Here is a 135,961-nt window from a genome sequence, read left to right as displayed (position 1 = left end):
AAGCGCCCCCCCCCCCCAAAGAGTGTGGCAGGGTGACTTTCCAAATTCTCATCTATGGACGTCACGAGTAGGAACTCCAAAATGTCTCAATATCCTTACCCACGTCGTCTCTGATGACCCCAGTGCCCCAAGTCTCCATCAACTTGTATAACAGTGTTAGTTGTAAATTTCCAGCTCATTAGTTAGCATACGTAAGCATGAAATCAGCACAGCCATACTGATTTAAACCAGATGAGAATCTGACCTTTAGTTTGGACACAGGATCTTGTGGGAGAGGAAATTGTATCATATGGGAAAGAGCCATCACAACTGTGGAAGCATTACTCAGGTGAGCTGTACTCTTACTGGACCAAACCTTGTGCCCAAACCCACCAGGCTCTCTGGCACTGGCTCAGCCCAGAGTGCTCCCACCACCAAGCCCTCACCCTGAGAGACAGGGCAGGCTGGCACCACGGTGTGGCAAACCTGGTCTGATCTGCCACCCACGCAGGTAGGCTGTGCTGAGGGATACCTGCCTTGGGGACATCCCAGATTTCCAATCTCCAGAGAAGTTCAGGCTGCACAATTGGCCCATCTGGTCCCAACGTGGAACTGGCACATGGCTAAAATCTACATTCAGTGTCAAGAAACTGAAAATCGTCCCAGTGCTGTGAGCAAGAGAAGACTTCAGTCTTCAGGAGGCTGCTGAATTCACAGCAGAGGTCTTCCCAATGCCGATTGTTCCAATTATTGATTTCCAAAGGTTTCATTTAGCCTTCATGCTTTGGTAGTTCTTTTTTCTGATTCCATCTGAAAGAAAACTTTACCAGTCCCAAAAATAAGTTGTACTTAGAACATGAAAAGCAGTCAGGGAGACTTTGCTATGCAGACACACTTTACAGACTAAAAGAGGAGAAAAATCCATGGAGCAATAAAACAAGATCTCATATAATTAGGGTTGATTACAGATTTGGTCCAAAACCCATGAAATTTCCAGGCTTGTGCTTTCCATCCCTTTAGAATTGATTTAATTTCGTCCTTCAGCTTCACACAGAAGGTGAGGTTCTAAGGTAACAAATGCCTAGCAGCTGGGGGTTTCAGAAATACCAGGTACTGTAGGATTTGAAATAAAACAAAGAGTTGTCAACCCTGATTTTATTTCTGTATATTTTTAATCTTATTATGTCCATGTTGTTATTCCAAAGGCTGTGCCCTCTTGTACCAACTCAATACGAAGGAGGTCACAAGGTTGGATATAATAGGTGTACTATGGAGAGTGTAAGATGGAAGGAGACATAACAGATACTCACTGGAACTCACAGGAGCAAAAAGGGAAAGAGCAAGCAGCAGCAGGAATGATCTGAGAATAGTGAGGAGAGACCAGCACAGTGATTTAAATCAAAGGGATATAGAACTGGAATGCGAGCAGATGGCTATCTTAGAATTTGATTTTCTTTTTTTTTTTAAAAAAATGGTAATCAGATTTGTCACAATAAGCGCAGACCATTTTTTGAAGACTTGCAATAGCTGCTCTTGCTGAGAGTCTAGAAACAGCACTGCAGTAGAAGCCCTAGAGAAACTGCAAAAAGAAAAGGCTTTTTGCAAAAAGCAGCTGAAGACAGCGACTGTGAGGTTTTCTTTTTTCCTTAAGATCTGCTGAACGTTAAGCAAAAATTATTCAAGATACAAGGGATGCACGTATTTTTCACTGATAACTATGAGAGTCACATGGCTATAACAAGAAGTTTATTTCAGCCTAGATGTAACCCACTGGTTTTGAAACCACTGAACTAGAGAGAAAGAGAGGGAGACTGAGACACAAAGAGAAAAAGAGAGAGTGTGTGTATTTGCAAAATAACACAATATGCTGGCTGCTATTGCTCCGCAAAGGACAGGGAGCCTTCTGTACTGTAAATATAATTATGATAAACTGCCCCTCATAAAATATTTAAATGCAAGTTTCTTTTCAATTCAAGAAGCAATCTTCAAAAAGAACTGTTTACTGTAATAGTAATCTATATTAATTTACTACAACAATAACAGAAGTCAGTTTGCCAGTTGGTGTTTTGCTTTTACTATAAAGCTTGAAATGGAAACTGTGGCCTTGATGAAAACTGTAAAATTCCAGTAAATGGGATTAGTCATCCTTTTGTGTGCCCCAGTTCCACATATCAAATAACAAGCAGTGACACTCACAGCTACCAAGTGGAAGCAAACATACTTCAAAAAGGGAAAAAAGCCACAGAGAGGATGAGTAACATTTGACATTTTCATGTCCGGAATTTCTGTAAATGTCTCCCTCCCAGAGGAGAAATACCTTCCAAAATATTTAGTTCATTGTGGTATTTCTCTTTGATAGAGTACTGTGAAATCCAGAGGGGGAAACCCTTAATGAAAACATCTTAGTATTTAATTAACTCTTTGCAACCTGGGACAGTTTAAGGCCTTTCTAATCAAGATTAATATAGCAGATGGCAAAGGGGAATGGATTTCAGTCTAAAAGATTCCTGGTGGTTATGGAGAACTTCACTGCCTGCTTTCTCCCCATCCAATAGAGCCCTGAGGCTTTTAATTTCATCCTCAGGAGAAGAATTCCATTGAAGAGGAACCTATTGATCACACCAACATTGTACGCCTAATCTCTTTGGTCTTGATGGAATACGAATTGCATCAGCCTTTAGAAAGGATTAATATTTCCATCACAGAGCTCCATGTCCACAGCTGAAACCCTATCTATTCATGCTCTGCATGTGTTGGTCACACAGCGTGTTGAGTCAAGACCGGATGTGTTCTGTTCCTTGTGCAATCCCAAGAAAGGCAACCGGATTGAAAAGGTTGCATATGTAAGTTTCTGAGTAAATTGTCTGTTGTTTTTGAGTAAAGCACCCAACTTTCATAAGATTTCAGCATACTGAATGGATCTTAAACACATTTCCCGAGCAAACATGCTGCCAAGAACATTGTATAACAGGGTTTTATTATTCTAATCCATGGTCAAATTACAGGACGATAAAAATACATTTAAAAAATGTAGTTACAAATTTCAGCACTTGGCTCAAAATGAGATCAACTGTAGTAAACCTAAATCCTTGCAAGTACTTAGTGCTTTTGTTATTCTAACTTCATGCCATGGATCGGAAATAAAAATCCCAACATAATACCCCACTAACATCAGTTAAATCCTCACAAATACTGGTAACTCCACAGCAGTGGAAACACCCTAAGCTATCTCTCTCCATCTTGCAAGAAAGCCATGCTCCACAGCAGTCCTACTCCTCAGCCTGATGAAGAAGGGTCTTCCTCCAGAAAATCAGCCCTGGATGTCTTCCTGTGGTAATGTTGGTATAGAAGTCAGAATGAGAGAGCTCTGACCTCCACGATGTCCGTGGCCCATTTCTAAATGGACAACTGAATTTCAGAGAGTAGAATTTCTTCTGCAATGGCCTTTATGGCCACATCCCAGTATTCCCACCCTGATGGACTGACCCAACAGTTAAGTGTACAGTTGAAGAATGGACTGAAGCCCTCATAAAAGCCACCTGCTGTACTTCTCTTGGGCACCCACAGCCACAGCAGTAGGTTTACGCCTCAAAATATATATTTTTAAATAATAGTCCCAAAAGGGAGATGATCCTCTCTTTATCACTGATATAAACATTAGTTGTGCCACATTACGGGCAGCAAGAATGTCAGTTGCTTTTTGAGATGAAGAGGAGAATCCATACTGCATAACCAGGTAATTCTTTGCACACTGCATATAAGTATTCTCCATTTTTAAAAGGGAAAAAACAAAGACCTGGGAAACTACAGGCTGGTTAGTCTTACCTCTGTGCCCAACAAGATTATGGAGGAGATCCTCCTGGAAACTGCTAAGGCACATGGAAAATAAAGAGGTCATACATTTTGTAGCCCCTCTTTCCCAAGAAAGAACAAAGTTGAATGAAGAAAATTAAGGTGCTCTTCTCCGCATTCACTCACAAACCATGCCAGGCAATGTCTGTGGATGAAAGGAGAGCCGACACAGGCTGACCAAGGTAGTTTATACAGCAGTAGGGAAAGGCTGTGTTCCCCAGGCTCACAGCAATTGCAGCACACGAGCTGCACAAAGCCTGGCCAACCCGAGTGGGGCTGCAGGCAGAGCTGGCAGCGATGCCAGCAGAAAATCCCAAACACCCTCAAAGTTCTCCTTTTAAGCTACAGCTGGCAGCCAACTGTTCAACAGCTGCAGAGAAGAGGAGGAGGAGGAACAGGGAAACTTTATCATTTACCAGCATATAGCTTTCGTAGGAATAATTTCAGGGAAAAATGCAGGAAGGAAAAAAAAAAACCATGAAACATATTGCCCTCCTCCTCTATTTTAAAAGGAACAGGGCCATTTACAAATACAAGGTTTCTGTACCAGCTGAAAGACCAGCAGTAACAGAACACTACTGATTATACAGTTTGTGAGATGGGACAAGAACTGGAGTTTAACTGCCCTAGAAATAGCCAAAGGAGACTCTTCAAATTCTACAAAATACAAATGCACGAACCCCAGAAATTTTGACATTGAAAAAAAGTAAAGGCATATGAACAGATGACTCAGGACACCTGAATCAGAGCACAATTACCAAAAGAGACACAAGACCCATCAGTACACTCCTCTAGGCTCATAGCATCCGCTGATGAGAAGATGTATCACCCATTAAGCTAAATTAAGATGCACAAAGGAAGAGTGGCTTCTGGGAAAGAATTCCCAGTAAAGCCACACTGGCACGAGTAGCACAGACCACGTAGTCTGACACAGAGCAGACCCACCACAGAACAAAAATTAATATCAGATCTTCATGTTCCCCAGGCTGCCTGCTAAAAGAGGCCAATAGGTACAGAAAACCCGGAGCAGCGTGTTGCTGCTTTTCTAAACATACTGATATGGGAGACTTAAACTCATATGCTGATGATTTCCTCATTAGAACAGCACTATGGCACTATTTGCAGACTAAATTGCTACTCAGCATGTGCACTGTGTCCCTACTCTGGCCCTTAATAGGAACATATTGATACACACTCCGCCAGATGGAATGCATTACACATTAAATATAAAAGTTGTTTTTGTTTTTAGAAGTCTATGTAACTTCACACACACACAAAAAAAAAACCCCAAAGAGTATATATTAATCATGTTTACTGATCTCTGGAGAGTATTAGTACACTTTGAAGTTAGCCTACTGTGCCAAGCCTCTGTCAGCTGAAGGCATAAATTTTCTTCTTTGCTCCTTGTGTAATTTTTTCTTTCTCTTCCAATCTCCCCCGAAATGAAGCAAGGTTAGGTTGGAACTAGATGCATTTTTATCTTAGCCTGCAAGAACTTAGTAGATGTGTGAATGGGTGACTTCACTTTGAAGGTACGTGTTCTAATACCCAAGCCATCTTTTCCACCCAGTAAATTTCTCAAACAAGCATCTTTTTTGAATTGTTCTGCAACAGAATAAAAACTTTTTGAAAGCACGACTCTACCCATTAGCACATCGTTAGATAGCCAAGCTTCAAACCTAAGGCTGCAATTTACCTTTAGAAAGCAGCGATTATAAATAAAGCATCTGAGATACGGTTTCCCACACATTGCAAGGCTTAGTAATAACAATCCTCCTTTAAATGAATAAGTATTTTGAATCAGAATACAGAAAATAGAGTTTCCATTTGAAAAAAAACCACCAAAACACCAGCTGCTAGAACATAATGAAGGGATGTGTGGATAAAACTGAACACAAAGAGTCATGCAGCATTTCCTTCCTTAAGACACAATGCCATCTAGCAGTGGAAAGGGAGTTATCTCTCAGCTATCAGCTGGTGTAGGCATTCAAGGACATGGCATCAGCCATCCAGCTCCTGGATGCTGTTCCCAGCATCTCTCTGCAAATCCTATCAAAATAGGAATATCTCTTGAGTCTCTCAGCAGGATGCTCTGAGAATTATTACGAAAGTGGTGTATAAAAGCACTTACTGGACACCAAAGCTTGATAAGAGCAGCTCATGAAAGTCAGTCTAAACTATATGTGCTTCCACTGTTAACACCATCCTTAGCAGAGCAAACACGTAAATAAATACTACAAAAACATCATCCTGTTCCTGCACTCAGAAGAGAAACACGGACTGCATATAAACAAGAAAGGCACACAGAAATCCCAGCTGTGAGATTTCTAGCATACAAGTCAAAGTTAAGGGAGCAAGGCGAATTTTCCTTTCAATCATATCAGCAAAAGAGATTATTGGTGGCTATGCATAATCGATATCTACATCCATCTGCATTGCACTTGAAAATTCAGGCTTCTGATTTTGACTATCTGAACTGTACTGAGGCAAAGTCAGCTACACTCATCTGAAATCCGTGATGAACACACATGAGCCCCAGTGTATTATTCATAGCAAAGAATGACTGCAGTCACTAGTTGGCATCTGAGTTCAGTTGTTTAAGATCAAAGATAGCTCTCTCAGCTGGAAAGGACAAAAATCAAATAGGCTTGAAAGCTTACTGAGAGTCTTTTTCCTCTCCCTTCCAAAAAGACAGCCCGCCAACAGCTAATCAAAGAGAAATTGAAAGACTGAGTGCACAGAAGGCAAAAGTGCCTCTTAAGCTACCAATAACACCAAAAATAGCAAAACTGGCCAAACACACTAGAGCATTTCAAACATACTAACAGCTAACTTTATTTATTTATTTAAGTATGAAGTGGGTTTTTTGCAGAGGCAGTGTTAAAATCCAACCTGCAGCAAGTCCTGGTGAGTGAACCTGTTCCTTCAGGGTAGACCCAGACCACCAAGCAGAGCCACTGCTCTTTGTGGGGGGAATCGTGAAGAGACTCATAGCTACCAAATGTGGTCTTCTCTGTGCAGTCATGATGGGAAGCTGCTCAAACTCTGCTTTTCTTCCCTGTTGACAGGTTGGGAATGCATAATATTCAAGAATGGGAGCATAGGAGGGGTGTTTAAGACAGGGATATGACATAAAAGATTGTCTTTGCCCTGGGGAAACTATCATTAACTCAACAACACCTGGAAAGACATTGATTTGCTTCACAAATGGGCAAGTAGATTTTATCTGACCATACAGCCAAACAATCTGACCCATTTATCTGACCATACACCCTTTCTGTGTGTCCGAGTTGTGTGATCCCATGCCAAGACCTGTGCTGGCTCTCAAAAAGAACAGGTTTGAAATAGATCTATCTCCATCCCATTGGAGGGAACTGTCCTGTGCTATTCCTGTAAATGGTGAGTGCCAAAATCTTACCCCAGCCTGGGTTCCTCACCATTTTCTCCTTTTGTTTGTTTTTCTTTCTGGCATTGTCTGGGAACAAGAAGAGTCTAGTAAAGCACTGTTAAAATACTAAGGAAAAATGCTACATTCATTTTGAAATGCTGAAAAAATCATAAGAGTTTCTAGTCCACTTAAGTTTTCCCATAGTCTTCCCATTACACCCTAAATACACACACTTTGAAGGGGAAAAATTGCATGAGGACCACACTCATAAAATGTATTAGTAGGTCATACTAAACAGTGTTAACACTATTGTGTTGTGAAAGATCCTGCTATCAAAACAAACACACATTATTCACAAGGAAGTATAATTAAGGTAACAACAAGCCACGTGAACTCTAAATTCCCACATTTTTATTTGTATCTGAAATTTAACCTAATAGCAGTTTGATTTAGGGCATTAAACAGAATGGCCTCTTGGGAAAAAATGCTTGCCAGCATGTTTGTTGTCGCACCAACACAAGATCTCTCTCCCTATTCTTAGCACACTCAGAGTACACAAGCTCTTTCACCCACAACCCAGCATGGATAATGATAAAACATCAGAGACTCTTTTGAAGGCTTTAGAATTTGTTTCTACTTTGGATGAGCTAGTTATCAAGGCTGCAACACAATTCAGAGGGAGTTTTCTGATGAAGCTGAAATGGCCACTCTCTTGGGCTGGGAGAGGATGTTATTTAAAGGGCTCCATTAGTCACCAAAGCGTTTTTCTCTTAAATGTGCAAGTTTTTGACCTTGGAGGTCAGCAATAGACTCTGCATCTGTTGGTGGCTGGTTTTCCTGAAGACTCAAGTCTAAGCGCTCAGGCTGCTGTTTCCCTAATTGCATTTCCTTTCTACGACAATTTGCTGTGGCCCCATTCAAGAAGGGGTTCAACCAGCCTGGAAGTGCTTTGAGAAGCCGTTGGGTCAGAGTCCACTCCTTCATTTCTGGCTGAGAAGGACCTGCCAAGCAGAGCAATCCCAGACCTTCACACCCCAGTAAAACTAACCAAAGGGATCCATTCAGAGAAGGGGAGGGAAAAAAGAATAATAATAATAATAGACAACTAAATCAGAGACATCCCACAACAGGGCCCAGTCAGCCTGTGCCAGGCCACAAGGGAGCTTTTATTTCCACTCAGCTACAGGCAGAGAGCTCCTAGCATATGAACAACGGTAGAAGAAGGGGAATAACAGCAATTACTACCAAAATCAACCAAAAAAAAAATGCAAGGAAGAAATAAAGAAAATTATTTCCTAAATCCTTCAAACAGAGCACAACTACAAAGAAAAATTTCTTCTTTAAGAATCTCTCTCTCTTTTAGCAAAAGACAAGCACATCAAAGCAGGAAGCAAGCAGTGTGACACATCAAGGTTATTGATGGTAAGTGTTCTTGTTTCCAGTAACTATTTTGATCTCAAATGTGTGTTTCAGATGGTTTAAATAGAAGAAAGAATAAAACAAAAATAAAAGAAACACTTCAGCCAAATACAGAGAGGCAATCTTTTCTTTTCCTTTTTTATCCTTCCATGTTACTTCAATTGCTCCTTTTTTTGCAAATAAAGCAAATACCTTCAGAAATCTGTTCGCATTCACCCAGGTTGTGATATACAAGAAAGAGACAACACTGAGTATCCTGTATGTATCTTCTGCAGGTGTCTAAGAGCTAAAGGTTTGCAGTGCTCATTGCTGTGCAAAGTCATGTTATTGGGCTACAATGGAGAAAATCAGTTTTTCTTCACCCCACCAGCTGAGCAGGTCATCCGTGGCCAAGACAGTGCCTGAAATCACTCAGGGTTTCATCATGTGAAAAACAGTCCCTCGAGGAAGAGAAAGCAGTCCCTCAGATCACCTTTGAAATGACAGATAACAACATATGGATTAATATTTCCAATCAAAATCTGAGATTTCAAAATTTCTTTTCTTAACAAAAAGAAAGGAGAAAAAAAAAAAATCCAGCTGCACTTCATTTCCTGTTGTCACATCCTTAAACCCTGCCAGGGAAAATGTCATTCAGGAACAGCATTAAATGCACATGCTACCCCTGTGTGCATGCTTGAGCATAAAACAAGTCTATACAGACACAGAATGGGGATCTTTTCAAGTAGGTCACAAAAAATAACTCACGCTGCCTTTATGAGAAATTACGTATCTGAAAAAAAAAATATAATTCCATGATGTAATATCTATCACCTTCAGGCAATACTTTGTCAAATAGACAAGCCTTTGCACAGTAGCATAAATACAGTCTGTTGTTTAAGTGCAAGAATTTCAGACTTGAAATCCAGGGAAAATATATTTACTTCTTATAGATACTCTTTTACACTTTATGATATAATTGTAGAAGCTGAAAATTTACTTAATATAGGGTTGTATAAATTTTCTAATTCTTGCTTCTTCACTAGATGGCACTATTAGTCCGTCAGTCCTATGCGAAGACATTTCGAGCTCGTCGGCATTTCTCCTGTAGTTGATGTCTGTCTGAAGAGCAATGTCATGTTTTTAAGCCTTCCTTAAGAGCTCTTCTGAGTTTTAACTCTGCATGTTCTGTCATCTTAAGCGAGAGAGCAATTTTTTAAAAAAGGCTGTAGAAATTAAAGCCACAAAATGCAGTGCATACATACATCACTTCATATTTATAATGCTCTGAATGGTGATACAACCACGTAAAACAAAAGATCCAGCATGGGAGGAGAACAAACAACTAACATGTGTCTAAAGATTCACCTGAAGTGTTTAGACTTTGAAGAAAATATTGAAGGCAGGAAAAAAAAAAAAGTATTCTGAGGCAGCAAAAAATTTCACCCATTTCTACGTGTTCAGTTGTGGAGCCTGAGCTATAATAATAATACAAGACACTTTCTTGGTAAGCATTTGGTTATTGATTACTAAAACGTAAAGCAACAGCTCATGTAGTAGAGGTTTGCTGGTCTTTATTGAGAAAATGATGTGAAAATGAGGGGAACTGAAGTTAGAGCCTGACTTTTCTTAATCTGAAGAGCTAATAACTTGGGACACAACAGCCAGAGCTTTCCAACGAGGACCATACACTAACAGGGAGCGCAGATGTGCCAACCCAAGGGTTTCTCACTAAAGAACACATCAAAATGCTCTGAAAGCCAACTGGAGCTCTAACATTGGTTTGGTCAGAAAGTCATCAATTCACAAGGCTGATTAGAAACAGAAAGAAAAAGTTGATTTTGCTGTGATGGCCCTGCTGTATGCTTGTGCTATTTCTCCAGCCCACTCGGTGGATTATTTTTCCTAGAGGCCCCTGCAGCTTGTCCATAGGCTATGGACAGGGGCAGCCAGGAGCTGGCATAGTCTGACCCCAGCAACAGCTCATGGAGAAGGAAAAGGCAAAGGAAAGCCAAACTAAGAAATAGCTGTGGTGCTGCTCAGTCCAAGTGAAGACTCAATGATTGCTCATGAAAGGCCAGTGCCTGCTCCCAATGGGAGTCTTCTTGAGGTAAAGGTCACAGGCAGGTTCTGCTATAAAGCTCCTTTCCACTTCCACAGGAGAAAGGCCTCTATGCACAAGGAACAGTTTTTCAGAACAGTTTTTTGTGGCCTAGCTACGAAATGGAGCTAATTCCAGAGGCATTAGGTGAGAGCTGAAGAGTAGAGGCCATGGTGCCGTGGCAGGTCCAACAGCCACCCAGTGCCTAGAAAGGAGGTGTAGGAGCTCTTGCAAATGCTTATGAAGGCCACAATTCATGTCTAATTGGGGCGTCACAGAAAAGAAAGGTCCATTCACACCTGTGTCCAGTCTTCCCATGGGACAAACTCCAGCCTTGCTCAGAGAGTAAATCACGCACCAGATTTCCAAATGACCAAGTCCTTCCCACAGGACAAACTCCAGCCTTGCTCAGAGAGTAAATCATACACCAGGTTTCCAAATGACCAAGAGGCCTTTGGGATTATGTTTTCAAAGGCACTTACCGGTTTGGCTACTTCTGAAAATCAGGATCTCAGGTGATGAAATAGGAGATGAGATAAATCTGACTCTTAGGAGGTGTCAGGATCATAAATATTAGAGATGAAAATCCCTGTTAAGTCATCCCTTCCATATTAAACACATTCCCAGTGTTTCCATGCAGGGCTTTTTTTAAAATCATATATTATTCAGGGGAATGGGTGCTTCTGAGTAATTCCCGAGGTCCTTTAAAAGTATTTATTTGAATGTTTTTCCTCTTCCAGTTTGTCACTTGCTCACATATCAGAAGTTTAGGAAAAGGCACAGAGCACCACTGTGCTCACAAGCAGCTCCCTGAATAGTCCCTCTGCAGCTGTAACTCAGCAGGAAAGCTAAGCTGCCTGGATGTGTTAATTAGTTGGCAGCTCTCCTCAAATTTTCAGCAGTAATGCTTAGTGCTACAGGTCCGTCTCCAGGCGTACACTTCCATTTTGCTGTCTCACCAAGCAAATCCTGCGAAAGGAAGAACAAGCACCGAGTTGAGTAGGAGTTAATGCATTACTTTATGAGCTCTGCATGGTTGGGAGTCTAAAGTCTTCCTTGTGGTGATGTAACCCAGACAGCTGGGAAAGGCGAGTAATGACCTCCACTAAACGAGTCAGTCGGGTCAGCCCAGCTCCCAGCAGATAAATAACCTCAGATATATCTATCCCTCAGCTGTTTGACTCAGCTTGGGGAAGGGAACAGTGTATGTGAGCTCTGTCCTGATGCAGCTCCACATGACCAGCTAAGTGAGCAAGTGTGACCTTGCAGCCACGGTGTGATAGGATGTCCCTGTCCCACAAACCACCAGAGAGAGCCTTAATAGCCTCCAGCATGGCATCAGTTCATTAAACACAGAACTTGGGTGGCTTTTTGTTCTATTTCATGCTAGATCAGTGGCTCGTTGCATCACCTCAGCCAAAGCAGTGATCACCCAAAACTGTAATATTGGGATTTTTTTTAATTATTATTTAAATTCAAAGCAGTATCTACAATGAACAGTTAGCTCAAGCAGTTCTCTTTCAAAGCAAAACTTTAAAAGTGCTTATTTTATACATCACTGAGTTAGTTTAAACACATTTTAGAGAATTGTGCTCTGTCTCCTCAACACCAAAAGCACTATCAGAGAGTGTGTTCCCAGCACCTTCCACATGTTATGTTCACTGCAGGAAGAAATCTCAGTTGTCAGAAACAATGTGAGGCAAAACCAGAGTCACAGAATCACAGAATCTTCTAGGTTGGAAGGGACCTCAAAGATCATCTTGTCCAACCGTCAACCTAATTTTGACAAAAATAGACACCCACACAACAAACAAGGAGCATCATCACTAAACCATACCTCCCAGCACTACATCAACCCGTCTTTTGAACACCTCCAGGGATGGTGCCTCAACCACCTCCCCCTCAGCCCATTCCAATGGCTGATAACCCTTTCAGTGAAAAAATTTTTCCTAATATCCAGCCTGAACCTCCTCTTCTCACCTCTGAGCACTGAACAGGTCCAGTTTCCAAAATCTTGGGAACTTTATTTTTCTCTGTTTCATCAATAAGCAGCAAGTAATTAGCACTCATAGGGTTACTTTTACCTCTGTTTTCTGATGCCCTTAACAAAGTACACTCTGAGAAGGTGTCTTTCACAAGTAAGTTTTCTTCTGCAGCTTTTCCTTATTGCAGGGTAACACCATACCAGGACTTCAGCCACCTGTATGTAGTAGATAGGAGTTCAGTTCACTTGAAGTGCCATATTGTAACCAGCAATCATATATAATTATTTGTGATGGTGCAAAATAAATGCAAGAGGTAAAAATAAAAAGCAACACATCAACATATTCAGAAGTCAGTTAAAGTAAATGAATTTTCCTAGTTTTGTTTGGATGATACAGCATTTAGCCACATCTCATCCACACTGGGTGAGTGTGTTTATCTTTAGTTTGGATGTACGGATATACAACTTCCATACAGTCTGTCTGCTCTTCCCTTACAGTTGAAAAAAGATGGGTGAAGCAACTTCAGTCTTCACAAATAATTCTGCATTGTGATGGTATAGTGCAAGTGCCATTTCAAGTGTCTTTTGAATGCCAGAAAACAGCTGCCAGTAAGCGTGGCCCTTCAAGGCCAAGGGGCAGGAAGATTAATTTATGTGTTTATGCAAACTGTGCAAAAAAGTGCAAAGAGCCAAACATGCTGCTTATCTCCGTTATTAGCAGCCCAGGGGAGAGATCAGTCACAGCAAGAACCGGTAGCCAAGAAACAGCACAAACGTAACTTGGCAAGTGAGAAGAGGACTGGCCACCATCACCCATGCACGTGGCCAAGGTAGAGGCACCCACCAGGGCAGAGGACCCACAGCGATACTCCCCGAGGCCAGGCAGCTTGGAAAAACACTCCCTTTAAAATTATTAGGGATGCAGTTGGTTTATAAAATATTGTGTCATAAGGTCTGTAGCCTCACCTTCTTCAAACTGACTCATGCCAACTGTTAAATATACTCCTTTAAAACGAGTATCTGCAGTAGAAGAGGAAATGTGGAAATGTGCTTGCTCCACTGGAAAAATACTGGGCTACCTCATCAGTGAAATGATTCAGTTCTGATATTGCAGTTTCTGCTTTTTAAGGAAGTGACCTTTGGTTTGGAGCTGAATAGGACTGCAAGTGTTTACCCACACAGCTGTACATTGAGTATTGAGATATTATCACAGTGCCTAAAGCAATATTTGCTAGAGTCATTTCCAGGCATCAGATTGGGAAATTGAAAAGAAATTCTAAAAAGAAATTGTTGCTGGTAAACATCCACATTGCTTACCACTGGGTTTTCCAAGAGATAGCTTAAAGGCATCAAACATGAAATATCTGTCCTTTCTTATCCCCATAGGAATATTTGAGGCACTACAATTCTTTTTCCTTTTTTAAAATGGCAAAGACAGTTTTAACTGGATGCACTTCCCACGCCTATAATTACTTAATATCTTTAAATTGTTTATTATGTATGCCCCCACATAATCTAGGCCTTTCTAGGGTGCTCAGGTCTGGCTAAAGGTGATGAACACCTTCCCTCTGACTGCAGCACCTTCCCCAAAGGTCTCTCCTTGTGATATCATGTACTCATCGTGATGGGCAAACTCAGGCTTTGACTCACCATGCAGTTAGTTAGCCCATAGCTAGACACCTTACATCTGTTAAAAAATAAAATAAAAAATTGTAATGCATCCCATTCAGTTCCATTTCCAAGGCCTTTCCAGAAGGTGGCAATCTTGTTTCATGTTTGTGCCATTTCCAGCCAGACTCCTGTAGCAGGACTGCGACCTCTGCACCTGCAGAATAAATAAAGAGAACTTGAACTGGATTTTAAACTGGCAGCTACAGGCTTATTATAGGCACAAAATGAAAAGAAAAGGAAAAAACCTCTCATCCCTAGAGATAAAGATATTACAAAGCTGAGCATTTTGACTGAAAACAATATCATTTTTAGAAGTTGTTCTTGGTAGATAGAATTATTTTGGAACTGTCCTTTTATTTATAATTAACTTTTAGGACTGAGAAATTGACCATAGGCCTATTTTTATAGGCAGAAATTTTTAAGGGGAAATATGTGCAATGGAAACCTTTTGTTTCTTTCCTGTGGGTGCGATTTATCTGCCTCATAAAGGGAGCACAAAGGGGCTCTGCACAGGAACGATTTTGCTTCCTGGAAGAACGTGGAAAAATACAAAGGTAACACCTGTCTGAACACGCACAAAGAAAAGTTATTTGAATAGGTATTTGAAAAAAAATTGAACATATCAAAGCAACTGAGTTTGCATAGAAAATGAGAATAATTTCCTATGAATAAAGGGGAAAGAGTTACTTCATGCACAGGGCCCAGTCCAGCCTGCAACACCTTACTCAGTGAAGGACATGGGAGATTTACCACAGCAAAGCCTGCAATCCCTGTGGAACTGGAGGAAACATGAGTCTGGGGTGACTTTTCACTTCTCAGGCCTACTCTTCCCCCACAGCTCTCCTGGGCCTTTTGGGATAGCTTGGCCATTCTGCCCTTCCAAGGTCCTGGATGTAGACAGAAGCACAAAAGCGTGTCACAGAGAATAATTCTACTGGGAACTTCTACAGGCATCACAGCCACAGGCTTGGCTACAACTTTTGCCAGAGCCCGTGCTCTCCGGACAGATGACTGTAACACAGACAATACTTCACATGATTTGGTATTTTGCAGCCCAGAAACGCTCTCCAGAATGACAAACTCTTGAAAAAGATCTCCATCCTGCACACTGTGTGTAAAACCGAGAGATTGGTCTCTACAGAAGTCTAATTGGGTAATAATAAACCATTTCCAATGTTAAAGATTTCAAAACGTTTAATGTTAAGGGAAGAGCTTGTCCACGAACAGCACCAGAAGCTGAGGTTTCTCAGGAGCACCCCATAACGTGCCTGGTGTCTGGATTTCCCATCGCTGTACTTCGGACATGTGCTAAATTGGGCTTTTGGTGCATTAATGTACTTCTGCACCTACAGAGGCAGCAGCTGAAATAGGTTGTTTTCTCTGAGACTCAGCTATGCCTTGCAGCAGATGCTTTTTCATCATCACAAGCATTTTTTCAAAGATCCACCCTGATACTTTAAGCAGACATATTTCAAAGGAAATAGGAGCACAGAAAAGTAAAATAGAAGTGCTTCTGGTTCTTTGAGGCATCATCCCTTCAAGTCCCACTGTGGTTGCTGGACCACAGGGGTCCTCATCCCCTGGCTCTGAAAATAATTAATTGTTGATATGCAGAGGACATGTTTGTGCTAGTGTCTGTAAGAGCATCCATCTCTCAATCCTCTGCAAGTGGCTGCTGTTCTGGGCATCAGCAGAGCGCAGTCACTCAAAAGGACAGAAAGCAAGAATTGGGCCAACAAATTATATGTTCCAAAGCACAACAATCCTTATGTCGTGCACAGACATTTGCAGTTATCTTAATGAAGTGAGAGTGAAGGCCCCAAGACCAAAGGGTGTGGAAGCCTTCAATCCACAGCCATGTAATAGCAGCAGCTACCCAACTCAACATACGGCCACAATAAATCATTGAGATAAGGGAAGATTTCTCCAGGAGACTGAAAAAACACTGGAACATCTGGAAAGGAAAAAGAAAAAAAAGATATTTAGTTGAATGTGTGTTTTGGATGCGTTGTAGGAAAAATATCTGCAAGAGACTGTCTTGTCTTTAAGCACTGAACATTGAGACCCAGGACGTTTCCTGGGGATTAATAACTACTGAGGAGAGTTAATGACCCAGAGAAAAGCTGAGGGTCATTAAAACCAGTCAGTCATCAGCTCCTCGGGAAATGCCCTCTGCTGAAGTTTGTTACGGTTGCTGCTAACACCACTCCTCCTTGGTAAACACCAGGAAAGAAAAAAGCAGCAGCAGTCTTCTCCCTGCATAGCCAGAAAGCCCTGCAGCCGTGCCTCTGCCAGGGGAGATGCTGGGGGCACCACCACCACGCTGGGCTTCCCAAAAAAAGATTATAAAAATTCTCCCCTTGAATTCAGACTACATCACACAGACACTTAAATAAAATAGCACTGTTAAAAAGCATTCAACTAACAAGGTACTGATGAGGTACCCAGAGGAGAACATCACTAAGAGGGCAGCACGTTAATGCATGACAGAAGCTGTCTCTCTCCTCACCGTTAGAAGAGCCCCAGGGGCTACAGGGAAAGGATGGAGAAAGATTTCTGCTGGTTTTCTATTTGTCCCCAAAAGTGAACATGGCTCAACTCAAATTATAGAGGAGCTGGAAACATTTCCTCCACAAAAACATTTCTAAACCTAAGAACAGTTTCTCCCTCCCTTACTTTTGCCCAGTGAGCACTGCCCTGCTCCCAAGCTCTCCCTGCACTGAGCTGTGCTGCCCATCAGCTCCTGGGGGGGATCAAAGGGACACCCCGAGGCCCAGGTCACCCCTGTTGGCTCCATCTCACCCCGGGATCACAGTGCACCTGTGATAAAGAGACCTGACGTGACACAGCAGGCACAGCTCAGGCTGGGAAACACACCCAGCCCCCAGAGGAACCTTATTAAAAAAAAAACAGCGAGAAGGAAGAGTGAAAGTGTGACCTAAAATATCTGGTGACAGCATCTGTTTCTTGCAAAATTTTGTGCAACCGTCTCTTTTTTTTCTCAGTTCCCTCAACTCTAGAGTGTGGAGATGCTCAAAAGGAAAGGCGGTCTCTCTGTTGTGAAAGAGACTGAACACACCAAGTTGCCAGGCAAATCTTGGCAAATCAAGTATTTCATCCACAAAATGAGGTATGTATAATTATTAAGGCGTTTCATTAACTTGTAGTGTGGGACACATACAGTATCTGCACGTTCCAAACCTGGAAAGTACTGTTGTTACATCATCTTTCAGTGCCCTTACATTAGCTCTAGTTGCACCTGGAAAGTCTTAGAGTTCTTTCAGTAAATGCTAGACATCCATTAGTCTAAGTATTACTTATTTAAGACGTTCTTTACATAAAATATTAACTTTATTAATAAGTGCACTTAAAGTTATTAATAGCACTTTGAGCTGAACAAGGACAGAACAGGTTTCTGTCTTAAGGCACCTAAATATTATCAGTTACTTGAACTCTCAGATTCGGCAATGAACATTGGGAGAAATGTGCTTATCTGAACATTTCATTTGCCTGACAGTTTGCCAGTAACAAGGGCAAGTAGAAGATAAGCAATGGCTACAGTCATGTATTTCCTACCTTAGTCGTACTCCATGATAGCGTTGCAGGAGCCAGCAGCCAAAATCAACGTCACGATTGCTCTGGAGAAGGCATTCTTTCAGGGAAATCAGGGAATGTGTGCTTAAGTTAAGGCAGTCAGCCATAAAAACTTGAGGCAGGAAAGTTTCCTTTAACAAATAGATTTGGTAGCAAAGCATGTCTAATCTAAAAAGGCATTTTTACAAAATCTGAACAGTAAGAGGCAAGGGGGTGCGATCAACAAAGATAGCTTGAACAAACAGCAGTTATCAGCTACAGCCATCAAAAGACCAGTTTAATTATCAGCCATGCAGAAAGATGTAAGTGCACATAGATGATTGAGGCAGTGAAATAACATGGGCACTACACAACTGGGATCCTCCATATTGTCCTTAATGCAAGAACAACCAGGGGCTGCCCAGGTAATCTCCTTCAGCAACAGAGACTCCAGATAATTTTCACAGAACCATTTAGGCTGGAAAAGGCCTTTATGATCATTGATTCCAACCTTTAACCCAGCACTGCCGAGTCCACCACTAAACCACATCCCTCAGCACCACACCTACATGTCCTTTAAATACCTCCAGGGATGGTGACACAACCACTTCCCTGGGCAGCCTCTTCCAAGGCTTGAAAACCTTTTCAGTGAAGACATTTTCTCTGATATCCATCCTAAACCTTCCCTTGCACAACTTTAGGCCATTTCTTCTTGTCCTGTCACTTGTTACCTGGGAGACCAACCCCCACATTGCTACACCCTCCTTCCAGGTAGTTTTAGAGTTGGAGAAGGTCTCCCCTCAGCCTCTTTTTCTTCAGGCTGAACAACCTGAATTTCCTCAGCTGCTCCTCACAGGACCTAGACCCCCCACCAGCTTTGTTGCTCTTCTTCTGCTGCATGGTAAAAGGTCTACTGGGTTCTTCCCCCACCATGCTGGGGTGGGCAGTGGAGGTCTGTATGAGTAATTTAAGAAACACAGGGCAGAAGTTGTTCATCTCAGACAGAAACATTTCTATAGACACTGCAGCATCTATGCAGTACAACCTTCTGTAACAGAGAGGCAATTCATTTGGAAGTCTCATTTTATTGATTTATTTGGGTAAATTATTCAGAGCTGATAAAATAAATCTCTGTGTTTTCCTCTGTACAAAATCTTGCTGCACTTTTAACTGGGAAGCTTTCTTGTCTCAACATTTGGCTCCTCTCAAGAGAAGCGTTCCACCAAATTTCTCTTCCTCTCCATCCCTCGCAGGAAAAAGGCTGCGCCACTTCTCCTTACAAACTTTGTTTGAATGTTACTCCTCATGACTTTTCAAGATGTGCTGGGGCTGAAACACTCATGGTAGCAGCTTCTCTTTTACCGCAGGAAAGGGAGAAGACTCATTTTTAAATGGTCCAACTTTTGAGCCAAGCACTTTAATCTTTGTTTTGAATGACAGAATTTCTCTGCACTCAGAAAAATAAAGGTTCATCAGGAGACAGAATGATCTTAGGAAGTTCAATCCAGCCCACTCTCACCAGGGCTAATTAGGCAAATGCATTTCCCTGGTGTTTACTTCCCTTCCAAGCTCCACTTTTATTTTCTCCCTCAATGTGACCGTCTCAGGCAGCAGCAACCTTCGGCAGAGAGGATGGAGGAAAAATTCAGCAGCCTCCACAGATTAACCCACACACACTGGAGTTTTACCAGTCGTTTCTGCCATCAGCAACAGGCACACAAGTAAAATTACTTGCAGCATCAGCACTGTGATACTTTTTGAAGGGGTAGGGCTCGATGTAAGGCTTGAAATAAACACGGAAAAGTGAGGCAAGGGAGAGGGAAGACTGCCAGCGAGTCAGAAATCTCTTCCAATATTTTATACAAACCTTTCCCTTTCTGAGTTTAGCTGGAAATCTGTAAAAATAGGGCCTTACCATCCGCATATTTTTGACTCAAAATAGCAGCAATCAGCACAAAACATAAGTAAATACAGGCAAACAAACCAAAAAATAGTCTGCCTTATAAGTTCTATTGTGGCAAACCTGCAGGACCAGGAGAGGGGAAGAAGAATATCTAGAAATTTAAAGCGTAGATGCAAAACATAGAGAAGCCTCCAATTTCACTGGCATCATATTCTTGAATATGATGGGGAGTGAATGTCAGCAAAATGAGTTTCTGTCACTCAGTAGGTGGATCTCACGTGTCACACTGGGGTGATGAGGAAGGTGATGCCACGAGCAGACCCAGGGCTCCTGCAGCTGCAACCACAGGGCTTCACCCGGGCACCAGCCTCCTCGCTCCACATCTGCTTGAAGAAACATTTGCTGTACACAGAGAGCAGGTCTAAGAGGAGTTCAAAGTAGTACGGCGGGAACAACTCCCTCGAGGACAAAAAAAGAGCCTACTGCAAATCAAAAGGGAGAAGGGTAATATCCCAAAAACTGGCAAAGAAAACTTTTCAGACTTTGTTAAGGGATCTGACTTCAGCTTAATTTTTCCTTGCAGTTACTGCTTCGGCAGGTTCTGGGGGACTAAAAAGTCTGTGTATTTTGAAAACAGCTACAGCAGGAGATCAGAAAATAATAATAGCTTATATTTAAAATATGGCCTTTGTGCCAGCACTCTGGAAAGGTAAGACTGCACTGGCCAAGGCCAGGGGACAAAGCGAGCTGCAGTAACCTGTACGATGACAGCCTCGACACGCGAGAAGTTTCAAGCTTCAAGCAGTAACTGGCTGTGACAAGAGTGACTTCTCTAAAAATTCCTCTTTAGTCATCATGCGCAAGCAGAGACGAACTAAAAATCAAAACCTGAAGACTAAAGATTGTTTCTTCTCGAATATCAGTCCTATATCCATGAAACACACACAGAATGAGGGTAACGTTTTAACAGGTACCAGTTCTCTTTTCCCCCAGGAATTTTTACAGATACAGAGGCAGGAAACTGATTGAGAAGGGCAACAGAGAACCAAGTAGGTTCTTTATCAAGTATCCTAGTAGGATATTGGGCCATCCTTAATATAATATAAATATAAACAAAGCAACTGCTTTGGAGTTGGGAAAAATAAGAAAGAGTTTCTAGAGCTTCCTTGCATAGTCCCTGCGAGCTGTCAGGGCTCCATCCAGGTCTCTGCCCTTTCCACCTACAAGATCTTGTGTGTGACGCCTGCTCTGCCAACACCATCTGCAGCCACAGACTGCACTGACCAAAATTGCTGTTAAATTAACTACTTTTCAATTTTTTCCCATGAAGCTATAAAAATAAAAATTAAAAAAAAAATCTTCATGCAGTTCCTCAGTTTATGACCCATTTTCAGAATTATGTTTTCAATGTAACTTATTATTCAAAGACAACTGGTTGTCATATTCACTCTCTGAAACAGCTTACAGAGAGGAAAAGGAGCAGTGTCATTTAACATAGAGAAGGTACTACTATACAGGGCTTTTCCCAAATTAAAACGGCAAAACTTGGTAACAGCAGTCATATTCTTGCGACAATAATAGCAAACTAGTAATTATGATGATGAGTTTTGTAAGACAATGAGCTTATCTGGGCAGAAGTATCCTGAGCTAACAGGTTTCAGCAGTAGCCACAGCCGGTGACTTAGATTAGCTTCTGTAGAGCAAATTAACAGTCTATTAGTAATATGCACCACCACATACAAACACTGTAATTTTTAGAGATTCACGGAGCCGACTGAAGACAAGAAACATTTGCTCAGGGAGAACAGGGCTGGGCAATTTTCTTCTTTTTTTGACCTGGAATGCTGAGATCCTCTACAAAGGGAAGCTCTGGAGATAACACTGGCTTCTGTATCTTGCAAATTCATCATCTTTCAGTCCGTCTGCTAATTGTGCCAGACAGCCACGCATCTTATTTTTGAAGATAACTGTTCCAGAGAGGAAGGATTAAGCTATCGTAGCCTGAGGTCCAAGAAATTAAATGTGCTACTTCTCTGAACATCACTTGGGGACTGCCTTAAACTTTTCTGGGGCACGGGGGTGGGATGTTGGATTTCTCCAGCCCTGCTGCTTTTTGTGTGCCTGCACATGGGAGGAAAGGGGAAGGCGGCCCTTACACGTGACATGGAGTACAACTGCCAGGCAGCCTACCCTTCTGCAAATACCATTAGGAACTTTTCTGTTCAGAAAAACAAACTTAAACCAACATTAGTGCCGTAATTACTGCAAAGCTGCTGAATGGGCCACTCTGTTACCTAAAGTCCGTTTTAATCCCAGAACAACATAGTTAGGATGGGAAAGACTGTTTAAAGCTATTTGAAATATGCATTACTCCATTTCAGGTCCAGAGAGTCGAGTTACCGGGCTGTAAGTGAGATAAGGCAGCGAGAGAGGGCTGGGACCCCGGGCAATTTGCTGGGCTCAGCCCTCAGGCCCAGCCAAAGCCCCCAGTAAGACCAGCTGGAACGTGTGCGCCCCAGCCCTGGACAGCTGGGAGGAGAAAAGGCCAGTCACAAATTAAATTAAGAGGTGTAATATGGTGTGAGAAGAAAAACAAATTGAGATTGTGAAAACAGGTGCCAACTGACATTTACTCAACACTCAGTCACACTTTCCTTTCTCTCCATGTGATTAGCAGCTAAGCTGAATTAGGATGGATTTCATGCTTCGGTGACCTTTGAGAACCCCCCTGCAGAAAAAGAAAAACACCTGTAGCTGGAAGTGGTTTTTTTTTTTCCAAGAGGGTAAAAGTGCTCAACTACTGTGGAGCTGGGTTGGCCGGACTGATACACTAAGGCAAAAAAAAAATGTATATATTATGCAACTGCAAATTAATTTTTTTTCTAAACTAGTCCAATAAGTAGTACTAAACACAGAGTTTTAAAAAGGCTGACAAACTAATGGATTACGTTAGCTGTATCATCCAAAGACGTCATGTTGTTGGACAATAAGATGTCTTGTTTGGAGAATAAACCGAAACATGTGGTCACTATCCTGAAGTTCCTGGGAAGGACCAAAATGAAGCACAAGAGGCACAGAGACCCCTGCTGTTTCTGTGCCTCTGAAAGCACAACTGTGATTTTGCATCAGCCCCATTTGGGGCTCCTTGAAACAGAGGTTTCAGCCAGGGGGGGTGCAGGAGATCACCCTGATACCTCTGGACCTGAACACACTCCTCCACCAGAGCTATAGCTGGTCACACTGCATGGTGGGAAACCAAACTCTTCTTCTGCCTGGGCAACCTCTCCTGCTCGAGCATCCTCACCTGCTCCTGCAACCTCACCAGAGGTTTCTCAAGGCTCCTCCTGCTCACTGCAGGCTCCACACAACAAGGTCCTCCTCTGAGATTCTCTCCTGGCAGGGAAGCTACTGCAAATCAACCTCCAAACAAACCAGTCATTGCTCTTGAGCCAAACCAGATGCCAAGGAGGCCCCTGACCTCCTGGTAGTGTAACATTAAGAAGAAGATATGCCAGGTCTGACTGTTAAATCCAGGACAACCTCCTCATACACCCTCAGCTTCAACAATTTCAGAAAAGCCTCTTTTGAAACGAAAGGATTGGCAGATCTGGTAGGTCAAGTCCGTGGCCACAGAGCAACTTTCAAAGCAGACATTTCCTTTTTTTCCCCCAAAGCACCAGATTTACCAAAACAAATTACTCTGCTGGAGCTGACCAACTGGCTGTGTGAGGACATACCCATCCCCGTCACCCTTGGCTTGCAGCAAATGTTCAGCCCCATCCTGTGGGGCTCAGGAACACACTCACTCACATCACCCCCAAACCTAACTGTGAAAGATGAACCACCCCCAAATGTGCTATGATGCACAGATCCCAAGTGCTTTGGGACAAAATAATTCAAGCTACACCTTCCTCTCATTTTTAATCTCACCAACCATGAAGTTTTGGGGCTCTGTTAAACACAGCAGTATTGAATTAGCATATTTTTTTCCCCCCAAACTCTCCTCAGCTGAACAGATGATGGCAAGCGTGTACCATAAGACCACTTGATGAAAATGTCAGGGGCCTTACAAATAGTTCACATTCTCTGGCCTTCAGTTTCATGATCATTATCACAATAAAATGTTTTTGCTTATTCCTGGCACACCTGCTGTGTGTCAGTTTTCTCCCACCACAGCTCCCTTACCCCGGGCACTGCTCACACTGACACGGTCACCTTCTCTGTACCCAGCAGATCTCAGGCACGACGGGCCCATCACACACTGGTAAAAAGCACAGCACGCAAAAAGCTGAATAAAGAGAGAAGAATGTAAGACGGGGAACGTGGTTCAGGGTTAGATTAAATGAGAACAGAGGTCTGGAACTTGCTGTCGCGAAGTTTTGGGATCGAAACTCGCAAATATTTCCGAGGTATTTGTTTTCAGCTCATATGACCAAAGATCCTTGGGAAACGTCAGCAGCAAATCAAGCCAAGAGACCGACTCCTTGAATCCTGAAGCCATAAACCAGAACCAAGACACTCTGCAGGGAGCAGGAAGGACAGACAGAAGGGGTGTAGATCCAAGAACTCCACTGCCTGACTTCTTTTTAACCTCTACAATTCAAGGGGAGTTACATTTGGTATTTCAGCTCCTTTCACCTAGTTCTTCCTCCCTGCTCTCAGTAGCTTCACTGCCCATCCAGGGGTACCTTACCACACGTGCCATTCAACATACACTTGCAGTACGGAGTCTAGTCCAAAATAAATTTGCTTTTAGAAGCATAATATCCTGGTTGCACTTAAACCAAACCAATCCGAGGCATTTAAAAAAATGGTTAAAAATTGACTATATACAATTGAAACAGAACACATTTTAAATAAAGCATTATCTGCTTTAAATGTATTTGGAACTGTTTTAAATTTTTTGTGAGTTTAGTCAGTTTAACAAAAAACACTCTCATACAGATTCCTACACTAAGTAAACAATAGTTGTTGCAGCAAAATCTCCTAAGCACAAACAAGACTAGAAATGTCTGGTTTACTTCAATTAAAAAAAAAAAATCAATAGCAGAATTATTGTTTTTTACTTGACATCTTACACTGAGCAAACGTTGAAAATCTCAGGTAGTTATCCTTGCATGATTTTCCTCTTAGGTCTTGTGAATTTAAGTTACCTAAAAGATGCAGCAGGCTATTGGTATTAAGCAATGGAATTTATCTGGCGTATGGAATTGTTAAAGAGAGTATTCATTTAATTGAAATTATTCCAGGCCCATAAGAGACTGGCCCAGAAATAAAAGTCTAAATGTGATTTCTTTCTCAATTCACTTAAGGAACTGCCACCTTGCAGAAGGCAAAAGCACACACGGTCGAGTCAAGCTCAAAGGCAGTAACTCAAGAATGCAGCATTTGTGTTACTATTTTGTAATCAGCTTCTGTTAGCCAAGATCTCCCTCTGTGTCCTTCCCTGCATTTATACTGAAGATGCATTCTTCAACACCTTGGATATTTCCATGCTCTGAACATCCATAATTCCCACAAAATGCAATTCTTTGCCCACATCTTCCCTACAGACACAACCCCTCTACCTTTAAGCTAGCGCAGGCTGTTGGAGCAACACGTGGATCCATGGCACTGCTCACCATAAATGTTTACATTGTCTATATGTCAAGAGCAACTTCATAAAAACACTTCCAGTATCAGAAAACACTCCATATCAGTGAAAAGAGACATGCAAATGTATCCCAGTCTTCTTTAGCCACTTCTGGTGTAAGGGTTAGTTGCAAATATAAAAGCACTACGATGAGATTTAAAAAACTCGAAACAATCAACCAGAAAGTCTTCAAAACAGATGTTAACATTGTCATCTTTTTTTTTTTTTAAAAAAATCAAAAGCATAATTCTCTGTTTCCCCATATTCAATTTTAAAATGGCAAAGTTCCTCAAAAGATTGACAGAAGGACGTTTGTACTTAATGCTTTGCATTGCAACACATATATAAATATGTAAAAATTTTGTATGACATATAAAAAGCCTAAAAGGTAGCAACTGTGTATATTTTAGAACTCTGTTTTATTTTTCCTTGGAAAAAGGTACAGGGGATCTGCTGATAGGAAAAGAAACTAATCAGTGAAAAACTGTACATTACCTCTGGCAATTCCTAATGGTGGTACTTAATCGTCTTCATATTGTAACTAAAATGCTACCATTTTCTAGCTAAGCTGACCAGCCAACAGAGATTTAACTGATATTTAATGTGGTCAACAAAAGCAGTTTTACTGAAAGAAACTGCCACTCACAACCTGCAAAGTTCAATTATTTATAGAGTAATTGGTATAAGCGGTGTGAAAGTTTAGATGTGTTGGGGTGGATGGAGGTTAATTTTTATTTATTATTTTATTTATTTATTTTTATTTAAACTCCCGAATTTTTTATTTAAACTTCCAGCTTCTGAGGTTGAGGGATTTCTGGCCCATCTCAATTTCTCTTCCGCAGTGCTCTCTCTTCAGTTCATTTAACTCCCTAAGTTAATGCAGACAGTGGGAACATTGTACTTCACGTGCTGTTACTAGATGGGTACAAAGTTTTACTGTTTGTTTTCTGAAGAAACTGGTTAATGGGCCTATTGAGAGGACATCTCAGCGCTCAGTAAACTATCACTTGACTCAGTCCAATAGTTTTCAGTTAAAATAATTTTAAAAATTAAAATGTAGCTTCTTATGGATTCTTGTTATTTCTAGTCCACGATACTCAAAGAAAAATGTTACGGTGGCCACAGAAGTGCACAATTTCACGATGAAAAGCAGGTTAAGGATTTTTTTTTCAACGCAGATAGCTGAAGCTGTGACTGTCATTTTATTTAAAAATATAATAAGTAAATTATGAATAGCGATCCAGTTTTCTTAAATACAGATTTAGTAGAGGGTCTTACATATGGGATATAACCCAATTACATTTTCTTACTCCATTTATAGTGAAGGGTATAACTATTGTCTTCTCTCTTTGCAGAGAAGCCATGCCCAGAACAGACAGAGGATTATCCAGTGCTCACAATTTAGTTTGCTACGCAGAGCAGAGGGAAAGTGACATTGCCCATCCCAGAGACTTCAGTTACACAAACCCCAGTGAGACGGAGAATCAGGCAAAGTAGTCGTATGTAAGACCTCACTCTGGCAACTGACCATATTTTTTCCTTCAAATTATTCCCTTATCCTCATTGCAAGAAACCCAATGATAAAGAAAATTGCTGAGAACAGTTCTATGTATGAATTCTATAAGTTATAGTGAATTACATTTTAGAGCTGATATAGTCATGCTATTAGCCTTCTACCCAGAGAGTAAATAATGAACCATTTCAGCATGTGCTCAATCAGCAGTGGCAGCAACAGCACAGAGAAAAAAAAAAAAAAAGAAAAAAACCCAAACCCAAAACCAAAACCAAACAAAACAACTTATATTAAAAGTTATAAGAGTCAGATTCTTGACAGTGGCATCTCTTTACATACTATTTTAATCAGTTTTTATTCAGGTTTGGGTTTTTTTTCTGTTTGTGAGTTGAATGAAAATTTGGAAGTCTCCCCTCTCCCATTACAGGCAGAAAAAATTTGACAAATGCTTTCCTGTCTGGTGCCCACCCCAACTCCAGCCCATCCCAGCCAGCTGCAGTGACCTGCTACCATCACTGTGTGACTGAGCCTGGTGGTGGAATCACAGAACAGCCTTTGCCACAATAAAGACCTTGCCGTGTGAGGTACCATCACACCAAACATTTCACTTAAGAAATAAAAAAAACCAAAACACGTAGCTTGAGGTGACTTTGTTCCTACCCAAGTACTGGCTGGCTATTTTAAGAAAAAGAACCAAAAAGTTTGTTTCAAGTTCTGGCTACTCCATGCATGGAACAATCAGGTAACACTACAATCAGGTAACTTGCACAAACATCTTCCACATGTTCTAAACAAACAAGAGTATTCCCAGTTCTCACAGTTTTATCAGAATCCCTTAGCTAGAACTCTTAGTAACAGAAAATTCCATCACTATATCTCTCGACTTAACTCAGAAATAGCATGTTTCTAGGCTGAGACAATTCAGAACACAAAGATTCAAGAGACTACATAAGAAAGAGCAAGTTTGTTCTTGAAAGCCCCATTCCTTACCCCCAACACGCAGCTCTTGGTTGCCAACAATTCAACAGTCTAGTTCTCCATTTAACCCCAACTTCTGAAATAATTTATGTACTATTCCAATTCTAAAATGTCAAATCAAAACTCCAGTTAACACTTTCTGAAGCAGGTATCAGATAATTCACCCAACCCATGCAGATTATCCCAACACCAACATGCTGTAGTAACTCCAAGAGGCACGGCACGGGAAACAATTATTTGAGATATTTGAGTATGAAAGTATTCAAACATATTTTGGGAGGGGAAATGCAGTGGCATAGATGTTTCCAGTGCTTCATAAAAATAAAGCTTAATTTCTTTTGAAATACATAACAAAAAGCAGGTAACATTGTCTTCATTATATAATTTCCTTTTTACCAAGCGATAAATCACAAAATCCGCAGTTAAATCAATGCAGAGTGATGCCAATTACTAACTTCACAAAACCTTCACAATCCTCACATATTCACTAGACACCAAAACCAATATAAACCAGATAATGTGATAGACTGGAGAGTTAAATAAACCACAGGCACATATTACCCTCACTTAGCAAACAACAGATATTTTAAAGACTTCTTTTAAAAGCAGTTTATAAAGGAGTGCATTTCTTGCCATTAAATTAACCTAGGATATCCAACAAATAAGAACTTGCAATCAGGTAGTGAAATTCCTGAGATGTGTCTATATCCCATAGCAAAAGTGTGTAAATTAGTGAAAATGGTAAACACTTTACCCTGGGGTCAAAGAACTAACATCTCTGTAGCTCCGGACATCTTTTTGATGAATGTGAAACAGCTGGAATAAATATATCAAGGGTAACAATTGTGCTCCCATGGTAGATCCAGCTGCTGCAAAAATAAACCCGGGGGGAAAAAGGCAAAGAGTAAAGAAACCCAACAATATAAAAAAAAAACCCTCCTATGCCATACAATCCCACTGTTTCTGCCTACGTCCTTTTAAAACACAGGACTCTACAAATACTGGTTGAAAATGAATGTAGAGATTAAGTTGTAAAAAGCAAAACCAGTTTAGAAACTCTATAAAAAATAATGAATGACTGTTTCATTTAAACAGCACTTCACAGCAGTATTTTTATCTTTAGTAATTTTTTTCCCCAGACTTGAGGAACATTCACACCTGCTAACAAGAAAGTTATTTTAAAAATAAACAGAGACTCATAATAATCCTGTTAATACTTTATTAGTGTAATTTTTTAGCTTTCTATTGGACAGAACATAAATGCAAATTCCAAAAAAAAAAAAACCAAAAAATAAATTCAGAGTCCTCTGCCATTCAGTAGAATTGACCATGGCAGCCTGTTCCATGTTCATTCTTTGTTACGGAAACGAGAGGAGGGGGACGGGAGGGAAAAAGCATCAATAGAACAATTAGGCACACAGCTGACACTTACTGTACAATGATATGCACAAGTAATTTATAACAGCTATATTCATGAGATGTGCTCTTCAGATTTCTCCCTTGTAATATATGAGCTTTGCTCAAACGAGCAAAGATCATTGAGAACAAGGGAATTAACAAAGAAGTAACAAATAAGACTTTTAAAACAAGTCCTTAAATAAACTAACACAACAACAGAATGCAAAATTGTTCAGCTGAGAAGACATTTTTTAACCTAGACTTCAAAATATTAAAAATTCATTTATTTTACAGTTATTCAAATACACATGCATTAAATGAAAATATTGCACAAAATTAAAATTTAGATTGTGGAATTCGTATATTTTTATTTTGGTACACATTCTGGTAGCACTTAAAATTTACTGTTTAATGCTAGCAAACACCAGCAGCACAAGCTTGAGGATGAACCAAATGAGAAATTCAATTGCTTGTTTTCTCTTAAAAATAATTAAGGCTAAAACAAGTGCATTTGTTGACAATGGCACAATTTTCAGCGGCCAGTCACAGCACCCAAAGGCCAGAAGATACACCCAGACACTTAAGGGCTGTATATTAAACATTCAGTTTTGGAGACTTTCCAGGATAATAGGCTGCATGGGTTGACAGGGTAGGTATTTTCAATCGTCAACAGGAAAACCATTTAAATAAAGATACACACAAACGCTTTTTAACAAAAGAAAATATTCATTTCTGATGATTCTTGCCAGCCAACAGGTACCACTGAATTAGGAAGCCACATTCTGTATTTAAATACAGAAGACAAAACTTCAATACATATATACATATGCACACACATATATATAAATGTGTGTATAGGTATATATATGTAATAAATTCATTAAGTAAAATGATTAATAAACATGGCATATGTTCAGTTCACATTCCTAGAGATATTATTTTATTTTTGTACAGAAATGTACCAGATAATTAAAAAAATAATCCCAAATTTGCACACGATCACTATTCTCTTGAAATTTTTCATGGTACCTACAGATAGATAAGAGGTTCCACAGATTTGACAAAACAGTATTTGAACGTCCCACTTTCATAGCGCGTAACAAATTCAGTGATTTAAAAGACACGAATCAGATTTGGTAGGATCAATGATATATTTCCTATATCGCCAAGAACAATTGCTGAACGATCTTTCATGGGGTCAGATGCCAGGTACGTCTGAGGGACCCTGACATCAGAGGAAGATCCAGGCATGTAAACAATAGGAGCTGGCTATGTTTGATTACTTCACACAGAACTCAAGAATTTTGTTAAATTCAACAGCACTTAACACGCTTCTACAAAACCTGCAGAGAGGAAGGGGGAAGGGTTCTTACATATTTACCAACTTGTCTTCCTAGGGATTATAAAAGAGAGGGATTTCATTTACAGTATTTAGTTCTGCAATAAAGAAAAAAAAAAAAACAAAAAACCAAGTGCACTTGAGCCCATGCATACTGTATGAGAATGTTAACAGTACAATATGTTCATCATTAAGTAGTATGATAAAAGGCTACATTGCATTAATAGAGTCCATGAGAAAAAATGATCTATATAGAGGCTTCAGTCAAATTAACTAGGTCCTTTGAGAGCCTTCTATCTTCTCTTAGAACGCTTTCATCAAAGGGCTGTGTTCCTCCCTCACATAAAAGGATCATTTGTTCCCATTAAGACACAAATTGCTGTAAGGATCCTTGATCAATAGCTGTATCTTACCCTCTGGTTAGCGTTCCGAAAAACCCAAACGGACTCTATAGGATTACCTTCTATTCACCCAGAGAGTGGTGCTCACACAGTAGGGGACTATGACAAAGAAAACACAAACTGAGATATGCTGTGGCCAAACAGGGTTAATCAGTTGTTACTTTATTTTTAATGGGGCAGAAATTCTTTCAATGAAACTAAAACAGATGGATGTGGGGCCTCGATGTCAAATTTTTATTAAAATTTTATACTATGCAAAAAATAAAAAAATTATTTAAAAAAATATTGTTGTTTATCTCCTTTTTATTTTCATATATACACTGAGATGCATTCAGGAATTTCCAAGTGTTTGTATATGACTAATGAAATCCTTTACCTGTGAGGAACCAACTCATTCTATTATTTTTTCCATACGAAGCTTACACACTAAAAGGTAAGGAATCTTTCATTTAAAGTAGGACATAGTCTTTTACACCCAAAAAAGGTTTGAAATTTTAATGGGGAGTTGTGTGTAAACTGTGTCTTAGTGCAATTTCCTCATCTTCTAACATGATGACTCCTTTTTGAAATAATGCACCCCCTTCCTATCACAACCCTCAGCTTGATATATGTTCAAATACAGCAATTGAACATAAATATGATGCCCCTTCTCCACTGAAGTTACATGCAAAATGTATGCCGGGTGCTATAAGAGCAAAATATGGCCCTTAATGCTACAGAATAACCAGAATAAAGGGTTTATTTCCACTGCACCTCTGCCTTTACTAAAACCCCCATTAGATCTAATGTTAGTTTATTTTTCAAAACATGAAAGATGAAGCAAACGCGGCACAAAAGCCGCATTACCTCAGCTTTTCTTTGATAAATGTACTTTTATGATGGGTCTATAACTATTTCTCCCCTCTCCTATGAACCTGCTATTCCAGAGACTGCTTTTCCTTTTAGCTCGGCCTTTACAGGAATGTGAAGAGGGCCCTGCAGAGCCTCAACAGCCACAACGCAGAACAATTCCACCTGATTCTCACACATTGCACGATCTCCCAGTGCCAAAACATCCTTGTCTTCCATCGTATCACCACAGTTGTGCTTTACTTGAACAGCCTGGCACTTTTCATTGCTGGCAAAACATCAACTCAGGAAGGGAAGGAATCAGCATTCTTTAGGTATCGGGCCAGTATTCTTCTCAATGTTGCATGAAGACGCACCAAATCATTTAAGACACACAAACCCTTCTGGTAGTGGTTGAATTACAAGTGAAGATGAGAAGATCCACAGGTCTTACAGATGCATTAATAATCTAATATGTGACACTAGAAGACTGGTGCAGAAATAACAGCATGTGAGTTTGAAGCCCCAGAGAATCTGCCCAAGTAATTAGTCCTGGACAAACGTACACCAGCTCGATAGGTTTGAAGTGTCACCTTTTCTGCAAGGAAGGCGCTTGAGTAGAATGTAGTCTCTGCTTATACCTCTGCATCTGCTTTGACCGTGAATGCAGTTTGTTGAAGAGCTCACGGAACTTATTTTGTGGAAATAGGGTTTCTAGGAACCTTTCCAGAAACACGTACACCATTCTCTTATTCAGCTGAGCGTGCTGGAACATTTCAAAGACCCGAAGAATGCCTTTCCGTGTTGTCTCGGCACCTATGATGTGCTTCAGTTCATCTACAAAAGTGAAAGTTACAAGTTTAAGCTAAGCTCTGCTTCTGTGTTAACAATAAACTTAAAATTAAGTCTCTCAAATTATGTAGCAAGTAACAGTGCCTCTATTATACATAACATGACCAACTGAAAGTTCTCTTACAGCAGAAAGGATTCCTGAAAAATTCTTTTACACTATATATTTGGAATCCAATACAGCATGATTTCATATAAAATACAGGAATATAGGTATTTCATGCACTGAACTTAAATCCTCTAGTGAAACGAAACACCATGTTGGTTCTATGAAAATTACAGTTGCAAAGTCACAATACAGGTGAAAATGTTCAGTATGTAATATTAAAAGCCTTTTAATATAAATACAGTTCATTTGTCACCATTTCTTTTCACCATTTCAACAATTGAGAAGAATACTGGCATTAATTCCAGTAACAATATATGGTAAGAACCATTAGGCTTCAATCCCAGACTCACTTACCTGGCATCACCTCCAGTAATTTGGTCTTCCCTGCCACCCTCGTTCTCATTCTAATAGCTTTGTCCCTCCGTGGAACAGTCTCTGCTAGAATGCCGTTGGGCCAAAAAGCATCTCTGTAACAAAAGCAAATCTGTCAAAATACATTAACGTTTTATCAAGGGAAAGGCTCTTTTTAATCCCTCAAAGCTATCTCAGAAAACAAATGCAAGAAAGTCATTTGCACACAACCTAATACACACTTCAAATATGAGAAAAGGGAAAAGGCAAAAAAGAAATCAAAAGCAGGTAAGAACTTCCTGAGTTCTGAGTAACTTTGAGTAAGAAGCACACGTTCTTACTTGGTTCTAAAGGGAAAAGGCAAAAAAGAAATCAAAAGCAAGTAAGAACTTTCTGAGTAAGAAGCGCACATTCTTACTCGGTTCTGTTAAAGCACAACAGAATCTCTGTTGTATCTGCCCACATGCAAAACATGTTAGCTTAGAGCTAGGGGTCTTTTTTTGTAATAATTGTTTGCCTTTTAAGGCAAGGCATGCACATGCCTCCAAGGTAAACAAGACACTTCATACAGTAAACTGATGAGATTCCTAAGGATACCCATGCTCTAGCTCTTCCAGGCTGGTTAACAAAGAACTTTTTAAGGAAGAGGTGAAAACCCAAAATTGATGTTACAATTACTTTCTCTCACTTTACACAAGTAAAAAGCAGCGTATGGTCCAACTGGAATTCTGTACTAATAATACAGAATAGTATTATTCTGTAATATAATAATAATTTCCTCACATAAAAAGAACAGGAAGGATACAAAGATTTTAGACATCAATTGGCAAGGACTTTATATTTAACATCTCTGATAAAAGACATACCTGAAGCGTTTCACCGCATCAGCTACTTGCTCAGGAGATGTCATCCAATCAACATGATCAACTATTTTTCTAAAATCAAAGCAACAAGTCTCTCGCATTTAATTTTTTAAAAAGAAAACAAATAAGTATAGCATTTTAAAGAGCACTTTAGAGCAAATGGAGTGTAATTTCAGCCTTCCGCAAGCAGGTTCTATAAAACTGCACACTAGGAAGGCAAACACTGATTCTCAAGATAAAAATCTATGCTCACTGAGCTCTCCTAATGCTAAGGCCATTTTATTTTTGAGTAAATGTAGGATGACTAAGCAGGCTGGAAAATTGATATTGCATCTCCCATCAGCATTAGATAAATGTTCTGCTTGTAGAGTGCTCCTCTTCATGAAGCACTCCAAGTTCTGTTTCTGTAAGCAAAGAACCTACTTAAAATCTCAAATTGCCATCCTTATTATGCAGTTACTTCATAATCTTTAACAGGGGATAGAGACTAATCATAAACTTTGACCTTGATTCATCAACACATACACACAGCTCAATAGCCAGATCCAGTATGTTTACAGAAACGATACAGGCATCTGGGTATGACCCAGGTTAATTTCCCTAAATGGAATTTGAATTTAGTTTTCAAAACAGGAAAACACAATTTTGCTGCAGAATGCCATTAAACCCCAAGAATCTGCTAGTAGAAGGTATCATTGCTGAACCTGAGGAAGCTGGAAATGAGCGTGCTGGAACATTTCAAAGACCCGAAGAATGCCTTTCCGTGTTGTCTCGGCACCTATGATGTGCTTCAGTTCATCTACAAAAGTGAAAGTTACAAGTTTAAGCTAAGCTCTGCTTCTGTGTTAACAATAAACTTAAAATTAAGTCTCTCAAATTATGTAGCAAGTAACAGTGCCTCTATTATACATAACATGACCAACTGAAAGTTCTCTTACAGCAGAAAGGATTCCTGAAAAATTCTTTTACACTATATATTTGGAATCCAATACAGCATGATTTCATATAAAATACAGGAATATAGGTATTTCATGCACTGAACTTAAATCCTCTAGTGAAACGAAACACCATGTTGGTTCTATGAAAATTACAGTTGCAAAGTCACAATACAGGTGAAAATGTTCAGTATGTAATATTAAAAGCCTTTTAATATAAATACAGTTCATTTGTCACCATTTCTTTTCACCATTTCAACAATTGAGAAGAATACTGGCATTAATTCCAGTAACAATATATGGTAAGAACCATTAGGCTTCAATCCCAGACTCACTTACCTGGCATCACCTCCAGTAATTTGGTCTTCCCTGCCACCCTCGTTCTCATTCTAATAGCTTTGTCCCTCCGTGGAACAGTCTCTGCTAGAATGCCGTTGGGCCAAAAAGCATCTCTGTAACAAAAGCAAATCTGTCAAAATACATTAACGTTTTATCAAGGGAAAGGCTCTTTTTAATCCCTCAAAGCTATCTCAGAAAACAAATGCAAGAAAGTCATTTGCACACAACCTAATACACACTTCAAATATGAGAAAAGGGAAAAGGCAAAAAAGAAATCAAAAGCAGGTAAGAACTTCCTGAGTTCTGAGTAACTTTGAGTAAGAAGCACACGTTCTTACTTGGTTCTATTAAAGCACAACAGAATCTCTGTTGTATCTGCCCACATGCAAAACATGTTAGCTTAGAGCTAGGGGTCTTTTTTTGTAATAATTGTTTGCCTTTTAAGGCAAGGCATGCACATGCCTCCAAGGTAAACAAGACACTTCACACAGTAAACTGATGAGATTCCTAGGGATACCCATGCTCTAGCTCTTCCAGGCTGGTTAACAAAGAACTTTTTAAGGAAGAGGTGAAAACCCAAAATTGATGTTACAATTACTTTCTCTCACTTTACACAAGTAAAAAGCAGTGTATGGTCCAACTGGAGTTCTGTATTAATAGTACAGAATAGTATTATTACTATTAGCAATAATAATTTCCCCACATAAAAAGAACAGGAAGGATACAAAGATTTTAGACATCAATTGGCAAGAATTTCGTATTTAACATCTCTGATAAAAGACATACCTGAAGCGTTTCACCGCATCAGCTACTTGCTCAGGAGATGTCATCCAATCAACATGATCAACTATTTTTCTAAAATCAAAGCAACAAGTCTCTCGCATTTAATTTTTTAAAAAGAAAACAAATAAGTATAGCATTTTAAAGAGCACTCTAGAGCAAATGGAGTGTAATTTCAGCCTTCCGCAAGCAGGTTCTATAAAACTGCACACTAGGAAGGCAAACACTGATTCTCAAGATAAAAATCTATGCTCACTGAGCTCTCCTAATGCTAAGGCCATTTTATTTTTGAGTAAATGTAGGATGACTAAGCAGGCTGGAAAATTGATATTGCATCTCCCATCAGCATTAGATAAATGTTCTGCTTGTAGAGTGCTCCTCTTCATGAAGCACTCCAAGTTCTGTTTCTGTAAGCAAAGAACCTACTTAAAATCTCAAATTGCCATCCTTATTATGCAGTTACTTCATAATCTTTAACAGGGGATAGAGACTAATCATAAACTTTGACCTTGATTCATCAACACATACACACAGCTCAATAGCCAGATCCAGTATGTTTACAGAAACGATACAGGCATCTGGGTATGACCCAGGTTAATTTCCCTAAATGGAATTTGAATTTAGTTTTCAAAACAGGAAAACACAATTTTGCTGCAGAATGCCATTAAACCCCAAGAATCTGCTAGGAGAAGGTATGATTGCTGAACCTGAGGAAGCTGGGAGTATCTGGAATAGCTTTAAATGCAGAAGCAAAATAGCTTCACACACATCTCTGCAGTAAGAAAGCAGCTGCCTCTACACAAACTCAGCGAGTTATACTACAATTTGTTGAAGAGGGCAGCATGTTTTTGGAAGCACAGGTCTCAAGGTAACTGTCACCCAGCCCCAAGGAATTATTTCAAAAACACCCAGTGCTATTATTAATACAGGGCTGCATCACTACCCATACAATAAGAACTGTCTATAAGTTTAACTGTACTGGTGAAAACATCAAAAATATACTTGAGAAGGGTAATAAAACCCAATGATATAGTGAGGAATGTCCTGAAAAAAATAATAGGAATTAACAGGAAGCTACTTCTCACCTGCCAAAAATTAAGACTTTTGATTCATTGGGATTTAGTGCCAATCCTTTCTAGAGATTTTTTTTGGTTATATTTTTCTTGACATCTCAGAAACAAATTATTAGAAGGGAAAGCCTCGAATCAGTAGATTTCTAAGCTGAGGGCAAGAAACATTACTTATTTCGCACTACTAATTTGCTTTGCATTTGCATGAAAAAGGATATATGCAAATTACTGAGAACATGGGTGGCAGAATGGACCCCATTACAGTCCCTCCCCTCCGCCCCGACTCAATTTTGTGAGAGCAAAAACTTAACATGGCAACTCAGTACAGTTCACATAATTTGACAGTGCCAGAGTATCATCTGTGGCACCAGACAGATGTAAATACAAATAGTGCAGAAAGTAATAAATAGTATTAACAACCAAAGACAGGGCAAAAAGCATAGACATCATCAGTAGTTAGTTACATTCACAGAAATGTGAAATTCTGTTAACATTTGAAAGCTCTTTTGGAAGTCCTCTGGCATGTAAGAGTTACAGCAATTTGTATTTCAGCAATGCTTTGTGTTTTATGTCCATTTTACACCACATTTTACTTGGTTTATTGATTCTCTTCAAAAAAGATCTCTACCACGGTATATAGTAATATCAAAAAAGATTTATAGACACAGCCCCCATGGTATCACTCACATAATTGCTCTACATAAGAAAAGCTGTACCTATTAATTGTGTCACCATATGTTGCTCTAATAAGTTGCTGAAGCAGATTTTTTATATTTCTTCTTAACCACTGATTTCTTTCCTTTAAATCAAAGACTTCATCCATAAGGAGGAGCATTACTCTTAGTGGAATATTGTCATCCACCTGATCAAGAGAGCAAGAGTATAATCAGTATAAATAAAAACTCTTATTTCAAGAAAGCTACAGTTTTAGTAGCTACTTCAGAGCTCAAGTATTTCAGCACCAGAACAATGTCACAAAGACGGATAGTGTACACTTGTAGTAACTGTCCACTTTCTTCAAATACTAAAATTTGAGGGAGAGTCTACTAAATTCTGTAGTATGAAAGTATTAGATTTCCATCTTAGTTATTAATGTTTCTCTTATAGAGACAACAGCAGCTTCTCATGGCTTGCTTACATACCAAAATACAAGCCTACATATTGTGAAACTGTGGCATAAAAAGACAGCATCCGGAGTTACAGTTGTACTGCACAAGAGACCACAAATATTTAGCTCAAATACAATAAATGAACTTGATATTTTGACTATTTTTTGTCTGATTGAGTGACTGTAAGTTGTGAACAATGCATCTGAAAAGAGCAGTTGAAAGCTGAAAGGTTTTAAAACATTTGATATCTGCCTTTCAGAAACAGTTGGTATATTAATTTAGAGAAGCTATCAAGAATTGTAGCTTCTATTCATTTTACACCAGGTTAGTGAAATATTTGCAGAGAAGCTGCTCATATACCTGTATGATATTATTTGGTTTTGGCTGTGCAAAACAGAAGCCCCGGGAGTATTAAAGATACAAATTTGTAATTACAAATATACAGATGCAGTTTGATATAGTGAAAAATAATAGGGAAAAAGAAAACCCAGAAGAACTCAAGGCTATGCTATTCGAGCAAAAATACATCTACTAAGCCATCATAGCAGTAATGCACAGGAAGACAAACTGGAATGCTTTGATGTGACCAAAAAACCCAAAACGTGAAGGGCAGAACAGGTGCAGGTTTATGACCATAGCAAATTGCATATAATCACTGCTAATCTTATGGCCTTTCTGTCCTACTTAGAGATAAAAGTTTTTTTCCCAATTGTTTTCACATATATGATCAATGTTTCAATCAAAACAATAGCCAAATACCAAAGCTTATGATAACACCAAGAGCTTAAACTTCACTTTCAGGTTTCTAACATTACCACTTTAGACGTTTTAAGTATCCACATACTAAAAGATTACTATTTAGGAAAACATTCTGAAGGCTTTTTTCCCCTAAAAACATAGCAAACTACTTCTGATCCATTAAACAAATTCCCCCTAAAAGGTCATATCAGAAATCAGAATCCATAAAATGACAAAGGAAATGATGCTAGTAGTCTGGCATTATACTATCTTTGAAGAGAAAGAAATTGGAAAGAGGAGGGAAAACAAAATAAAAACCCTGCCCACAAAACAGAGAAGTATCAGCATCTACACTCTTAAATTATTGCACTGTTATGCAAACCATTTCAGTACTAACAAAGATATTAATTTTAGAAGGAAGGATGTAAGTTTCTTTTTAAAAAGTTAAAAACCGTTTATAAGTATAATGTTATAATATCAGAAAACAATAAATATGTCGTGTAACATAAGTAACTCAATAATTTGGTTTTAGAAGAGTGAGCTTTGAAAGGGCAAACATCAGACTCACATTGTCATCAATTGGTGCTGCAACACGGCAATGATCAGGATCTGAATAGGTTTTCTGGATCAAAGGAGGCACCTACAATGAAAAAAAAGGTAATGTTTATGAAGTAAAAAATAATTTAGAACAACAGTCAGATCAATTTTCATAATCAATTTGGTTATGAAAATGAAAACCAAACATTGGTCAAAAGACGTTTGCATCCTACTGCAGATAAATATACAGTAACCCTTTCATCTGCCAACAAACCAAAACTGTAGGGATTCTCCTGCAGCTATCAAAGTTATCAACACCTTTAAGACAATCCACATCTACTTTCCCAAGTCCCTAATGCTTCAACTGAAAAACACCTAGGAATTCATATGGGACCGATATGTCTTCTGGTATTTCCTCTAAGGTCCTGCCTAGAAGAAAAGCTGTACCTATTAATTGTGTCACCATATGTTGCTCTAATAAGTTGCTGAAGCAGATTTTTTATATTTCTTCTTAACCACTGATTTCTTTCCTTTAAATCAAAGACTTCATCCATAAGGAGGAGCATTACTCTTAGTGGAATATTGTCATCCACCTGATCAAGAGAGCAAGAGTATAATCAGTATAAATAAAAACTCTTATTTCAAGAAAGCTACAGTTTTAGTAGCTACTTCAGAGCTCAAGTATTTCAGCACCAGAACAATGTCACAAAGACGGATAGTGTACACTTGTAGTAACTGTCCACTTTCTTCAAATACTACAATTTGAGGGAGAGTTTACTAAATTCTGTAGTATGAAAGTATTAGATTTTCATCTTGGTTATTAATGTTTCTCTTACAGAGACAACTGCAGCTTCTCATGGCTTGCTTATATACTAAAAGACAAGCCTACATATTGTGAAGCTGTGGCATAAAACGACAGTATTTGGAGTTACAGCTGTATTGCACAAGAGCCCATAAATATTTAGCTCAAATACAATAAATGAACTTGATATTTTGATTATTTTTCATCTGATTGAATGCCTGTAAGTTTTGAACAATGCATCTGAAAAGAGCAGTTGAAAGCTGAAAGGTTTTAAAACATTTGATATCTGCCTTTCAGAAACAGTTGGTATATTAATTTAGAGAAGCTATCAAGAATTGTAGCTTCTATTCATTTTACACCAGGTTAGTGAAATATTTGCAGAGAAGCTGCTCATATACCTGTATGATATTATTTGGTTTTGGCTGTGCAAAACAGAAGCCCCGGGAGTATTAAAGATACAAATTTGTAATTACAAATATACAGATGCAGTTTGATATAGTGAAAAATAATAGGGAAAAAGAAAACCCAGAAGAACTCAAGGCTATGCTATTCGAGCAAAAATACATCTACTAAGCCATCATAGCAGTAATGCACAGGAAGACAAACTGGAATGCTTTGATGTGACCAAAAAACCCAAAACGTGAAGGGCAGAACAGGTGCAGGTTTATGACCATAGCAAATTGCATATAATCACTGCTAATCTTATGGCCTTTCTGTCCTACTTAGAGATAAAAGTTTTTTTCCCAATTGTTTTCACATATATGATCAATGTTTCAATCAAAACAATAGCCAAATACCAAAGCTTATGATAACACCAAGAGCTTAAACTTCACTTTCAGGTTTCTAACATTACCACTTTAGACGTTTTAAGTATCCACATACTAAAAGATTACTATTTAGGAAAACATTCTGAAGGCTTTTTTCCCCTAAAAACATAGCAAACTACTTCTGATCCATTAAACAAATTCCCCCTAAAAGGTCATATCAGAAATCAGAATCCATAAAATGACAAAGGAAATGATGCTAGTAGTCTGGCATTATACTATCTTTGAAGAGAAAGAAATTGGAAAGAGGAGGGAAAACAAAATAAAAACCCTGCCCACAAAACAGAGAAGTATCAGCATCTACACTCTTAAATTATTGCACTGTTATGCAAACCATTTCAGTACTAACAAAGATATTAATTTTAGAAGGAAGGATGTAAGTTTCTTTTTAAAAAGTTAAAAACCGTTTATAAGTATAATGTTATAATATCAGAAAACAATAAATATGTCGTGTAACATAAGTAACTCAATAATTTGGTTTTAGAAGAGTGAGCTTTGAAAGGGCAAACATCAGACTCACATTGTCATCAATTGGTGCTGCAACACGGCAATGATCAGGATCTGAATAGGTTTTCTGGATCAAAGGAGGCACCTACAATGAAAAAAAGGTAATGTTTATGAAGTAAAAAATACTTTAGAACTACAGTAAGTCAGATCAATTTTCATAATCAATTTGGTTATGAAAATGAAAACCAAACATTGGTCAAAAGACGTTTGCATCCTACTGCAGATAAATATACAGTAACCCTTTCATCTGCCAACAAACCAAAACTGTAGGGATTCTCCTGCAGCTATCAAAGTTATCAACACCTTTAAGACAATCCACATCTACTTTCCCAAGTCCCTAATGCTTCAACTGAAAAACACCTAGGAATTCATATGGGACCGATATGTCTTCTGGTATTTCCTCTAAGGTCCTGCCTAGCTACAGACTTCCCAGTGAGTCAAACTGCAGATATATTGTTACTGACACACCGGGGAAGTTACTGGCAAAGAGAAAGCCCAGACCCAACCATTTTAACTCACAAGAGATTAAAAAAAAAAAACACCAAAACAAAAACCAAACAACAAACCCAAAACAAATAAAAAACCCACCCAAACAAAAACACCCACCACAAAAAAGACCCACAACAAAACCCTGCACACCACAGGTTTATTATTCCGTTTCATAATTAACTCCTCCTGGTTGCTGTTCTACACCTGCCACAGGTAACCGTTTTGGTAACAGAAACTGGAACACCCCCTGAAGACAGACCTTACAGCTACACACAGAAAGAGGAAGCTGAGGGAAAGGAAGGTAAAACAGACATGTCAGGAAGATGACTACCTTCATAGGACTTCTAGATAGAATGTCATGCCACCATTCCTCACCTCTAAGGTACTACATTTTAGGAACACAGGAGATGAGGAAAGATAGCCCGACAGTCAGAAAGAAAATTTAATTAAAAACAGAATTCAGCATGGAATAAGCAGAAAAGAAGCTATCTCCTTATTCTAAGCTTCATAATATGCATTTTTTCTCTAATGAAAGCATATGCAGCAAACTAGCTTTATGAGAATGAGCTATCTCCTTATTCTAAGCTTCATAATATACGTTTTTTTCTCTAATGAGAGCAGATGCAGCTAACTAGCTTTATGAGAATAGGTGGTAAAAAGCTAAGAAAATTAGTGACACTCATTCTTCTCAAATGGCTGCATGGAATTAAGTGAGGAAGGATCACTGTAACAGTCTGTTGATGCCATCTTAAAACATGTTACTCAATAGCAAAGAGAACTCCATGTTTGTAATATAATGACTGCTGAACCTTATTAAAAGGGTACAGGTATAAAAGATTGCTTTCCTGTCTAACACTTGACTCTTCATTATAGTATACAACATAAGTGAGTCAATAGCTAATCTCCTATTCATTCACTACGAGGTATTAACTGCCAAATATTTTCTTACCTTGAAAAATGATTGCTTTATGTCTTGTCCCAATCTCTCTGACATTTTACCCATGTTGTCTGACATTTTAGTCATTCCCTCTGCCAGGCTGTCAGGGAGAGCCTTGACTGCGTTTGATACATTTCTCATAGAGTTACGCAGTGGGTTTACAAATGTGTCCATCTGAAGGGGAAGATGTTTAACCACAATTGTATAATCTATGAGGACACCAGGATATTAACACACTATGAGAAGTATCACACTGCTCCAGAGAACAATAATATAAAGAACAACTCAAATTGCTTTATTTCAATACGGAATGCAGAATAAAGTTTGAGCTTCACTTTCATTTATTTTTCTCGTTTCTTACAGCCCTACTGTAACTATTCACATCTTTCAGCAGATCTTTTTCCTGAGTCATTTTCATTTCTCATCCCTCAGCTTTTTTTAGCTTGAATTTATTTTCCTTTTCTTCTTCATTCAATGCCATTTCTCCCTTCCAAGCTTCCTACTTCCAGATGTTTCACTTCTGCTTTCAACTCTTCATCTTTGAAACATGCCTCTTAAACAGCACTGGAGTAATATCCTTTAGTATCATGGCAAATATAATTAAAACCATAAAGTAGCTCCATAGAAACTGTTACAATTTCTCTTTCAGTATAGACTCCAAATCCAGTCCAGAGGCACAAATACTAGTGTGATGTCCTTAAAAATTAAGTTTATGAAGAATACGATACGCTGGAAACCAAATCTCACTCAGTCATTACATAAACCTTGATAAATATTTAACTGTTTCACTGTTAAATATTTGAGGAATACAGGCAGAACAACAACTTAAAGTGACAGTACAGTTAGAAATCCTTTTTATAACAAATTCACTCAAAGTTTAGGAATAGTTCTATTTGCAAAGCAGATGCCCACAAACTGGTCAACTGAAGAAAGAACCACTTTGTCTGAAGAGAGCTCTGGAGGCTTAACAGAAAGGACACACAGCTCAGAGCTCCCAATTCTACCATTGACTCCAAATGGTCACAAGGGCTCAATACAGAACGGCTGCTTTGGAAGGGGAAAGGCATTTTGTCTTTTGGGCCGAAGAGTGGAGAGCACGGTAATATCAGCAAATACAGAGTAAAGAACTGAAACAAGAAATCAGAAGGAATGAGACTACAAAAAAAAAAATAATCACAGATGTCTGACAGAAAGTAATTTGGGAGGAACACACTGTTAAAGCAGTTGTGGTGCAACACACTGGCTGATTTGAAAATTTTATTTCCTTGCCATACAAATAAATGTACCTGTTATCAAACAAGTAAATTTTTAGTTCCTTGTATCCTCAGATGCTTTGCCACTCACAAAGCATTAAAGCAACTCACAAATTGTTTTGAAAGTGCTATATAGCTGTTTAATACCAGTTCAACATCTCTGTTTAATGTAATCACTGCACTAATGAATGCTTTGAAGTTCCCTGTCAGTGAAAAATGTTCTTACCTTCCGTGCAAAATCCCCCTTCCCTTTGCTGTAGGCTTTGTTCTCCAGGAAGTCATACACATAATGGGCCAGAGCTGGAGAAGCCTTCATCATTTCAGGATTTAACAAGAGCTGAGTGAAATAATTTTTAAAAGGTGCTTTTTAGTAAATAATTAAAAAGTCCATACCATTCAGTTTATTAAAAGTTTACCACCCACAAAGACACCACATCTTGCAAAATATTTTGTCGTTCATTCTCTAAATTTTATTGCAACGTTACACTCTTCTCAAGATGGAAACAACATGCTTCTTGGTAATTGCCATAATTTTAACTAGTATGTTAATTATAGCATCTCACAGAAAAATACACACCTTTATGACCACTCGCACGAGTTCTAGAACTCTAAGAAGAAAATAGCTGTGACTGAAAAAATATTGCTATTAAAAATGGGACACGTATCTCACAAAGGAAAAAATATTGACAGTCTAAGCAGAACAATCAGATTTCACAATGTTTTATTCATCTTCATTATTTTTTATTAACATGTCCATTGAGTTGGTCAACATATTTTAGTGCTAAATGACCAGAAAGTCCCTATGAAGTAGGACAACTGAATTTCTTTAGTTGGGCTGATAGAGGTGTGATCTGACAGGAGAAGCTGTTGTGGTTGCACTACTCCACCGCAGTGGGTGCCAGGCCAACCCTTGTGCAACAGCACAAGAGAAAGTAACCACAAACATGAACGTCACGGAAGAAAGTGAAGCAGCACAGAGCTCAAAGCCAGCACAGCTGGAACCTCACCAGCTCAGGGGAGCTGGGACAGAACCACTTGAGAATAAACCAAAACAGCAACAAAAAAAAAAAAAAGCAACCTTACAGATGATACAAATTTCTTATGGTATGCTATTTAGGGTTGCATACCACCTACAACACAGCTTTTTTTTACCTTATTTTTTTTAAATTAAATTTTTCTACCTCTGAAAAAAGAATTCCAACCTAAAACATAACCATAAAAGCCAGAATTGCTTACCTGCAAGTATGCATTTAAATCTTTTTTCCTTTTTTCCAAAAACTCTCTGTCCATATTGTTAAATGTCTTCTTGCCAGGAAGTTTTAGTATATTTGCAAGGTTTTCAAACTAGAAAAAAAAGAAGATTTTTTTGTTCTGTTTAAAAAGAGTTTTATATCATCATATAAGCTCAGCAATGACAGGGTCATTACATTCACCCGTTCTTATTGACCATGTAACACCTGTTAAATAATTTCTGCATCAAGCCCATAACTCAGATTCCTTGTAGAAGCCAAAATGAAAGGTAGGTCATCGAGAACAAATGCACAAAAAATCTCAGAAGACTGTCAAGGCCAAAATTTAATTTCTGAACACATACATGATACTCACTTTTGAAATACAGACTAGTAACCTGTGCAAATTATTTTTTATCATCACACCTGCTCAAAAAGATGTAGGCTCAAGATTTATCATTATTATTTGTGCAGAAGTCAGTAGGTTTATGAGACTACATCAAGAGAAGTTGCAAGACTTTCTAAAACATCTTCCCTTTCCTCTCCTGATCAAACCTACTAAGGAAATAAGTTTTTGCCCCATAGTATGATAATATATGTGCTACATATCATATATTATCATACCACACTTGATATGCCTCATCACCTGTGCCTTTTCTCCAGGTAATGGCAGTGATTGGCATCAGTTGACGACTCCCCTGCAACAGGGAAAGAAGAGTCCCTAACACTTAAGAAGGTTGAACACACCTGCTATAATGGACAAAATTAAGAAAGTGACATGGATAAAACTCAAAGAATCAGGATTATCTACATATAGAATCCAGACTTCCAGTAAATAATAATATTCTAAAGGGAGTAAAGATAGAAAGGTATGTTATCTAGGCTTTAAGAAACAATCTGGAAAAATGTATCCTTTTCTCTCCAGAGAGGACCACAAAAATCAGAGATTTAATGAGAGAGAGATTCCATTCAGTGGAAAGACAAGGTGTCTTTTTGCAAAGACACCATTAAACTCTGGAAGGTTAAAAAGCTCATAAAGTTTATGGCCTGAGGAAGCACTGAAGAACACAAACAGAAACACAGAAAGTTCCATCTCAACATGAGGAAAACCTTCTTTGAGGGTGTCAGAGCACTGGAACAGGCTGCCCAGAGAGGAGGTGAAGTGTCCTTCTCCAGAGATACTCAGAACCTGCTCGGACATGATCCTGTCCAGCCTCCTCGAGGTGGACCTGCTCTGGCAGGGGGGTTGGACTAGATGATTTCCAGAGATCCTTTCCAACCCCGTATCATTCTCTGCTTCTGTGACTTCCAACTTTACAGATCCCATTCCCTTGCTAATAGGTCACGTGGAAAAATAACTGAACAGAAGATGGTCTAGTTTTCATTTGGATACTTGTATTTAAAAAGAAGCAATGTAAGCAAAGAACAGCCTCTGTTTTAAATACAGATAACTGTTTCAAATGGTATTTATTACATTGCTAAAGAAACTGGCGTGAATCTATTTAGTACTTTAAGGAAAAAAGCAGATACAGATACTATACACAGTTAACTTCAATTCCATTTTGCATCAAGCACCTATTTTATCTGAAAAATTTAAATAATCATCCCCATCCTTCTTAGTAATTTTCAATTAAAGATTCTAACCTTTATCCTTAACGTGTCAATAAAAATGTCTTAAACAAGCACACAAGAAGGGTGTTCAGCGTATCAGTGACATTCCTGTCTCCACAAACTATTTTATTATCAAAACAAAGCAAAATTGTTGGGAGTTTGAGATGCTACAATGAAGCCCAAGAATGGAGGATAATACTGCCATTTTCCTGTAAATTCAAAGAACTCAGATATAGCAACAAGAAATTTCTGAACTTTCATATTTTTAAAGTGTCAGAAGCAATTTTTTTTTTAGTCATTTACTGGTAGGTCAGTTTTAATGACTGTCTCACATGAGCAGAACATTCACTCACTGTAAGGCCAGGGAACACATACCCGTTTCAACAGGTTATGATTATTCGAAACAGTGAACTTATTAAAAAAAGTTTAAAAAATTCCAAAAAAATTGCAAAATTATTTTTTCAAATTTATTGACAGCACACTAATATAATGAGTAATTCAAAGGGAAGTCAGACTTCGTTTATAATTGATGCAAATACTCAACATAATGTTTGCTTTTTTAATAAAGCCTTTTCCATTTTTACTGCTGTTGGGACTTCACAACGCTAACCTACCTGCACAGAATTTGTTCTCTGTGCCTCTCTACTAATAACAGAGTAAAGGGATGTAATCCAACCCTTCTGACTAGTTCAAAGGTTAGGCAGTCAAATCTGACTTCTCCAAAGGCTTGGTTTAAAAGCCTTTCACCCTCCTCTTTTAAAAGCACGGCATTTTCAACACTTTTTCATGTCAGCAGGTTCTACTTTGTACCAGCTGGTGAATTACAAGTCTCTATTTTTTCTTCTTTCATTTTAGGAGGGTTAAGAGTCTGAGAAAACAAGTGCAGCAATAAAAGGCAGATTGTATAGCAGTACACCCAACTGCCAACAGCTGTCCCTTTTGAGACCCCACCAATCCTTAACATTTCACTTAAAGCCTGAATACCTAATTTCCCAAGCTCAGTTTTTATTTCTTAATCTCTGTGACAAATACAACAAATGAAATATGCTACTGTTTGAGACCAATAGCACTTCCATACAAACATTTTAAAGCAAAATTAAGCAAAGGGGTGTAGTGGGAAAAGCTTTCTAAGTTCCACTTCCTTTTGTTAGAGCAGTTATATAGCCATCAGGTACTAAACTATATAAACATGCACCTATAAACTGCTCAGTAAAAAAAATGTACAATTTAAATGGTAAAAAAAGTACACTATAATGGCAAGAAACATAATGTGTTGTAACTCCACATCTTAAAGTCACTCTGAGAAAGCCAATACAGAATCACAGAATCTTCTAGGTTGGAAGGGACCTTAAAGATCATCTTGTCCAACCGTCAACCTAACTGACAAAAATAGACACCCACACAACAAACAAGGAGCATCATCACTAAACCATACCTCCCAGCACTTCATCAACCCGTCTTTTGAACACCTCCAGGGATGGTGCCTCAACCACCTCCCTGGGCAGCCCGTTCCAATGGCTGATAAACCTTTCAGTGAAAAAATTTTTCCTAATATCCAGCCTGAACCTCCCCTGGCGCAACTTGAGGCCATTTCCTCTTGTCCTGTCGCCTGTGAACTTCCTTTCAGGTAGTTGTAGAGAGCAATAAGGTCTCCCCTCATGCCATACCATCACACAGAAAAAGCAGCTTGCAAAGACACCTTAAAAGTTTTTTTTGAGAGTAATTACCTGCTCAGTGATCCTCATGTGGAAGTCGTGGAAGTCGCTGTAGCGCCGATACGTCTTCCACGTCTCCTCGCTGTTTGGATTGCGCCGATGGACTGTGATAGCGTAGAGCGCGTACGTCTTGCCATGGTCATTACACACTCCTGCCACAGCATATGGGTCATAGTCAGCATAGACTAGTAGTTTAAAAAGAAAAATAAAAAAGGAACAAACAGAAAGAAGGAAGACGAAAGGACACAAACGTGAAGTGAAGAAATGTCTGGAATGACAGACTTGAGAGACAAAAATGGACATGCAAGCAGAAGAGTAAGCCATCCCTTTATCCAAAATACTGTATAAGTGATACCCACCAGAAAATTATTATGTAAACTTAAATATAGGGGTTACCAGCCTTAAAGTTAGACAAGTTTCACCGACATGCAAGATACAAAAAAAGAATAGAAAAGATTTCAACTTTTAAGAATAGCGGATAGATCTTCAAAAAAAAAAAAATTTTAACCTAAAGAACTTAAGATAGAGGTGAAAGACAACTGGGTGAAACCAGAAGAAATTCCAGTCTGCAAAGTACTCTAATCATATTGAAAAAGTTCGTCCATATAAATGCAAAAGACAGCGCTAGCAGCAAGATTTAAGTATGTGGTTTTGTTATTAACATCAGCAATTTGTTATTAACCAAGATAAAAAGTACCACCCACACTATTTAAGTCAACAGAAACAATATACACACACATGTATGTCTTCTCTATGTGTAAGTACATATATTTAATTAATTCTGTGTGTGTGTACACACACAGGCACACATTTTATGGAGAAACCAATTTATAAAAGGAAAGAACACAGGTAATTATCTTTAAAGAAGCAATCAACTTTGTGTTTTTCACCAAATATTTAAGCTCTCTTGGACATTCCTCCGTCACAGAATTCCTCCCAGTATAGAGTTTGTTTCAAAAACTTCCATTTAAGCTACAGAATAACCCAGGACCAATACTGTTTATACTGCACACTGTTTAAATTGGTAAAATGTTGTAGCTCTAAGTATTGAGCCAATACTTAGACCCACCAGATCACACCTCAGGGGCACTGCTAAATTGCACCTTTAGAACTACCCAAGTACCCGAAAATACACTTTAGGAGTGCAAGCTCATCAAACAGTATCTGACTAGTGTTTGTTATTTACTCTGAAGTAATAAAAATTTTTAATTTATTACTAGGCAAATTATTTCAAAAGAGAACCAAGAAATGCCACCACTGTAAAGACTGAAGCCGCTACCTTAAATTAAGCTAAATCAATAAAGAAGAAGGAAAAATAGGGGAAAGTATATTATAGTAACAGAAGTAATCAGTCAGGAATTAGAATTATGTGACTAGAAAAAAAAAGAGATGGCTTTTAGAATTTGTTCTTGAAATGATTTTTAAAATAAATGGTACTCTATAAAGTTTAATGAATGATTCTTCAGAGATAGGAAAAATAATGATATCATAAACAATAAAAATTAAATCACATTTTAAGTACAGGTATATAGTCTATGACCTGCATCACTAATTGTGTAAGGATTTCCATTATAAGGATTTCACGGAAGTATGAATTCAAATGTTCTATGAGGTTAAAAAATGAAAGGATTAGGATTTCAAGGGCCTGTAATATCAAAAAACTGAAAGTAAGTGGTGGAAAAAAAGTAAGCAGCCATTGTAACAGATTCACTTACCAGTATCTGAGATGTACGCATGGAGTTGAACTGTCTCATCAGAAGGGACATTGGAAAGGTCATCTAAGGACTGCAGGGTAGGGGAGAGAGGGGAGAAGGAAGAAATGGGCAAGACAGACTAAGATCATAGATACAATTCATTTGTAAGATGCTTTTTGATGATTTATTTCGTTTTGAAATTTTCAGTTTACTACACTAATAGAACAGTTTAATGCACTGTGACAACACAAGTGTTGGCATTACCTGATTACTAAAGCCTTTCACAGAGTGTAGGGTCTTTCATTTCCCCTACTGGTTTCACATAGTTTTGTGATCACTTCAACACGTTACCCAGTTTCATTTGATATCTCAGATCTAAAATATGTACAGCTAGAAATAGTGTATTTTTGATCCTCTCTTCCAAATAATCTTAAAAGTACAATCTTACAGTCAAAGTATAAACTGCAGATGATGTATTTTATAATGGAAACTTTAGGAAACCGTCAACTGCTGTGGCAAGGCACTCTACAGCAGCATTTAACACACGACAATGAAATGGTTAAAATTTAATAGACAACCAAGAAATCGTTTGTATTTAATATGACTGAATATCTTTGACAATAGGCATGTTCATAGGAACACAAGTTAATTAAAAAGCAAAAATATCACATCACAACCCAATCTTATTTAATACATTGTCATTAGCTGAAAGTACAGAAATTCCCTGACCTTCAAAGTAACCTTTCCAAGGTCTATTTTTCTTCATGTAACTGACTAACACAAGGGAGCTAAACTATGTGTACAGACGTTTATTCTTGACATGGAATTCAGCCAGGAAAAACTAATCTACCAATATCCAAACACCTGTAAAAGCACTGAAAACCCTGAACAATATGGACTACAGAAAGCAAAAGTTCTTCTGCATAATCAGAGCTTGATTACACGCTTCTGCAAGAATGTTCTTCACTCTATAAAGACAGTAAATGTGGTATTCTGCAAACATCCTTTTCCTAACAACAAAATCCAAGACTATGAAGTGGGCCATGCAACTATCTATTTGTATTGCAATAGAGCTTGATGAAGGCTTTAAGACCTTCTAGCTTAGTATGGAAAGGCTACATGCCATGAAGCAGCAGATAACCACAGCCCGATGAGCCACTGCCATGACAAATCCCCATCCCTAAAATAGGACTTTTACATGTCAGAACATTCTTAGAAAAAGTACTGAAGAGACACCTGAAAAATCTTTTTAAGACATTAGTCAATTAAAGGAATCTCTTGGGAAGTGTTACCAGAATTGTATATAAATTTATAAAAATAAGGGTAAACTACATTTTCCTTCTGCATCTAACAGGATTGTGTGTAAACTGTATGAACTGGCCATCTCCCCTTCTCTTTCTATTTCAAAACGTAAACAACAGGAAAACAATAGGAAAAAAGAAACCAAATTAAAAAAAAAATTAAAATAACAAGCAACCAACTCCCACATGGAAACAGGTTTATATTTATGTTAAATGTGTTCCTTTACAAAATAAACTCTATTCCTCTGCGTGCAAGCATGTTCTAAACCAATGTACTGGAACTCCTAAGGAGCTACAGCATCTTCCAAAAATGAATTAGAAAGGCCTATGAATCACATAAGCCAGGAAATTGCATGCAGATTGCAAACATTTCTAAAACTAAAAGATTTGGAAAAATATTCTCATATGCACAATTGAACCTTGCGTATCTTTGGCTTCGCTTACATATATACATAGTCTGAAGAAACAACTAAGAGGGAGGGGAGGAAATACACCAATTTTTAAAACATTTCTCCTTTTTAATTAACTGTTAGTTGCCTTTCAGTTTAACACAATTTAAACCAAGTAAGATCTATGTGGAACAGATTATTCAGAAAGTCTGGTCAAGTACATGGTTCTCTTCATACATACACAACCACTAGTACACGCAGAAGCATATTCCAAATATTTAGGTATATTCATGTAACAAAGAAAAGGTTCTGAAAAACTGAGCCAGTCAAGGTCTGCTTAAAAAAAAATAAATACTAAAAATAGCTTGAAATTGGTCAGACAAGAAAACAAAGGTTCCTATTTTGTATAGATAAACTCAAGATACTTTTATCTTTCCAAATCAAGTCCTAACTCAAAAACAAAATAATCTACCTATGAAAATCTAATTAAATGCTTCATTTTACAGTCTACTTGAATTTTATCCTTTGCAATTTCAGTTTCAAGGGATTTGTTTTCACCTATTATTACCTAACTCCAAATTTATTTCCATTTAAAAAAACAAATAGGGATAAGAAAGTATGCTTTGCATAAATTAACTGTAGATTATTACTGTTTTTGTGAGAAACTGCAACATTTCATTGAACACAGGGGAAAGGACAAGAGGGATAGTTTTATCTTACAGATTAATCAATACCTTAAGGGTTTTTCAATTTGACTCCAGAACTTTTTCAGAAATTGAACAGCAGCGAGGTAAAGTCTCTAGTGTACATAATGTAAACTATTTTATAACACTTTCCCTACTGCTGAGGGAAAATAGTAGTAATAATTAAAAAAAAAATACAAGCACTTACCAGATTTATGCTGCCAGTAGGAGACCCATTAAAAGATTCTGGGAGCAGTGAGGAAGGGAAAAGGAAAAAAACAGGTTAGAGGATTTTCTCTGATGTAGGGCCACACATAAGAAATAAAAATGCGAAGACAAACCATTATGGAAAATAATGCACAACTGTGGCATTGGGCAAAATGTTGCACTCAACATGTAAGTAATTCAAGTTTCCAATAAAGACACCTAAAGGGAAATGTATGTAAGTTTATACAGCTATAGATATGAATTAAATACTCCAGAGATCATTACTTTTTAAGCTTCATGAAATTGCTGGAAGAACCTCAAATATTTTTGAGTAAAAAATGAGAATGAAAGAGTTGCATATTTATTTTAGCCACACACTTATTAGCAAGACTCAACAAAGAATTTACACGAGATTAATAAAGTTACTACAGAAAAAACTGACTCCCAACATAATTTACAAAATATGTACCAGGAGGAAATATTAACTTAAAAACCAGAGATACTACAGGAAGGTTTTGATTTCTCAAAACCAGCATTTTTTTATTTTGAAAGCAGAAAAAAGAAGAGCCCCAGGAAATCCCCCGTACAGATATAGAGCTCACCTCCTTCACCATCATCTGAACCTCTGAAACTAGGATCCTTCAGCATATCCAGCTCAGCCAACATACGCACGTACAGCACGTTCTGTTTGAACGAAGGGTAGAATCTTTCATCTCGCAGCATCAATTCATACACCTTATTGAAATAAAAATCCCAAACTTAGAAGTACTTATTACGTTTTTTAAAATGTAATAAAATGACAAGCTTTCATAAATTCTACTTGACCAACACTTATCTGTGTATTTGATTAAGTGTCTCTGGGTTTCCTTTAAAACCCCAATGAAAGTTTGTGAAATTTCAATTCAGGCTTACTCTTAACAGAAAGGTTATGAGAACTAGTTGTGCTAATCTGGGTTTCCTTTAAAACCCCAATGAAAGTTTGTGAAATTTCAATTCAGGCTTACTCTTAACAGAAAGGTTATGAGAACTAGTTGTGCTAAAAGTATAATACAATCTCAGAAAATACCTTTCTAACCAGTGAGACATGCACATACAGGAAGGAAAATTGCATGTCAGCTAAAAAACGTCTCCTTCCTCTCCTCATGACTCTTTTAATTACACTATAAACATATTTGGTCATTACTCATTTCACAATACATTATATTTGAAAAGTCCTTCTTTGCTGATGAACTATAAATGCAGAATTTCAAACACTCGGGGGGAGAGGCGAGAAGAGGGAAAGGAATGGAGGGAAGACACCACATACTACCTTTCTTGAAAATTTCCAGTTCGGCCAAAACAGTACAACCCTACCTCGTGAAGATTCAACCACACCACCTCAAAAAGTTACCTATATAGCCTATACAGTGACAGTATATATATACATATGCACACATGTATCTATATGTAGTGGGAATTAACTCATAATGCTTAGATATTCATGTCAACTCTAGACTATTTTAATGATTGTGGTTTTTTTCATGGAAAACTTTGTACAAGTGCTATCACCTAGTAAAGAATGGACAATAAATTCATGCAAGTCTGAGGAAGTAATCTTCTTTTGTAACACATCAGCAGAAATCACACACAAGACCCTTGTAATCTACTTTGAGCAATAAAGATTTCACAAGGTGTTTTCATTAGTCTTAAATGCGGGTCTTAAGTACAATTGAGTGATTCTAAGTTCTACAGTTCATGACTAATTTTTAGCATGAATGAGAACATTAAGTTAATGACCTGAAGTAAAAACCTCTCAGACTGGGTATATAATTTACTGCCAGAATATTAATCATTCACTTTTTTTAAAAAAAAATATATACTAAACTTGAGTGATAAAGTCTATGTATGCAGGTAGTATTTGTTTTATCTTCAGTACTTGCTGCTTCTGAGTGCCACACTGTGCAGGCTTGAAGAAACAGAACAGTCAAATTAACTTCTGGAAAGACATACAGACTTTAACACAGAAACATGCTACATCCACCTTTGATAAAGGGAGCTAAAAGCAGACCAAAATTCCTCAACTTAGTTCTTCTACGCAGGCACTTTTTCATAAATCAGTGCATAAACACAAATAATGATTCTGTAATTCTAAATTGTGCTTCATCATTAATTTCATACAGGACATCTACTCCTCGTGTCTGTGGCTAAGCAGATTTTCGCAATTTAGAGTATGTTTTTTATGGAATAGGAAAAAGGTAGAATAGGTATTTGACTTCCCTCATCCTTTTTCAATGGCTGCAGTGAAGTTCAATACTCTACAGCATTAACAGATCTTATGAAATACAGGATGAACAGAGTATACCTTTCTCTGAATGTCATCAAAGATTTCAGGTGTTGGATCATCATGGTTCAGTGTTTCTGCCAGTTTTGCTACTAGGTTGTCATCAATATTAACTCTCGGAGACGCCTGTCATAGAGATCTAAATCAACTTTTGCAGCATAAAAGAAAGCAAGCTTCTATTTTCACAAATAAAATCCAATACAAGTCTACAATTTAAAATAACTTGAGTTATCTCTGGAAGCGTGTAGAATACAACTGGATTCAGACTCCCTCCTGCCCCCAAATTAAGTCCAGAATTTGTATTGAAACGCAGACATTTCAGGATTAAATACTAAGAAGCACCTCAAAAAACAATTTATCCACATTATTTTGAAGGAACATTAAACAAGCAGGATTAAATACTAAGAAGCACCTCAAAAACAATTTATCCACATTGTTTTGAAGGAATATTAAGCGACATTCACTCAGACTTAAAAACAGATTTTATTTATTTATGAACAGAAAGATCTAGACTCAGAAATGAAGAACAAGTCAGAAAGTAAACGGATGGACTCCTGAAGCCTGAGGAAAGGCTAACAATTCGTCAGCTCTATCCACTTCTACAGAGATTATCAACAGCTGTAACCATGGTAGCTTTTTTATGCAGAGAAGTGTCCTGTAGGCAAATCCAGGAGACTCCTGGAATGCACTGAACATAACTTCTTAAGCCAAGTAATAGCATCCCCCAGGTCATGGAATGCACTGAACATAACTTCTTAAGCCAGGTAATAGCATCCCCCAGGTCAATACTGAACCTGTTGGTCACCAATGCAAGTGAGCTAGTCAGCGACATCGAGACTGGACACAGTCCCCCACAACATTCTCTTCTCTAAAATGGAGAGCTATGGATTTGATGGGTGGGCTGTTTGGTGGATATTTTGGTAGATGCCCCATCCCTGGAAACATTCAAGGTCAAGCTGGATGGGGCTCTGCGCAACCTTATCTAGTTGAAGATGTCCCTGCTCATTGCCAGGGGTTGGACTACATGACCCTTCAAGGTCCCTTGAAACCCAAACTATTCTATGGTTACAGGAGATTCGAGGGATAATTTGTTAAGGGAAGCTTTTCAGTGAGTTGAAAGGTGATTTTTATGCATACACAAATTCAGAACAAAGATGCTTTGTTAACACAAGTTGACAAGTGTTTTCCTTCACAGAAGGCTTATTACAAGCTTATCCTATTGAAAGATACCCAAAGGTGATATTTGAGCAATTTATACAGACAATTGTAGAGAGACACAGGAAGTTACTTCACTTGAAAACCCAATCTTAATCCAAGTTTGTATAAATATTGGGTTACATCTTTTTGAAAACATTTCTTTCAGGGGTGGGGAGGTGGCAGAGGGCAAAGGATGGGAAAGGGGAAAGGACAGCATGCAAAGGGACCAAATTTCCTATTCTGTCTTCATATTTTCTCCAGATTTTCTCTATTCTAGAAAATCAGCTTCCGAGGAACACATCCAGTACAATCAACAGGATAGCTAGTACCAGTATGTGCCTTTTTAAAAGAAGGAAAAAAAAACCCAAAAACCAACACCCAAAAGAGAAAGACATTTTCTTACTGCTTGTCATAAGTAGAGAGAAGATACAAAAGTAAGAGGTTAAACATCAACTCATAGACACTTTGTGCTACATCACATCCATTTCATATTAATGTAGTCATAATTATCAAAGAAGCATCTGTACAAAGAATAAATTCCCCCCAAAATTCCAAACAATACAGAAATAAGGGGTTTTTCCTACCTTTTCTGATAAATATTGCTCATAAACTCCAAATGCAGCTGCTCTTAATAGACCCTTGGTTTGATTAGTCTGATGTTTTCCATCTTTCTGCCGGCTTTGAAGTACCTCCAGCTGTTGCTGTGCCGTAACCCTGTATCCTTCCACTGTCATCCAGAAAAACAGATGTGCTTGGCCACCGGTCTGCTGCATGTAATCTACAGAAAACAGCCACCACGCAACCACAGTTATTGTTGTGCATTTTAGAATAAGAATTCTCTGTGATGTTAAACACATGGAACTCCAGGATCTGCTTATACATCTGGAAAACTTGTCATCTAAACTCAAAAAAAAAATCAAGAGTACTGAATGCCTATCAGTGATAATCAGTAAACAAATTTGGGAGCAATATCTCAGAACTAAGCACTGAATCCTAAAATGCACATGTAAAAAGTCCACCATTACTGTCTGGATGTAACAGGTTTGTACAGCATGACACAAGTTGAAAGTTCAAACTGAAATCATGTGCATCTCAACATCAAAAGGACTATCACCACCACCAAGACTGATCAATATTCTTAATAATGACCATCAGCAGCTCAATTCATTCACAGAATAGAATCAAGCATTAGAAAGTATTAAAAATCGATTCTACAACTTTAATCCATCCATCAATTTCTTGATTATATAAGCCTAAAATAGTACATAAATTACTGCTGTATTTTAGCTTCTCAAATAGACAACCTTCAGTACCCTTGTAATCCTCTAAACTTCAATCCAATATCTATAGTCATTAGTTCTACCAGCTTCAGCGAGACCAGCAAAAGCCTAACAATTGCAGTAAGTTTCAGAGTCATTCCAATTATAAACCTCAAAGAGATTCTTGCAATGATTCTGTTCTAAACAGAACAAACACGTTACATGACAGACCAATAAACATTGCAAGAAGAGACTTACAGAGAGATCAGTGTTGAAACAAGCTTGGTACAAGCTTTTGGAAGTACCAAGTTGATTATGGACTGATTTGCAAAAAAGGTCTTGGTTCCCTCTGGCAAGGGGCTTATACACATTTACTCTCAATAGACACCTACATTCAGTGATTTCAAGTGTACAGTCCCCTGAGTTAGCATATTCTTTATAAACAGAAAAGATCAGATAAATTAACACTTACCCATAAAAAACTGTAGTGCAACATTGTCTACCAGAATATGGTCCAGAGGGACTGTGCAAAGTTTTCCAAAGTTTGCTGCCAGTTTCACAGTATCTATTTCCTGTAAGACACAGTTGAGTGTGTTCACAGGCATTATTTTTTTTAAATTAACTTTAAAAACTCTCGCTTACCACAAAGCAGACGTAATAAAGAATAATTTACATTATCGATAATAAAACAGCCTCTCAATGATTAGTTATTTTCACAATCACTACTAAGTGAAGATCCACATCATAAGGTCATGGTCTCGTAACAATTTGCCTTCAACATAGATGATTTCTGTTACATGGGAAACTGGCTTTTAAAACCTCCATTCATGTAATACTATACAGGTCAAATCAACCCCAAGTCCCTCACCAACAGTGACAGTAGCATGAAAATGAATTAACAGGATGAACTAGTCTCAGAATTTGATGGGGGGCAGGTCACCATAAGTTAAATTCATCTCTGCCCAACTTTCTTCTGTTAACATGACATTTCTTGGTACCTTTAATCAACAAGAAAAGAGATCTTTGCCAAAGACTTAGCTTGAGGCACACAAGATATGCAGCGGAGCACCAAAACAGAACCAAATCTAGGGGTATAAATACAAAGACACTTTGCATCTGTGTAACATTTTGTTTCAACTCTTGTACTGAGAAGGTATGAATAGTTTTAAGATGCACTGACACATCTAAACTGCTAAAGCCAGAATCGAAAGAACTCCAAATATGTGAGCCTTTAGAAATTCATTCCATACATAAATTTAAAACTAAATTCACTTACACAACGTATTGCTATAACTGCATACTTCAAGTTGTGTTTCAAAACACAAGAACTAAAAAGTAGAGCAAACTAGGTAGTCATTTGCAACTTCACTCTTTCAGAACTAAAAGAATTCTGAAACACTTACTTTTCCTGACTGCAACCTCTGAATTCTTGAATCACATACTTTAATAACATATAATAAACTGTTTATTTGATTTTTTATAGTGTTGATATCTGAAAGAAAAAAAAAAAAAGAGGGTTAAGCAATGCAGATGGGCAAATAAACTCTTGTTCTGAAATGTTCTAAAAACATCATACAAAAAGTGACATACCACATATAAAACACATCAGGTCTGTAGCGGAAGGGTTTTTTCAGTTTAAATACCTTACTGATGGAAGTGAAAGAGAAAAATATTTTTTCCTGTTCTTTTTTCAGATTAACTGTTAACTGACCAACCATTAATACCTAAAGCATTACTGAAATTCAGAAGCATCAGTTCAGGCAAGTTTCAATTCAGCAGAAGTACACATACGTAACCAATTAGTCTGTATTATTATTTAAGTTCTAACAGTTCACATATAATTTATATTTCTTTTAAATAACACAATACTTTATACCATGCTGCAAAATTTTTATTTTCTAAATGTTTGGAATATTCTTCAGAGATCATACTGGTAAATGCATTTTGTAAAACAACACAGCACTAACCATCTCCCGCTGTATCTAGAGATCGAAGATATTGCAGTTCTTCACTTGCTTTATCTTTCACTGCTTCCAACTCTCCAATATTATCACTTAATTTAATAATATTCATAAAGGCCTCATAGTTACAGTTGGAATCACGAATCTGAAACAAAGTTTTACAGTGTGAGTAATGCAAAACAGGTAAAAACACATGACCTGATTTTTCATTTAATGAATCATTGTGATGCAGCACTGCAAAGCGGCATTTTGAAATAATTTTGATGCTTCTAAATCTTCCTTTTGATACTAAAACTTTACACGGACCAAGAAAGAGGACACATGCACACAGTCAGACCCTCAGTTTCTGTTTCCAAGAAGTTCAAAGACACTTGACACAACCTCCTTAATGAAATCTTGACCAAAACCAATCAATCTTCTGCCATTACCCATCTCCTTAGCTAAGTAGGCAGAAACTGGTGAGACCACTCAAGGGGTTTCAGCTTTGCCAAGATCCCCTGCAAGGGTACACGCTCCCAATGTAATGGTTTCTTAAGATACAGAATTACAGACTTTATGTTGAAGGGTCCAAAAGGAACCAGAATTTGAGTCATCACTACCTCTGACCTTAATTTCTGCAACAATCCTCATTTCATAAGACTTGTATTAAGGAAGAATAAATGCTTTCTAAAACTTATCTTTCCCCCAGCACATTTACTTCCTCATCTCAGAACGCAATTATGAAAATTAATATTTGGGACATCACCATCATAACAGAAAGCTTTATAAAAACCACAGAATTCTATCTTTGGATACAGCCGGGGGCAGTGCTCAGTAAATAAAGAATGAGGCCAAGTTACAAATAAAGAACACGCGTAGGAGGAAAGAGGAAACAAAAATTGAAAAGCTTGGTCCATATGAACAGCAGTATTTTTCATATTAAAGCTAGATTCCTGTAAGAAAAGCAGTGTGCAAACTTTGACATAAATGGAAGTGGCTGGAGTACAGGAAACATTGTGTATGTACATTTGAATTTATTCCACACGTAAAAACTTCTACTGTGAATTCTGAGGGTGTTTTCAGCATAGTACTTGTATGCCCACTCTAAGACTGAAGTATATGGATAAATGTGGGGGAAGGAAAAAAATATTAAAACTTGACTCATGACCTATAAAGGATAATAAACTATAAGAGTAAGTTGCAACTTGCTCTGCAAAAAATAAACAAAAAAAAATCAATAACATTAAAGTATGAATATTCAGTACAGATATAGTGTAGGTATGTACATACATAAAAAAATTAGTATAGCAGCTATAAGTTTACTATCTCTGCCAATATATCCATTGGGAACTTTTTAACCAGGTATCTGTCTGCCATGATTAGAGGAAACACAAGTAAAGCTTTATATGAACATAGTCAGGAATTATTCATTTTAAACATCATAAATCTTACCATCCATATGACATACTGATTAATATAATCAGGATCACTGAGCTGGTTTATTAATGGAAGAAGAATTCCTCGGGAGAGGATTTCCTGAAAAACAAAATATAATAAATCATTTTCATACATTTATTCATAAAGCTAATATAATTGCAACAATTTAAAAATCACTGTGTAGAGGCTAAACAAAAAATGTTTACTTAGAGAAATAATTTAGTAGGTACTAGCACATTCCCTTCCAATCAACATTAGAAGATGTTAACATCTCAAGAAAAACAGCATTAATTTTATCATGTTTTTCTAATGTTGTTAGCAAAAAGAAACTTCAAAAACTTTTCACACAAACTGTTCTCCGCTATTAAATACTTTTCAAGATTGTATTGCACTTAAAAGAACCTAATATTAAATTAGATCAATTTCAGAAAATAAAGTAAGAAGAGCAGCTCAGATCTGAGATTTCTGATGGCATTAAACCAAAGAATCAGGATGGCTCTTAGAGTCTGTACTTACCCTGACAAAGTATCGCATGATCTTGTTCTGGAAGTCTCCAGGAGGTAGCAATATATACAGTAAAACCTCACACAGATCCCTTAGGAATCCTAAAGGGGAAAAAAACCCACAAAAAACCCTCAGTACAATTTTACATGATTTCCCATCTTACCTGATGTCACAAAAAGCAACAGGTAAGTCCTCAAGATGAAATTCAAACATATAGTCATATATATTTTTATAGTATAAGTATCACTCTAACACCTTTCAGACTCAAAACAAGGAGCACTGATGTAAACCGAATTGAGACGGATCTAGAGTCTCAAATCTAAAAGAAAATACAACCAAATTCCAAGAACCAAAAAGCAACTCAAACGTTATTTTCCTTACTTAACACACACAGTGCTTTCCCCCCTTCACACTTTGCCCCAAAAGATAAACTGATTTTTTTTTTAATGAAGACTATGGTGTAGTGATAAGGAAGGCAGATCTAACACAAGTCTGTAAGAATGTGCAAAACCATCCCCTGCCTCCCAGAAAATACACTTCTGCTCTAAAATTCTTCCTATGTAAAGAGGAATAACTAAATACGTACATAGTTACAGTACAGCTTTGAAAGTCACATGCTGAGATTCCAGTATATTTCATATGGTTAACATAATTGCTAGTATTTTAATTTAGTCTGCTATACTAAAATAACTTCAGAAGATAATATTGAGAGACCTTCTTCATCTTTGGGAGAAGTGCAGACTAGATCACGACAGACTTCTTTTTCCATTTCAACTTCAACCTCAAAGAACGTATCTACAAGTTCCTCAGCTTGGTCTATACAAAAGAAAATAAAAAGAAACACACTTTTTTGTAAAAGATCAGAAACTTGAGGGTAAACTTGAACTATAAAATAAAGCTAACTATATTTCACACATCTAAGACACCTACCTAGTCAGATACAAAGAAAAAAAATTAAATTTTAACATTACCTTTCATCTGATCACCTTTCTCTGCTATTCTTTGCTGAGCTTTTCTGAAAACTCGAAGATGAGTGCCAAAGTCATCAACAAGTCGTGTAGTGAAATAAGGCTGCCAGTCTGTTTCCTTTGACCTATCAGAAAAGTGTATCCATGAAAATTCGCTATTTTAGTCTGAATACAAAGAACAACAATAAATTTCTAATTCTCCTTCATTCCAAGAGTGACACCGATAGTAAACATGGGAAAAAAAGAAGTAAGTCTCAGAATTGCCTATTCACTGAAAACAAATTGTAACACACCACTCTCACACCACATTGATATTAATGCTTGATTTACTTTAAGGTCAACATTAATACCTAAAAAAAAGTGTTCTGTTTCATAACATTGTCAAATATCTGTGAAAAACACTGGTATTAACAGCCTATGAACATCTAAAACCTAAACTAAAATACTCTCCAGGTCTTTTGCAGCCACACTGTCATTTTGGAAGACACTGAAACAAGATCATTTTCTTCTGAGTTTGCAGGATACACCCGAGTGAGAAAACACACATTTCATTTGAAACTACAGCAACCTAATATTGATTAGATTGATAAATTACAACTTACATGAGAGGTAGCTAGTCTGACTCTCCAGCAACGCACATGGATTTGTGTCAGAAAATAGTCACTGTTAGATTTGCATAAAACCATTTCATTAGTGGTATGAACTAGATGCAAAGATATTCTTGTGATGGCCTTACTAGCCAAATTTAAAAGGTATTTTTGAGTTACAGGCTTAATAAGCTAGAGGTTAGTGATGGCTTTTACGCTGCACTAAGTATTCCACTACCTGAACTCTCTCAGATACCTACTACTTTGTTATAGCAGAAACTTTCTATAACATTTATTTTCTGTGTTAATTCTCTCACCTGCTCTTTCTTCCCTCAAAAAAGGGAGAGAGAGATAAGGAACTCTGGAAGAAAGGGAAGCCTACTGCAAAATCTAGATGTGGAAATAAGAAGTGGAGCTGTCTCAACAGGCAGAAACACCAAAACCTTCAATAATCCAGATCCACCATCTACACAACCAACAAATCCCACAAAAACACTAGGTGGCGGCCTTACATCAGCCTTCCAAATGTGGAACTCGAGGAAAAAAACCAAACAGCCCTCTATACTCATTCTCTCCAGAAACTCACGGGATATATGGAATTAGAGATCATGGTACTAATCTAAAACTTCTACAGCTATATCCAAGTACAGTCACGATAAATAACACTAGATTATTTAATAATAACAAACAAGTGCTGCTCTCTGTGAAACTGATTTGATTTGTACAGAATCCGACTGCACAAGAGTTGTGGCTTTTTTTGAAGAGCTATAGTACTATAGAGAAAAAAAAAAACCACAGAATTTGCTATAACTTGGCCTGCTTTGACACAAACTCAGCACTTGATACTGTTCAATGAAGTAACTTTGCCAAATAGGCAAAAACATTGAAGTTGGGCAGCCAGGTCCATTTCGTGCTTGCTGTAACTTATGCCTATATTTAGCCTAGTTTTCACTATTTCCAACACTGTTTCCTAGGATTTCCATTATTTCACAATCAGTACGATTTTATTCTAATGACTTTTTCCTAGCATTAAACCCAGCTCTCTGTCTTTGATCTTTCTTGCCAGAAAAGCACACTGACCTACATTTTCAAGTCAACGGAGGGAGGGGATAACACCACCTCAAAATTGCTAAGTTTTTTATTATATTTAGGTGACCCAAAACCTCTTCTGAAGAGAAAACGGGTAACAATCAGCACAGTGGGATGAATACACGAAATCATTACTTAAAGAAGCAGGAGAAGGATATAAAGGCATATGGTACCTAGGCTGAGAAATCTGCCATACTAAAGAAAAGAATAAATAATTTCCCAGACAAGTTCCCTGACTTACTACTGCTTTTTAGGCAACAACAGAAAAAATGTGGGATAATTAGCAAACTAATCATTTGTTCTGAATCAAACCTATTTTAAAAAAGATTTACAGATGTGACATTATTTCATTCCCCAGCTAATTTTTAAAAGTGGTATAACTCTTCAATAAATAAGAAACAAAGAGTTTTTTTGAAGGAATGCTCATCTCAGCTGACACAGAGTTAAAGGCTTTCAAATTGACTAACTTTGGGAATAGCCCTGCTGCTTATATGAAACAGACCTGCATGTAAAAAGATGATGATTCATGCAACTCCATGCTTAAGTTGCAGAAAAAAAAAAAAGAACCTATTTGGTAATTTTAGACATTAATCTGAATTTTGAAAAGGCCATTTTGCAAAAGACCATGACTACAAACATTATCTCCACTCATTCCTTAAGGGATCAGCAAGTGCCTGTAGTTCTTGGATTATTCTCTCTGCAAATACGCACTGAACTATGCCAATAGATAAACGTAATAATTTATCTACTACCACAGAACCCACAGAGGTGTTTGTCCACTTGCTTACAGTGTATTGATGTAAACACAAATAACGTTACCTGGCAGAAAACTGAACAAGTGCATACTGAAGAGCCTGCCTGATTTCCAGAAGAAACGATTCATCATCACTTAGTGTGTAATACCAATACTGCACGTAGTCTCTCAGGGAAAACTGGATTACCTGAAATTAGAAAGCAAAAAATAAAAGATGAACTAATGAACAAAACACAACAAAATATAAAATAGCTTTTTGTGCCTGATAATGCAATAGCAGTCATCTTAAAAGATTAATATAGTGAAACATACTCCCCTACCATTATGGATTTGAGTGATACAATACAACAACTCACATACTGAAGCCTCTTTTTCATATTGGTTTATGTTTATTCATCATCACTATGATGAGAAACTATAATATACAGAAAACAGGCTCAAGTATTCCCCAATATCCTGGCCCATCCTCAATATTTTTCACTTACTACTCTCAATTGCAATAAAAATGTCTCAACTCCTATTTGTCTCTAAGCTACTTAGATATTACATAGTCAACACATGCAAAAATAAAAATAGGTTAAGAAGTCCTGGTTATAACTTACCTGTTGCAAAGGCTCATCAATTATATTTGCACCTGTCAGTCTTCTGTCAATCTTAATAGGTCTGGCTTCACGTTTCATTTCTTCTATGCACTTGAAAGAGATTAGGAAACGTAACTTTGCAGGTTTTAGCTAGAATTGAAAATCAGCTCCACTATTGATGACGCACTTGAAAGAGATTAGGAAACGTAACTTTTAGCTATAATTAAAAATCAGCTCCACTGTTGATGATGTATGTATACTTTCAGTAAAGAGTTTACACAACATCTCCCCCATTATTACAATTTATAGAGTAGATATGATATCATCATAGAATGGTTTGGGTTGGAATGGGGCATTAAAGGTCATCTAGTCCAACCCACCCTCCAATGGGCTGAGACATCTTCAACTACATCGAGTTGCTCAGAGCACCGTTCAACCTGACCTTGAATGTTTCCAGAGACAGGGCATCTACCACCTCTCTGGGCAACAACAGTAGCTGTATTTTTCATTATACAATAAATAACGGTAAGGAACTAACCTGAAAACCTACTTCTTGCTTACTGTACAGGAGTAAGTTTGCTAAATAACTAGATCAGAAGGAAATAAAACTCAAGAAGGCATAAAAGGAGGGAGGGGGACACGAGACAGTTTGTGGGCAAGACCCCAGTTCCACACTTGATTATGAACTCCCTGTGCAACCTCAGGCAGGTAATTTGTTCAGCTGGTTTTTTGCCTCTCCATTTCTTTATCCGCCTTAGTTGATTCTATATGCCAGAAGATAAATTAGTCTTTTGTACAATCACTACTTGACAGATGGATCTTTAAAAATTAATTGATGAGGGGTTAAAAAAATTTATGGAAGGACTTGCAACACAGAGCAGTTGACTCCAAGAATGACTTCATCAGAGCTGACTTTTGGCAAGTGACATACTGAAAAAGAACACCCGTTATCAGTGCTTCTCTTGAGTGGACTAACACAGTCTCGTTCTACAAACTTAAGATGACATCAGCAACAACCCCCTTTATTGCCATATAAATAACAACCCAACAACCTATGCTATTGCTCAAAAAAATCAAGTTATTTTATTCTTTGATCCAGAGAGAAAGTGATGACCGCATCGGAAACACAGAACTACCAAAAGTCATGAATGAAAAAACTATAAATCTTATGTCCAGTGTTTCTATGCTACATCTCTCCCTAAGTCTCTCTCATTCAAACCAGTTAATGGTGAATGACAGTGAAATACCTGAGGCCAGAAAACATTCCTCCTCCTGCTTCACAACAACTCCATTACAACACAAAAGTATATTGTTGCAAAATTCTGTGTATTTTTTAACTTTTGAAACAAGGGAACAGTTAAATGCTGCTTTAATATGAATCAAGTTGACTCATATTCAAACAATACTCCAGCTATATAGTAATGAATTTGCAAGATATTTTTGCCTTGACAGTGTCAAAAAACCTGAAAAAATACAGAATGGAATGATTAAATATTTTTACTAAGCAAAGCACAATTCAAATTGCCAAACAAAAATTGTTAAAAGAGAGTTTTGAATTTTAAGGACTGAATGCATAAAAACCCCCACATTTGGAAAGCACAGAAGAAAAAATATCAGACTGAAGAAAGAGACAGAAAGGGATAAGCAGAGAATATGTAATTTATGTAGTAAAAATCTGAATGTTCATAGGCTCATAGGCTTCATGTTTGGTTCTGGACTTCAGGAAGTCATCCTGTCCACAACCTCCTGCTCAAATCAGAGCCACCCATGAGGTTAGACTGTTCTTTCCTATTCCTTTTTCTCCAGTGAAATATTTATGTACATGCAGCATAATTTCATTTGCTTTTGATATGTCTGAACACATCTAAAATTTAGAATATCAGCTTTTATTTCGCTGCAGCTTCAACAGCTGACCTCAGTTCTCACTTGGAAAGCGCTGCTGGTTTTAAGCCTGGCCTTCCTGACACTGACTTAAAAGATGGATTAACAGGAAGGACCCAACTCACACGAAGAAAACTGTCCCACTTGACTGTCATTTCACACATAATATCAGTCTGACATACTCTATCAGTATTAAATCACTGGTTAGAAAAAATGAGTATCACTTGTAATTGTCAAATTTGACATCTACCTACTTCATTTTAAGCAGGTAGGAAGCACTTATGAGGAACGTGGGACGTACACTCCCCCACGTGAGATGCAGCACAGAGTAAAGAAACCCAGGCTCCACAAGTACATAACTGCAGTGACTGGGTAGACCTCAGACTTTGCTGCACACATAGATATTTTCAAAGTCCTTTTTAGAAACTGCAGTAGATAAAGATGAAAAATGCCTCATTTGGACTGTTCCACTATTTCCCAAGTCACATACTTGTGGTTACAGGCTTTCACAAGTGGACAGGACATAGGGGATTTATACATCCGCATCAAATCCATAGTGTAGCATACGACCCCTTGACTCGAAATAAAAAGATTCAGAGCCTAGTCAGGGATCAAATATGCAACTGGAGCTTATAACAGTGATAACTCATTGTGATTTGGCAATCTTGCATCCAGCCCACAGAAACTCCTCCTCTTTTGGATGAAGCACGAGACACATCACTTCTAGCAATAACTGGACATTCGATACTTCTGGTGAAGTTGGACAGAATCTATAATTTTTATCAAAAATGGCATTCTAGTTAACAGCTCAGAAGGCTCTAAAATTGCCCAGAGCCTAGTCAGGGATCAAATATGCAACTAGAACTTATAACAGTGATAACAACTCATTGTGATTTGGCAATGTTGCATCCAGCCCACAGAAACTCCTTGTCTTTTGGATGAAGCATCCCCTTGACTCGAAATAAAAAGATTCAGAGCCTAGTCAGGGATCAAATATGCAACTGGAGCTTATAACAGTGATAACTCATTGTGATTTGGCAATCTTGCATCCAGCCCACAGAAACTCCTCCTCTTTTGGATGAAGCACGAGACACATCACTTCTAGCAATAACTGGACATTCGATACTTCTGGTGAAGTTGGATAGAATCTATAATTTTTATCAAAAATGGCATTCAAGTTAACAGTTCAGAAGGCTCTAAACTTGCTTTTCAGTCAATGTTATTTTAATATAAACCAGTGGACAATTGTGTACCTTACAGAGCCAGTACATTATGGTACATCGAGTACATTCCTGAGTTATATCGAAGACTTGCAAAAGGAAAAGCAAGCCTAATCCTGAACTTTAAACCTCCCTGCAGATATGCAAACAAAGAAAATGGCAGAAAGGTAAATAATCTTCCATCAAACTTAAACGTATTTCTCCTTAATATAAGGCATGCATTATATATTTGCTATGGGCAACCAAGGAAATCTAGCTGCCCTAAATCCTGTGTTGTAACTGGTACATCCTCCACATTATTTCCATCCACAATTTTGTTATCCTGAATTATAACTTATTTCTTTAAAATCAAGCATTTAAACATTCATCTCAGCCGTTGTAACTGGTACATCCTCCACATTATTTCCATCCACAATTTTGTTATCCTGAATTATAACTTCTTTAAAATCAAGCATTTGAACATTCATCTCAGCCTAAAAAAAAAAAATCCCTTAAAAAAAACAATCGATAAAACTCTGCCTTTGAGGACAACAGCTTCTCACAAAGAACCTGTATCATCAGATTACTTCTCAAAATACAGTATCTCAAATGAATTTAATAGGGAGGTAAATTCAGTTTGTACTCGGTTCACAGAAGTGTAATGTATGCACTTGCCACTTGAAAAGATATTCATTGTTCAAGATCACTTAAGGCCACAATAGTTTTAAATACAAAAACAATTTCAAGTTAACAAAATTACTTTCCAATAAGGATAAGTCAGCAGAAATTTAATACACAAATGGCAAATAGGAATCCCACGCAAACCACGCATTTGGTTTTCGTTGGGACTCATTTCTTTTTGCTCTGCTACTGTAAAGCTCAGCTAAACCAGCTAATGTTGTTTTAATACAGTGGCAAAAAAAAAAAAAAAGAAATACAAAACACTATTGTAGAAAACAAACAGATTTTAGTTGATGGACAACTTCAAACAGCATTTGGTAACACCAGCTAAAAAAAGCACTTTTGTACTACAAAACTTAAATCCAGAGGTTAGTCAAGAGCAGTCAGTCGAGAAAAATGATGCGTCAATAATCCACTCTTGAATCAAAACAACTGAGTTTGCACAGATTACACAAAAAAAACCCACAACATTTTATTCTTTTATAAAGGAAGGAAAGCATACAGATGTACTGAGCTCAAAAGAAGTAACATTAATGCAGAAGTTGTTTCAGCAATGTAGAGGAAATTTCAAAGACAGAAAAACTTCTTGTATATTTGCTCTCAAAGCATGAGACATATGCAACACTCCACAATCAGCATAATATAAGCACTGAAGTCTAAATAGCACCAAGAACCATAGTCCCCTAAAATGAGGTTTCATGAACAGAACAGAATCATTAGTTGACTATTGATTTGCCCTCTTTCGTCCTTAAACTTTGTATTTTTCATTTTGGACCAGTGAGATTACTTTATGATTTACAATATATTTAAGTTCCTGATTTATCTCAACAGATTCAAAGACTTACGTGAAAATGCCACTTACTAGTCACCAAGAAAGTTTTGTGATTAGAAAACATACTGCTGAATCACAAAATAAATTTATTTCTATGTGCTACTGATAAGAAAGCTGAACCACTCTCCCTGTTTTCACAAGATAACATGAAGCGTGACCTGACAGCTAAGAAAGGGCAGGATGTTTCAGTCAAAATAGCTGTATGATTAGATACAATGTAACTAGTAATCTCTGGGTGAAAGTGTTTTCTCTATTCTGATGAAATATATTTCTATTTCTCTAGGCCAATATATTTCTAAGCTTCTGGGTTGTCAAGACATATTGGTTCATAAACCAGGAATTCCTATAAATTCTACCTCCTGGCTATTAAGAATTTATTCTGTATTAAAGAGATGCAGGTTTATCCAATTAGGAACCCTGAATTAAGGGCCATCAACCAAAATGATGTGTCTGTTAACAATTCAGTAAAAAAGAGGAGTTGAAAAGGGGATCCCACCACTGCTCCGGACTTAGGTATGCACTTCCAAGATTTTTGCTTGGTCTTAAAGTCAGATATAAACTACTACATCCCTAAAGTACTGTAAATCTAGACTTTATTTAATTTTCTTAGTTAGGCAAGCAACTTTCTAGCCACAATCAAAAGAATCACAACTGGAGAGACTACAGATCCAGTGAAGGAAGAATCCTAAATTAGTCATGACAATCATGCAAGAAAAAGCATGAAGGAGCTACCACTCCCCTCCGCCCCCCCTCCAAATATACAATACACATAAGTAGTCTAGAAAGGAACACTTTAGTAACTGCCTTGCAGACAATATTAGCCAGTTACATCTTACTCATTTCTTACAATGAAGCCAGAAACAATATTTGAAACAAACTTTCCATAAATGTTTAAAAAGCTTGTATTTCAAAAAGGAAAAATCTCACGTTTCATTTGCACCTTGCAGCTGACTCAAAACATAAAAGCAGGCTCATTTACCTTGAGAAAAGGCACAGGTCTTAGATTAACAGTGATTATTAGTGTTATTCTAATTTTCAAAAGTATCAAATCTGATCTAGAAGTTAAGACCAGTAAACTCTCCTTACCTTAGGGATCCCAACTGATGTACAAGGAAGAAATGAATGTTCACACTGCTCAAGGTATTTTTCCGAATTGCTTTTTCCAAATAAAAGAGTAACCACAAACCCCCTAAAATAGAAATAGAAAGACCAGCTAGAACAAGTCATCTTTTCCCCATTTTCCTCTAGAAAATATTTCACAATTATAAAATGACAACATATGACAGTTCTCACTGTTTACCCTCCTAGTGGAGTGTAGGGTGCTGCTCACAATAACTGACAAACTACTAAGTAAGAAGTTTCCCAGTCTTGTATTATCAGTTTTGATATGTTCTTATCACACAGCAGATCTATACAGCACAATCTATACTACACAGCCTGAGAGGAACCCGTGATGGCTTGTCACTCATGCCCACAAATATCAGTACACAGAAATAGGGGTACATACATAAACTGCTCTGGTTGTATTTATACAAAGATTCTTTTACTTCAATATTATGAAGAAATAGATACATTTAGGCCATTGCATTGTGGCATAAGACACAAAGAGACAGACCAGGAAGAAACTGGTATTAAGCCTAGTAAGCAACTACTGATTGCATATGTTTAAATAAGAAAGAAAATTTTCAACTGGGAACTTATTTTAAACTAGAAAAAAAAAAAAAATCCCAAACAAACCAACCCCCAAAAAAACCCAAACAAACCCAAACAAGTAGTCAACACTAAGTGTTGGGTTTTTGTGGTGTTATGAGTTTTTTGGGCTGTCAGGGTTTTTTGGTGGGGTTTTTTTTTTTGTTGTTGCTCTGTTCTTAATTCAGCATATAAAATCTAAATAAATAAATGCACTCCTAAAATGTTAGATCAGGAATTCATTATCTTCTTCCCTCACAATTCTACAATGATAATTAAATTATGACTTATAGTTAAGCAGGACAGGAGTTAATTTTATTATTGTTTTCTTTAAGATATAATGAAGGCATAAGGGAAAAAGCAACATTACAGAAAGTTCAACCTTGCTACAACAGCAGTAATTTATTTACAGCTTATGACACTAGGGCACAAAAACACAAACATAAAGCTAGTTTTACTAAAAAATAGATGAAAACCAAAAGGCTGTGCCAATAATAGCATAACCAAAGTAGGCAGTCTTTGAAAAAGTCAAGCATTAAAAAAAAATAAATGAGAATATGAAGTTACTGCTGCTCAGACTAGACTTGGAATGGCTAAACACATGTAGTTTTAACACAAATTTCAAAGCATTCAATTTAAAGGCCAGCTGACCAACATTTGTGACCACAGGAACTCACAAAGTCATTCCAAGCTTGAAACGTGCTGAAAGAATGCAACCTATATCATTAGATTGTTGTTGATACACAATATTCTTAATTATATGATTAGAATAAAATTCCTACCAAGGTAAAATACGCCACTTGAAGGCTTTAATTCCCAAACTAGGAACCATTCTTTTTAAGCACTCTAGAGGCTCAGTAATTCAAAAGCAGGGAGGTAGTTATTATCAGTAACATAAGGCATAAGAAAATTTCACTTGATATGCTGATTCTCTTACAGTTGTCTTTATCTGCCCAACGTGTACTTTCTACATACAAGGACAAAAAAATAAAAGCAGGTCTAATTGCTCTTCTGCTCCAGATATTTCCAGACAGCTTTAAAGTCATAATACCAATGGTGCCAGTAGCATCAAAATTCAGTTCAAGGACAAAAACTTGCTTAGAAAAATCTCAATATTAATTTCACTATGCTTAAAAGTTAACTAAGGCATTGATTTGAGGAAGAGGGGTGTTTTTTTATTTATTGCAAAGGGGTTTTTTTTTATTTATTGCAAAATTTGGAATTACTTTTTATTATCTACCACTCTAATTTCACTATGCTTAAAAGTTAACTAAGGTATTGATTTGAGGAAGAGGGGTGTTTGTTGGGTTTTTTTTATTTATTGCAAAGTTTGGAATTTCTTTTTATTATCTACCACTTTTCTATTAGAAACCCCAGTTTTCTTTTAAAGAAAACAGCATACCCAAAATGCTTTTTTTGGGCCAAAAATCAGTTTTGACTTCAAACATATATGAGTAACTTGGGGAGAGAGGGAGTAAGGAGGAGAGAAATCCTTCTCTTATTCAAAAGGATTGAAGCCTTGGAAATAACTAGCTATATATCTGTTTTCTCTCAAATGTTCCAACATCTCTGAAGTTAATGACTAATTATAAAAATCATAGAAACATAGAACGGTTTGGGTTGGAAGGGACCTTAAAGATCATCTTGTTAGAACTCCCCATATACTCCATTATACTCCATATAATTTAAGTATATGCTCATTTTCTTAGATACCTTTAAGTATTTTCATTTTTAAGCTAGAAATGCTAGGAGTTTCTGCCTCTATAGCAGAAATTAATACATTTTATTCCCTAACTTAAATCATTGTGCACATTGGAGAGGTATACATAGCCTGACAAGCTATGTATGCACTAAAGTTAAATACTCCTCTAATTCATCAAGAAGATATTCAATGCAGTAAATGAGAAATCATTTTAGTCTTTTCTCTATATGAATAGAGCAGAAAAAGGAAAAGACTGTATTTTGCTTAAATTTTTGTTGCTAAGTTTTTCCAAATATTATTGGAAGACCAGCTTTTTACAGGGACTGATCAACAACAGAACAAAGATGACAAAGAAAAATAAAGTCCACAGATTTATCTTTTTCCCCGTCAAGTCTGCAAAGTAATAGCCTCAGCTGAACGCTTTTACAAAAAGTCAAAAAGCAGCTTCAGAACCATTCCCAACATGGTCAGCAGTCAGGATCATCAGTGCAGGCAGCCAGCCACATATATATGGAAGTGATTAAGTATCAATAATTATGCTTTTTGATGACAAAGCAAATTCCTTTCAACAGCAAAGCAATTGACAGTCCAAGAAATTTCAATTCTCCCAACATCTGAAGCGTAAGGCTGTTGGCTGAGCCACAATTCACATTATTTTTACTTTACTTCCTTAGGACTGAAAGGGGGAAGGAGAAGTAGTAAAGTAAGAAACATGCATGATACAAAGGAAAGGCAGATGGTAAGACAGGCCCAGCACCCAGGTTAAAGGTTTTGCACCAATACTTGAAGTAAAAAATATTTCCTGAAGATTAAGACCTTGTAATAGTCTTGGCTACACAGGTTAAAGAAACAGTATCTATCTTTTCCTTCCTGTTTCTGGTGGAAAGAGCTCAATTCCCTAAGCCATGAGTTACCAGATCCTGAATTGAAGAGGGATGTACTACAAAACGGAACAAAAAAAAGCTACCGTTTTAAAAATCAGTCTTGAAACAAAATAAAATTAAGCAAAGACAACTTTGGCTTTAAAACTTTTATTCATACTCACAAATAGTTTCAGTGTCCTTCCATGGACACGACATTATACTTACTACAAGCTATCTGCTTAAGAGGAAACACACAGTTACGACTAAATAAAAAAGAAATAATTAGCACATAGCAGAAGTGAAATCGTATAAACAGATCGCTTATGTTGATACAGCTACAGCATCAACATTGTTTTCCTTCACAAGTCACTGGTTTATACTTTACTAGGGCTGCAACCAGCAACAATTCAACATTTTCTTTTAAAGAACTGCAAAATGGGACAGAAGTGAACTCCCAGCTGGTGCAAGTCAGAAACTATTGATAAAGGCCACTGTTTTCTGACCGAGCATAAAAAGTTAGAAAACTCCATATCAAACTGGATAAGAACTCCAAGTCTCAAGATAAAATTCTACATAAAATCCATGTACAAAATTGTTACTTTGTTCCAGATACGAGGAAGGTAAGTATTAAGGAAACTACTATAATCACGAAGCAAAACTAGATTTTTATTTCCTTAATTTATATAAATGATGTTATGATATATGATTGCTAATCTTAAGTGAAACAGTTATTTCATAACAACTTCTGTTGGTTTCTAAGAGAAATGGGACCAAGTATTTTGCGTAACTTCACAGGAATTAATTCAGAAAGAAAAAGCAGGCAGGAATAATTTAGACATAAATCTATTTGACCTAGTTAGCACTCACAGATGTGTATGCTGACTGTTAAAATTTAAGTAGGTGTGTCACTCTGAAAAAGATTAACAGTGTAAAAAAGGGCTAGATCACAGGCTTAGCCAAGATGTGTATGTTAAAGTAATGAAGTAATGACATTACACTGGAAGGGCTGAGACCTCATATCTGCATAAGTAAACACATAATAGAAAGATGGGTATAAATCCTGCTTTAACAGACACACCACCACAAGATTAATTTATCCTTAAGATCAGTGTTCACTGACTCGCTACAAAAAGGAACCAAAGCAACAAAATAATCAGAGCAAAGAGGTATCTGAGCTGATTTAGAGAATGACTGAGCTCAAGGCACTAAAGGAAGTCTCATGGTGGCAAACTGTACTGGCACAATATGCCAATTATACATGTATCAAGACAAAAGCACTTACTTAAAAGTCAGTTTTACTTCACCTAAATCCTTCCTCTAAGGGACTGATTATTCTGATTCCTGAAAGATGGAATTCCAAGTTTAACACACTTGAAACCCAAGTGTAGCAGCTCTAATTCTAGCCACTGAACTCCATGACATTTTTTGATGAGACTTACAGGAATATACATACATTCTGTACTGCATCCAATAAAAAGGTTAAAAGAGAGGAAAAAAATATTAATGATAGTCCAAACATCTCATAAGTCAAGCAGGTCTTGGAGAATCTGGAAAGGTTACTGTCCTGCAGATCACTCTTTGAGTGAGAGGAAGGAGTAATATCCCTCTAACACATTTAGACTTGGCATGAAAAAATAAAAGTTTTAATGGTTACAAGGCAGACATTATAATAGACCATGTAATAATGGTGCTAAAGTCTAGAAGAAAACATCACCTGTTTGCTCCCTTCCTGTCTATAAAGTATGAAATGTGTACAGCTGACAAACTGATCTATTTGCTCAAGATGTAGCATCATTTCCACACGCCCAGGAAAACACTCACTCATTCCTCTCATGAACAGAGTCTCTTGGGTAGGAAAACGAGATTGTGATAAGGAAAGAGGACATAATTACTTATAAAGTATCTGGGAAAAGAACTGGCATAGTAGTAGAAAGTGTGAACTGAAGTCAACATTGGTTTAATGTGAATACTTTTTCTCCAATACCTATTATAAATAGCTTTTTTTTAATATCAGAGATATTTTATTTTGCCCAGGAAAACATAGTATGAGGACTATTCAATAGCCAACCAAAAAAAAAACCCCACCAAACAAACCCAAAATACTGCGACAAAATTGAGATTTCAAGAAAATTATAAATAGCTTTTTTTTAATATCAGAGATTTTTTTTTTTTTGCCTGGGAAAACGTAGTATAAGGACTATTCAATAGCCAACAAAAAAAAAACCACCACCAAACAAACCCAAAATACTGCAACAAAATTGAGATTTCAAGAAATAAAAATTGGCTGATAAAGAGCTGCTCAAATGCGGAAATATTAATTACACTGAATTCACTTCAGATTTTCAGAGCAAACTATTTGCTAACACACACATTAAAATTTTACTTTCATAGTAGATTATACAAAACACGAAGTAGTATACTTACCCACCCACAAAGCAGAGGATATAAAATGCAAAATAAAATATAGCGAAGGGTCCAAAAGTTACTAGAAAAAGCACAACGCCAAGACTTCCCCATCCCCATATGGAAAGACTGGTCTGTAACAAGAACACATAGAGAAGGAATAATTAATATGATATTTGTACAACTTTAAGTCTCCAAAGAAATATTTATAGTTTTTACAATGCTTGATATATTTTAACTAGATATTAAATAATCTTTGCTTTATGAAATAAAAAATTATCTTTATTTTTTAAAAGCATATTACTATAATATTATATATTTTGGGCCAGCAATCCAGTTTCACTAATGTTATAGCATTTTTCTTTCAAATATCATTAGTCATCTCTCACTTCAGATGCAACTATCACCCTTAAAGTATCAATTCTTTTTCTTCTCTGTTCTCATTTTGTGCACTTTTGTTTCCTGAGATCCTTTTTTCTTTCCCCCTGTGAAATTCTCTGCTACTTCCAAGAAAAATGCAACCATTGTCACAGAACAGGGAGAAACGAATACGACCTCATTTTACACAACTAAACGTGCAATTTTCCCACAGCCAAGCAATGCTACTTCTTCCCTAAATCAAAGCAGTTGCAAGACCAGAAAAAGTGTCCCTTTCTCCAGTCAGGTCACACAAGGGTCAGCAGGTGCACCAAATATTTGGCACCAGTTTATTTTTACTCTAAAATAAACTAGAGGGAAACTTCAGAAACTGGTTACTGTATCTAACAAGACACAGAAATTCAGAACATTCAAACAAAACAGTTCTATGGTATATTTACATACAATTCTGTTTTAAAATCAGGAAATTTAATCTATTTAAAAAAACCTACATAATGCAGCAGGTAGAACATCACGTGAGCTGACGGATTCACCAGGAATAGGAAAAAAGCAGGAAGATTCAGGTTATTATGTCGATATAGGTTACTGTATAAGTGCATTCATATACACATACATACACACTTGATCTGGCGATCTAGATACGTGTGTGTATGTACCTATATTACATATATATCATATACACATACATACACACTTGATCTGGTGATCTAGATACGTGTGTGTATGTATGTACCTATATATATGTACCTATATATACGGATATGCAGGGTAATCTAAAAAGCAAGGTAGTGAAAACCTGACTGAACTGAGCTACAATGGGTTTGGACCTTTACAATACTGCAATGCAGTCAACAAAGATTATATAAATTTAATTCAATGTAGTCTCTAGTTCAATATGGAAAGCATGTTTCAGCCAAGTCCCAAGGGTGTGAAACCGATGATGACAAGTATTTATAGGCCACCAAAACTGTTCCAGCTCTAAGGTTCTCAACTTTTCTTTTTCTGTTGTCTAATTTACACCTTTCCTGCCACTGATCAAGTGACACCCTATGGGAACTCAGACAACTGCTATGTCAACAAGTAACAGGAAGAAAGTATTTAAATAAACTCGTCTTGCAGTTTGACATTTAGAAAACAAGCAGAGATCGAACACCATATTTGCAAAGAACCCTTTTTTAGCTTTTAATAGGGAGGACAGGGGAAGCTTGCTTACAGGTCTTACTTCTTTAAAGCAACTACTTTGATTTCATCTTTCCATCTTAGGAGCGGCATTCAGAAAAATCAACTGCCGGATGAGAGTTTTTAAAATCCTATAAACCATGAAAAAGAATATAAAATAAGGTTCCTATGTAAAGAAGCTTCAGTTCTTCTCTGAGAGCAAGACATCAGACTGCACAAATGCAAAATCACAGCTCTAAGGAGAGACTTTCATATATGGAAATTGTAATCAACAGAATAATTTAATTCACATTGAGATGAAATTCTATTTTCTTCCTTGTTAAAGTTTCACAGCAAGAGATGGAAGAGCTCTACTGGCTTTCTTTTGGTGGTGTTTTAGGCTGGAAAAAATTACACTCTTCTACACACTTCTATATTCAATTCAAGTGTTGCAATTCAAAAACCAGATTGCAAGTGATTCAAAAGCGCTTTATTAGATGATATTAACCATACAATCCACACAGCAAAAATGCTGAAGATCTGTGCTACAATAAATAAATAAAAAAATCTTGGCCACAGCTGAGCGTGATTTTGTTGACTCCTAATAAGTAAATGCAGTAGACAATCTGTCTGGGGGTTGGGGAGGAGACAGAAGGAGAGGGACACCAATCTAAAAAAAACTTGCAAATACAATTAACTAAAAAAGACATGAGCTCTCGTTATACATTTACATTTCAATACTGGAAGACTCCTTGTACTCATACCCTCAGAAATACATTTTATCACTGCTGCAGAGCACTACAAGCAACAGGAAGATACGCACACAGAAGATAACATTTAATCATGGTCTTTTTTTGTCAAAAAATCAGTATGCTTAATGGCATTATACAAAAAAGTTTAAGTTCTAAATATGGGATAAGCACTCTAAATGACTTAACAAAACTTAATTAAACTAGATAGCAGGATGCATATTCAGAGTTGAATGAATGCATAATTAACAAAGGAAGTTCTATAACTCCAATAGATAGAACAGTGACCTTTTGTCCTACGCTCTAGTTTTGCAATTTAGCATATGGCTACAGAGATTCAAATCTCATTTGGTATTTTAATAGGATTTCTTAAAACTCGCACAACTCGGTACACTGCAGTAAGTACAACAGATACTGGCCCAATTCTTGTACACTTTAGATGGGTGGTTTATAGTCTTAGGGATTTTAAGATGTTCAAAGGGATCTAATCATCAGCATGGTTCCATTTAGGCTGACTGTAAATAAAATTTCCCGGAACTTTACACTTCTTAAAAGGACTTTAGCAGTATGAATCCCAGACTAAACTGAAAACGTCATTTAAAGTTCCTTTACCATATCAAAAAATCAACTATTAAAAGCAAAACAAAGTCCAACTTCTACACAAATATAAGACTATGCAGCTGGTCAGTACTGTTCAGGAACTAGCTGAGGTATTTAAATTCAAACCTCATTACTTACAACTTCCAAATAAGTTTTCCTTTTTTGTTATATATATATATATATTTTATAACAGTCACAGTTTTACTCAAGCTCTGCCTAGCCTCACTAAAGTTAATTGCAGGATGAATGCTCTTGACAGAAAAAACAAGCCAGTCTTCCAAAGAGATGGTATAATGCTGGCATTTAATTAGCAGCTATCCAGGGCCTTTAAAAGAAGCTGACAAACCCTACGCTGGGAGGGCAAACTTCCACACTGAACTGCTCTAGTACTATTTACTGAATTTCAAGTAACTAGGGACAGTAACTGAAATGCTAAAAAAAGAACGTAGGCCTTAATCCCACTGTAGGCACGGATGGGTATACGCTGCATGCACAGACACATGCACACACATATGAAAGATCTTTATTCCAGATCAACCACCTCATCAGTTTTAGCCACTTTTTTAGCCACTAGAGATGCCACATTAGCCCCACCATCCTCACTTCCTATCGCTCCCATCTGAAGTATTACAAAGACAGAGTTCTGCAGTGTATTACTAAGGGGCTAACGTAGCACCATGTTCACACCCAGAAGTTTTCTTCCCATGGTATGGAACTGCTTTAGCAAAATAAACCACAACTGCAGTAAAGGGCTGCCTTTAAGTCCAAAGAGCACACTGACAAGACACACCAAGGTGAATAATGACATGAGCTTGATAGAGCTGTTAGAGATAACCAGACTATCACCTCTCAACGACACCTTGCTTTTTTTTTTTGCTTTGCTTTTTTTAACTAGGCTTTGCCCATTTTTCCCCACTGAATGTTTTTTCCACAGTAGACAGCCAACTACTAGAAGTACATAAAGACCTTGCTTTTTTATATACATCTTCTTTTCCGTTCTTTGACTTCTGCTTTCTAATGAATGCAGCCTTTTGATGACCCCTGTTGCACACTGTTAAGACTAACAGTGCTGAGCTAAGAGCCACTACACAACTTAACGTGACCATTCACATGGGAGCTTATGTAAATCCACAAGATTCACTGCCTGGAAACTGTGCCCTAAAGGCCACAAAGACAGTCTTAAATCAAAAGTTTAAAAGAAGAAAAATCCCACTGTCATTTAGTATGCATGCAGTTATGCGTAATATAATTTACTAGTTATGAATTAGCTAGAGTGCTTTGCAGCCAAATCAATGGGAACGTGGCAGGGATTTAATGTACCAACCACAACAACAAAGATTTACTCCAGTATGAAAAATAACTATGACTTACTATAAACTAGGGAAACTGAGGCAGTATGGGCTGGATGAGGGGACAGTGAGGTGGATTGAGAACTGGCTGTGTGATAGGACCCAAAGGGTAATTATTAATGGAGCAGGTTCAAGTTGGAAGCCTGTAACCAGTGGAGTCCCCCAGGGGTCAATACTTGGACCCGTGCTGTTTAATATATTCATCAGTGACCTGGACGAGGGGACAGAGTGTATCCTCAGCAAGTTTGCTGATGATACCAAACTGGGAGGAGTGGCTGACACCCCGGAGGGCTGTGCTGCCATCCAGCGAGACTTGGACAGGCTGGAGGGCTGGGCAAAGAAGAACCTCATGAGGTTCAACAGGGAAAAGTGTAGGGTCCTGCACCTGGGGAAGAAAAATGTCAGGTACCAGTATAGGTTAGGGGTGGACCCGCTAGAGGCAACTACTGAAGAGAAAGATCTAGGGGTCCTGGTGGACAGTAAAATGACAATGAGTAAACAGTGTGCTCTTGCGGCCAGGAAGGCCAATGGTATCTTGGGTTGTATAGGGAAGAGTGTAGCCAGCAGGTCAAGGGAAGTCATTCTCCCCCTCTACTCTGCACTGGTGAGGCCACAACTGGAGTACTGTGTCCAGTTCTGGGCTCCCCAGTTCAAGAGGGACAGGGAACTACTGGAAAGAGTCCAGCGTAGGGCTACAAAGATGATTCAAGGATTGGAGCATCTCCCTTATGAGGAGAGACTGAGAGAGCTGGGACTCTTTAGTCTGGAGAAGAGAAGGCTGAGGGGAGACCTTATCAACGCCTACAAGTATCTCAAGGGAGGGTTGAAGGAGGAGGGAGCCAGACTCTTTTCAGTGGTTCCCACTGAGAGGACGAGGGGCAACGGGCACAAGTTGGAACATAAGAGGTTCCACTCAAATATGAGGAGAAACTTCTTCACGGTGAGGGTGACGGAGCCCTGGAACAGGCTGCCCAGGGAGGTTGTGGAGTCCCCTTCTTTGGAGATTTTCAAAACCCGCCTGGATGCAGTCCTGAGTAACATGCTCTAGCTCTAGGCAATCCTGCTTCAGCAGGGGAGTTGGACTAGATGATCTCTATGGTCCCTTCCAACTCTAGAAATTCAGTGAAATTCAGTGAAATTCAGTGAAATTCAGTGAAATTCAGTGAAATTCAGTGAAATTCAGTGAAATTCAGTGAAATTCAGTGAAATTCAGTGAAATTCAGTGAAATTCAGTGAAATTCAGTGAAATTCTATAGGTTTCTTTTTTGCTTAATTCAGGGCTTTGCCTCTATCCCATCTGTAAGCAAAATCCTCAGTCTTGATACAGCTTTCACCAAATGATTCACCAAGGTAAGCATAGCTTGTTAGCTGCATTTAAACTGGTGCTGTCAATTTCAGCTTGCAACTGCCAGTAAGATACATGTGTGTTTCCAGTTCAGTGCATCCCAAAGTTGGGCCACAGATAGTCATTTTCTTCTTATTGTCCCCTTTGCCACCAAGCAGCAGACACATGCGTTCCCTCTCTCTAGATGCCACCATCCTCCTACTCCAGGTGGGAACTCCTGTTCCAGGCACCAGCTCCCTCCACGATCCCCCACAGGCTCAGAGCAGTTGTGGTGTCCAGTCTGGAGAAGATGGGGCTACAAGGAACATTCCTACAGGAAGGCTGGGCTCTGGAAGCATCCACATCTCAGTCTTAAAGGTTCAGCAGCAAACTACTGAAGTCTTACAGCTCGAGCATTCAAAAGGCCCAGACCACTTCTGATGGTCACCATTTGTGCCCATTTTCAAATTTAATAGCTGTAAAGGAATAATCCCAGCTTTGAAAGAACAGTGTGATTTAAAAACAAAAATACACGTCTTTGCCCATAATTCTCTTATTCCGTATATCCAGTCACATTTATCCATTAATATTTTTTAAATGACAGTGGCTGACCTGTCCATAACTAAGAGTGATCAGCAAAATATTCTTTGCCATTTGGGTAAACTTTTTTTTTTTCCAAATATGATGTTCTGCCAAATGAATTTAATGCCACCTCATGGCTCAGTTTAAAAAAATAATTGTCAAGGATTGCATATATAGTAGATGTCAAGTTTAATTTTGTTAATTTTACACATCTGCCTTTTAATTTGACTTCCATTTTGAGTGTAAATGGAATGTGTTCATGTAGAAACCTTTCTATAATTAAGGTGAGTGTCATTTTTGTCAAGTGATTAAAAATATTATTTTTAGGATTCAAATTACTGTCTCTTCACTAGCATGACAAGTAAAATTGGAAAGCTGTATCAACTGGAGTGCCAATTTCATCCGCGGCGAAATTGTTATGTTACATGACTAGGAAAAATATTTAACAATTGTGAAAGAAACCATTAACAACTTTGTGGTTCCATTCTCCTATCTGCCAAAGTTATAGCAATCAAGTGAAAGACACCTTGGTTGGTTCAAAAACAAGGGTTTTGAAAAGAGTTCTAAATGTCCCTGTTTCCTAACATTGATAAAGGTCTCTTTTTAACCTCTACCTTCTTATCTTTTTGGCCCTTTTCCTTCCTTAGGCCAAAAGGCAATGCAAAGCAAGACGATGCAAAGCCCCATTCCTACTTCAGACTACATAAAAATAACCGTAGTGAATCTAAATAACAAAGTACTGCAGTACTCGGAAGAAAACTCCTGGGAATTGTTTTTTATAAAGGGATTTTATACACTGTATTTTGTTTTTATTGTGCTCAGTTTAGATATCTTTTTCCCAAAGCAAGCTCAAAATGTTGAAGTTTATAAATATACATTATTCATCTTTTAAATAAAAAAAACCAAACACAATTACTGTTCAGTCTTAAGAAGTGAGGCCAGTGAAGTTTCTCCTGGCTAAGCCCAGTATTCCTGCTGATCCCTCCCAGTTGCAGAGGCTGGAAACTCTCCTTTCCTCTGCTGAGCAAGAATCAGGCTGTCCCCTCCGTCTCACCGCCTCCTCTGCCGCTCAACACACGCTTTGTATGTCAAATGCCTTAATTAGTTAACAGTTGGATTAATTCAAGTGCAATCATGTCTAACTGTATTAATTTTGGATTTTAATGCTGCTTCTCACACTTCATGAGACAGAATAGTTTCTGGGATCGTTTTCCCTTCTCTCCTGCACAGTTATAGAAAGTGATATAACAAAGCTCTAGTGGACAGACAATATTTAATTTATATTCCAAACCCACCATTACTGCACTGTGTCAACAATTCACAAAGTTCATTTTTAAAAGTGCAAACCTTTAAATGGAAATATATGCTAATGTTTTCGTAAAGGACATAACATTAAAGTACTTTAATGTAACTAAAACGTTTAAAAGCTACTGTGTGCATATTACTTCAACTTCAGCATTTATCCAGACAGCAAAAAAAAATCCATTACTAATATAAAACCTGCCTGTTTGCTATAATCAGAATACTACTATTGAAATATTGAAAAATAGAAAAATTATGTTCCCTATTTGGATACAATTGGTTTCTGCAATAAAGCTGATGAAGACAGGTAACAGTCTTCTGATTAACACTGATAATTGTTTGACCAGAAACGGTAAATATTTTCAACACCAAACTTTTTTTTCAAGTAAAAAAAAAAAAGAAAAATAACGGTAAATATTTTCAACACCAAACTTTTTTTTTTCAAGTAAAAAAAAAAAAATAGTAAAAAACAGCCTGGCTTCAAGAGTCCAGATTACTTGTTGTTCCCCTCTCACACCTGTTCTGCCAGCATTGCTGATCACAACACGAAATGAAGAAGTGGATCTTTTTAATTTTAAACTGACCTTCATTTTCCTAACATTTATTTTCAGCGCTAACAGCTATTTTATTATACAGCAGAACTATCAGCAAGGGACAGAAAGCCTCATTTCATGTAACCTTATTTTGAAAGAAGAATAAGTATTTATCTTACTATGAAAAAACAAGAGGCCACTTCAGAGACACACACACTCTTTCTGATAACATGCTTGCACTAAAACCCACTCTGAATTGTATTCTAGTTTAAAAAGATACAGAGTTTTGGTCAAGTTTAAAAGAAGCACTTGAGCATCCTGGATAACGACGGGAAATAGGAGATGCAAGCCCACTTTCAGCTTCTTTCTTAAATACAGAAGTGACATAATCACAACTCATTTTTAATGTTATACAGAAGTGACATAATCACAACTCATTTTTCATGTTATTTCAAAGAAAGTGATCCCTTTCCTTTGCAAAAATCCATATTGACTTGTATCTAAGCTAGTTTGGCCACGTGGACAGAAAACAGACAAAAAGGATCAAAGCATTTTGGATCGCCTTAGGTGATCTAAACAGGGCCAGGCTTATTGCTCGACAGGATCACCTGAGGTGATCCAAAGTGAGAAAATAAAGTAATCCCTCTAATTTTAGCTTGAATTCAAGCCAATGAGATAATCTAGACTTTTCTACGTTCAGCCTCTGGATAAACAGATTACATAAAAGTTGCGCAACCTGAAATGGATAGAGTTAGCTACAATTAAAGGAAATAAAGAAGGACACACAACAACACAGTATCTACTTTAAGAAATCTCAGAAACTTCAAAAAGTAAGAGCCTCACAAAAATAGAAAGTGAAACAAAGTGAAAACGCTTAGTTTCTGCAAATGCAGAACTGTCAAAGACATGAAGGCATAAAATAAAATAAATTCCATAAAATTATGAACAGTTTTGAAATGCACACTGCAGCAGCAGTTACTGCGGGTTTTTTTGCTTTTTCCAAAACAACTCATCACATGTGAAACAGCAGACAATAGCTTCAAATTTTATATTGAAAAAGAAAAAAAAATGTTTATTTCCTTTGCAAAAATCCATATTGACTTGTATCTAAGCTAGTTTGGCCACGTGGACAGAAAACAGACAAAAAGGATCAAAGCATTTTGGATCGCCTTAGGTGATCTAAACAGGGCCAGGCTTATTGCTCGACAGGATCACCTGAGGTGATCCAAAGTGAGAAAATAAAGTAATCCCTCTAATTTTAGCTTGAATTCAAGCCAATGAGATAATCTAGACTTTTCTACGTTCAGCCTCTGGATAAACAGATTACATCTATTTCAACTTTTGCTAGTGCAAAACACCGATAAAGGGGAGAGAGAGGGGAAGTCCCCAAAAGCTTTACCAAGGTTAAAAAAAAAAAATAATCCATGCAAAACACTGATAAAGGGGAGCGAGAGGGGAAATCCCCAAAAGCTTTACCAAGTTTAAAGAAAAAAAATCCTGTTCTCCTAAATGGCTAAAAATAATGATGTTCTTTAGTCAAGAAATTGTTTTTGCATATTTCATTTATGATTATCACTCAAACAGCATTTTAAACTTTTTACTTTTTGTCCGAAACTGCAGTAAGAAGTTCCTTTTACCATTTTCTTTCTTTCACTGCTAAAGAAACCTGATCCCACTAAATGAACTTCAAGAATCATGAACTTTGCTTCTAGAACAATTTCTACCACTTAAGGACTCCCAATACTTATCTTGACAGAAATACATTAAATCAGTCTCTCTCCATAACAGTCAGATCTAGTAGGCCATCTCTTTGTTTCATCTAACTAAAAACTTGTGGGCAGAGGCCAGGGCTACTGTAGGAACACTCACACAAGGCATTTTTAAAAAGGTTTCTTCATACCTTAACAATGATGCTTTTTGAAAGTAGAAAAGCAATTTCTTTAGTTTTAAGTTCGTATTTGATGCTAGTGATAACTTCAGCTGAGCATCCTTTCTGCCAAATATTAATTAGCTGCCTATTCCTTGAACTCAAATCTCCACTATATTGCCCAATTCATGCCATTATCTATACCAGCTCATACTTACTAAGAAAATATAAAGATTTTACATACATGTATCATAGAATCATAGAATGGTTTGGGTTGGCAGGGACCTTAAAGATCATTGAGTTCCAACCCCCTGCCATGGGCAGGGACACCTCCCACCAGACCAGGTTGCCCAAAGCCCCATCCAGCCTGGCCTTGAACCCCTTCAGGGATGGGGCATCCAAAGCTTCTCTAGGCAACCTCTTCCACTGTCTCACCACCCTCACAGGAAAGAGTTTCTGTGTAGTATCCAATGTAAATCTCCCCTCTTTCAATTTAAAACCATTACCCGTCGTCCTATCACTCCACTCCCTGATCAGGAGTCCCCCCCATCTCTCCTGTAGCCCCTTCAGGTACTGGAAGGGGCTCTAAGGTCCCTCTGGAGCCTTCTCTTCTCCAGGCTGAACAACCCCTACTCTCTCAGCCTGTTTCCCTAAATATCTATATTTGGCTTAGGATACCACCTTCTGCTCAAAGGCAACCTATCCTTGCCCATGATCTTTAGAGTCAGAAGAAAGGGCAAAAAAGATGGGTTATAAGAGGTCTCATGGACAATGATTACTTTTCTTAAAATAATTCCATTATTTCTTCTATGGAGATACTACACAATTTCAAAGGTGTTGCAGTGCACAAAAGTTGCGCAACCTGAAATGGATAGAGTTAGCTACAATTAAAGGAAAAAAAGAAGGACACACAACAACACAGTATCTACTTTAAGAAATCTCAGAAACTTCAAAAAGTAAGAGCCTCACAAAAATAGAAAGTGAAACAAAGTGAAAACGGTTAGTTTCTGCAAATGCAGAACTGTCAAAGACATGAAGGCATAAAATAAAATAAATTCCATAAAATTATGAACAGTTTTGAAATGCACACTGCAGCAGCAGTTACTGCGGGTTTTTTTGCTTTTTCCAAAACAACTCATCACATGTGAAACAGCAGACAATGGCTTCAAATTTTATATTGAAAAAGAAAAAAAATGTTTCTACCACTTGATGACTTGTTTAAAAGCATCTACAAGCAAATAATTATTCTCAAGCAAACTCCTTAAAACCAGTAGTTTCCTCTAAAAAGACTGATAAACCATACATTTTGATGACATATCTGCAGGACGTGTGACATTTTTTTACTGAGAATTAAGCTTAGTGTATGTGTTTATATGTATTTCATAGATATGTAAATATTATATACACACACAGATACAAAATCCAGTACTTAAGTTTACTGAAGAAAGATTTAGTCATTAACTTCTGAGTTATCTTTCAGTACCCTGGCTTCCTCAGGCTATAAAATTTATCACCTGAGAGTTTTGTTTATTTCTTTAATCCACTGGTAATATTATATCTGCTATTTGCTACTTCCAGCACAATTTTCAGAGTCCTCTGAACTACAGCATCATCCCACCAACTTTAAGATGAAACTGCTTTGGATCCAGTGTAGTATTTTATCATTTAAAAGTACATGGCACCATCTAAAAGTTCCTAAATAAGCAACACTCCTAATTTAGATTTAAAAGTTACTTTAAAAAATATTAAGTTTGCAACCCAACTTTAGAATATTTTTACCCGAAACTGGACTAAATATAAAGAGAGACTCTAATTGCCTTATTAGGTCAGTTTACAAATGTGAAGGAATACAAGTGGAAGAAGCTAATTCACATTAGCTACCACAATTGCCAGGAGGAGTCCTCCAGTAACAGACACACTCAACAACTCAAGACTGAAAATTAATTTCCACATTGTCCCTAGTGATCAAGGCTGTTGTCTCTAACTACAGTCATGTCACATATCTTTGTGGAGTTATTTTGGTAAATTAAATACTGCGGTTAGAAGATTCCCATCCCTCTCCACCCCTGAAAAGAGTATTTTTTTTTCTCTATTAAAAAGGAGAAGGAAAGCTATAAAAAAGAACGTAGGCTCAGAAAGGAAAACCACATTGAGCTTTTCAGCTGTAATGTCAAACGGCACCTTGACTCCAAGTAGTACTGCAACCCGGAAAGCTCAACAGAAAGCCAACATAAATGCTTTTTCAAATTATACTGGCAATAGAAGAGGGTCTGCAAGAAGGAAGGTCCTTCCAGGTCAGGAAGGAAAGAAAATACATGCCAGTCAGCCTTACCTCAGTCCCTAAGACGGTTGTGAGCAACCAAAGTAGATTTATTGAGTTTAAATCATGTCTGACCACACCAACTGCTTTCTGTGATGAGGCGACTGATGTTAAGGACAAGGAGCAGGGCTTAGATGTTGTGTACCTTGTCTTCAGTAAGGCCTTTGACACAATATCCCTCAGCCTCCTTAACACCAAGTTGGTGAGGCATAGGCTAAATAAGTAAATAAGGTAAGTAAAAAATTGACTGGATTGCTGGACCCAGAGCCATGATCAATGGTGCAAAGTTCAGCAGGCAGCCAGTAACTAGGTGAGAACCCTCAATGATCAATACAGGGACCTACATCGTTTAATGTCTTCATTAACAACCCGGGTAATGGGACAGAGTGTACCCTCAGTAAGTTTGCACACAATATCAAATTGGGGTGAGCGCTCAAGGTGCTGGAGTCTCAGAGCTACTGTTCAGAGGGATGTCGACAGGCTAGAGAAAGGGATTAACAGGAACCTCATGAAATTCAGAAAAAAGTATAGACTTGCATATGGAGTAGAATAACCCTGGGCCACAATTCAATCTGGGAGCCAACCCTCTGGGAATCAGCTCTGCAGAAAGGCACCCAGGGGTGGGGTCCTGGCGGGCAGTAAGATGAACAGGAGTCAGTGGTGTGCCCTTGTAGCAAAGGCAGCCAACAGCATCCTACCCTCTATCAGCAAAAATGTCACCAGCAGGTCCAGCAAAGTGATCCTTCTCTTTTTGGACATATAAGACTACTCGTGTCAAGTTTTGGTCTCCTCATCACAATACAAATCTGTCTGGAAACCAACATACAGTATCCAATCCCACCACAAGGGATTCTGTGCCAAAACCAAAATAAATCCATATACTGAAGCCACATACTGGCTACTCTGGCCACCAAGGGAACAGTGGATTTAAAACGTTTATTGGTGCTCCCAATTAATATTCTAACCCCCTTTATGTGACTGGGAAATAACACAACTTTTAACAGTATTACCCCTCTCCTCCATGCCCTGGTGCTCACCTTCATTTTCAAACATAAGCAAAAGCAGTAGTCTCCCATACACCTTCTGCCAAAATAATAAAGGGCATCTACTGCCTGAACACTGGAATCCAAAGAAACATGTAGCAACATTAAATTCACTGATTTTAATACTCTGGGGGGTTGTTCTGTTCTTTTAATTTCAAGACCTCAACTAGTGCCACCACTATGAATCCAGCTCCAATGCTTGCAATGATCACCCCTTCACTATATCCAATTTCTCTTCTCAAAAACTTACTGACAGTTCCCCAACATTTTTTTTTTTTAAACCAGCACCATAATTAACAAACTACAAAATGAAACAGATGTAAAAGTAGAGGAGCCTCAATAATCAGATTATTCACCACAAAGGAACAGTTTTCAGCATCCAGATAACAGACAGATCCCAAGTTGCAAATACAGGGAATTTTCAAGAAGAAACTGAAATCCACTGACAGAAACCTAGCACCTTCCTCTGAAGACTGTTTCCTTCTTAAGTTTAAACTTGCTGCAGTTCTTTAAGTGTGGTAAGTTTTCTCCAGTAACAAAAATACAGAAACTCTGATACAACCACTATTTCACTACAAAATTCCCAGTAGTATCTGAGAGTACATCAGAACTCCTACAAGGCCAAATTTCCTATGAAGCATGCTTGCTGGATGAAGACAAAATAACTGTGAAAACAGATGTTATACAAAATGACTAAAACCTTTACAAAGCTCAAATAAGCCTCAAAACTTCCAGTTCCTTGCAACTGTTTTTCTGGGCAGAATATCATCCAGCTGCATAAAATAAAGCACGGGAAAGAGATTAGTTCAGTGTCTCCAAATTATTTAGTAGCCCACAAAGAACAGAACTTCTTTAATGAGCAGTTGATGCCTAACTCTTGGAAGAATGGACAGTGCCAACAAAAAAAAGCAGGACTTGAGGCTATGGCAAAAAAAATGCCTTTACTTAGGAGGGAAAAAAGTGTTTGAACATTATTGCTTTTTTCCAGTGGGATAGATGTAATGGGAATGATTCTGCCCCTCTACTCCATTCTGGTGAGACCCCACCTAGAGTATTACATCCAGCTCTGGGGACCTCAACATAAGAAGGACATGGAGCACCCTTTAGAGCAAGTCTAGAGGAAAGCCATGAAGATGCTCAGAGGGCTGGAGCATGGAGTCTCCTATGAAAACAGGCTGAGAGAGTTGGGGTTGTTCAGCCTGGAGAGGAGAAGGCTCCGGGGAGACCTTATAGCAGCCTTTCAGTACCTGAAGGGGGCTACAGGAGAGATGAGAAGGGACCTTATATCAGGGAGTGGAGCCATAGGATAAGGTGTAATGGTTTTAAACTGAAGGAGTGGAGATTTAGATTAGATCTTATGAAGAAATTGTTTACTGTGAGGGTGGTGAGACACTGGAACAGGTTGCTCAGAGAAGCTGTGGATGGAAGCATCCCTAGAAGCATTCAAGGCCTGGCTGGATGGGGCTTTGAGCAACATGGTCTAGTAGGAGGTGTCCCTGCCCAGGGCAGGGGCATTGGAACTTGATGATCTTTGAATGCCTTCCAACTCTTAACCATTCTGTGATCTCACAGAATCATATACTACCTCCTGCCCACTGCGACACTGAAGAGGGAAAGCAAGCATGAACATTTGCAAGTAAGGTCTACACAGAGAGACAGTTCTAGGAACTTAGTGGAACACTTGATTTTCAGACATCAGGGCATGGAATATTTCCAACAAATTTCAATGAATCTGGAGGGGACGCAGGGGGAAAGATACCACAGAAATGGTGCATTAATTCTTGCCACTAATACTTCAAGATTATAGACTGAAACTAATTATAGATTAAACTAATTAAATCATTCGAGTATCTAGCTCACAGGGCAAGTTTACAGAACATATATAAAATCCTCAATCGTTGCCACTTGCTCAACAACATCAACAACAAAAAAGAAAACTAACTGAAGAAGTGGAGCTGACTAACCTTACTCATGTAACGTTTCCTGGAGGCACAGATGCATTCAGAAGTCACAGAAGGAGTGATGACATTCCCTGCTTCCAAAAGGACAGGAGTTATTTTGGATATTGAGTCCCTTTGGATCTAAACAGAAGGAAATGCAGGAAAGCACTATGCACTTCCCTTGCACCAGGCCATACAGCTGCTGACTTGGCAACTTCTCCTGTGCTCCCACCCTCATGCCTCTCCAAAAGGCTGGTTCACCACGACAAAACAATTCCAGTTGCTGCTTAGCTACAAGACCTGATACAAGAAGCAGCGTCAATTGTGTCTGGTGGGAAGGAGAAAACCTCTTTAGTAGCAGCCCAAACTAGATCCAGTTAAGTCGAAAGTGAAATAATACTTTTAGTGTCTTAAATTCCTTTATGCACGTAGGGTATCTGAGGAAAAATACATGGCTGACCCAGTGACAGCAGCAGGAAAGCAAAGAGAAAGATATAAGAAAAGTACAGGAAGGAAACACACAAAAGTAACAAGTAATAAGCAAAAGAAGAACCATACTGACAGCAAGGTCTTGACAGCAGCAGGAAAGCAAAGAGAAAGATACAAGAAAAGTAGAGGAAGGAAACACACAAAAGCAACAAGTAATAAGCAAAAGAAGAACCTGACAGCAAGGTCTAGCATTTATAGACTAACTTAGGTGAACTATTCCACACAGCAGCAACACAATTACTTTGATCATTGGAAAACAGAAAAATGCTCTGCATAATGCATCAAAAAAATAGAAAACAGTTATGGGGCAAATCTCTAGAAATCCAGAGAAAAAAATTAAGAAGAGTACAAGTATAACATTATATCAAGATTATTAAAACAGAAAAATAATTTCAAATAGAAAAAAAAAGAGGGCATTGATCAAATAAAGCACAATTAAATAGTAATGGGCAACTGCAGACCATCATTAATTGAAGTATTCAATAAAGCAATGGAAGAGTTTAGAAACATTCACAAAATCATGAAGTTTGCCTTTGGTCTAACTGTTGCTAACTCGTAAGCTTCTCAAGAATTCTTTAAGAAGCTATAGTAGGACAACCGCCAGCTGAAAGAAACAAGACCAATACTATTTACAGTGCAGACCTTAAAACCAACAAAGAAATAAATAAGACTTATTTCAAAGTTTTAGTCACACGTACAAATTGAATTAACACAAGAACAAAGCACAAAAGAGAGAATGCAGAGAACGGTAAGACTGTAAGGCAAAGTGCTAGTACTCAATGCTCATAAACACACACAGCGAGGGTGAATTATCTTTAACCCAACTACTAGAGAGGACTCTAGAATAAAATGTTGACTCTGAAAACTATGGTAAGAGTGAAAATTTAAAATAAAGCCTTATTTGCATAACTGAGCATTATAAAAAAAATATAATCTTATCAAACAAATTAAAGTTATATTCACACAATGTTTTCCGCAAGAATTTTTAAATTATATGTAAGCAATAACCTCTAATAAGTAATTCCCATTTCATTGTATGTGCCATCAGATTAAATCTGCAATTGAGACATTAAATCCAAAGATTTTACATGATCTTTACATGATTTTACTTCACAAAGTTAATGAAATTTCTATTTGTTAGCACTGGGATCAGAAATACTAATTTGAGTACATAAACTATAGAAAAAAAAGTATTTTTCTTCCAAGTACGTTAAAAGAGGTTAGCTACCTCAATCAAACTTAGATTTCATTAAAAATTAAGATCTTTATCAGTAACAAATATGCCAAGATATACTGGGGGGATAAAACTTGGCATAGCATTTTAGGGAAAAAAGCTTTTAAAAAAATTGCACACCAAAATACAGATGCAATTACAAGCACAAATACTTCCTTCAGTGGATAAGGAATACACTTCATTATTACTGATCCTATTATTTTCAAGATATCACAAAAATCATTACCTATGCTTCAGAAAAGTAAGACGATACAATTTTATAAAATACAACATCTGGGAAAATTGAAAATAAAGAAAGTTTTGAGTTATTAAAAAGGACACAGAACGCCAAGGTTTAAGTGAGGAGGTACCACAGAAGAAAGGACTCAAAATTTAGAGACATCTCTCCTCAGTTTGCAGCACTTGCTAGAACAGGAGCACGGCAACGAGCAAAGCTTCATCACGTCTCCAAGTCAAACAGTTCCAAGTTTATTTGATGATCAGCAAAACTTTAAAGCAATCACTCTTTCTACAGTTGCACAGGTTGGACACTTGTTTCCTAAAGCATGTACACCACCAGGTTTTAAACTCTTTCGCACAGTCTGGAATGCCAAATGCTGAATACAGGATGACTGGGAACATCAGGTACATTCTTCCCCATGGTTTTTGGTACCAATTAAGAGCTATGAGAGAAATTACCCCATGTCTGAGGTGCTGTTTCACCATCAGTTGGTCAGCTGCAACAAGAATTTCACAGTGAGCTTCTAGAGTATTTTCTACTTGGCCTTGTCTGACAGCACCGACAGGAAGAGTGGAAAAGCAGAGCATCCTACAGGATATGTAGCAATTCAAACTTCCTGCTCAAGTTCGTTCCCTTACATCACAAGGGACAACCCAACCTACACGGCACCAGCAGGAGCCCTGAGCAGTTATTTCTCAGAACTGCAAAAATATACTGAAGAACAGGAATATGTGATCTTAAAATAGCGATATTTATGAAATAATAGCATTCTGAAACAAACAGATTTGATTAAAATAGAACTGGGATCACCTCATTCCTCCCAGAAGCATGGCATTAAGGGGCGAAAGGCAGAGGAACAGACATAAAAAATAAAAACCACACTGAAACAGAAGTACAGTTGCATTTAAGCAGCTAATACTCTTCAAAGTAAGCCCCCAAATTAAAGAACATTCTTGGAAAGAAAATGCGTAAAGCTCATCTTCCTACCCAAAACTCCAACTGCAATGGGATTTTGAATTAAGCATTTTAGACATCAATGTTATAGACAACAGGTACCTGTGAACTTTTAATTAGGCCATATTAGCCCTCACTTGAATAAACACAGCGCTATTTCTAACTGTGAAATAAAAAGCAGTTCTCGATGTTTAATATTTCTGATTATCAAAAATTCTTCTAACCAAGTCAAGTCACAGAAAGGACATCATACAGGCCATTTGATGCGGGATGGGACTTAATGGAAAGCAAGCAAGCAGAGATGGGTTTATCTCCTTCTCCTGCTGGCAACTGGTGGACTGACTCAATGGTGAGCTTCAAATCAAATTAGCGTTAACAAATCTTGTACCGACTGTCCAAGAAAATATGTAAAGCAGCAGAACTCCAGAAGTTTAAGGACCAATGGTGAAATAGGATCAAAATAAAATACTGACCTAACCACTATGGTCAAACTCTGTATTCTGTTCTGGGAAATCCCTGGATTTCCAGGGAATCCCACTTGAACAAAACTAGCTAAAAATTTGTGGGGCTTTTTAAACGTTTGTAAAATGTCAATGTTAAAATAAAAGAATATATGTGACTCGTGATGTTTTAACTGCAACAGTGAGATCACACCCCCTCCATGCAGGAGGCCAACCGACACCGTAACTTCTTCAGAAATCTACCTCCACTCTCTGAGGATTTTACAGCTACTTCTTCAGAGCAAGAATAAAATCTTTAACAGGCATTCCCAAATTCTGATAGGGTAGGAACTGACCTCTTTACCAAAATAAATGGCAGTTATAAAAGGAGTCCCCTAGTTGATCATATCTAGATCTATGCTTGCTTACATTAAACATAAGCGTCTATTTCACTTCGTATATAACCTCACAATTCCACAGTCACCATTTTAAGGTACAATACTATATAAATTCCGTAAACAAGGTTAGAGCGCTCTTGTTAAAACATTTCAGTATATTTACAACATGAAATAATGTCTCATTTTTTTCAATTCAGAAATCAGACGTTACTTATTGGGGTAAGGAAGGGAGAGGACAAGCAATTAAGCCCAAGATCACGATGCCTTGTACTTCTTGAAGTTTCTCTCCCATGTAACTGCAAGTGCCAACTGCAATTGATTTTTCTATTATTCCAGCCTTGGTGCTCTCAGCCAAGCAATGGTGAAAAGTGCTAATGGGACTTCAAAACATTAATTCTTTAAGCATTGCCATACAACACCAGCGGTTTCTTGTTTCTAACAATAGCGACTCTCCTAATGCTGGTTCAAATGCTTTGTCATCTTCGTAAGGGTGGGGAGAAAGGGACAAACATATTTGAAACAGAGATAATTCCCTAGAGTGCAACCAGACAGAGGAAATCAACATTTGGAGCTCCTTCAGCTATCTAACCAGACGACCTACTACTATTTTTATTGAACTGAGGAACTTTACACTTTTCTTCTTCCACACTGTTTTGAGGAATGGTCCAGACTGACTAAATTTTAGAGTCGTTACAGAACTCCACATTCAGCCTCAGCAGTTCAGGCACAACTTTACACTCTAAGAAAAGTTGCGAGTGTTTAGACACTAGTTTTTACTAACAGACAGCAAAATATTTAAAAACAAATATTAGGAACATATGATATCCATTCTTTGTAAAAGGCACATTCAGCCTCAGCAGTTCAGGCACAACTGTACGATCTAAGAAAAGTCGCAAGTGTTTAGACACTAGTTTTTACTAATAGACAGCAAAATATTTAAAAACAAATATTTGATTTTCCTAATTTTTCCATTTCTCACATAATTTTAACTGACACTCCACAGAATATGGAGTTATTAAAAGAGCTGTCATAGCAACAATCAGGGACACAAAGCAGACCAGTGATAGTGTGGACTTTGTTTACAGAATATATTGAAGGAGAAAAAGGGGCTTTTCACCTCCCAAGGGCCTGCAACTGATCCTCCAGCTAGTTCTCATCTGGCAAAACACTGGCACCAAAGCAAAGCCTCAGCATACAAGCTCCACAAAAGGACAGAAAATTAGTTTCTTTCCACACCCTGGCTAATTGTCTACACGCTTGAAGCTGTCTCTACCCGCAAAACATAGTTCAGTCACATGAAGCATCAGAGCAACCTTCCACAGCCACGTATCAAGGAACAGAAGAAATTAACAATGCTATAGTATACCAAGCAGTTAACTGTGTCCTGCATCTTTCAAAGCTCGACTAACATATACATTACAATGTGCTACTGTTTCAGTAAGGCTAATTCATTATTATTCTAAAGCAAGTTAAAACAAGCTGCTGAATCAACCTTTATTCTTAAAAATCAGGCTGATTTGCTTGGGTTTGCCCCAGGAACAGTTCTCAATGGTCAGTAGTTATCAAAGTTTAACAAAAAAAAATAATTTGTTAAACATCTCTCATTAAAAAAAATAAAGTAAAGCAAGTTAAAACAAGCTGCTGAATCAACCTTTATTCTTAAAAATCAGGCTGATTTGCTTGGGTTTGCTCCAAAAACAGTTCTCGATGGTCAGTAGTTATCAAAGTTTAACAAAAAAAAATAATTTGTTAAACATCTCTCATTAAAAAAAAAAAAGAAAAAAGTAGGCTGTTTAATAGAAAGGAAATACTACGTATAGTTAGTGAATTATCTTGACTGGCTGCAATAACAAGAAATACCAACATGTCAGAGCTCATTTTGTATGGCACATATTTAGTTGTGGAAAAGGGGGGAAAAAAAAAAAAGTTTTCCTACTTTGTCAAATTTCAAAAACCTTCTCAACTGTCACTAGTATTACAACAAAGTGCTCTTGCTAAGCCGAGAATTAAGTTGTCGAAAATTCAGCTGCTGATAAATTCAGAAGCAAGGCCTCACTAAGCTTCTCAAAGCAGTTTAATGAGCAAGGGAAAAAACTGGAATAAGAAACCTACCCCTTACTTCAGAAAAAGTGCCTTCTTTAGAAGCAACTCAGACTGCAAATGCTGACACAGCACAGGCCATCAATTTGAAAGACATTCTAAAACTTCTTGTAAACTAAGTCCTGACGAAATCCTATTTAATGTTTGTTCCCATCAGAATTTAAGATGGTATTGGACCAGCAAGAGCCAGAGCTGTAAAACACCAGCTGCCCCACTGTGGTCAGGGCAGTACAGTTGTTCCCACGCAAGAGTTGAGAATAGCAAAGGCAGTCTTCCGAAAACACAAGAGATGGACCATGGCAACTTGTGTCCATCGTGGCCTCACCAGACGAGAAAGTGCTGAAACGGTAAGTTGGGTGGAAACAGGCCACGTTGGATCTTGAAAGGCAAATGAGATGCCTGATGAACAAGAAAAGAGGAACAAGTGAAAAGACACAGAAAGGCCAACCCCAAAATAAGGCAACAATCGCTGCAGCAGGACTCTGAACGCAGGCAGACAGAACGGATTCAACCTGGCTGCAGAAATAAGTTCCGACAACCAAGATGATGAAAAATTGGGGAATAATGTTCGCTAATTAGGTAAATAATTATATGTTCTTGGCACCCAGCAACGATGACTTCTGATGCAACTAAAATAAGACAGCCTGCTCTAAGGGCCAAATAAAAAACACACAGTATTTTTTCCTGACGGGAAGTGCGATCTTCCCCTTAAAGTACTGATTACAAGGTCCTAATCCTAACTGCATCCACACAAAACTGCACTGAATCTGCTGGGGTCTGCATATATGGGTACAGTCAAAGGATGTAGGAAACTGATCTTCAGAAACTGCAAGTTATGATTTAACTGCATAATAACAATACATGTAGAACCAGATTCTGCCTTTTGCTTAAGAATAACATTGTCAGCATCCTTACATTATAGAACCAACAGTTATAGCGGAGGGAATTCTAAATTTTTAATGGTTTAGAAAAAAAAACATGACAGTGATCTTGGCCATTCTAGACAGAAGCAAACTACGTTAAGTCCACAAATACCCAGAGATTTTTTTTTTCTCATTTCACTATATGTTCTTAAATAAAATCATTACTTTGAGAGAGGGAAAGAAAACAACAGACTTATTAGCTGTCGAGTGTTCCCCCTCCTTCAAAGTTATTAAGATAAATTTAGGCAGCCTACAGACGTGCAGTTTCAACTACTGCCCTATTCTAATGTCAGTCTGCCATACATTCCAACTCAATTTAAACACACAAATAAAATTAAAAAAAGATAAAACAAGAGCTAGATTTAGGTGTTTATAGAATACTATACATATCTCAGTAGGCTTGAAGCAAACTTCATCTTCCTGCAAAGCACAGAAAGGGTTCACGGATGCAACTGCATGCAGTTTTCACAAGGTGTTTCAGCCAGCAAGTCACCATTGGAACACCCAAAAAAAGCACTCTGGAAAGGACTCCTCCTAGTTCCCATGCCAGGTGGGTCCTCTGACAGCCAAGAGCTGTTTGGTTTTTAGAAGAACTTCCCACAACTGCTTTTCAGGCAGACAAGCAAAGCGTGCAACTTTGCTAGACCCCTCCAAAATTTAAAGTCATCTCCTTGGCAGAGACCAAGCCTGGAATACTTTACCCTGAAGCATCTTGTCTACAGATATTTTATATACAGGAACTAGAAGTAAAGTACATCAGAATCCAGTCCTCCAGACACCAAGGTTAAGTATCCTAACTGGTCACCACACGCAGAAGCACCAGGTTTTACCTCAAAAAGCCAACGGAGCAAGTGTCATCCACACTGCTACACTAGTGTTTTTAGGAAAAAGAAAAAAAAAATTCCATTCTAGTACTACAAAGTGTCTTGGATAGGCACACACAGCCATCATCAAACAGAACAAACAGTCCAGTGTGAGGCACTGACCCAGAACGTTCTATGGCACCCTTAAAATAATCTAAATTGCTATGGCTAATGCTTACGCATCATACTCACCAACCCTATTTAATGGAGATTATCAACCCTAACTGCCCACCAAATACCCTTCATGCAAAAAATAGGTCATGTATTTTTACAGGTTTAACTCACTCGGCAAATTTTACCCTCCCTGAGAAATCTGAGAGCTCATAGCACCACAGAGCCGCTTTCCCAATGCCATGGAACTTCAAACTGATGCAAATTGAAAGCTTCAGGATACTTTTTTAAGCTATCATTCAGCCAAAGAAAGCTAAATTTTTCAAGTGTTAGGAAGCAAGCTTTCACCATTTGAGACTTAAGACAATTCAGTTCTGGACAAATAACCTTCAGTGCAGGATAAAACGACAAACTCTAAAACGCAGGTAACACAACCGTTGTGTTGGAGAAGTATCTGTATGCCAGACACCCCACTGACATCGTAAAAATAGAAAAATCAATCTTTGTAGAGAAAAACTGAGTACAGGGGAAGAGTCTCACTTCCAGCAACCAGAACAGCCAGCCAGACCCCCCCTTGAGAGCACCTTTGGACACAGGAGCCATTTCTGGCCCACACTGATCCCTCAGTACCTGCTTGCCTCAGGGCTCCGCTCTCCAGCCGCTCTGGGACAGAAACACCCTACCAGGGAGCGGCGAACAGAAGCGGCCAACTTCTACCAGCTACCTGCAACCACAAACTCCTGCATCAGCAACACTGCTGGGTTTAAACCCGTTTCAAGAAGAAAGCGAAGAGGGGAGCCCTGTGGGAGCTACCGCAGGGGAGGAGGCCGGAGGGGCTGAAGTGGGAGCCGGCGTTCGGGGCCCGGGTGGGGACATCTCTCCGCCGAGGCCTATGGCGGCGGGAGGGCCCCTCCTCACCAGGTGTGCTCCCCCACAACCGGGGCCGGCGGCGGCGAAGCACCCCCCGCCGTCCCTCACGGGGCGGCTGGCGGGCCCGCCCCTGCCGGCTGCCTCACGGAGCGGGCACGACCGGGCCGGGCTCCGCCACGGCCGCTGGAGTGTCTCCCTTCCCCGGCCCGGCCCTCCCTGCCCTACCGGGGAAACAGCGCCCGGCCCGGGGAGGAGGGAGGGGTGATAAGAGGGGCCCGGCACTGCCCTCCCCGGCCAAGGGGGCAGGCTGCCCGCTACCTCAGCGGCTCGGAGGCCCCGACGGAGGGCAAAACCTTCTCCCCGCCGTGGGCCGCGGCGCGCAGCCGCCCACCGGGGCGGGCGGACGGACGGAGAGCCGCTCCCTCCCCTCCGCTCCCCTCCCGCACCCCGCCGGCCGCGGCGGGGCTCTTACCTCTGCTAACATTATTACCCCGCTGCGCTGCGGCGCCTCGGCGGCTCTAGCCCCGCAGCATGGTTGAAGCCTCGGCGGCCACGCGGAAAGCTTCCCCTCCCCAACCCTGCGGGGAGGCGAGGCGAGAGCCGCCGGCCCCCTGCCGCCTCCCTCAGCGGCCGCCCGCCGCCCCCAGCCCCGCAGCCACCCTCGCAACTGGCTCGAGAGAGGTCGCCATCTTGGGGAAGCTACGTGCCACCGCCGCCGCCGCTCCCCGCCCGGCGCGGCCGCCCATTGGGGCTGCGGGACGCGGGGCCGCCCCTGCCGGGGCCGGCTCACGCCTCTCCCCGCCCCGCCGCGGCCCGACCGGACCTAACCGCTGCCTACCTGGGCCGGGGGGACCATCGGTAGCACCGGCCGCCCGTCTGTCAGGGTCCGGCGGGGGGGAAGGCGCTGAGGCACCGCGGTCGGGTGATGGCTGCGGGGGTGAGGGCCGGGGCCCGTCCCGCCCTGTCAGCGGCCCTGAGGCGCTGCGCGGCCCAAAGGGAGAAGTTGAGGGCAGCAGAACTTGAAATGTTGTTGTTAAAGCCACCCGGCTGTGGGTTTTTGGGTTGGTTTTTTTTTTGCGCCTGCCTCCCTTGAGGCGCTGGGGTGCCTTCTCTCTGAGGTCTTCGGTGCCGGGCAGCCGGCCTAGGGACGCTAAATGAAATATATATATATATATTTTTAATTTCTGACTCAAGCAGCATTTCTCCAAGTAACCTACATGGCACCACGTGTCTTTCCTTGCTCTGGGTGTGAAGAAAGAGACGTAATCTCTGTGTAAGTTTGTTAACGACAGTAGTGTGAATTAGCGGCGCAAATTGTGGAAGCGAAACACGTCTCCTGAGGAACCAGGAGCCATGTCCCCCCCAGCAGCCAGCCCCGCTCCCAGGGCCACCTACCCCCACAGCTTGGCATTTGGGTACACAGAAAGGATTCCTGCCTTCTTCCTTTGTTTTCCCCACTTTTTAAGTGGGGTTTTGTTTGCTTGCCTGCTTGCTTTGTACCTAGACTTCAAAGTTACAAAGTTAACCTTGGGTGCATTGGGAAGACTAGATACAAGATGGGATTTTTTTCTGCCAATAAGCAAAAACACGCACCAACAAAGTAGTAATGGTTAGCAGTGAAGATGGAGGAGAAGCAACACCATTATTATAATGTGAAGAAAACAAACAGGTTTTAATCACACTATTTTTTTCTCCCTGAGTAAAAGCAAACCCCCGTTTCTTGCAGAGGTGCGAATGACGTTAGGCAGCCTTTAAAGCTGGTGGGATTTGTACAAATTCTCTAATTTCCCCAGGGATTGTTAAATACCACTTCAAGGTTGCCCACTTCTTAATTTTATTTGTGAGTATTACTGAGTTTCAGTTTTACTCATACAAATGTTTTTCCCCTGTCAGAGACCCAGCTGTTAGTCATGTGGATCACCCTTTCAAAAAAGCAGACCCTCGATATTTAGAATAGCTTTTTTTCCCTTCCTAAATAATAAAAAATATTAACGTTTTAAAGTATCTAGTAAGCTTTGTACTTCTGAGTCTGTATTTTTGAATGTTTCATGCTAGCATTACTCTTTCCTCCAAGCTGATTCCTCAGAGAAAATTCAAGTCTCACAGCACACACAACTATTTTAAACAATAGGTTTAACAATGACAGAACCATGCAGTGGTCTCTTGCACATGGTATTTCACCATCTTGATAAATTAAAAAAATTGTTCACAAACATTGAGCAACAGGAGTTGTGAAATACCAATTCCATTGGATTGCTTTGGTCCCCTAATATTTATTTACAGCATTCTGCAGGGGCTTACTTGGAAGACAGTCATATAGATACACTGCTGTGGTTCTCCATTCGTGGCTTTCATCCCACTTCAATTCAGCCAAATGATGCCCTGTGCTGAGGTCTGTGGTAGAAGAAACCCTGAAGGGACCCATAATATAGCAGAGTGCTCGGTAAATCATCACTTGTGTAATTACGCAAAAACACCAACACGTACTTAGCTGGGCAGAAAATAGAATCAAAATACTTAAAGCACCTACTCTTTGCCATGTCGCTTAGTCATAAACACATTCTCTGGGCAAGGCACAGTATCACTGATAAGATAAATTACCCAGCTTATAAAATGTTAGGAGTAAACAGGAGGTAAAGGTCTCATGATGAATATATATAAATGATAACAGTTGAAGCAAGATGATGGTCTGGCAAAAGAAACTGTCTGTTGGCAGCATATTTCTTTGCCTTGGATGTTTAGGTTTTCAAAAGAAGTAGTCACCTTTGAAAACTATATATCCTAAGTATGCTTAGATGTAAAAGAAGAGCAAATCTCATGCAAATTTCATAGCAAGGTGAAGTCATAATTTAGACTTTGTACTTGAATTTGAATTTGCTCCTACTTCTGCTTGGGATGTGGCAGTCCAACAGCATATACCAGTCAGGGAAGCACCTTCCATATACTGCTGGAATAAGCATACCAGGATTTCTACTAAAAACTGTTCTCTGATTTTACACCAGTCAGCGTAGCCTTAATATTGCTGCAAAATAGTTACTAATGTCATAATCCATTGTTCTAGGTTTTGGTTAATGCCATCTCAACTTCAAAAGGGAAAGGTGGTATAATTGTAACAGCAGGAACGAGGCTGTGAGGAAGGACTGAACCACACAAAAGTAGACTCAAGGCAGAAAGGAGGCAGCGTTGTAAAGTAGAGGTGAGAAGAGGCAGAGGATGGAAAGAGGATGATCTGAGGGACTTCTTGGAAAACTAGTCTGCTGGTAGTACCACAAAGGTGGAAGAGAAATGAAAGCTACCCATCACTGAGGAACTAAAGAGTTGTGTTGCTCGTTCCCATTCCTCGGATAAACTGAAAACGTGTAGGTACAAATTCTTTTTGTTTTTCCATGGAGGAGAATATTTCTAAATTAATATGAGCAGGTCTGGCAACAAGGCCTCAGCTGTGATTGAAAGGTTTATCAACGGTGGGCCAGAAGCACTTGAACACTTATTTGTTTCCCTGAGCCCATCTTCAAGTGACCGTAACACTGTTAGACTTGGTGAGTCATCCTTAAGAGAGTCCTGTTCCTTACGTGTTGTCCTTGTGCATGTGTTACACACGCAGCTTGGGATGGGTGGTGCAAAGAGCTGGTGTGCATCAACAGAAGCAGTGCAGCCCCATCAGCACCACGCTCGCCCAGGAGGACTGGCACCCTCCTTATTCTCTTGTCATTCCCCCAAACCCACAAGCACTCTGCGAAGAACTGTGTTAGGGCAAGTATATATTTATCTGTAGTCAAATGCAAACCTGGCAGAAAGCTTTTGCACCCAGTCCTTAAAATACTGTGAGAATTTTCTTTCTCCTAGGCATAGACAAACGTTTCATTCAACTAGGAGTACCTTAACACTCATGGCTGCAAATACGTTCCCATTTCTAAGACAATTCCTACCTGTTGCCAAATGTCTCAGTGTTCTTTGCATTTATTATAGTTTTCACTGAGTATAGGCAAAGAGAGTTGTCTGGTGGTCTAGATCCACATTTTGAAATCCCATTGCATTGGAAGCTGTGGGGCTATCTACTGAAATTATTGATGACTGCAGCATTAAAATCTGAAATAGAGCAGGAGGATTTAGATTAAATATTAGGAAGAAAGTCTTTACTGTGAGGGTGGTGAGACACTGGAACAGGTTGCCCAGAGAAGCTGTGGCTGCCCCATCCCTGGAGGGGTTCAAGGCCAGGCTGGATGGGGCTTGGAGCAACTTGGTCTGGTGGGACGTGTCCCTGCCCAGGGCAGGGGGGTTGGAATTTGATGATCTTTAAAGCCCCTTCCAACTCTAACCATTCTATGATTTTATGATAGGGATAGCACCAGCAGGCTCTCCATCTAGAAGTTTATACAGATTTTTGTGAAGTGAAGCATAGTGAGTGCACTTAGTTAAAGGCAGGCTCAGAGACAAAAATATAGTTGTGAGGGGGAGGATGCAGCACACACAGAAGAAGGGGGACAGGCAAGATTTAGCAATAAAAGAGCAACTGTGCCAACTTGCAGTGAAGCACAAAAGAGAGCAAATTATTTTCCAGCCCTGAAAGGAGGGCTGTCCCACAGCCTAAATAACTGTTAGCTCACCGGCTTATGAAGAATGAAATTGGTGACCTAATTGCCATCAAGATAACCTCTGAAACAGCAGTAACCTACATTTGGAGAGCAAAAGTGTGTGTTCTCTTGGTGTATATAAGATGACAAGTGAAGACTAACGAAAGGGGAAACAACAGACAGAGTTGGGGGAGGGACGGGCTGAATGAACAGCAGATAATTTTGCTAAACTAAGCAGTTTGACTAGAATGGCTTCAAGGCTGTTTCTAACTTCATCAGCAAGCCTTAACTTATTTACCTTTCTTTACAGTCTAGAAAAGATCCTTTACAGAATTATTTCTGTATACTATAAATTAGCTCTGATTGTCCACAACCAACCAATGTAAACCAAAATTTGGCTTTTGCTCTCTTGTTATTTAAGTTGTTCATAGCTTAGGCTGGCAGTATGGTTGGAATTTGCCTAGGGTTGTTTAGTTTGGGATTCATTTTTTTGAGGGGGGAGAAGGTGAGGTCAGGGAGGTCTGAAAAATTTGTAGACATTAAATGTTTCAAGCATTAAATCTTACTGTTTAAAAGCAATTCTCTGTCTTTATGGTTGCATTCCATTACTTTTCAAGTAAGATCAGGTGACCCCAAAAGTCTACATAGCAACGTGATTGAAAGGGGAACTCAGAGCATCTTTTACGGGTGAAATTTGAATATTCTGCTATTTCAGGATGTTGCCTATTCTAAGCTCTTTGGTCTGAGCTGCCTGATCAGAAGTTTTGCTAATTTCCAGTCAAAGATCTCATTCACTTTCTGCTCTCTCAGCGTTCACCTGAGATGCAGCACAGACAGAAAAAGAAAGGGTGTAGGTAAAGCAGCCACTCTAGATAATATGATGTGAATGTTGGCCATTAGATCAATAATTACTGAAGAAGCATCAGGTGTAATTCCCGCTTCATCCTTTGCAATAAGGATGCAATATCTGCCTGATGTTCATATTCTCAGAATTGCTTATTGGAGGCTGAAATGTCTTTTAAAGCTTTTCCCAATTTACGTGTCTTCACTGTAGTGAGCTTTCTACTATTCAAACAGCTCTCTCCACCCACGACAGACACTGTTTGCCTCAGCAGCTTAATCGTAGTTGTCTAAGCAAGTATTAGAATAAAGATAAACATTAATACAAAGGAAAGTCTCTCAAAATTATGCTGATGTCTCTTTCAGAAGTCTATAATGACACAACTAGAGTCATCTCAGAATTGTAACACAGATGTTAGTCATCTGCTGTTTAACTTCTGGCCATGGATTTTCTGTGAAAATAATGCACACAAACAGAAGGCTTTTTATGCTATTTGCACACTGCTGCTACAGAGGGGAACAAGATAGGATACAGAACTGTTTGGAAAAGTCACCATAATTCTTAAAATTCCTTTGGAAGCAACCAATGCAATTCTTTATCTGAATGATACACTAATTTGAAGATAAAACTGTCAAACAGAACTTTTATTCTGCAGTATGGTACATGATCCCATTCCCTCCTTTCAAGCAGGTCAGGAGTCATGGGACCTCTTTGCAGTCTGAAGATACTTCTGTTACTCTTTAGAGTAATTGCCTTTACCCATGCTTGACCTGATGGCAACAACTACCTGTTGCAAAAGGGTTTGGATGGTTTCTCTTTGGAGATTTAAACTCCTGAATGTGTCTGGCAGGTAGATCAACCTAAGTGATGGGCTCACAGGTCTGAAAAGTACCTCCTTTTCCTGTCTTCTTGAGCATACGTATGGCCATTTTTGGAACATATTGCAAAGAATTTGTGTACATGGGTTTTAATTTATTGGTGATGGAGACCCAGTGGACTCAGTTTACTTTTCTGGTAAGAAGAATTTGTTTGTGTCATTGTGTCATAGCTATCCTTCCAGGCATTAGGTGTATGTCACAGATGCAGATGGAGTTTGGGGCTGAATTTTCAGGTTATAAACTGCTTTAATAGTGATTACAGTGATCCTGATACCATGATAAAGTGTTATGGTGATACTGAACTTAGCGAGTGACTTAAGACTTAAGATAAATGAAGATATTCAATGGCATGGAGAACAAAAAATGGGTTATATCTAAAACATTTTGGTAGAAAATACCCTCATAATAAGACTGACAGCTAGCAAATGAAAGACAAGTAGTAAACAAAGTTTTTCACTATGCATTAAAAAATTGAGCTTTGTTTCCCATATTTGTAGTCTGAAAATTGGTATCAATGGTGTCCTTACATAAATCCAGATGAAGTTATCATCCTGAGAAGTCTGAGAAATCTGACTAACTGTGTTGCAGTTAACACACCATATGAGATGTCCTTTAGTTAGGAAATATATGTAAAAACCAAAAGCTGAGCAGAGGGGAATTAGGAGTGATTCTAAAACTTTCTTCTTTATTGTTTTGTTAAGTGATGTTTTCCACAGTCTCCTAAATCCCTAATCCATCATCAACAAATTTTCTAAGATAGTTAATCTGTTTATGGGGGGTGGATGGAGGAGGCACAAAATGAGAAGAATGGAATAGCTATGAGTTAAATAACTATTCTGTCTGCAGTACCAGCAACCCAGGTGTTCAGAACCATTAGCCAAGCTCTAAGAATCATGACATTGGAAATGAAAGTTGTTTACATTTTCCCTGTTTCCTGAACCTCGATAAGAAGCACTCAAGTCATATTTTCAGGCTCTGCTTTGCAATCAAAAACTGGCTGCAAACTCTTTTTAAAGCTTCTTTTTTCTTGCAATGAATGTTGTGGCTCCACAAACTGTAAGAAAGAAGCTAAATATTGTAAGTTATAATAAAATCATGGGAGTTGGCAAAAATTGTGAGGATACTGGAGGGCTTTATTATACTTTTCCTCCATTGTGCTTTGCTAATGTTTGCATCTTCTCTCTGGGTGAAGGAGTTTATTAGTATTGTATATGCTCTCAGAGCTGAAGCTCTCACTGCTTCGACCTTTGAGGTCACTTTATAAATTGGCTTCATTCTTCTGTTAGTTTTTTTTTGCTTCCCACTTACAGCAGTTTCTTTATAACAAAGACTGATGCAAAAAACCTCTACAGAATGTAGAGATTTAATTTAATCATCGAAGAGAGCCACAGGAAATCCAAACTCCTGAAATAAAATGCTGTTTGCAATGCATTAGGAAGGGGACAATACAGAGGAGTACAACAATCATTGCTTGTTTGAATGATGACATTTTCCCTGGGTTTGTTAAAAACAGACCCAGAATACTCTCCCCTATGCACTTTACAACACAATTCAGTTGTTGTTCCTCTGAAGGAGGTTTAAAAACTGGTACCGTGTCAACCCCAAATTGCTTTTTGTGTATTATGACGACTATCAGTCTCTCCTTCACTAGAAAAACCTGTTCCTCAGGCACTCCTCTTCCTCATAGTTAGATGCATAGTCAGAGAGGCCATTATGAAGACTCTTTAACTGGGTGGATTTTATATACAAAATATGTCCTTGACTAAAGGTTTGATAGTTCTGACTGTTTCTATGGTGTGTTTGGTTTGTCTTTGAGATTCTGTTTTTCACCCCAAGCTTTTCACCAGATTTTTTTTTAATGTTACTTCTTGAAAAACTAGTTATTTCTAATTGTAACACTCCCTCTACAAGCTAGGAGACCTTCTGCAAGCCCACTGCAAGCCCTTTAGGATTAAATTAAGGATCATTGCACTCTTAACTTCAACCCCTACTCACGTGTTCCCAGTAGTTCCTTTTCCCTTGACACACAAGAATGTCTCATCTCAGCCTGAGCCACCTAGACAGGGAGGTGTGAGGTGGAGCTCCACTTTCCTGTGTGGGTTCTTCCCTCGCTTAACCAGGAGGACTAATTGCCACTTGTTTGTTCTCATAATTTACATCCAGTTCCCAGAAAGACAGACGGGTTCCTCCACAGTTTATTGTGAAAGAATTGGAACAACGTATGCCACGGCTGCTGACATGAGGACATCAGCAACACATCTAAGGTCATGAAGGATCACTAAAGGCATAATCTTAGATAGGCTTTTGCAGAGTGACTCACACACCTGAGGATTAATCCTTGCAACGAAGACATATCCTAAAGTAGGACAGTGAAATTCTCCATAATTTCCTGATAATTCCCATTCTCTCTTGAAACAGCTCCCCTGGAAATGCCAATTTGAAAAACGATTTGAAAGGCTAAAATGCATGTTTTGTCTTTCCCTTCCTCCTTATGTCAGTGGGTTTAACAAAGGGTATCACTTTTTCTTCAGGCTGAGCATACAGTACTTCAGGCTTATTTATGCCTTGTAGTACAAGCCGTACAGATGCTGCAGGCAAATTATCTCCTCACATTAACCCAACAATACAATCACATGGATTTTATTTGGAAACACTGGATGTAAATATCACTTGACCCGGACTACTCTGGAGTCAAAGTTGAGATTGCAAAGTCACAGATTAATCTAAATTCTCTTCAACAGCTATGCACAGGAGTCTGCAATGCAGTTTTGAGTTGAAATTCAGATCTGCTTAGTCATCATACTGATAAAAGATCTTGGATTTATGCAGATTGACTAACAGCCTTTTACAAACCTGTTCTTGCTAGATTCCCAACAGGATCACCATTTCACTTCCGAGATGTAACTGCCACAAAAAAGCCTGATTTACTCCAAACTCACCATTGCTTTGGAGGTGAAAAAGGAAAGGAGAAAAGAAAAGACATAATCTGTCCAACTCTGATAAGTGACTGCTTTTAACATGTTATTTTGAAAATTTATTCATCTATTCAGTTAAAAACTTGCCAGTTAAGAACAATATTAGCTACATCAAGTTCTTCCTCAATACAAGATGCAATTAAAAGCTTATTTAATGTCTTCAAGCGTTTTCAGATTAAAAACCCAAACAGCAGCTAGTTCTCTATTTTAAGCTCCAAATTATCTGATGACAGTGACAAAGAGCAAGGCTAAAACAGAGATTTTCCAGTTATAAAACATAAATCAACTACATTAGATCTTTTCTTGCACTTTTCTGGAGCAATCCAATAAGCACACAGTTAGAAAATATATCGGGGAAAGAAACAAAACCAGGTTACAATAATATACTTATTGCACAATTATTAAAAAAAAAAAAAAGAAAAAGAAAATCACAGTCCCAGCTACATCCAGCTGTGGAAAATAAACAGTGTCTCCCAGTATTCACCTTCACCCATCTGTATTCTCTCTGCTCATCCAGTGCTATTTTTTGTTATTTTGTTATTTTGTTATTTTTTTGTTATTCCTTACTCTAAAATATTCTTTATTTCTATTCCTCCATTTTCACACTGGGAATATTCATTCCTCCTCCTTTCTGCTCCTAGGACCCTGTGTGGCAACATCTCCACATTCACAGAATCACAGAATGGTTAGAGTTGGAAGGGACCTTAAAGATCATTGAGTTCCAACCTCCCTGCCAAGGGCACGGACACCTCCCACCAGACCAAGGTGCTCAGAGCCCCATCCAGCCTGGTATTGGACCTCATTTCCTTACAGAAATACTTCTTCTTCTCATGGCAGAGTGTGAACATGGGCAGATGTCTTCTACTTTGCACCTGGGGAGGGCATGGTCCCAGGGAAGTGAGCAAGCTGCCCGGCTTCGTCCATCTTTTCCTCTCCCTCAAGCCAAAGAGATTCTGTCTGCGAGAGGAAAGGCACTGTGGGATGAGGCTGATGGTAGCTACCAAACACACTTCTGGATCTAATAGATAGTCATTCTCACTTATGGGGAAAGGAAATGCCTGCTCTGTAACTTTAAACTGTATAGCTTTTCAGTAAACATTAAATAGCTTTAAATAGACATATTGAATATATGTTGCAGTTCATTATTATAGCAGGTCTTGTGGTTGGTTTTGTTGTTTCACCTAAAGCCGGCGTCTGTGGAGTCATGTGTCTGAGCCATGTGATGATGAAAGACTCTGCTCTAGGCAAGCAAGTTTTCCTCCTTCCTCTTGACAAAGAATTGCTTACATACGTGAATCCTAAAGCCTTAGAAAACCAGGGAAGTACAGAAGATACATTTCTGGTTTGTGATAGAGACACTCTTGATTCAAAACCCTTCACCTTTGCTTCTCCTAAAGCTTTAAGCTTTTGAAAACATTTGTATCTGTTAATTCACTACTAGAATAACTTTTCTAATCACACCACACACAGAACTAAAGTAATCATGTTTAAGTGTCTGTAGGATTGTGCCCAAAACACATTTACCCATCTTCTGACATCCGCCTACTGCTTGGGATTGGGTAGCTTTATCCCAAACAGTGTTCCACAGGCAGATTAATATTTCAAAGGACAAGTCATCAATATTCTGCTCCAAAATTGGAGGTTTCCAGAATTTAGAAGACCTCTTTATCACTTCAGCATTCTGTACCCAAAAATAACTATAAAGAGACAGAGCTTTGTTCCCAAGGACATTTATTTCTGGGATAATAAGGAAAAATAATTTTCTTCTGTTACCTTAGGTAAGAGCTGTGAGTAGAATTGAGTTAATTCATTGGGATGCACAGAGCTAGGACGGGGCTGGTTACACAGAAGCTGTCACAGCTTTGTAAACTCCTTCTTAAATCTTTATATTATGTCCAGAGAAGGTTCAATTGTGGAACGAATTACAATGAATTGGAATGAATCTAGAACAAATTGGTTTGCTGCACTGGAGCTAGGGAAAGCAAAATTACATCTATTTATTTCCCCAGAACATTTTCCTTTCTTTCCCTTTGTAGTTAACATTCTCATCATGTATGTAAAGTACATAGCTGCTGATTAAAAGATTGCAAAAGGGACGTGGAAAAAACATCTTTTAAACATACAGAATGAAATAGTTTGAGTGGCACTTTGTGATTTGTTTTCCAATTAGGAATGACATTTAATTTTAAGAGTTGGGCTGTTTTTAAGATAACATTTTGTTGGTTCAGGTGCGTATGCCTACGACTGTGATTGCCAACAGTCATTTTCAGAATTTTAGGCACAGAGTAGGCCTTTCTCCAATAGTCTCAGTTTTAGTGTGTACGACTATACTTACTATTGTGAGTGACACAATCCTAAATTTATTTTTGGTCCCGGTTTTTATGTATTAGATTATTAAGCAAGCTGTAGGTTTTAGCTCTTCACTGACTTCACAAGTATTTGGGGTAGAACAAGGGAAAATACAGTTTGTTACGCAGATCATAATCATCTTAAGATCAGTTTTGAGGTGTGTAGGTGTTAGCATTGGTTTGACAGTTTTCACATTAAAATCCAGTGGTCACACTAATAAAATGTACTTTCTTCATAATCAATATCTGTAAGTTGTTTAGTTAAAAATGACAACAGCTACAAGGAAAACACATTTTTTTAAAGTACTGCAGCTGTATGACATGCTTCATATAAGTAAGTAAAACTGCATCTGTACTGCAAACTTGCAAACAAAAGGCCTGCAGTGATGGCTACACGCTCACGTTAACCTGACACAAATTGACTCTGTCTTCCCAGTTGCTCGCTCCCATCATCTTCCTTGTGCTGGGACAAACACCAAGGCTTTGGAGAGGGCTCAGTCAGGCAAGTTCAGGAGCACATGCCACCCATTTGGCAGCAGCATTTAATCAGCAGGATTTAATCACGTTAAACTGACAGTATAATCATGACCTGATTCTGCAAAACCCTAAGTTCGAGTTTTGCATCTTAAAAGACTGCACATTTTAATCATGTTATAACTCATATGGTACTAAGGACAAAGCAGGAGACCTATGGAAAAGAAATCTATTTCCACTTCAATATGATAAAGCTGACAGTATTACTGAAGGAGAACTGTGACGAGGGAATTAGGAGGTTGGATATGTGCCTTTTATATAATATCAAAAATAGGTGTGCCATGAAGTAGAAAGAGGAAGGATAGGGAACCTGATTATTTCCTGTTTTGCTTTCAGAAAATTGTTTACTTCAAAATGCTTGCACGTCTTTAAAAAATGCTTTAAACAAACTGCCTGGATTAAATCAAAACAGTAATTATGATTTCATGAGTTATTCTATGTCTTTTAGGACCGAGGCTTTGATCTCTGACATGCTGATTCATATTAGTGTTTCTTACAGACCACCATGATGTTACCTGACAGAAAGGGAATCTTTCATTATGCCAAGACTTGCACAGAGTTAAAGTATCTTGCTGAGACTATAAAAATAATCTCTTTTCTCTATATAGGCTTAATGCTGTATTTCAATTTTGGTTTTCATGAGCGACGGGGAGATTTTCCAAACCAAATAAATAGTCAGCTGTTCTTTATGTATCTGCTGTTGTATAACATGCAGATTACCAATGAAGGGTTTGTTATAAATTGTATTTTCAGACTGATTCTTGTAAGATAACAAAGTTGCGTGTGTGGGCGCATGTGTATGTGTGTGAGCACGCGTGCATGCACACATGCGTGTTTATCTCTCTGACTGTTTTCCATTAATACCTTTGAGCCCTTTGGCTAATTCCAATCAAATTAACTTAGGACTGGGGTTCTAAAAATAAATATGTTCCTACAAGGCTTGGAAAATGGCCAAGTAAAATAAGGAAATCTTATCAGTGTCCTGATTAAAGGAAAGGTTGTAGTGTAAGTGCGTATGTTATTAGACACTAGAGAATCTACCTCAAGGACACCCTGTATTAATATCTCAGATGTGGAAAAGAGGGACTTTCTTGGCTTATGCCTAAACTGGATGGTGCATGTTGTGAGACGTTCAACGTGCATAGCTGTCTGGTTTTATGTCTCCTTTCTTTACCAGCCTTGGGAGTATTTCCAACTCCTCCAGTCAGATGTAGCCTTTGATGTTCCAGACCTAAGTCCCCAGAATACCCAGCTCCGTGAAACTACTTGTTGAAGAGTTTTAAGGGAATACCTGATGCCTTCATCCAGTCTGAGTAGATGTTTGTTGTCTGCAGACAGCAGTGCCAAGCTGGCAGGGCCTGCTACAGGAACATACACCCAGCCCTGCTACCCTGTCTTCCACCCTCTGAGATCCCCCTGTGCTTGGTGGAAATACTCTGCAATCAGATAGATGACTGAAACGTCTAAAGATAGATTTGCAAAAGCTTCTCACCTCATTTTCACCTGTGAAGTCATAGGCCGGTCTCCATGGTCGAGCAGAGGCTTCGTGCTGCCAGCCACTTTGAGAAGTCTCCAGAGCACTAGATCACATAGCTTACAGGAAGTGAAAGTGCACAAAACTTTGTGGGATGTGCTCCGCTTGGTATTTTACAGCTGGTTTGTTTTTTTCTTTTTTTCCATTTGGCTAACACTTCTATGCAAAATACTATATGGCAGTATAAAAGTTTCTCCTTTCTCATGAGTCTCACATGTGTCTCAGGTACTTTTGTCAAAGCTCTTAAACTTACCAATTCTTATGTGATCTTGATTTTCTTTATAAAAAAAAACCAAACCAACAATCCCCCAAAACCCCCAGCAAAACATAAGTTTCTTATTTTTGTGGTTGAAGAGAAAACTTTAAGAAATGATGTAATGATGAAAAGGCAAATCAAAAGAAATAAAAAAACCCACAACCCCACACTTAGAAAAATAACCTCAGCTTGTTTGTAGACTGGTCTCATGATTTTGACTCATGATTTTGAATGTCCTTGTACATTAATAGTGTATCTTAACTGGACAAAGAAGTCAAAGGGGACGTGCAGAACAGCCATAGCAACAGCAGTACTATAGTTACATATTACTTTTAGATTTTTTTTGTTTGCTGTAGCCTAGAAAAGGCGCTCTCCATTTGGCATAGGATGTAACTCTACTATAAAAATGTGCTGTAAGTTGTAATTTGGTCTTTTCTGGTTATTCTATATGCAAATATATTCAAAATGTTTGATGAAGAACTGAAGTTTTCGTCTTTGTGAAACTGCATTTAGTACAGAAACTGGGAGGAGAAGAGACTGGTTTATTGTTACTCTTATTTAAATTGACAGGCATTTGATTTGGCAATAGGTTTTCCAGGTTCTAAAAGGCCAGGAAAATACAAGGACAATTATTTATTTCATTAAATTAATTATGGAGGACATTTTAGGAAATAATCATCACCTCTGCATGAAACTATTGCTTTAACGGCAAACAGCAGTCTAAAATAAATGGGTTATGTAGCTTTGTTGTGTAGTTGTGTACGTATATAGTAAGATTTTAGAAGCTTTTATGGAGTTTATGATCTTTTATAGAGCTTTTGAGGAAAGCTGGTATTTCTAAAATATTTTACTATAGAAACTCATATGGAAGACCACTGATGATATATAAAACAGAGTGTAATTAAAAACTTCAATTATCTGTGAATGCATTCCATAGTTCAATCATAAAACATATTTATAATAAAGGTGTTTTATAACTAAAGATATATATGTACTAAAATCCAGAAGCGAAAATGCTCAATGGAGAAAAGTTACCTTATTAAAGATACAGCTTCTTGCTATTTCAGTTTAGGTGTGAGATTTCAGAAGTTTTGGGATTTATGGCTTAGTCGTGCATATGCTCTCACAATAATCCCATGTTGCCCCTGGTCCATAGAGCACACCCACTGCAGAACTCTGGTCTTCTCCAAGACCTTTGCTGACCTCCTCCCTAGCAATATTTCCAATGTCCCCATGATTTGCAAATATAACCCAAATACCCCAGCACCCAGAATATCCTATCTGGCTGGCCAGTGTATGTAGATCAGCCAAGTACTTCTGTTAAATAGGATGTAAAATGTCTGCATTCTTCATGTCTTTCTTTTAATGAACATTAGTAACAGCTCTCTTCTTTCCCTCGATGTCATTTTTTTTCACTTGAGGACAGCTACCAAGTGTGAAGCCTCAGAGCTTTTGTTGTCACTGATGCTACCAGGTTCCAAGTTACCAAAACTTACAGAAGCATATATTTACTTGTATTTACTTTCCTTACATAGGCATTTCATAACCCTCATTTTTTTCAAACCCTCAGTTTAAAAAAGTCACATTACCTTCTGATTCTCTTCCGCATTTTTCATAGTGATTTTAATATAAAAACCATGAGCAATTATTATATACAAGTAATCCTGAGCATGTTCTTTTTGAAGCCCGTGCATTTCAGCATAACGCATTGGCTCCTAAACTGATACTGGGTTAATTATATGATTCTGAGCTACTGGAAGTGGAAGACTAACAAATGCTGAAGAAAAACGAGCCTCTGAATCAATGTGTGAAGTCAGATCATGTTCCCTGGATGTGTATTCAGGGATGACCCTTTTCATGTGTGGCTCCAAGCCTGTAATACACTAGTCCTGCCCTTTCCACAGTGGTTCTGCCATCCCTGGATTTTGAGTACAGGGTGTCACTGATGAGCATTTCAGTCGTGAGGCTCGTTCTACATTGTCTCTGTCAATCCAATTATAATTATGTTTATTCATGAAAATCTGTAGTAGTTTCTGATACTCTCCCAAGCTTCTAACATTAGTGCAGGAATACCTTAAGATTCTTTATTTTGCCAACTTCATAACAACCTGTCTGAATTTTCTCTTAATCACATTAACTTCTTTCTTTTTTCCATATAGGCCCCAGGAGACCTAATTTAGTGCATTCTATCATCCACAGTGATGGCTCTACCTTTATGTTTAGCTGAAGAATTGACTAAAAATTACAAATAAAAACCTCTACAATCAAATGAGGAAGCTACTACTAGGTGTATAAATTCACTAAATTATTTATAAATCAGAAAGGATAGCTAATACAGTTGCTGTCAAACAGACAATGATGCCAAAACACACACTTATTGTAAAATTTGTTGCAAAATGTTTTCAAGAATTACTCTTTTATTCATCACCACAATTGCTTGGTGCAAAGTCTCTTGAAGACTAGAAATTGCATTCTCTGCTCATTTCTAATTGGAAATAAGTATTTTCTCCAGTCATTGTCCCAGCTGGTGTTGCTAATGTTTATAAAGGTGTATCTATGTTCAATTACCTTTTTAGGATAATTCTGTCTCTGAGAGGATGTCAGAGGCTGTTTGGTTGTTTAATTATATCAGTTGAGCCGTCCAAGGCAATATTTTGGCTTACATTTTTTTCCACAGGATAACTGTGATTCTGTAACCTGAGGAATTCTCCTGGTGAATGAAGACGGATGGTTTGTGTCATGGCCCCAAGTACATGAAGAGGCTGCAACTGCTGTGAGAAGCCTCACCTGGGACCTTCACCCACACAGCTGCTGCCACTGGCCCAAGACCTCTATTTAAGCTCTGGCCCAGACCATCAATCTCTGAGCTCTGCTGTAAATGTGCCTCTTTTAAGCCCTGTTTGTTGGGGTGTTGTTTTGTTTACATTGTGTGGGTTAAAATTGGGATTCGTTACCTTGCTTTTGCCTGCTGATGGCTGGGTGATTAGTGGGACCTGTTGCCATCCTGTTGCTACTACAGTGTGGTGGGACTGTGCTCCATTGGTGAGATCCTACCCATGCTGCTGCCCTTCCCTCATGGGGCAGCCCTGCTCTTGTTCCTCTGTAGCAACTTCTGACTCAGTCTGCTGGCCACCTTAACTTCCTGGCTTGGATTTTCTATCGCTTCTTCAAATACAACATCCTTCTAGAAAAGGAGAAATATGGTGAGTCTTCATCTTAGAGTTCATTGTACCAATAAATAATTGGAAGAGGGACAGGCTCTTAATTCTGGAAGAGTATTGGGAGCTCTCTGCTAATCTGAAAAGTTGCTGATACATATAGAATTCTTAACAAACTTAGCCAATTACTCTTCTTTCCTGGCTGTAACTGTTAGTCACTTATTTACTTAAGTGTCAGCTTAAAATACGGAGTGTTGCTCTTTAAAGCCCATTACTGTATATTAAACAAACTGGAAAGTGTTTTGTAGTGCAGGATTGCATAGTGTACTATTCCTATATGCCAGAAGCAACAAATGTTCAGTTTGGCCTGCTGAGTTTCATTAGGAGTATAACACCAAAGAAAAACTTGGCATACCCTTGTCTTGTCTCATTTAAATTTTAAGTCCCTTACCATTGACTGTAATGGATGCAGAGCCATGCCAAACCCCCCAGTTTTCCCTGCGTGCTACCAACCTATTGACACCTCAGAACAGAGCTAATAAAACCAGTTCCCTGTCCAGAAGTCTGCAACTAATTTATTGCAAGATCTAAGTTTCTACAGTAGCGTATGAGGAAACGGAGGGAGGAGGGGTGGGGAAAGCAGTATGAGTAAAATAAGCAAGAACATGGTTTGCTAGGAGATTCAAAGATGGTTTTTGTTAATTTTTAAAAGGTTGGGTGTGTTTTTCACTCATCTGACAGATGATGTTGGTTTAAATTGGGGCTATGACTTGTCATGCTGATCTATTTACCATGTGTAATTCTGCAAGAAGTGCAATGTTTTGTTTTGGAACGTGCTAGAACATAAGATGAATTTTCCACTTCAGTAGAGCAAGTCAAGTCGTGGAACCTAATTGCCTATTCTGAGACTAGAGCTCTGCTTCCTGCTGAAGTGCTTTGGAGGTGCCAAAGGTATTTTGGGTTAGCAAAACTAATTTCTGTCAATGAGGGATCATTTCAACATGAAACCTAAGGGTTACAAGACAAGGGTGGAAGGAATACTCCCACAGGGAGCATCTGAGAACCACAGCTGTGTAGCCAAGAAGTATAAAGTATTTTACACATCACTTCTCCACTGACAAGTGTAACTCCAGATCAGGGCTTCGGTTTTGTTTTCTTTGTGGCAGTTCTACACAGCAGCTCTAAACCTATGAAATGCCAGACAAGGGCAGGAAAACAGGGTTGCTCTGTTTCTGAAACAGCTACTCTAAGTTATTGCTAAGCCTTCTTTCCAAAGCCATTTCCCCTCCTGCCACACACACCGGTGCTGCGGTCTCTGCTAGCACCCTGTGGTGATGCTGGGCAGGGCCAGGGGTGCCTCTGGGGCCAGGAAACAAGGCTGTGACTCAGCCTGCTCCTTCCAGTCCTCTTTCACCCCTATTTGGTGCCAGCTCAGGCATGCTTTGTTGAGGTTATTTATTAGCTTTAGTTTCTTTTTGTCGGAAGATACAACTTTTACTGAATAAAAACACCAGCTATTAACTGATAACAGAGAAACAGGACTTGACGTAGCTTGTGAAATTTAGACCTAAGAACTTCTTTCCTCACACAAGGACTGTATCCAGACTAATCCTGCACTTCTATCAGTATTTGGTGTATGCATTAAAAGCATTAGATTTTCTGAAGGAGGACTGTAACGAAAGCTTGGTATGTGTTTGGGTACTGTGTGTTCTTCATTGTAAACTTATCTTTATCTCCTAGCCTGTTCAGTGACAACAGAAATAAGAGCAGGTTATTAACTGCTGCTTTTAGCTAAGCTCTGCAATTTGACTTTCAAATTGCAATACAGAGAGTTTCTGCTGCCAGAGGCATATTCAAAGTAAGCGAAGCATCATCTCTCTTTAGTGCAGCATCATCTCCAGGGTCACTTGTGTGATTTCACTGGTCCTAGATGAAGTTGGCAAAGTATGTGACTTGTGAATCAACTCAGCTGCAGCAAAGCAGATAGCGCTTGGCAGATAGAGACATGGATATTTCACCCCTTCTCTTGTCTCCCAAGATGATACTGAGGTTCAAAATTCCAGACTGAGGAGGTCATAGGTTGTGTTTGCTCATGTTAGAATTGGGTCATTACAGTTTATTTTTATACCTCCTATTTCTTATCTTGCAAGTATTTGGGCTGCTTATTGAACAAAGGCTGCCTGGGCTACTAATAGAGTTAAACCCAGACTCTGCATAGATTAATAAAGAAAAAATAGTGATCAACTGGAAACCTAGATTTTGAAGGAATTCAGTTGTCTGAAAAAAAAAAGTATGCTTTTCAGTACTTTGACAGTTTCCCATCACTGAACTTAAGTGCACAAGTGTCTGAAGAAATGAATCTGTAAATACTTAAAGGAAGCAGTTCTGCAGCTGAGAATTTTACACTGACCTGCTTCTAGGGAAGAATCATGCATTTCTGGGTTGTCCAGGTGTTCACACTGCTTGTTCTAGGTATCTGAGGTCTTCAAGACTTTGACAGCTATGATACTTCTGTACCTAAGTAAGGGATTGGCTGGGACCTCATGCTGTGGATCTTCTATAGATATAAATGTACTTTTAATACAAAATATGCATTTGTAACTCTTTGGAAAATATCACATACCGTGTCCCTTTCAAATAATGCTAAATGATGCTTTGATTCTGAATATCCCAGGTACACTCAGAAGAAAAAAATCCTTTAATTACTGCAGACACGAAATATCACTTATAATATTGCCTCTTTGTCTTCTATATTTAAAGAATGATAGTGATAATGACATGAAACAAACGTTTCCAAATGTGTGAAATAGATTATCTGCCATTACTATGTGTCCAAATCTTTTCAAAGAGTATATAATTCTGATCAGGATGATGGACAGGCGTTAAGGAGAGGAGTGCAGACAGCCAAACAGAATCCAGCACTCTTCAGAAGATGCTGGAGGGAAAAACAAGGGTTGATGTATTTGAGAAAGGGATCATATTGTCCTGTCTGTGTATCCTATACCTGGTGGCAATTCAGAGTGAGGCTGCTGCTGCTTCTGCAATACAAACAGGGGACCTTCTAAATGAATATATGTTACTGATATTTTTTTTTATAAAGGAAAAATAAGTGTCCTGTATAGCAATATATTAGGCTGATGTACTTTTGCACAAGGAAAAAGTGTTTTCACTGGCATGAATGTCCTAATGCCTCCCTTCACTGCAACAGCCCCAATTATCTCTGATATTTCTTTGAACCTTACCCTCCATATGGCAAAACAGATAAAAGCAAATATGTGGTTTTTCTAATGTGGAGTTCCACACAAGCTGATCAGTTGGCTGCTGGGGGGGAGGAGTAAAATGGCTTAATTTTGTTGGCCTTTCCTTTATAGGTGGCTATTAATTTAGATTTCATCTCCAGGGTCACTTGTGTGATTTCACTGGTCCTAGATGAAGTTGGCAAAGTATGTGACTTGTGAATCAACTCAGCTGCAGCAAAGCAGATAGCGCTTGGCAGATAGAGACATGGATATTTCACCCCTTCTCTTGTCTCCCAAGATGATACTGAGGTTCAAAATTCCAGACTGAGGAGGTCATAGGTTGTGTTTGCTCATGTTAGAATTGGGTCATTACAGTTTATTTTTATACCTCCTATTTCTTATCTTGCAAGTATTTGGGCTGCTTATTGAACAAAGGCTGCCTGGGCTACTAATAGAGTTAAACCCAGACTCTGCATAGATTAATAAAGAAAAAATAGTGATCAACTGGAAACCTAGATTTTGAAGGAATTCAGTTGTCTGAAAAAAAAAAGTGTGATCAACTGGAAACCTAGATTTTGAAGGAATTCAGTTGTCTGAAAAAAAAAAAGTATGCTTTTCTATAATGCTTTTCAGTACTTTGACAGTTTCCCATCACTGAACTTAAGTGCACAAGTATCTGAAGAAATGAATCTGTAAATACTTAAAGGAAGCAGTTCTGCAGCTGAGAATTTTACACTGACCTGCTTCTAGGGAAGAATCATGCATTTCTGGGTTGTCCAGGTGTTCACACTGCTTGTTCTAGGTATCTGAGGTCTTCAAGACTTTGACAGCTATGATACTTCTGTACCTAAGTAAGGGATTGGCTGGGACCTCATGCTGTGGATCTTCTATAGATATAAATGTACTTTTAATACAAAATATGCATTTGTAACTCTTTGGAAAATATCACATACCGTGTCCCTTTCAAATAATGCTAAATGATGCTTTGATTCTGAATATCCCAGGTACACTCAGAAGAAAAAAATCCTTTAATTACTGCAGACACGAAATATCACTTATAATATTGCCTCTTTGTCTTCTATATTTAAAGAATGATAGTGATAATGACATGAAACAAACGTTTCCAAATGTGTGAAATAGATTATCTGCCATTACTATGTGTCCAAATCTTTTCAAAGAGTATATAATTCTGATCAGGATGATGGACAGGCGTTAAGGAGAGGAGTGCAGACAGCCAAACAGAATCCAGCACTCTTCAGAAGATGCTGGAGGGAAAAACAAGGGTTGATGTATTTGAGAAAGGGATCATATTGTCCTGTCTGTGTATCCTATACCTGGTGGCAATTCAGAGTGAGGCTGCTGCTGCTTCTGCAATACAAACAGGGGACCTTCTAAATGAATATATGTTACTGATATTTTTTTTTATAAAGGAAAAATAAGTGTCCTGTATAGCAATATATTAGGCTGATGTACTTTTGCACAAGGAAAAAGTGTTTTCACTGGCATGAATGTCCTAATGCCTCCCTTCACTGCAACAGCCCCAATTATCTCTGATATTTCTTTGAACCTTACCCTCCATATGGCAAAACAGATAAAAGCAAATATGTGGTTTTTCTAATGTGGAGTTCCACACAAGCTGATCAGTTGGCTGCTGGGGGGGAGGAGTAAAATGGCTTAATTTTCTTGGCCTTTCCTTTATAGGTGGCTATTAATTTAGATTTATCCTCTCTACTCAATCATGGATTTCTTTGAAGCTTGTAGGAATTGAAATTTTCTTTCCAGTTTAGTTTGTAGTTGTCAATGCGTTAAAAAACTTATTGGGGACAGATTTCCAGACTTGTGAACATACAGCATCTTCACCCACAAATTTTTCATCTTCTTTACCCGCCCTGTCCTGTTGAGGAGGGGAAGTGAGAGAGCAGCTTGGTGGGCACCTGGCAGCCACCCCACTTATTAAATATCATTTATAATGTTTTAATTCGAATACAAATGTGAAAATAAAATTCAGAATTCTTACGGCAGGTATAGAGAGCAGTATCTATTTATCGGCTTTAAAATGTGTCTATGATGAAAGGAGCCAGCTAATGAATTTGTGCAGACTTGCTAATATGATGCAATCCCAATGGACTGAAAATAACTGTCAAGAAAAAAAATATGGCACCTTGTTTTCGATCGTGCTTTCTCAGTTTATTGATCATCATTAATAGGGCGAGAATAACATATGCTAGTAATGATTTTTTTTTTCCTTAGCGATTTTTAAATAGATTGATACCTGTCAAGAAATTAAGCACATCATCATATTCAATTTGTGATCTATGACAAATCTGTATTCACTTTACCAGTGTTCAAAGACTATGCTCACCAGTGATACTTGGGTCCTGAATAATGTAATATTAAAGCTGTCTATCTTGAATGTAAATATAACCAAAAATAACATCAAGGATTTAACTCTAGGTGGCAGTTTATTCCATCATTTTTTTTAAAATGCAGGCTTAGCAGCAGCATATTTATCAGCCAGCTTTTATAAATGTGACATCATAAATGCTGAAAGAGGCAGCAAATCAAGCTGTGACAACAGCTTTTCTGAATTTTTAAAATATATTTCTTTCTTTAGCCAGGTCACTGTGCAAATGGCTTTTAGAGGGTATGACTCACATTTCACTTTCCTGAAGATTAGTCTTTTCGATAAATTTGATGTGGCTGGGAAGGGCCTGATCCTGACTCCCGAAACCCTCTGCCAGTTCTTCTTTTACCAAATTTGGGGTTGAACCAGTTGGTAGCTACTGAATAAATTCTCTATTCTGGCTATTACTACTGCAAGTATTTGATGTTGGTTGCTGCTCCTGAGTGGTCAGCGCTTGCATCTGCAGACCCTTCCTGGGATGTTTGATGTTGTGGTGGGACCTTCTATTCTGGCTTTCTGCAGGCCATTTGCACCAACACTGTGGGTTCACAGCCAGCAGGCTTGTCTGGTTGCACTCTGTGGTGGGCTGACCCTGGCTGGACACCAGGGACCCACCAAAGCTGTTCTCATCACTCCCCCTCCTCAGCTGGACAGGGGAGGGAAAATATAATTAAAGCCTCTTGGGTTGAGGTAAGGCCAGGGAGATCACTCAGCAGCTCCAGGCAAAACAGACTTGACTTGGGGAAAATTAATTTATTACCAATCCAATCAGAGTAGGGTAATGAGAAATCAAAAGTGAATCTTAAAACACCTTTCACCCACCCCTCCCTTCTTCCCAGACTCAACTTCACAACTTCAGTCCCAGTTTCTCTACCTCCTCCCCCTGAGCAGCACGGGGGACAGGGAATGGGGCTGTGATCAGTCACATGTTGTCTCTGCCACTTCCCTCTCCTCAGGGGGAGAGCTCACACTCTTCCCCTGCTCCAGCATGGGGACCCTCCCACAGGAGACAGTTCTCCACAAACTTCTCCAATGTGAGTCCTCCCCATGGGCTGCAGTTCTTCACAAACTATTCCAGCACAGGCTGCAGTTCTTCACAAACTGTTCCAGTGTGTGTCCCTTCTATGGGGTGCAGTCCTTCAGGAACAGACTACTCCAGTGTGGGTCCCCTTTGGGGTCACAAGTCCTGACAACAAACCTGCTCCAGCATGGGCTTCTCTCTCCAGAGGTCCTGCCAGGAGCCTGCTCCAGCATGGACTCTTCATGGGGTCACAGCCTCTTTCAGGCATCCATCTGCTCTGGCATTGGGGTCTTCATGGGGTCACAGCCTCTTTCAGGCATCCACCTGCTCTGGCATTGGAGTCTTCCATGGGCTGCAGGTGGATCTCTGCTCCACCATTAACCTCCTTGGGTTGCAGGACATGGGCTGCAGGTGGATATCTGCTCCACTGCTAACCTCCTTGGGCTGCAGGAGGAGAGCCTGCCTCGCCATGGTCTTCACCATGGGCTGCAGGGGAATCTCTGCTCTGCCTGGAGCACCTCCTTCTTCATTGACCTTGGTGTCTGCAGACACATGTTCTTACTCCTCTCCTCTGGCTGCTGTTGCACAGCAGTTTTTTCCCCCTTCTTAACTACGTTATCCCAGAGGCACTACCACTGTTGCTGATGGGCTTGGCCTTGGCCAGCAATGGGTCTGTCTTGGAGCCAGCTGGCCTTGGCTCTATTGGACACGGGGGAAGCTTCTGGCAGCTTCTCACAGAAGCCACCCCTGTAGCTCCCCTGCTACCAAACCTTGCCACACAAATCCAATACACACTTGCTGAACACCTTGTGAAACTGCTTCCTTTTTAAGACACAGGAATTATAAACCATTAATTTAGGGGGAATGGAGAATCACTAAGTGATGGTGTAATAACACTGCTTTGGTCCCAGATCCAGGCAGTGCACTTCTGGAGGGACTCTGGTCAGGCCAATGAAATTTTGAAGAAAAAATAAATTAAAAAAAAAAAAGATTGTAGTAGCTGGGAGTGGTCCAATATATAGGCACTATAATGAAAATTTATTGGCAGATTTATCTGTTGCTAGAATTACAAAAGATAATGAGCTTGCAGCACTGTTTTGGCTCCTCCAATTTTGCTCTTTGTCTTTTGCAGTGGTGAACGTTTGTCATGGAACAGGTAGAGTCCTCACAGCCCAGCTTGGGAGAGGTATCATTAGATAAGCAATACTGCTCCACTGACACAGCAGCTGAAAGCTCTACTCCAGTTTCTTCTAGAGGTCAGGTTTACTGCAGATACCACTAAATGCAGGTACATATTTGGGGAGGTAACCTGGCTGGGCTACATAATTGAAATAAGGCTTGCCCTAAGCAACGTAAATTCCCTGCTGAGCTCTACAACACTAATGCTCAGCTCATTCTCATAGAGGCTTGCCACCAAAGGGGTTTCAGATGGGCCTGATAAGATGACAACAAATGTAAGCACCAGTGGGTCGACAGTGTAAAAAGGACTTTTTCCTGTGAAGAAGAAAATGATAGGACCATAACGTAATTCAGGCTGTAAGTGAAGAGCCCTCGAGGGTTCTATTCCTACCTCCTGCTCAAAGCAGGGTCAGCCAGGAATCAGGCCAGGTTACTCTGCTCTCTGCTGAGAGGTTCATTTTATCTGTCTGCTAAGCTAGATATTTAATACATGAACTAAACCAAAATATAGGCCAAGAGACTGCCTGGTCAAAGAAAGTGTGTTTTGTGGCACACACGTAAGATAAGACTATGCGATCTAATGTTCCCTTCTGTGTGGAAAAAAATAAATCAGTGAATGCTTCAGATTTCATCTACTCATTTTGGGAAGGAAGTCAATACACAGTATGATACGTTCTTAAGCACTAAGCATTTGATAGCTGGAAAATATATAGATGGGTCAGCTCAATTCTTTCTTTCTGTATGAAGCTATAGATGATTAAACACTACTTTCACAGAAATTGCTATATAAATAGTCAAAATCTTGGTATGATGTGGTTCACCAATGGAAATAATCTAAATAGATGATAGCTGAGGAAAAATGAGAAATTCATGGTATGGAGCTTAGAAAGAAGAATGAATTGGAAGGCAAGAAGTAGACTTAAAAGAAAATGTTCGAAGTTAAGTTGTGGATTATTATTGCTATATATTGAAAGTAGAAGCTGGAAAAGGAATTAGAAAGGCCAGGAAGGAAACAGTGTGTAAACTTTTTAAACTTTTAAAACTGATTCAATAGCAAACAAACCTATCCTCCTGTAATCAATGCCAGTGACAAAAAATTTAGTGCCATCAGCAGTGGCCAGATTACTCTCACAGGTACCTGTGAGATATATTACTATCACAGATAAGTCTAGCACCAATTAAGGCTGGAACAAATGTGTGTATGCTCTACCTAATCCATAGGCAGGGTGTACCATACGCCAGATGTTTGACTGGGAAAAGTCCCCAGCTTAGACCGGAATGTTATTTTCTTGCTTGTCATAAACTCCTTGTGTGGCAGTAATTCAGACCTAATATACTTTGGATGGTGCTTGGTATTGCTAAAATTAGCTAAATATTCAAAAGCTAAATATTGCTTTCAAAAGCAACTAAACGTTCAGGAGTTAGCGGGGAGTCTAAGGAACAGTGTCCCTGTCTGCACTGCAGCTCATCCAATCCTGGGACACAACATGGGTTTTCCTGATAAGACTGGCAGTTCCTAAATTTTAACTTAAATAGCTTTATGAAGATAATTTAAGTTTTGGGGAAGCACTTTAAGCTACAGGTCACAACCACTCTAAGCATTAATATTCATTACAATTACTCTAGAGTTTTATCACGATTATGACTCCTCAAAGCCATGTGAAATCTGGCAGATTCCAATGCTGAAGTTGCAGTATTTCCATTGCCACATAAAAAACAGAATGAATTTTTTTTTAAAAAACAGGGTAGCTAGGAAAGGCACAAAACTCAATGTAAAGCTAATTGTTTTTAAAGGAACTTGGGTAGTTATTTGTGTACTCTTCTACATTTTAAACTGCCTTGCCTTTTCCCTATGCCTTATACTGTGTTAACATGGGAACTCCCTGACTTCACACTCCTATATAAGCACACATTAGGAACTTGTCATTGATACCCAGAAATAAATAGTCAGAAAGGTAAACTCAGCTCAAAGCAACCAAACAAGTCTCCCTCTTTCTCCCCCTGTACTTCACATATTTACTGTAGCTACCATTCTACCTTATTCCACGCTGCAGAATTCCTCCAGGGGTGCACATCCTCAAACAGATCTCCAGATGGGCTAAGGAGAAGTCTTATTCTTTTGGGCGAAGAAGTTTTCTATGGTTTTGAATGAAATTTAGAAAAAAAAAAAGAGTCTATATTCTGCAAGAACTACCAAAGTGTGTAGCCTGAGACAGCTTTCTCTTCTCTTCTTTAAGCTTCAGGATAGAAATGCTACGCTATGAAACAGTGATCTTCTGTCCTGATCACTGCCCTTAGCATTAGGCTGTCTGTTGCATGTAATTCCATGTTCTCTATGATGGAAATAAGAAACTGTAATAGACCTAATTTTCCCATTAGATGAAAATATTCTAAGTCAAAATAAAGCTTGTCATAGTTTTCTAGATTGATTCTCTTTTTGGGGGTTTCTCTTCTAATATGAATGAATAACTTGTATTTAATAATTGTTAGGGAATGTGGCTATGTTCCTCGCAATTTTAAGCTCTTACTAGTCTCAGGGCTATGTTGAAGATACAAAAGCTTCAAAGAATATTTTTTAAAAAAAACTTTAATTCCAAAATATTCTCTTTTCAAATGATAAATAATGACTTATTCTAAAAATGAGACATCAGCAATTTTAATGAAGATGGCCTTGGGCATTTCCAAAGTCTTGTTACAGATACAGAAGATAAAGAGAAGGAAACGTCTGAGAAGCAGTGGGAGTTATCGGAGAAACGCAGCCTTTAAGCAAAGAAAAATTTGATCAAAATGTAGTAGCTGTTATCCTTATGGAAAAGCAAAAGTAGATTCCCAAAAGAGAAATGTCTGGGATGTGAATTGGGCTACAGAAAGACATCAAAAATAGTGGTAATGAAGAAAAAATATCTGAGCTACTTCAAAGTCTTAGTTATGAAAACATTTTTACTCACTTTTAAAAAATGACCTTTTTTTTTCCCCCCTGGTATTATGCATCCAGTGGGTTCTCAGCCACCCCAGGAACTCCTCAGTAATCATCAGCACCCAAACCTTTGAGTTCTGTAGTAGTTGGGTACTTGGGCCTTTCTGAAAATTTCAGCCTTAAATCAACATCTCAAAGATTTAAAGGGAAGTTATTTTGTGGAAATAGAGCAGATAGGGTAACAGTGCTCCTGGAAGTGTTATAAGGAGGACTAGAGGCAACCTTGGGAGGTGATTTAATCAATCTATCTGAGCAGAGAAGGAATATTATGCCAGGTCTCCTGCAGCCTCTATTGCTGTTAATTGATTCCAGTGTGATGTTTGGCTTTTTCATAGCAGCATGAAACGCTAACTCATGATCACCTTAAAACAGGATATATCTCTTAGCTCTTGTTTCAAAGTAGTGTTACCTAAAAATAATTATTTTTGCGCGCTTCTTGCCCAAACATAGTCTTTTCACTTTTGTAATTGTATTTAAATTTTTTTTCCAGTTTTTCCTGTGAATTTCTTGATATAATTTTGACTTATGCTCTTCTCCTCTGGCTTACTTATGGTTCCTTCTGGGTCTGTCTTTTCCTCAGGTATAATAACTGTACTCTTTATTCCACCATCCAACTGGGGAAGACATAGACCAGAGCATGAGCCAGGTCACCTTTACATCTGTGTCCCTTCATCTTGCCAGTGAAAATGCATTTTTAGGTATCTTACCCAAACAGTTTGTATCAGCTTCTGGCAGTTTCATCAGGAGACCGTGTTTCCCCTGGTTCCATAAAAGAGTATACTGGACAGTGAGATTACCTTATTACAGCAACATTTAGGAAAACAGTTTCCAATAAAAGCAAGGCCTGTTGTAAAGGAAAATAAATAGGTTGGACCAAAAATGTAATTTGCTTGCAAAAATTTTAGTCGTCTGCAATTTGTTTTTTTATTTTACAATTCTCGGTCTTACAGACCTGCTTCTTTATTTCATAATTATTCTGAACAGTGAAGTTAATTTAACAGCTCTAGACTTTATTGGCCCTTCTTTCATTATTTTTTAAACATGAGTATTACAATTATCTTTTTTTCCTGTATTCTATTCCTCCATCCTTCATGAGTTTCTAAATACAGTTGTTAACAGTTTTGCAGTTGTATTGATTACGTCTTTATGTATGTGAGGAAGTTCATCAGATTGAGCTAATCTGAAAATTTTTAAGTTACTGAAGTACTTTCTCACCTGTACTTTCCATACTCTAAAGTAGAAAACTCACTCCTCTGTTATCTGTATTAATTTTCTAGCCCTTTGCTATCAGTTGGTCTTCTTAGTAAAGACACTTAAATTAAAAAAAGACTCTAAAGCACCTTGGCCATCTCTGTTGAGGAGCAGACCAGTGCTCGGTCATCGCCTTAGTATTGCTTATAAAATTCTTTCCTGTTACTTTTGGTTTCTCTTTTTATTTGCATCTGGTTTGTGTTTCCAATTTTTGCACTGCATGTCAGCTCTTTTTTATTCTGATAATTAAAAATCAACCTAGTTTTCATTTTCTCCCTTTCTTGTATTTGTATTTAATATTATTTATCTGAGAAAACACTTGTTCTGTTTAAGTTTGGTTGTTGGGGCTTTTTTTTATATTGATCTTAGATTGGCCTTTTTTTCCCTAGATTTATTTTTTGCTTAGATTTCCTTAGGTCACTGTGGTTTTATCAATCAAATATCTCAGTGTCCAGAAGTGTATCCTCTTTTGTTGTTGTTAGGTTCCGTCCTTCACTTTCTAAGGATTGTAAACGCTCTAATTTCACCCTTTTCACCCAACTTGGAAAAAAAAAAGAAACCTTTATATTCTTATTAGTTACTCTTTACTGCTCTTAATTAAATTTGGAAGAATCACCCTTTTAGTTGTCATCTCCATTTTATGTAAGAAAAAATAAAAAACATAAAATCACAGAATGGTTTAGGTTGGAAGGGACCTTAAAAATCATCTTGTTCCAACCCCCCCACATTCCACTAATGTGTAGACACACATTCCTTTAACTTATTGGAAAACCTGTGTTTTGCTACCCCAAAATAACCTCTAAAATGCATTGTTCTTCCTTGTGAATACAAGTAACAGGTTACCTGTATCACAGCAATATTTGTGTCTTGGTAAAGCTATTTGCATGCTAGATCCTTTCATGATAAGTGTTATCATCAGAAAATACATTTGCAAGCAGTTCTGTCCAGTGATTTGAGTTTGTTTCACTCCGGTGTGCAATTTGACTTCTGGGCAAAAGACTTGCAAGAATATTTTTTAAAAGATAGCGGTGTTATATTCATGTGGAAAAAGCATCCCCCTCCCTACTCATTTAACTACTTATTTAAAAAGCCTCAGCCACAAGAACCGAGCTGGTGGCGTACTTCTCACTGCATCACTTATTCATGTGTGTGAAATACAATCTTTAGACAGATCTAATGGCTTGTGGAAAATGAGCGTTGAATTACTGGGCAGCGTTGCTACATTAGTGTAGTGTTCATTTCAGAACATGTTTTACTTTAGGTAAACTTGCATATCCTGAGCTATTTTGTTCATGGAGCTGAACGTTACAGAAGAAGCCTTATGAGAAAACAACAATGAACAGCACCATTTAGGCAAATGGTTAATTTTATCTTTGTTTTGCCAAGTCACAATTCATTGTCCTTCTTGATGGTGCAAAACTAATTGGCTCTTATCACAGTCACATTACCTCCAAAGGCAGATAAAATTAATGCAAAGTAAACATCACCATGATCAGAGACTGAGTGATTAAAAGGGAAATAGACTTGCGTGAAGTTGATGCTGAAACTCACAACAGGCACTCTCAGAATTATAAATCAAAAAGTTCTCCAGGTTATCAGCTACTGCTCCAGTTCATTATTTTGTATCCTTTGCTTTAACCTTGGGTCACCCTTAATACATCTGCTCTGCAGTGATTAATATGACTGATGAAAATAAACTATGGAAGAGCAGCGCTGTATTGCATGACTAATTACTCTATCAGGTTACTTGTTTACAGCTTTTAAAAAATGTTTTTGTCCATATAAATAAATCTAAGCCTGTTAAGCCGCTGTGCTGGATGTGAAACACTATCAGAGCTGACCGCGGAACTTCCAAGGGGAAACCTTCACTTTCAAGAAATTATACTTTGAACTGCAAAATCTCCAGCCTTTCATTTTCTTTCATTCAATCCCTTCAATATTTGCCATGTTTACAGGAAGGTCCTGTTTGAGTCTAGGAATTATGTTATTTCTTTCCTCAGAGAGTTCACACTTGAACAAATCTATATACTGAATTCCTTCTCAGAAAGCTCAAATAACTTTGGCAACAGGCAATTGCTGTTGAGTCAAATCTATATACTGAATTCCTTCTCAGAAATCTCAGAAACTTTGGCAACAGGCAATTGCTGTTGAGCCTGAATGGATCAAGGAGTGTAGGGCATGACCACTGAGGGGTCAGGAGCATCCTTTGTCTTTTTAAATTTAAAAATGAAAATGCCAGTAACTTTATTCACCCCCAGTCTTCAAAAGAGAGGGCAGAAACATTCTTGGAAAAACAGACATTTCATTCCAAAGGGACTATGTTATATTTAATCAAGAGTTGCAGTTAGTTTTATGTGAAGCAAGTAAAATTCTAGAAAAGACGAAGGAAGATTTATATTTACATGAGATTTTATTTGAAGGCTAGACAGTTACTCTGTACAAGATAATCAATTTTAGGGAATATGATTCTTAATTAAACTGAATGGCTTAGAGTCTCTTATGAGGAAAACTGTCTAGGAATTGTTAAAACCCACAGAGAAGTAGGAAAAGTTCAGAAATTGTGGTCTACAAGCTCATATGCTACATTGATGAGCTGGACAAATACGTAGAAGACTGTTGTAATGAGGAAAATTAATTCCCCGTGCTCACTGGTGATTGTACCAGAAGGCTGGAGCTTAAAGTATGAGAGAGGGTTCTCATACGAATGTGTATGTACCCGGAGGACAAGGGAAAGAGAAGCTTCTCTCAAAAGTCTTCCTGGACAAGACAAAGCCTATTTCTTTCTCATAATCTTCATCACAGAGGGTCCAAACAAGGCATGTTTGTTCTCCAGCAAAGAATATGCTGGAGATGACAGGCTTAATTAGATGTATCTATAATTAATATTTGCTGTTATATTTAATATGTGGAATATTAAATACCTCAAAGAGAATGTATTAGGGCATTGATGTGAGAGCCAGAGTGAATGCAAAACATATGGCAAGTGGGAACTGGGAGTCTCCGTTCTATATGTCAATATATGGAGCAACAGAGAGAAAGACAGAATCTACAGGATGAAGAAGTTTCTTGAGGAACACCATGAAATATCGATATGCAGCTTTCCAAAGGAACAGTCTGTAATGATTGTAGGAAGCACTACATTTATTTTACAAGGAATTTTTCATTTCCAGTCCTTCAAACCACAATCTAAGTCTCTCAATTTCTTAAAATTTCTTCTCAGTGTAATTTTTCACGTTATTTTATCAACAGCTTTGTCTTTTTTCATGTAACACGGTGTGGGTGGGTTATGTTGCCACCAGTAAACTAATTGGGTTCTTTCTCATCAAAGGCAGAGAATTAGTATATAAATGGGGTGCAGGCAATCTGGAAGCAACTAAGCTGTAGAGGTTATGCTTTGGTTAAGTTGAGGGTCTGCACAGCGTTGGCTGAGAGTTCCCAGAAGCTGACCATGGAGCTTCTGTGGTCATAAATGGGGTGCAGGCAATCTGGAAGCAACTAAACTGTAGGGGTTATGCTTTGTAAGCTGAGGGTCTGCACAGTGTTGGCTGAGAGTTCCCAGAAGCTGACCATGTGGTCATGCAGTGGCTTTCAGGTATGTTTGCTAGGCACAGGGAAGTCTCCCTCTCGTAGATGGCACCAAGTCACCGAACCTCCTCGGACCTTCTGCAAAGCAGCAGAGGAAAGTTTAAATGAGACAAGTTCACTCCAGGGGTAAGGATTCCTGAGTACTAGAATAGATGCCATGGGAGGTTGTGTGATCATCTTCTTTAGAGGTTTGAGAGGAACAGTAAGACAAAACCTCTCTCAGGGATGACAAGGCACAGCTGATCTATTTTTATGGGATACATACTGTACTTCCTAAAATCCAGAACATACAGTATTTTACAGGAAAGAAATTCCATTCCACTTAATATGGTTGACGCGTGGTGTCAAAATATTCACTTACAGTTTATTGCTTTTAACGCAAAAACCTGAGCCTGGGATAACGATGAGCTGAACCCTGCGATTCATGAAACTATTTTTCAATGAAAGAATTTCACCTTAGAGAGACAACTGCAGAACAGAAAACAAATTTGTTGCCAGCGTATTTGTATAGTCACCTTTTTATAGTGACAGAGTACCATCATCACTGTATTTAAGAACAATAAACAACTGCAGTTGCGTTCCCGGCAGTTGAATGGATGAAGAGAAGGTGGAACTTTTTTCAATCATCCTGTAATGAGGGGACGAGCGTGGGGCAAACATATTTGAGAAACATAGGCATTTCAGATAAACTTGTTCAAGTTTAAATGTAATTTCTTACTTTTTAGTCCATTATTGGCCCATTCTGAATCTGAAAATCCTATTGATGTCCTTTCTATGTATTTCCCAGTTCTTTTGCTCTTCTGCAGCACATCTGTGGGGATTAGAGAGCAAGTCTCTTTCTCTCCCTTTCCATCCAGAGCAGCTTTTTTATCTCACACAGAGAAGCTTTCTTGCAAGGACATTGAGCTGCAGGCTCTGACAAGGACCAAACCAGACCTTCCCATGGACCTCCCAACAGAGAGCTAATGCTGGGACCTCTGTGCCACTGCACTTCAAGCTAGCATCTCTGTATCATAGCAACACAAGGGAATGCCGAGCACGGGTAATACAGGGGTGTTTTGTTACAAAGAACAATTGGAAAATTCCTGAACTGACTTTATGTTTGAATGATCTTTATGTGTGAATTCTCATGGCAGCTTTCGTGTGTCGGGTACAGGACTAACAGCATTGTAGCATTAAGCCGGGTTCTAGATGAGCAAAACGACCTCTTTCTGTCTTAAAAATGTGTGGCTGTATCACCCGCTCCTCAATCATGCAAGGAGAAACGAGTTCCACAGTGTTATTGTGATGAGGGCAGGTCAGCTGGTTATTTTTAGCTGGAGCTTGCACATTTAGCAAACTCCCACAAGAGGAAACATTCTTTACCTGCAGCTGATTAGCATGCAGAGCCACACAACTCCATCCATTTAAGCGTCAAAACAGCTATTTTAGTCTTATTTTTACAAGCAAATGCTTGCTGCTCAGTATTAGGAAAAAGGTGCACTCAGAAGAAATGGCATAATATGTTTCTGATTGCAAAAGCTAAATGCAAATACCAATGACTAAAGACTCTTACATGGGAATAATAAGCACATAAACATTAGCACAGCTACCCTCTGCCGTTAATGGCTGTAGCCATTAAAACTCTCCTGCAGCAGGGAAAGGAATTTTCACTGCATTTTTTAAGGTTTCTATTAAATTTTTCATTTCTACATATTTAAATTTTTAACGGAAGCACCTATTGAAGTTCAACCCCCTTGATTTAGCTCTAGTTGGGACGATATTTGAGGATAGACAGGTTCTCTTCTAATTGCGCTCCTTGACCTCGCTGGATAGATTCACACACCCAAGAGTTTATCTTTCTCCATACTTAGCTGACCAGACGCAGATACCCCAGGGAGAATGCCAAATTAGCATCTGGAAAGGCTTAGAAGTATCGTCTACAGTTTAATATTAATCACAGAGTCGTGTGGGGGAATGCTCTCCAAAGGAACCTCGCAAAAACTCCTTCTGCTCACTGTCATCTCCTGGATTTATTCCCACTTCAGGGTGAGATTCTGTCTGAATTAGTAGAGGCACTCAAGGAATCATAAAAATGAACAGAAAGAGGGAATAAACATTGCTTTGCTTAATTACTGTACTGCACAGGTGCTACAGTTGATTAGAAAGGTAAACTTAAGGCAAATGTTTAAATTGTTTGTTGTTTACCAGTAAAAAGCAGAACTTTTTTTCCTTCCCTTCAAAAGAAAGGCAACCAAAATACATTTTTTTTCTTATCAGTTCTCCTTGTAGATACTTGTTGATAATGCTTATGACCATAAATTCTGAGTTTTTGA

General features: G+C 38.5%; 1 protein-coding gene across 2 annotated transcripts; it reads right to left on the bottom strand.

The window, feature by feature from the left end:
- Positions 1-29,177: 29,177 nt before the first annotated feature.
- SNX13 (sorting nexin 13) lies at positions 29,178-101,580 on the bottom strand. Of its 2 annotated transcripts, XM_014937815.1 has the most exons (26): positions 101,365-101,580; positions 77,167-77,279; positions 71,575-71,677; positions 65,917-66,006; positions 65,380-65,501; positions 62,888-63,009; positions 62,631-62,732; positions 61,929-62,017; positions 61,428-61,511; positions 60,003-60,141; positions 59,439-59,527; positions 58,508-58,607; positions 57,361-57,554; positions 55,601-55,705; positions 53,862-53,994; positions 53,261-53,298; positions 50,701-50,770; positions 48,998-49,137; positions 45,667-45,774; positions 44,657-44,767; positions 43,190-43,351; positions 41,765-41,836; positions 40,066-40,211; positions 36,171-36,239; positions 35,385-35,497; positions 29,178-32,775 (listed from the first exon to the last, which is right to left on the bottom strand). In XM_014937815.1, exons 1-26 carry the CDS (start codon positions 101,374-101,376, stop codon positions 32,528-32,530), a joined length of 2,874 nt encoding a protein of 957 aa, XP_014793301.1. In that variant the 5' UTR covers positions 101,377-101,580; the 3' UTR covers positions 29,178-32,527. The 2 variants fall into 2 exon arrangements, with proteins under 2 accessions (XP_014793301.1, XP_014793300.1); XM_014937814.1 differs by lacking the exons at positions 29,178-32,775; positions 35,385-35,497; positions 36,171-36,239 and adding an exon at positions 36,281-37,950 and having other exon boundaries at positions 48,998-49,170.
- Between the last annotated feature and the right edge of the window lie 34,381 nt (positions 101,581-135,961).

Source organism: Calidris pugnax, unplaced genomic scaffold, assembly GCF_001431845.1.
Source record: "Calidris pugnax isolate Ruff unplaced genomic scaffold, ASM143184v1 scaffold11, whole genome shotgun sequence".
Lineage (NCBI taxonomy): Eukaryota > Metazoa > Chordata > Aves > Charadriiformes > Scolopacidae > Calidris > Calidris pugnax.
The sequence above is the reverse complement of the archived record's forward strand: the minus strand, read 5'-3'. Positions and strand labels throughout refer to the sequence as shown.

Excerpts from the sequence above, each read along its gene's own strand:
- SNX13 (XM_014937815.1), bottom strand. Across the intron at positions 71,678-77,166 it reads ATCCTCTGCTTTGTGGGTGG|GGGGTTTGTGGTTACTCTTT; the intron begins GTAAGTATACTA and ends TTTCTATTTTAG. Across the intron at positions 66,007-71,574 it reads CATCAGTTGGGATCCCTAAG|TGCATAGAAGAAATGAAACG; the intron begins GTAAGGAGAGTT and ends ATCTCTTTCAAG.